At 38.7% G+C, this 144,179-nt stretch overlaps 1 long non-coding RNA gene across 1 annotated transcript; it reads right to left on the reverse strand.

Moving 5' to 3' along the window:
- Positions 1 to 1,788: 1,788 nt before the first annotated feature.
- Positions 1,789 to 93,635, reverse strand: LOC142598283 (uncharacterized). Its single transcript, XR_012832558.1, has 4 exons — positions 93,529 to 93,635; positions 39,845 to 39,923; positions 2,416 to 2,529; positions 1,789 to 1,904 (listed from the first exon to the last, which is right to left on the reverse strand). It is a non-coding gene; the product is annotated as an uncharacterized LOC142598283 (long non-coding RNA).
- Between the last annotated feature and the right edge of the window lie 50,544 nt (positions 93,636 to 144,179).

Raw genomic sequence — 144,179 nt, forward strand, 5'->3', positions numbered from 1 at the left:
CACTGTTATGTTTCACACATCTCCATAGCACCTGCATGAAGAAAACATTTTAAAAGGTTGTGCTCAAACTCTGGAAGTCTAACGTATTTCTTGACTGTCTACATCAGTGCACAAGTGCACATATATTTCTTTTCTTCAGCCTGTGTTTAGCCTGGAAAGACTGGCCTAGGAAATTTCAAAACTCTGAAATCCTAATACTACTAAGGTCAATCAGAAGTTTACATCTGACTTCCACCAAGTGAGGATTTAACCCTCAAAAGAAGCCAACACTTTGCTCAACTGTGGTTTTGATGAAAAATCAAGATTAAGTACTCTGTACCACAAATAGGAAAACATGTTTTTATGAAAAGGTCAAACAGGAAAAATATAGAGCAATGCATTTTCCTAACTTAGCAGTGTAGAAAGCCCAACAATATTTCATGACTATGAAGTTGGAAACTTATAAGTGCAGTGCAATTGGATTCAATAACTTAAACACTATTACTGAATTCTATTGACCATATAAGGCTAGATGGCAAATTGTTCATTTGGTGGTTAAAAAAAGAAAAAAAAAATTAAATACTATTTGCTGATTTCTACTACTCAGTCACGTATACATAAACCTTTATTAGTGAAAAAGACAGAAAAAATCTACTTTATCTGTTATAAAAGATTACTGAATGCTGGCAACTTTCTGGTCTTTATTTATTTGCTTTATAATTAATACTTTTCTTTCTTCTTTAATCTTATCTGTAGCTAGAAGTGGAAACAGAGCTACCTCTCTTGAGAGAGGTGGTACTTAACAAAAAGAGCTGAATAAGTAGAAATTTCTAAAAGAACTGTCTAGATAAGTTTCAGAAGCATCATATAGGCACTGAATAACTCATCACCCAAACTTCCTTCTCACAATGTATTCAGTAATAATCTTCTCTTATCCTGTATCTAGCAAATTTAAAAATAAAAATTAAAAAAAAAAAAATCCTAATATCTTTATTCTTTGTAGTAATAACAAACCAGGTTTCTGATTCTTTCTTATACACTGATAGCTAAGATTTTTCTGCTACACAGAATATAGCCAGAAAGAGTTTCATTTCGTGCCATGGGAAGTAATGCTGTGATTCTCACATCTGTTTGCAACTTCACAGAAAAGGATGATTGAAGGAAAATAAAAATTTCTTATCTTTTTCAGGTTATAGCTGGATTTCACTAGCCTTTTTTACAGTAGTAATGCCACTGAAACTGAAATATGAGTTCAGCTTTGGTAATGTGCAAGCAATGGTCCAGCAGATTTCTCCATCACAAGACCATGTCTTTCAAACTCTCTGTAGAAGGCCAAGAATTAAACATGGAGTCCCTAACATTTAAAGCCACAAAAGCATTTTATTTATTGTAATATTTATATGGGTCTATATAGTGTTACTGATATTGTTTTCCTTGAATTGGCACCAATTTGGCAGTTATGTGGGAAGAAAAGGCTGTTTATGTCAAACAGGATTAATCTATCTGTAAAAAATAGAACTAAATAAAAGACCACATTATTTTTTTTCAGCCAAACAAACATCTTTGTTCTCTCCTCTACTTGTACCTTTCTCCTCTTGGGAAGAAATTTATCCCACTCGAGTGAAAAGCAAGAAGAGGTAGAACATACCTAGACCTATGCATTTTACTTACCGTCTTCTCCTGTTCTTGATTGTTTAAAACAGAAATTTTATTTCTTGTTCTCTTAATCTTTCCATTTTCTTAAGTTTCTTTTTATTTACCTTTTCTTTTTTTTTTCTTCTTTTTTCTCCCCCCCCCTTTTTTTTTTTTTCTTCCTATTGCCATTCTTCACTCCTCTGGTCAACATGTGACCCTTAATGCCACATTTGCGTTCAATCAGTGTCTTACTTTAACTGGTCATATTAAGTCTCTATGAATTCTTCTTTCTGAGACAAAGAAAGAAAGTAAAATGCATGTGTTAGCTGGGTTGCAGCTTCCTAAAGTCTCAGCACTGTCCATGCTCACTCAAAGACAAGAAAAAAAGACAGGTACAACAAAAGCAAGTGCTTAGTTTTTCAGTATCTATCTTCCTGGATTGTTGTTTGTGATGATAAAACAAAGTAATTTTACTTCCAATTCTTATTCAGCCTTTGACTTGTTCTGCCTCTCAACACACTAGTTCATTAGTACCAAAGTTTTTTGTAATTTCTTTATTGCAGGGATGAATAAAACATGTTCATGGGGACCATCAAATTCTCTTCATAAAATTCACGAGAGACAGCAAATTAAAAGCTTCTGCTAATCTTAAAGTGGAAGATTCCTTATGTCATTACCATCTATTTCTAGATGGTGTTAAATGTGGTTAAATGTGTTAAATGTGTTACTTTTTGAATATGAGTATATATAAAAGGCCAGCCTGAACATAAAATCATGCCATCGATAACCAGCTATACCTACATTAATAACTGTTGCAGGACAATCAAAACAGTCCTGTAGAACAAAATAGTTGATGCCAATGTCCACACTATCTGCATTTCAGGCATGTCACTTCAGACTCGCTGCAATCTGGTCCTGTGATGAAAAAAGCCCATTAACACCATGTGAATTCTTTGAGCACATCTTCTGGTTCAGTTTCATCTGAAAACAATCAATTTTGCACATTTTAAGCTTTTAATATGCTTGAGCCAAACTCACTCAGCAAACAGAATCAGGAGATTTACTGCAAAAACACAATTCTAATTTGAACCAAAACACTAATGTAGATGGAGCCAATTTCACCTCTTATTTTTGTGGATGATGGAGCTTCTTATAGTAAGTTTGGAGATTGCTGTTGCACTGTTAGCATTCCCTCTAAACAAACAAAATCAATATAAACATAATTATCAAGGAAATTAGTAAGTCTCAAAATTTGAGTAATTTTTTTGTTTATTAATATTTCCAATTCTATCTTCATTCTCCCAACAGACATATTTATCACATATTCCAGAACATTTAAGAAAAAATTTCTGAAGAATTATGTCTGACTAGTAAAATGTATTTGGAATGAGCTAATGCTGAAAACGGCCAACCTCATCCAAAATTCAGTGTTAGCTTGTTTCTACAGCAAGCATAAATTTCTAAGATTCAGAAAAATATAGCTTTGACAAATTTTACCTAAGAAGTATATTTAGACTAGGAAATTAAGAAATAAGGTAATTGTGAAAAAATGGCTTAATAGTGCCAACTGTCATTCATAATTATTAATCTGGAGCAAGACACAACCTGAAATTCTACAAATTTGTTTTCAACATTTCCCTTGAATTTTCCTGTTCTCCAAAGTGTTGTGTTTGGGGTTTTTTTTAAAAGGGTTCTTTCTGGCCTTTAAACAAGAACAATGTAAACTTTGACCACTGCTTTCTACGTTTGTGGAGTCACATATACTTTGGAAGAACTATCAGAAGATCTGTTCTACATGTAACTTCAAAACTGGCTCCATGTCTTCTACCTCTGAGGAATGAAGGCCTTTGAATCAGAGATAATAAGTTTTTAACAGAACAAGGAAGTTAACTTAGTTGAGTAAGGGTGGAACCTGCAGAAAAGGGAGGAAAGATCTACATGTCTGAAGTATCTAGGACTCTTAAAAAGCAAAAACTGATCTGATCCAGAATCTTCCAAAGTTATATGACATTTAAGTCTTCTTTCTTTACAATCACTGTTTGATATAAATGTTTAATAAGTAGGCTGTCTCAGAATTGGCTCTTCCTCATCTACTCACTTCTTAACATCACTCCTATTTGTGTGCTTTGTATTCTACATGTAGGATCTTTTAAATGGGAAAAAACAACAAACAAACAAAAAGCATCCCACATTGATATGTTTTATTCTTTATTATTAATATGTGTTATTCTTTATTATGAATATGTGTTGGTTTTGTTGTTGTTGTTGTTATTTTCCTTTTCTGTTGTATTAAACTGTCTTAATGTCAACCCACAAGTTTTACCTGTTTCTCTTTGATTCTCTCCCCCATCCCACTGTGGGCGTGGGGAGTAAGTGAATGGCTGTGTGGTTGTTTCAGCTGTCTGCCAGGTTAAACCACGACAGAAGTCAAAAACACCCTTCTATTTTGCCAACGGACTTTTCAGCATTAAAACTAGCAGCTCTAGGCCTTAATTGGAGTGGGTTTAAAAACAAGCAGCCCACCTCGTATTTGGATGGAAAATTATATCAGAGACAATTGCACAGCAAGAAGCACAAAAGCATGCATAATTATGGGCAAGCAGCTTACTGCAGATCACTTCATAACACTAGTGTCACAGAGCCTTTCCATAATAAGCATTTCTGCTTTTATGTTACGACTATTAATACTGTTGTGGGTGGTTATATGAATTGCAGAAAGATTTTGCTTGTCACTCTCGGGAACTGTGACTAATATGACTAACTTGTAAGCTTAGAAGAATCTGATCCATCTTTTAAAGAGTACTTAATTTGATCAAACTTTAAACTAAACTTTGCTAAATGTGGCTTTTTAAAAGCTAGTGTTAGAATTTAGTATATTTTCAGGTATACAGTACACTAGCCATTATTTAATTTCAAATCTATTTAAGCCTTGGAATATATTATTTTATGGCATTATAGCTCTCTCTGCATCACTGAACTGTGACAACAGAGCAGAAGCAATTCCCAAATTGGCATTTTACCAAGTTCATGCTTTGACTTTTGCATATTCCACCTAATTTTAGTGACAGATGCATATTTAAGATTATAATGGAAAAAATAGCACAACAGAAATCACTTTCATGGATTTCCCCTCAGTTTTTTAAGGTTCGAAATAAAATGCAGTTGCTTCTTTAGCACCACCACACAAGCGTTTGGTGAGGAGTGGTCCTTCTAGGGGAGTAAACTGACTGGAGACCTCTTCTAATTCCATTAATTCTAAACAAAAAGTCATTTTCCACCCATATTTCTGTTTGCTACCTGAGTTTAACTTGCTTTATGCAGTGATTAAGGACCAACACAAGCATCCAGTTATAAACAGTAGGCAGTAGAGAACTTACAGTGTAGATTAATTACTAGAGAAATTAAGGAGGAGTGAGGGAGAAGACAGAACAGCGATACAGTTTTATATATGATCAGAAATGAGTGAACAAAGATCTGATTTGATTTGAAGGGCTGCATAATGATATCACTACTAATCTGAGCACTTGTAAACTACTTCTAGGCTGTGTGGGCAACAGAGAACATAAGAACCACATTCATCCCCAAGATATATAGTCCTCTTTACTGTCTGTTACTACAGAATATGAAATATGAATGCCTCACTAGGAGATTACCAGGTTGAGTTAATATTTCTTTACCCATAATCAGAGGGTTTCCACACCCATTCTTCATAAAAAGTGGAAGTCTTTTCATGTTGCAAAACCTCCAGTAGATATTCAGCTAGTGGAGAACTCTCATGGACAGCCATGAAGTTAGGAAAAAAAAGCTAGTAAGTGTGTATGACTGTACTTATGTTCAATATCTCACATCTGGTTCCTCTGAAATAGTAGTGGAAGAAAGACAACAAAAACTTGTCTTAAAATACATGATAAGATAGTACATTAAAGCCTAAGCACCATACAAAAATAGAGAGTCAGCGCAATACATATTCTGTTTGTTAATTCACTCATCAAGCTTTTGGCCACAGTTTAAAATTCCAAAAATGCAATGTAGCTAACACAACTGGTAATGTTTAATTAAAATATTTCTTCTGCTTTGGTGAAACTTAATTCTCTATTGAATCATATTAAGAAATATCTCCTTTGCTGAGAAACAATCAGCAAAGGCAGCATTCCCAAGTGTACCTCCTCTTCCCCGTACCTAAGAAAACATCAGAGATTATCTCAGCTTCATTGTCAGCAAATACCACCACAGAAACACAAGACTTCAAAGCAGAACAGTCAGGGAAGTTATTTCTTTCCTCATGAGCCTCCTTCAGAATGATGTGCTCAAGTTATTGTAGAATCTTCAGTCAGTCCCCAAAACACCACTGGGATGAGAATGGAAGAATAACCAAGTGCTATACATTTTAAAATAATCAGAACACTTCAGTAACTTAATTTGGGTAACTAACAAAACTCCAAAACCAGATTCTATGAAGTCACTCAGATCACAAAAAGTTTTCCAAGCTTACAATTCATTAATTGCTTAAATGCACACAGAGGATTTGTTGCACGAATAGTTGAAGGTGACCCTTTGTTGAAATCTGTTGAGAGCAGAAAATACCACCTGCACGAACTGACTGTTCCATAGAGTAGACAGTGGTTTCTGAACATGCAACAGGATGGACTTTGTTCATCCAACAATATTTCCACAAAGCAACTAGTGCAATCAGAGTTCAACCCTCTTCCAAACTGACTTGATTTGTGCAAGCTGTTCTTCTTGCAGTGAAAACTTCAGTCGTCTCCTCCCCACTTAATAACAAGTGAAAGACCTGCAGCTCTACTTTTGCCAAACACCTACAAGTGTTTTTGACATATTACCCTTCACAAGCATGAATAGCACAGAGACCAGCTCCTCTCCATGCTGTGGATCCTTAACATTACCGTAAATTATTGCTGCAAAATGATTTAGCAGCAATTGTCTCCACAGAGAGAGAGACTAGATAGAAAGACAGATGATGCAGCAGCAGCCCAGAAACCTTAAAACCAAATTAGATTTGAGGTCTTTGTAAGATCAAACTCAATGTTATATCATCTCAAAATAACATTTGTGTGATATACTTCTCAAAATCTAATGAAAAATGAGCTGCAAGTTTTACTTTCTTGCTATCCCCATCTTAAGTAATTCTGGATCTTGTGCAAAGTTCACAGCAAGCTAACACCTATCTTTTTAAAAAAGGCCTTGAATATGACCCTTAAAATGACTTTGCAACTTACTAGTCTGTAAACAGAAAGCAGCCTAAACCCATCTTGACTGAAAAAGCATAATGATTTAGAAACTATTTAAGAAGCTACAGAAAATTATCAGAGCGGAGAAACAGATGCAAGAGAGTAGGTGGCAATTACTTACATTGTACAGTATAACCTTCAGCCAATACCACTTGAGCTGCTTAAAATGCAAGCAAAGTTATTTTCAAAGAGCAAAACAAGTCCTTGATAAAGATTCAATTTTGTTCCTATCAGCATTTTCCAGATCAATACTCTACAGAAACTGAAAGTTCCTCCTCTCTCTTCTTCACCAGTTACATGTTGTCATTTGCTGAATGAAATCAATTTCCCACTAGAAAGTTTTATAGGTAAAACTCTGCCAACCATGGGATGAAGATGTTTGAAGCACAATCAGCATAAACAAAAATCTTTATCATAGATACAATTGTTTTAGAAAAACTACATATGCCCTGACATAAACTAGGCTAGCAAAGTCATATTATGCACTGTGTTTATGCTGTGGTGCTTTATCGTTGCAGCACAGGGCTATTACTTCATCAAAAAAGTATGCAGTCTTAGTCTGTCACATAACAGCAACCTTGAAACAGCATTCAGTTTGCAACTTCTGGACAGTGAGGATTCATGAGACAGTTCTTGGTATATTACAGACTATGTACGAGAGCACAGTGCAACTAGAATACTGCTTTCCTGAGGATGCATTAGCACAACAAAAGACAAATCCCAGAACTAGTTCTTTAGAGGAGATAGAAGCTGAGAATTGGAGATAGTAGAGCATGGGAAAAGGAGGGATGGAAAGCTTTACATTTGCAACTAGATTTCAGGTTTACTGTTTGGTAAGGAGGATAATTCAACATGCAATCTCTGTAGAAATGAAATGATTGGAATAAAGGAAGAGGAAGCAGGATAGTCAAGAGTGATGTGGTGAAACAAAGAATTACTTTGAGTTAGGCTGAATAGATAGAAGTAGGATTGATTGCAGAGGGGAAAACAAGAGGAGCTCAAACAGATTGACCACTCGCTCATCTTGCAAACACATTGTAAACATTTCTTACAAGCCCTGATAACTTAAGATGTACTCAAGGATGATTTCTGTACAAAGTAACAGAATAACACATCTGTTTTCTTGCAGTTCCTTATGGTGATCTATATTGTCTGTGTATTGGAAATACCAGAATCACACCTAATATCTGGTCATGCAAATACTCCATTGCTTCTCTTCATGTTAGAATTAGTCCTACACATGTGTTTAAAAGTTGTGTCATTTCTCTTTTCTTTCTTTAAAAGAGGTATTAGATTGTCATCTTTCTTCCCTGAAACACTTGGAAAGCTGTGTTGGGTTTGTGTGGCAAGGTTTTGGTAGCGGGGGGTGGGGGCTACAGGGGTGGCTTCTGTGAGAAGCTGCTAGAAGCTTCCCCTGTGTCTGACAGAGCCAATGCCAGCCGGCTCCAAGACGGACCCGCCGCTGGCCAAGGCCAAGCCCATCAGTGCTTCTGGGATAACATATTTAAGAAGGAAAAAAAACAGCTAGAGAGAGCTTTTGCAGCCAGAGAGAGGAGTGAGAAGATGTAAGAAACTCTGCAGACACCCAGGTCAGTGCAGAAGGAGGGGCAGGAGGTGCTCCAGGTACCGGAGCAGAGATCCCCCTGCAGCCCATGAAGAAGACCATGGTGAGGCAGGCTGTCCCCCTGCAGCCCATGGAGGAAGGATGAGGGGGTGTAGAGATTCCACCTGCAGCCCGTGGAGGACCCCACACCGGAGCAGGTGGAGGCACCTGAAGGAGGCTGTGACCCCGTGGGAAGCCCGCACTGGAGCAAGCTCCTGGCAGGACCTGTGGCCCCATGGAGAGAGGAGCCCACGCCAGAGCAGGTTTGCTGGCAGGACTTGTGACCCCGTGGGGGACCCACGCTGGAGCAGTTTGTGAAGGACTGTCTCCCATGAGAGGGACCCCATGCTGGAGCAGTGGAACGATGAGAGGAGTCCTCCCCCTGAGGACAAAGAAGCGGCAGAAACACCGTGTGATGAACTGACCGTAACCCCCATTCCCCGTCCCCCTGTGCCGCTGAGGGGGGCGAAGGTTGAAGCTGGGAGTGAAGTTGACCCCGGGAAGATGGGAGGGGTGGGGGGAGGTGTTTTAAGATTTGATTTTATTTCTCATTCCTCTACTCTGTTTGGCTCAGTAATAAATTAGATGAATTCCCTCCCTAAGTTTGGTCTGGTTTGCCCGTGATGATAATTAGTTAGTGATCTCTCCCTGTCCTGATCTCAACCCACAAGCATTTCGTTGTACCTTTTCTCCCCTGTCTAATGAAATAGGGGAGTGATAGAGCAGCTCTGGTGGGCACCTGGCCCCCAGCCAGGGTCAACCCACCACAAAAGCCTTTCTGTGAAATGTGAAGATTATAATGAGTTCATTTTTCCCTAGGCTTATCAAAATGTGATTCTTTTCTGCTTAGGCTACTATAGTTACCACAACTACCTAAATTTTCTACATTACAGTTTGAAAACTGTGTACCTTAACTCTTCAAAGTATACAGAAGTATACCAGTCTTCTTGGCTAATTCTAGGAATATTTCCAGATTCTCCTGTCATTAATAGTACACATTTGCAGGCAAGCCTTTCTTTCGCCTATAGCCAAAACATAAACTATTGAAATGCCTTTTTAACCAGGGTATGTCTCATTCCAATAATGAGCTTTAGGTATCTTTGAAAGCTGGTGAATGGAAGGAGAAGAAATTAGTTATCTTTGAGACGGATGTGGAACAAAAAATAACTTCAGATTTCACTTTCTATTTATTGCTTAAGTACAATACCACAGTATAGGCATTAATCAAATAGTATTCATAAAGTAAAACAATATTTGATTGCTCTACCAGAGAAATGCAAACTGCTCTAATTTCTGGGTTGTAGATGTTTGTATGCTGAGCATGAGAATACAGGTCTATTAATAAACTCTTGCTGCTTAACAAAGAAACATTCTAACAGTGCTGGGGTATCTTAAACTTTCTCAGGATAGTATGTCATCCCAAAAACAGCAGAGAGCAAGCTAAGTATATCACCTTTCCTGAGAGTGGAGGACTCAGACTCTATTTATTTAGAATCATCTTTATGAGGAAAAAAAATAAAATAACTGTTTTCTTTAATTTAGGTAAGAGTTATAAATACCCAAACTGAGAAATGGGAGCAGCTATAGAAGCAAAATCTAAGACAAGGCAATTTTAGTTTATGAGATTTTTCACACATTAGTAAAAGATGAATATCCCTTCTGGAACAGAAAGCAGTGTTGAAAACATTACCTGTTTGCTCCTTCCCTGCTGTCCTGGTTTTGGCTGAGATGATAGAGTTAATTTTGGTATAGCACTGTGTTTTGGATTTAGGATGAGATTTAGGATGTTTGGATTTAGGTTGATAATGCACTGATGTGTTTAGGTGTTGCTGGGTAGTTGTGGTGCCTACACCAAGTCAAGGACTTTTCAGCTTCTCACGCCCTGCCAGGTGCAGCAGAAGCTGGGAGAGCACAGCCAGGACAGCTGGCCCAGGCTGGCCACAGGGACATTCCCTGCCATAGAACATCAGGCTCCAGATGTAACTGGGGAAGTGAGCTGGGAGGCAGATTTGCTACTGGGCATTGGATTGTTTTGTTTTTTTTCCCTTTCACATGGTGAGCAATTGCATTTGTGCATCACCTGTATTGTTGTTGTTATTATTAATATTATTATTATCATCTTTTGTTATCCTATGAAACTGTCTTTATCTCACCCCACAAGGTTATTTTCCATTCTCCACTCCATCCCCTTGGCTGGGGGGGGGGGGTGGGGGTGGTGGGTGAGCAGCTGCATGGTGCTTAGTTACCAGCTGGGGTTAAACCACGACACCTGCATAGGAATTTCCTGGGGTTTTTTTTGTTTTACTCATTGTTTGTAAAATTTATAATCTTTCACAATTGGTGGCAATGCTTCACATAATGCCATTGTGATTTTAAGTAATATGCTTCCTTTCCCCAGTCCTCTGAGATAAACATTTCTGATAGGTAGACAAATTTGAGCATTCTTTTTCTTGAAGGCCACAATAATAAAACTTTATATTCCTTGACATTCTTATGGTTTTATAATCACCTGGCTAGACTCATTTCATTATTGTTGTTATTAGGTCACACAAAGATAAAAAAATCAAGCAACAGATTGTGAAATTGGGAATGAGGTCCTTAGAAGGACTGACCTTCCTCTGAATCTGTTTTAGGGGAACTCATCACAATACTGTTTCTGAAAACACCAGCTATTCTGGTTATTCCCATTTGAAATGGTTGGCTTTTCTTGACCTCAATATCTGACAATGAACAAGCATGATATCAAGAAAACTCAACTGCTCTCTGAGATGAGATAAAATTGTCCCAGTGCCGTAACTGGGAGATGTAAACTTACTCAAAAGAATTTTATTAGAAATGCTGGTTTTGCAAATATAAACCTTAGCTGAGACATAAAATTATATTTCCTCATTAAAATAATAGTTTTATTTTAGATAGACTAAGTAGTTTTAATTAATAAACACAATATTTGAAGACATTCAAATGAGGGTTTTACTGAAATAATTGTGAAAGTAGCATTCAATCTTCTGGCTTTAAGAGAAGTGCTACCCATGCTGAATGGCAACTGAGTAATTAGAAGTGAAGGCTTATGAGGATATCTGCACAGAATGAAGAAAAATCAAGACTGGATCAGTTCTGTGCAAGAGTTGGTATAACCATATTTTGGGTAAATGTTTAACTTCATCTGATTTATGAATTTATTTATTTATTTACCTGAGAGGATACCTAGCTTCAGTTTCAAATTCAGGTGGAACAGGGAAAGTAGCTAGCATATTCACAAAACTTAAACTCTCTTACTGATTGGAAAATGCAGTATCTTCCCTTTGAACCATCCCTTTGGTGGACTGTTAAATGAGAGTATCAGCGCATGTTAACTCTCTGAGATTCAAGACAGCAACTGCAAATAGCTCTTAAGGGAATATTTTAGAATTGTCTGGAAGTTCATCCCTACTTTACTCACCTTGCTAGTATATTATTCCATTTTCTTTCACCCATTCTCTGTATTTTTAGAGCACAAAACCTTTTATGGAGAAGGCTAGTTGCTTTAAGATTAGGGCCCAAAAAACTCTGTACACGACCTGACAAATAGAAAGTGCTCAGCATCCTTCCGCTATATCTGAAATAAAACATCTGATACAGCTCTCATGCTTTATTTATTCACAGTTTCTCATCAGTTGGCTGAACAAAAGGATTCTGGTAACATGAACAATTTAATGTTTAAGGACAAAGGAGCTGCAGCATTGCATTGGTAATTTGAGAATAAAAAATAGCCTTAACAAAAATTCACTGTCAGCTGTCCGTTCTCCAGAGAGAATCACAGTTTCTTTATTCTTGACTTTGCTGTTACTATTGAATATTGAAAGAAATTCTCTTAGTTTTCCCACTACAGAATTATAAAGCTAAGTAGTCATGTGTGACTCTTTCTTTACTGCCAAACAACTAAAGCAGCAAAATCAATACCAGGATTGCAAAAGTCTATGTACCATACTTTCCCTGAAAGGGAATAAGATTAGCTAGCGTAATCAGTTTTCTGCACACCTGAACAATCACGGAAAGAAGACGCGCGCGCGCACACACACACACTAAAAAAAAAAAAAAAAAGCCTGTTCAACCTCCCATCCAGCTATTTTTTTACTGTATGTCAGGACAATGTTACATTCTTCTTGCATCCAGAAGAGAAATGAATGCCTAAGAAATGTAAAGAGGAGACATATAGGGAATAACAAGGAAAGAAGTAAGGAAATAATGGACAAATTTTGGAAAAGAAGAGGAAATTAGTGGAAGGTGGAGGTGGTAGTCAGAAGTAAAATCAGAAACCCCATATCATGCCAACAACCAAGGAGCCTTGCAGCAGCAGCAGAACCACTCTGGGCTATTCTCAGCTTGGATATTCTAGGTTAGGGGACTCAACCAAGGGCAAGTTTCTCAGGAATCTTGTAAGATAATATGCTTTCACCCGTGTGCTATTGTCTGTGTCTTAATAAGTCTGTGTGTTAATGAAGCTAAAAATAAAGCATGTGAAACATCCTCAGTTTTCCTTCTTTTCTAGGCAAACTAGAATTTGTATTTTCCCCTGAGCAGAGGGCAATACTTTGGAAGGCTATCAGGACATTTTTGCAAAGACCCCAATGACCCTGCCACAGTCATTTGTTCAAAATCCCTAAATCAAAGTCCAAATCTAGATTTATAGAAGGTAGGTAATATAGAACACAATTATGCTCCCCCTGTGACAATGAGAAAAATGTTGCCCATTAGACTAAATCTTTAATCCCTCCATCACTGAAGGAATTTTTCTCCCTAATTCAATTACAGATTTTTAAGTGAAATAATGTTCAGATTCAGCAAGCAGTCAGATATCCTTTCTGCTTTCCCACATCCATCTAGCACTTGCTCTTAAATGTTCCCACTTACATTTTTTGTAGCTTGGATATTGTAACTTGCTTACTATACCATTCAGTGTTGTTCAAAATTACATTCTCAAGTAATCTTTACATGACCAAATTCATAATTTATGAACAAATTATTTAAAGTGAGTATAGAAGTCTCCATAATGGAAAGGATGCCTATGGGCCCTTGTGGGAAGATACTGTTTTTCTGATCAAATGCGAAGTGTTTAGAGCAGACACATAGGGTTGCTTTGGTTTGGGTTTTTTTTATAATTGGTTTTGACTTCAAATGCATATTGCTGCAAACCATAGAAAACAATTTATTTTAAGAATTGTTTTCAGCTACTCTGTAGTACCAGACAAGAGTTTTATCCTCTTTCTTTTTTTGCCTCAGATTTATCTGCCTGATCAGGAAGGTCTGGAAGTGGCTACTGAAAGATGGCTGCCATTCTTCTGCAGTGATATGGAAAGTGGAGAATAGTCTCGATTCCTGTATTACTTTAGTCACTTTCTTCAAGTACACACGTCTAAGAGCAACATTCTGGTGCCCAAGAAGTTAATTAGCTATCAATAACGTGTCAGCTGCCACTGTTTGTGAGCTTTCTCTACATGTTTGATCCCATAAAAGGCTTTATCAGGAATATACAGGAGCATCTGGTGGAAGTCTTCCCATATTACCATCTCAGCAACTGCTTTGGCACCAGCATGATGACAAGACACAACAGCATCACAAAGAGCTTCCTTTAGAGAGCATTTGTGTCTGGAAGATGAATGGACTTGCAGGAACTTAGGCTGACTACCCAGCAATATTTTCCTCTCTGCCTTCCGAGTCTGCTGTGCCAGAAGCTGCACGATGCGTCCCCCAGAGACCCACAGCTGGGCAGCAAGCGCACGTGGCCACACCAGAGCCAGCATGTCACCCAAGCCCTGGCTCCGGTGGCTCCCAAGGGTCTGTCACCCTTCCACTCCCAGACAACGCCCGTTTCAGCCTTTGCTCTGCAGCCGCGTCGCCCTGTAACACGGTGCTGCCATGGCTGCGAGCTTTGTGCTGGGTGCGCAAGGGGCGGGGAGGCTTGCCAGGCCCCCTCTGCCTCACCTGCTCTTGACCCACCCGCAGCTTCCTTTTACCTGGTTTACCTGTGACAGCCATTTCTCTAGATGACTAGGTGCTGCAGCTCGTGCATTGTAATGTTTCAAAATATCTTTGTATGTTACCACTATGGTTTTATGACTAACTGTCCTGGGTTTCGGCTGGGGTAGAGTTAATTTTCACAAGAAGCTGGGAGGGAACACAGCCAGGACAGGTGACCCACACTAGCCAAAGGGCTATTGCATACCATAGGACATCATGCTCAGTATATAAAGGGGGCTGGCTGGCAAGGAGGGGTCGCTGGTCCAGTATGGGCTGGGCATCAGACTCTGGGGGTGAGCAAATTGTATTGTGTATCACCTGCTTTGTGTATTCTAAGTACTGTTGTTGTTATTTCCCTCTTCTTTTGCTGTCCCAGTAAACTGTCCTTATCCCAACCCACAAGTTCTACCTTTTTCTTCCGATTCTCCTCCCCATCCCACCATGCATGGGGGGGGAGGGGGGAGCAAGCAGCCACGTGGTGCTCAGTTGCCGGCTGGGGCTAAACGGCAAGACTAACATTATGATGTAGGACAGAGGAATACAGGCCAGGTGCAATAGTGGAGGCCATGAAAAGTGGAGATGCAGCGTTCAGGGGAGAGGAGTATGGACATGGGATCTTAAGAGATGAGGTACTGTCTTGTGCCCACAGCTATGAATCATTTACTAATGATCGAGGAGGTTTCATATGGGGTCTGTTTGGTTTTGTGGTTTGTTTGGGTTTTTTTAAAGAAGACCCAGAAGTGGGTAAAAACAGTTCTTAGGCTAACAAAGAACAAATAAATAGTATCATACATAACAGGCACTATATATAGTAAATTCTCATATAGCCTGGAACTATAGACCAATGAAGGAATAGAGAGGTGTAAAAGCATGTTAGGAAACATACAAGTGACCCCCAACTAGAAGCTAGGGGGATAAAAAAGAAAGCAGCAACCACAACATCCATCATATTCCTGATAACAAAAAGTACTCCAGAGGCTGCTGACCTACAGCATTCCCCTCTCCAGCAGTCTGAAGTTACCAACAACTGAAGCTACCAACAACCAGCCACTGAAATATGCTATCTTTTCATAATTAGCTGATATGTTTTAATTTTATTTGTATGGTTGTCACCATTCCTATTTCAATGCGACCAGTACAGTCATCTTATTAAAAGTATCACCTCCCAGTTTAGTTAATTCTACCTACCCTATTCAGCACAAGTCGGGGCTTGGCACTCAGTTGGGGCTATATAGAAGTATCTTGGTAACATGGGGATGAAATCATCAAATTAACAAATACCAATAGTTCAAGCCCCTAGAGAGGATTTTTCTTTATTTTCCTTCCATTTTGTGTAAATTTGTGTGTATTCACAAAAAAAAAGGAAATATCCTTCACTTTGGTTTTAAAGAAGGGAACTCTTTCATTCTAATCTTCAATGATGGCAAATATCAATGCCCAACTGACATTAACTGAACTGTATCCTGACTTCAGACACATGTATAAATTAAAGCAAGAGAAATCTCACAATACATGGTCTAGGGAGATTTGAGAGATGTAATGTTCTTTTTACGTTTGCATGTGCACAAACTTCTGTCATAGAAATTTGTCTGCATTTAAAGGCAAAGTTTCTAATAGCTTACCATACCGAACATTTTGGTGATGATATCCTACTTAAGTAGAGACGGTCATCTTTCTCTCTTGAAGGTTTTTATTTCACATTATCTGCAGTTTTGTAAAACATAGCATTGCCTAATTGATACAACATTCATAGTCTTGTATTTATTTTAAAAAAAAAAAAAGAAAGAGTGTATCAGCATCTTCATTTTGATTTGAAGTTACACTTAGATTCACAATGTATGGATGTGGTATGGTAACAGGAAAAATTTGTTTTTGCAAATGTAACCAGCTGCCCAGTACTTGCAGCAGAGCTGCTGAATGTACAAGATACAGTTTAGAAATCTACAGCAAGTACCTCCTGTAGTCCTGAAACAAACGGTACCTTTGACTTCTGCAAATACTGCTACAAATAACCTTACTGAAAAGTAAGGGGAGAGAACTCTCATATACATCTTTTCACTTTATGAAAAATAAAGCCATCTTATTTTATTCTCCCCAAAAGACAAAGAGGGTGTGTTTTTCTTTTGCACTTAGAAATGCCAGTTCTATCTATGCAGGTACTAGTGTCATGAGAAACAAACAAGCAAAAAAAAAAAAAAAAAAAAAAAGAAGAAAAATCACACCTTAAGGAAAAAAAAAGAAAAAGAAACTACCTATTCAAAATTCTTCCGCTCCCTTTGGTTTTGTTGCTGGCTGTTTAATGTCAGTATGTAGCATGTTGTGCTCACAGTGAAGTACTCCAGAGTGGCAAGGAAATAATATAATAGAGTTTGAGGAAAAAATCAGAATTCCTCATTGTTTTACAGGTTAAACACATGTTGGCAGGGGGAGATGAAAAAAAGAAAGAAAAATACAGTCTTAAAATTTTTTTCAGGTCTAATTAAAAGAAAATTTGAGATGAAGTAAAAACAATTTGTAATTTCCATTACCTCTGTCACCAAGATGACAGAATTCCAAATATTTTCTCATTTTAAAATTTTATTTTAAGAGATATCATCCTTCATATGCTACACAAAGAGAAAAAAAGATCTTATTGTATTCTAAGGTACATTCAGAATCTTTGAATGCAAAAGATCCCTTTTGTGTAGAGTATCTAAAAGTAACTCACTTTTACTCAATGGATTTCCTTTTACAATTCCTAGTTTACCCCAAAATATGTATCTAATTACTCTAAAAGATGGAAAAAATTGAAGAGGTTGAAGATGGAAAGAAATAAAATGAAAATAAACCAGCAAAACCTGAAGAAAGCTGAAACTTTTATAGCATTCTGATATTACACAATTAAATTCAGTGAGAATTGTCTGCGAGAGTAAGAAAAGAAAGAAAGGAAGGAGTTGGCCTAAAGTTTCTGAAGGAAATCAATGCTTTGGGTTTACAAGTGAGTACGTTTTTTATATTTGTCCTGGTTTCAGCTGAGAGGATTGATTTTTCTTCATAGTAGCTAGTGTGGGGATACATTTTGGATTTTTGCTGGAGACAGCATTGATAATATAGAGATGTTTTTGTTCTATGGACTTATTGTTGAGCAGTGTTTACACGGGGCCAAGGCCTTTTCTGCTTCTTGCACTGCCCTGCCAGCGGGATGGCTGGGGGTGGACAAGAAGTTGGGAGGAGACACAGACAGGACAGGTGACCCCAACTGACCAAAGGGGTATTCCATACTATATGACGTCATGCTCAGTTTATAAGGAGCTTGGAGGAAGAGGAGGGGGGGGGCGGCGGCGTTCGGAGCAATGGCGTTTGTCTTCCCAAGTACCCATTACGCGTGATGGAGCCCTGCTTTCCTGGAAATGGCTGAACACCTGCCTGCCCACGGGAAGTGGTGAATGAATTCCTTGTCTTGCTTTGCTTGTGCGCGCGGCTTTTGCTTTACCTATTAAACTGTCTTTATCTCAACCCACGAGTTTTCTCACTTTAACTCTTCTGATTCTCTTTCCCATCCCGATGGGGGGGAGTGAACGAGCGGCTGCGTGGTGCTCAGCTGCCAGCTGGGGTAAAACCACGACAATATTATAGAGATAAGAAGTCAGAGTTATAAATTAGTATTTAATTAGGCATATACAATTTAGTCTGACCTATTTATTTATTTATTTCAAATCCTCATATACAAACAGTAGAACTGTTGAGATTACATACTTCTGATATTCATGTGTATATGTTGCCCTGTGTTGTACATTGGTAAAGAGTCTGACAAAGGAATATATGAATCTGCTAGCACTCGGTCCAAAGGAGCAAAGCCAACCACCCCCATCAGGTACCTTCATGTTTAGAGAAGCACATAAAAAACCCAAAAGTGAAAGTCTGTTAAGGTATTTCACAATCATGTATTCTGTTATTATGTACAAAAGAAAAACACTAAATTTGAAATATATATATAAACCTTAGTATATGTCACGAGCAAATGTCATGAAATGACTAAAACTGTACACAGCAGCAGAGGTATGCTCTAAGAGACTGCCACTGGTTTCCTGAATGCAGGCACTTGCCCTCATCTTTCCAGATTTTCTACATACTACAAGAAATTTTATTACCTAAGGAAGTGTCAGAGTATAACCTTCAATTAAAGGCAGAACTGTCAATCATGACCCCATACAAAACAGAAAGATTCAAAAATAAAAGATAAGCAAAAGGAGCATCTTATTTCCTTTTTAGCTTTTAATGAGTGACATAGTGTTATGAAATCTGACTCATCATTTTTTAAATCTTTTTATCAGCAATATGTCATATGTCATGAAATGCTTGTAAAAATAGCTATAAAGTATGGGGAAATGTTTGGAAAATAATAACAAACACCTAGCAAGCTGCAACTCAAACATTCAAAAATTGGAAATCATCAAAATTCATGTGCTTTAAGTTCACTTGTTTTGTAAGTATTTTTTTTTAGTTACGGCATCATAAATAATTTTTTCCCTGCAGATTTGTATCATCCATTGTTCTCACTAAACAGTGTTCATGTACTGAGTTCCTATTTGTTTTCTGTAGCACAGCAGAGTGTGGCTCCTAAAGATTGTATACTAGTTACATTCATCTTTGAAAATGAAGAAATTGATTTCCTTTTTAGTAGTACTCCCCACTCTTAACACCAAAAAGTTTTTCAGGCACCAGCTTTACATAAGGTTATTTCATTTTATAAAGGGTGGAAAAAAACCACCAAAACATCATAACAGGAATAAAATAAGTATTTACAAATATCTAAAATGAAACACTTAAACACCCTATAGCATCTTATATGATCAAAGCTCAAATACCACTGACCTCAGAGGCAGCTGTAAATGTTTAGCATTTCTGTAAAACTAACCCTAACATGTTAAATAAGGTATCAGGAAAATGAAGGTTATGTAATTAGCAGCCACCTGTTTGGTTTAAGCAACAGCTATTTCTTAGGAAGAAGAAGTAATAAAGTGGTCTCCAGACCAATATCACTGCTGATTAGGTGACCTTTAGCAAGCTGCTTCCTTGCCTCTGTTTCATCATCTCTTGTTATAAAAAACAGGTAAAGTGTTTTGGCTAAAATTTTCAGAGAAAAAAACCACACACACACAAAACCATAAAAAACCTCTATAGTTGATAGCTAGACTTCTATCTTTTCCCATACACATACAGCATCAGGCATGTACATGTGTGACTTCTATGTATAAATGAGGATAACAATGTAATCCTTCAAGTAAAGATACAGGCACATCTTCAAAAACAGTCCCGAACTTCAAACTTTTGGGGAAATGCTGAGGTAAGTACCCTGTGTTTATAACTATATGCATGGTTCTGACTTTTTAAATTATTTTTATTTATATTATACCATGAATATCTAGAGCTGCTCTACAGTAGAGTTTCATTAGCCTAAGGAATAGTCAAGAGAAATCCTAGAAATAATATTAATAAAAAGGAGAAGTTTGTGACAAGAATCCTTGCGTGAATATTGTGATATCTATCCAGAGGCACTGTAAAGGACAATGGATGATTCTGCTTATACTCTATCCATACTGTTTTAATCTCAGGCTTCTTTGGGGAACCAGGAAAACATTTTTTTTTCAGCTTTACATAAAACTTGGCTTCTGAATCTTTTAGTTAAATTATGAAGCGTTACCACATGCTGCAGTTTCTATTTAGGGGATAGGGCTCTTGTGGCTATGAAAGCTCTCTGTTTTCAGAGTTTATCATGTCTTCAGAATCAGAAGTGAGAAGGAGTTTTCTTCCTATGTGCCTCAAGCAACAGAATAGCATCCCCTCTGCAGCAGGGGTGTGATCTAATGCCTAGGAAGGGCATCTAACAAGCATCCTGCTGTTGCAGTATCCCAGGACACTGGCAGTGATATGGCTCTGTCACGCCAGGGTGCAGCTAACGGAGGCAGCCAACACGGGCAGCACAGAAGAGGGCCAGAAGCTCTGCTGGGGGCGGTGCCTACAGGCTGGGCAATAGGGGTGACGGCACAGCGCACAGTCCCCAGCACCAGCCTTGAAGAAACAGCCCCTGGCCCATCAGAGACCTTCACCTAGAGTGAAATCCCAAGAGATGATGCATGTCTGGAGTTGTGGGGATGACTGGTGCCCCTTGCCGAGGCTGGAAAGAGTCAGATAGGCTCCTCACCCACAGGAGGTGCGTGCTTGGGGACACTTTGTGTTGGCAAGGAAAGGAGATCTGGGAGGATGTCAGCAGCCTGCACAGCATCTGTGATGATGAAAAGGAAAGTGAATGAGGGAAGAGCAGTAGATATTGTTTATCTTGACTTTAGCAAGGCTATTGACTCTATCTTTCATAACATCCTTATAGATAAGCTGAAGTATGGGTTAGGTAAGTGGGAGACCTGCTGGGCTCGAAGTGTTGTGATTGGCAGCACAAAGTCCAGCTGGAGGCCAGTAACTAGTGCTGCACTCCAAGGATGGATACTGGGGCTAATATTGCTTAATGTCTTCATTAATGATCTGGATGATGAGAATGAATGCACCCTCAGCAAGTTTGCAGATGACCTAAAACTGGAAGGGGTACTGATACGCCAGTTAGCCATGCTGCTATTCAGAGGTACTTCGACTAGAGGTACTAGAGAAATAGTTACGCAGGAGCCTCATGGAGTTCCGCAAGGGTAAATGCAGATGCGGGCATCTGGGAACAGCCAACCACAGACACCAGCACAGGCTTGGGGGCTGACTGGCTAGAAAGCAGCTCTGCAGACAAGGACCTGGAAGTTCGTATGGACAACAGACTGACCAGAAGCCAGCAACGTGTCTTCATGACTGAGGCAGCCAACAGCCTTCTGGGTTGCATTAAGTAGAGCATTGGCAGCAGGTAAAGAGAAGTGATCTTTCCTCTCTACTCAACCCTGATGAGACATGTCTGGAAGTGCTGTGTCCTGTGCTGGGCTCCCCAGTTGGAGTGAGTACAGCAGAGAGCCACAGAGCTGATCAAGGGAGTAGCATGTTTGATGTAGCAGGAGAAGCTGAGAGAGCTGGGACTGTTCAGCCTGGAGAAGAAAAATCTCAGGGAGCGTGTATAAATAACTGATGAGGGGAATGAGGAAGTTGAGCCAGGCATTGCTCAGTGGTATCCACTGAAAGAACAAGAAGCACTAGTTGCAAACTGCAATAGAAGAAAAGCCATCCGAATGTAAAGTTTCTTTGGTTGTCTTATTTTTTTCATTTTTTACAGTGACAGTGGTCAAACACTGCAACAGGTCATCCAGAGAAATTGTAGTGCCTCCATCCTTGGACATCTTCCAAACCAAGCCTGACACAGTTATGGGCAACCTGCACTAGTTGACCTTAGCTTGAGCAGTGTGTTGGTCTAGATGATCTCCCAGAGGTGCCTTCCTTCCTATGCCAATTCTAAGACAGATAACTTTGCTTTTCAATATCTATAATAGCAAGAGATGCTGTTTAAACAGACAAAGATGCCTCCCTGGTAATTTAGAAGAAATAATGAAAACAAGTATACAAATGAAAGACATTTTGTTGGACTCTACCACTTCTTTGTTCTAATGGTTTTAAAGTCTCAGAGTACTATAAACCACAATTTGGTAGAGGCTAACTGAGATCATAAAAATACCTTGTGATATATCCCAAATCAATCGACTTGTGAACTCCAAAAAACACATGAGTAAAACATGCCAGCTGTTGGCAGCATACATAGATGCAGGAAAAAGTATATCTCCCTCTTTCCCTGTGTCCATAAGGTATAGAGCAGCCAAAGTATTAGTATGAGATCCTACAAATAAAGCTTATATTACAGTAACAAAAGGGTCAAAATATGGCATAACAGACCATTGTTAACTTCTGAGTGTTCTGTTATTTCAACTTAGGGTCTTTTTTTTTGTTTTTTAATGGAATAAATATATGCACCGCAGCACAGTTCTTCACCTATTATGGATGCACTACATCTTGTTCAACAAACGAATGATCAATGAAATTATCCCTGTGACTGATTGAGGGAAAACACAGCGATTAATATATTTTAACTCTGTTGCAGCTCAAAAGGATGAAAACCAAGAGTGAAAACTTAAAAAAAAAAAAAAAAAAAATCCATACTTGCTCACTAATATCACCATCCTAATAGTTTTCCTTATAACGTAGGTGATCAGCTGGTTTTTTTCCACTCTCAGTCTTTCCAGATTTTTTTTTCTGAAAAATCTACATATTCTTTGAAATCTAATATGCCCGCTTCAAAGTGCCCCCATATTATGGCTGTTTGATGCTTTGAGGGTGTAATAGAATAAATTATCCATCCCTTCTGCACCCAAAAAGGGTTCATTTCTTTCTCTTTTATTTTAATCTCTAATCTACAAATGTGTGAGCAAGAGTGAGCAAGAAAAAAAGATAAAGGAAATAAATTCAATACCAAGCCATAATGCAGATCTGTTGGTTGAAACAAAGGCTTGCCCAGGTGAAGAGAGCAGTTAAATTTACCCAAGAATTAGAAGGGAAATGAAGATCAAAGGAAGAAAACCAATCCCTCCTTTTTCTTCTTTTTTTTTTTCCCTTTGGGTTGTTTTTTTGTTTGGGTTTTTTTGGTTTTGTTTGGTGCACACTTTCAGAGTCTTTTGAAGAAAGGCTATTTAAGCTGGAAGGTGAAGATAGAGAAACAAGATGAATTTTGGTGCTTTTCTCCAGCAACACAGTACAGGTGTTCATCATTATAACAAGGTGCTAGCACTGCAACTGCACTTGTTGACAATCCTGCATGCCTTGCATATGAAGGAGCAGGGGAGGAAGAAATGGCTGCAACATTCAGATTTATGCATTTAAAATGTAATTTTTAAATATCTCAGTTTTCTGAGCCTCAAATACTTTTATTTCAAGCTGATCAATTTCACTAAATGAAAAGTCATGTGTGACATGATTTAAAGGGAAATAAGGAGATTAAGAGAACATCCCAGTGAGGTAAGATATAAAGGGTGTTTGAATGTTCTGAACAGCTATTTATGAAGAACATAGTGTAGGAGGTAATCATATTATATCAAAGAATGAAATACTGTAAATGCAGTTATAGATTCATTTTTAACTTTAGACTTTGACTAAGTAGAAGAAACTATCATACAACTGATATTACTTGGGTAAGATTTAATTCGACTACACATGACTTTGAGTAGTATCAGGATGCTCAACAGCCTTTATTAAAATTCTGAAATCACCTGAAAGAGCTAAATCTCTCCTTAGACCACTTCATACTACCATCACTTTGTGCAATAAGCCATTATAGAAACCATAGTCCTATATATGTTGCACTTCTAAGGGTTCCAAATACGAATTACTTAAACAGCTTAGCCAGTAGCTGCCAGAATTCTAGCTTCAAGTGCATATCCATGATTGCAGAGAATCTGTGCAGTCCTACTGTTAGAAGAGGGAACCAAAAAGGAGGGGATTTGTTATGCTCACAGGAACTCTGGGACTGTGAATTCTGCCTTTAACTCTGCTGCCAAAGTCAGCGTTTCAACCTGTCCTACATATACCCAGAGTTTCCAGCTTGTGTATGAAGACTAAGGTGCAAGACCCTGCTGGTACAGTCTAGATGAAGACTGTGTATATAACTCTGTAACTGTGTTTAACAATCATACTTGCATCGGAAAACAAATTGGATTATTATTGTTATAGTTCATTGCTCATCACTAAAGCTATGAACTCCAAATATAGCTGCTAAATATATTCTGTAAATAATTGCAACATGTTGCCTTTCTGGAACGTTAATTTTGCACTGACAGGCTCAGCCCAATCAAATGCATGCTTAGGGCCAAAAATAGCCTTATTTTCAAAACAAACAAACAAACAAACAAAACCCCTTTTATCAAAGACTTTTATCAAAAAGACAGGTGAAGAACTGAATGGCCAACTGCAATAAAGAATAAGGTACTGGAAATGGAGACTGCTGGAAAGGTTAAAGAACTACTAAAAGGTTTTGCTATGTCAAAACATGTCTACAGAAGGCTGCTGTAAACCTCTGATAAAAAACCCAACATACCCAGCTTTCACACATAAATGACTCTAGCTTTGCATTCTTTCCTTTTCAAGTCTGGCCACTGTTGGGATTTATTCTTTCTTTGTTTTTCTGTTTTTCTTCTTGATTATTCCGGGCAATAGCTTCTACACATCACCAGGCCATTATTTCAATAGCATCGTGCTCAGCTGGGTCTCTGCACAGACACCCATACAAGGTGTAGCACTTCAGGATTCCTTCTCTAGGCTGTTCTTCATGTAATGATTTTCCTCCTCAGGAAAAAAAAAAAAAAAAATCAATTTTTCATTAAGTTTTTAGAAAAAATATATCTTGATTACTTGAGTACAAATGTCTTTATCATGAACACAGATAATTTAAAATGATCATTTTAGTACATATGGATACTCGCAGTAAAGTGTAGAGCTTCTCAGCATCACCTAGTTCAGCGGTTCAGGTAAAACCTATGATGGTAGGATTGTAACTTGTAATCACTGTCAAAAACTCAGGGACCACTGTAAGTCTAAAAAGAAGTCACAGACTTGATAATTCCTGGAGAAATAAATTTTGTCCTACCTACGTAAGTGCTCCCTCTCTCCCACAGAATATGGCGTGGTATTCTAAAATACCTGTGTGTTCTAGTCTGTCTCACTGTATTTAAAAAAATTTTAAAATCACAGAAATCTTATTTTATAGTAACAGTGCATTACTCAGCTTTGATATAGTTTTGAGTAGAATTCAGCTGGGAATGAAATTGAGCAATTAATCACAGAACTTTCCTATTTCCAATCTCTAGAATTCTGCTACTTTCTAATTTGCCCCACTCATCCAAAGTAGTATTCCCTAGGAGTTTTTCTCATCTCATAAATATCACAAGCTATGGCTCCTTTGCTTCATCACCCAGCAACATGTTTAACAGATCCTGGGCCAGAAATGATTTCTGAAATTATGGATCACCTTCTCCTCTTGTAATTGCTTTCCATTTCTCATACTTACTCTTCCCTTTAAATAATTTCTCTTTGCTATTTATACCCTGCTATGATTTTAAATTGCTACTACATCTCCTTCTACCTGTCATCACTTAGAGAACTTTGACAAAATTTGGGACTCATATCTTGATCATCTTAAATTATTAATTTTTTATTTTCTTTAATTTTCTAGTTTTTCAGTGTCCCTGCCTCTCAAAAGATTGTATGTGCTCTCAAAGGATCAGTAAAACTCCTTTGGGAGTTTTCTTGATGATTTTACCATGGTAACTTCCAGAAAGGAATATGTGCTTATAAGGCAAATACTCTAGTTCTGTAAATGTGAACTTTCACATTTCTGTAAATGTGAAACCTTGAAGAAATTATTGACTAAACAAGCATTTTTAGAAAGAAAATACTCAGGTACCTTTACTAATAGATAAACCAGTTATCTATCTGTGCTTCTTTAAGCAAAGCAAGTTACAAACACAGCTTTTTCATTTGTTTCTGAAATTGCTCGAATGTTAACAGTGATAGAAACCAAAACCACCTAAGCTTTCTCAGACAAGCGTTAAGCTTTTAGAACAATTTCACTTCTCAACACATACAAAAAATTAAAAAAACTAGGACAGAACAAAGGAACCCCTTTTCTTTTATGGTCAGATAACAGTTCCATGTTGAAATACATAAATAGACTGATGTGTCTATGATCTCAAGGAAAAAAAAAAAAAACAACAACATTACTGTATAATTGATACCAAGTTCCCAACTCACTGTGTTCCATAAATTTCACTCTTTTTTGTTTGTTTAATGCATGCCTAGATAATCTTTAAGTTGTGTCTGTTTCTCCTTTGATTTTCCTAACAGTGTTTCTAGCCTGAACAGAAGTTGCTGTTATACGGACTTCAGACATATTTGAAAATGCAGATTCTAAAAAATTGCTCAAGTTGCATTGTTTCCATCCTCAATGTTTTTTTTTGTCATTTGATTCTCCAAACTCAAAATTTTATTTTCATAGGCATTTGGCTTTCCTAAGTATGTGTTCTCTCACAGGTAGGCAAGGATCATCAGTTTCTGTATAATAACAAAACTTCAGCTTATCTGTTGTTACACACACCAGCTGTTATTGAAGGTTTAACTTCTTCAAAAGCATGGTTAGTCTCCCACTCTCAGACAGCTAATTTGGCATAACATCTATGCTCTTGTAGATGAAAAATTGTGTTTCTCTTATTCCTTTCCCATCAACAAAGCTTTTATTTGTTGCCCTGTACTGCCTTCCATCTCCTTTCTCCTTTTCTTCCCATTTCACATTGTGACTTCAACTCTTCCAGTCAATTTTGCTACTACCTTCCCCCCCTGCACTCCACCCCATTGTGCATTGGCGTTGCATACAGATCTGAAAGAATCAGGTCAGGCTATGGCAAGCTCAGACAAGTCGTAAGACCCCTGACAGTGAGGTCAACAGAAAGTCTTTACTAGTAATGGCAAAAGCTTATTTACTGGTCCACAGGTTCCTAACACAGGTACTGGCCCAGAACTAAAAATACATTAGTGTTGGCAATAGATTTTACAGATCTACTTCTTAACCTTAACTTCTTCTGAAAACACAACAAAATTATTCATGATTATGTATGGGAAAAAAATTATATGAGCTACATTTGAATACCTTTGCTTTTTGCAAACATTAGAGTTGGCCCTTTTGTTGTTGTTTCAGTATTAAGCAATAATAATTTACGAGAATGGCCTGTAGATCTAAAAGTAGATAAACTGCTGAGCTAAATTTCTTTCATTTTAGCTCTATTGTGGGTTCTTTTCAGAAATGATAATATCCTTGTTGGTTGAATATCTACGGTCCTGCTGAGCAGAGTAGTGGATGGATTTAAGAGGGAACCTGTACGGAGTTTTCTGGAAAATGCCAAAGAAGTGAATCTCTAACGGCAACATGGTTGGGAATTGTTCCGCAGAATCTTTGGTATTCAATTCTGATTGACAACATACAACTGTGGGACACTGGACTTGTCCGGACTTCTTGTTTCCAAATACAGGGTCACTGTGAGTCAGCAGAAAGTAGCGGGGTCCGACTTGAGCGAGAGCACAGATTGAGCAATGCGTTTATCTTGCACAGATAAGCACTGGACCTGAACAAAGGCAAGGGATGAGCAACTTGTTCATCTTAACAGATGTGGTGCCCGATGGACTACTACTCAATCAACTGAGTGACGCCTGGGGTGAGGGGGAGCCTTCACAGCCCAACGTTACTTCGGTAGAGCTAAACAGCCCCTCACACCTCTGTACCAAATGCCTTTGTTCTCCACTACTCACCCCAATCAACTGCACAGCAAGCTTTGTTAAGTGCCAATTGGCAAACAATACTTGGCTTAGTCTCACCTCACCAAAAGTATAAATCTGACATTTAGAATCATCTATTTTGAGAACAAGAACTCCAACTATCTGGATGGGTTGATGGGCCTGGACCTCTCTCCTCCCCAATCAGGGATGCCTCTTTGGTAAGACTTGCGCCTCCAACTATGTTGGATATTACCCCGGGAAAGTATCATTAACAAAAGTGCTGAACTATTAATGTGAGCTCGATTTTTGCAGTAAGTGTATTTATCAACAGCAGTTCTGAACTTTTTATATCTGTCACCTCAATAAATTACATACCTTTTTCAACTTTGTGAAACTGTCTCAGTGAAAGTCCTTGGTGGGTCTCTGACAGGCAAACGATTCTGATAAGTGGCTACACACATAGTCCTTTAGACATAAACTGTTGACCAAGTCTGGGACTAAGACTGGACCTAGCCGCACCTAGGCTCCTCTCTGAGAAGGAGTTTAGAAATCAAGGGAGTCCCTTCTGAACGTCGTGACTCAACGGGAGGGCCTCCCTCAGCCACACATCAGACTCCTACCCTTTCACACAAGAACAAGACATAAAAATTACTACTTCAGCTAGTAAACCAACTAGCTAAGAGAAACTGCCAATATATTTTAAGATCTGTTAAGCAAGACTTAGCTATATGGATTGGTGATTATCATGAAGACAGTTCTGCACATCACCTTCTTCTGTTAAAATTAACACAACCCTGCACTTTATTGACAAAATCTATTGACAAAAAGCAATTCAAAGCTAACAGCAGCTGAGCAATCTTCACTGTTATTTTCTAATCAAGATTTCCAGAAGTCTAAAATTAGATCACCAAAACTGATTACTGTATTTAAGTAATCTGATTTATAAAAATACTTGAACAACCATCAGATATCTGTAGAGCTCACAGAACTTCAGGAATGTTAACTAAGAGAAGGATTCAGCCTATTGAGGTGTAACTTAGTTTAATTGCATTCCCTGCAGCAAATACAAATTTTCATTTTTTTCTATGCTGTATATTGGAAACATTTGAATTATCTTACCTCCACGGGTATTAGTGGCTGCCATTCTAATAATGTTCTTCAACCCTGTAATGCTTTGAAGGGTTAGTTGGTTTTGGTTTGTTTCTGATATGGCTACCACAATCTTGTTGCTTGCTTCCATGTTGGTAGCAAATACCATCTTCCCCTTCATTTGCATGGATCTACCAGCTGTAATAAATCAGCTCAGACATTTTAGAATATAATGAAGCACACTAGATAAATTATGGAAAAACTTTTTTGTTGTCTATTGCCAAGTTTTGGTCAATAGGATTGATACTAAGAAAAGTAACATTGCTGCAGGGAGTTCTCAAGGCTAAAACACCCTATTTCACATTCATTAAGGTTCCCAGTTCTTTTTCCCTTTCCTTCATAATAATTATATCTGTATACCACAGAAACCCTTTTTGGAGTGTGTTTGCTCTCCCTGATTGGATTCAGATGAAAAGCTGCCTTTCTCTGTGGACTGATTTCTTTTCCCTGTCTAATTAGCAGCATGGCCTGAATCCTAATTACAGGTTAGAGACTTAATGAATGAACTTCAAGAACATTAATTTAATGTTTAAAACACCAGCAAATAGAGTGAATGTTTTATTTGGGGGCTTGCTTCATGAAGTCCCCTTCCAGTGGTATTAGAATGTAAGGTTTAAAATGAGAACATGGTGAAAAACAACATTTAATCTTCAATGAGAGTAAATTAGTAGATACTTAAAAAAATAGGGAGGTGAATTAAAGGGGGGGGGGGGGAAGTAGCTGTAATAAAACTGTGATTTTTTGAATTAATTATTTCCACATATTTTAAATTATTTTTACCTGCAACAGTAAAATCTAAGCCACGAGAATGTGTATCACTGATAATTTTTCAGGTAAAATTCATTATTCCAGTTCATGTTTGTTGAACAGTCAACTTACACCTACAGCCTTGGTGTCCAGTGAAGAATTTGAGTTTTCTTCTAGAGTACTGTATTAGCTGTTGAGTACAAGCTGTGCTTTTGAACACCTCCACAAAGAGATTCTGTCTTCATCAAGTTTGAGTTAAAAAATTAGGTGAATATCTCCCTATAGGGGCATTCAAAAGCATTCATTGGGCTAAGGACATTGATTGGCTATATTGGTAGCTGAGATGCTAAGGAGCAGAGGTTTTCTCAGCACCCGGGAGAAAAGGTTCAATCCCCAAACAGCTTCTTCCTCAACATGAGTTTTCCTATGCTGTCATTCAGAGAGACATGGAGCTGTTGGAGTGAGTCCAAAGGAGGGCCACGAAGCTGATCAGAGGGCTGGAGCACCTCTCCTGTGAGGACAGGCTGAGAGAGTTGGGGTTGTTCAGCCTGGAGAAAAGGTGGCTCCGGGGAGATCTAATTGCGGCTTTCCAGTACATGAAGGGGCCTACAGAAAAGCTGGTGAGGGACTGTTTATCAGGGAGTGTAGTGACAGGACCAGGGGTAATGGGTTTAAGCTGAAGGAGGGTTGATTTAGATTAGATGTTAGGAAGAAATTCTTTACTGTGAGGGTGGTGAGGTACTGGAAGAGGTTGTCCAGAGAGGTTGTGGATGCCCCCTCCCTGGAAGTTTAAGACCAGGTTGGATGAGGCTTTGGGCAATGTGGTCTAGTGGAGGGTGTCCCTGCCCATGGCAGGGGGGTTGGAACTAGATGATCTTTGAGGTCCCTTCCTACCCAAACCATTCTATGATTCTATGATTCAACATGAAGTCTACAAACTCAGGCCTTTTACTCAAAAGGCAATTTACTGGCCTCCTCACTGAAGCCTTTTTATTTCTTTACTAGGAATCCGAACGAAAAAAAACCAAACTTATTAGTAAATAAGCTTTGAAATATTTTGATACAGCTCCCTTCTCTTTCTTGTCCTTTCTTTTAAATATTGGTACAGGCACTTCATTCACTTCTTTTGTTTATTTTTATGGATTTTTTCTAAAGAGTATAGAGAGAAAACCTCTTTGGTTTTATGGTGGTTGATGAAAAGGGAAAAATGAGAGGAAATCTGGTGCATCAATACTTGGCTACCACCAGCTTTAGAACTTGAGCAGACACCAGTGGGATCAACTGCTAGATCTTAGACAGAAGTTTTATAAGTGCTTTTCATTAAGTGTCCTCAGCACTTGGATCTGTTTTTTCTGTTGGAAAACTTCCATACAAAAGCTATACAAAACCCTATTTCTTTTCTCTTTCTTTCTTTCTTTCTTTCTATCTTTCTTTCTTTCTTTTTTTGAGGAAAAATTAGCATAATGTTGCTCATAGTAGAGAGATGAGCTTGTTCAATTTTACCTAGTCAAGGCACAAGGGCCAAGGAAGGTCTAGGCAGAATGATTAAAAAAATTGAAGTAAATGAATATTTACCCTGGGGAAAGTTAGGAAAGGAAGTATGTTTATGCCTACAGAACTCAAACATATTCATTGGTAATGGCAGTTAAAATAGACTCAAACTGCAGCTCTTCTCTACAGAGAAACTCCAGTCCTATGTGTTCCATTTAATTAATGCTGATCCATCTTTGCCACTGAAGAGTAGGAAGTGGTTTTGTTTTTCTTTAATGGCTTTACTTTGAAATTTCATTCTATGGACAGAAGGAAGAAAATAATAAAACTCTTAAAATTGTCAGTCATTGTTCAAAAATATGAAAATGTAAACATTCCTACAGTCCTTGCAGTCTCATTGTGAAGTTTTACCTTTGACTAGATTAACTAAAACCATTGAGTTAGATTTACATTCGTTTTTCACAAATTTCTGTCTTCTCTCCAATACAATTGTCCCATCCCTCTGATGCCATGTAAATCCTCAAAGTCTATTAATATCACACAAAAGAGGTCTGTGAGATGCCTTTGACCTTCTAACCAAACCAGGTAACTATTTCCAGATAAAGTGGATGTTGTACTTCAGTTTGAATCCATAGATTTATAGGAATTACTGCAGATTGACAGCAAGACACTTTAAACACAACTATGACACAGTTTATTTTAACTGTATGTATCTGCATTTAAACTGTCCCACTGTCTTGAGCAATCATGTATATTTTTTTCTTTCAGGTGACACTGATTTTTTTCTGCTTGTTTAAAGTTTTTTTTCATATTCTGCTTCTCTCAGAAGAGCTCTTTGTTTCTGTATCCTCACTGGAAAATAATATCCATGCTCTAAAGTCAATGGACCCTCCAAAATTGTTTCTTATTACACAAAATTGAAAATAACTTTTTATTGCAATTGATTGAAATTGGAACACTATTCATGGTTATCTAAGTTAGGGGAGTGAAGATATAGGTTGAGTTAATAAATAGCTAATATGGTCTATTTGAAAATTGTTATGACTTCAAGCATCCACAGATTCTTATACAAAACAGCTGTTGAAGAGACTAACCATAAAACTATCAGTGTTTACAAGATTTTTATTATACAAGCCTAATGGCTCCCATGGTTTTAATGCACTGCAAAATAGAGTCTTTCCTATTCCTTATGAACACAAAGCACATCTCCCTAAAGGGACTTTTCTTCCTCTAAGCTATCAATGCAATCAAAACTAGTGATGCATTTTATTACATTACTGCTTCTTGAAGAAACACGTTTTTATTGTAATATTTCATAAAGATCTCCTGCTGGCAATGTAAAAAGTAACTATCTAATAAAATTTAGTAGTGTGTTCCTGCAAACCTGATTAAAAAAATGTATAGTAGGCTAGTGAATATAGTTTCTGTTTTTAAACTTACCACTAAAAAATAATATCTTAGGGCTCAGCTACTAAAACCAGCTCCTACCATCCTGGTTTTACCTTACTTTCTTGCTTTCTTGCCAGAAAAAAATGTTCTTGCTGAAAAGTGCAAAAGAGCCTGAAAGTCTTGTATGATCTAAAATAAGCTTGGTATGTCTGCTTGACTGGATATATACCATATATATTTATAAAGACCATATTAATGCAACAATGTGTAAGTGCATAATTAAAAGCATTAGAAAATGTGGTGATGAAAATTAAGATGAAAACAGATAAAACTTTGTAAAATGTAGAAGTTTATTTTTAAGAATAGAAAACAATGGAAATATCTACAAAAGTTTAATTTAGCTTATTAAGGTTTCTCTCCCTATGTACTATCTACTTTGAATAGAAATAAAAGTTTACTCTGGAGGACAATTAAGAACAGGAAACCAATTCAGAACCTCTGATGTTATGCATACATTAGCAAATAGCAACACTATTTGCTGTTACAGTAACAAGCAGATTTGTGCAGCAAAACAATTGGTGCTGAGGAACAATTGGTGTTCATACTATGTGCATTTATAAGGACTTTATTTCACAGTATCTTTAGTCTGGTCTTGTAGGTTGAATACCTGTTAGTAGTTGAACAACTCTGTAGTTCATCTTTCAATTTAGTTTAATCTGAAACACATCCAGTCTGCATGCTCTGGGAGTGCTCCATGAAGTATTACAAGGGGGAACAATCAGGATATTCAATTCAAAAGCAAACTCTTTAATTCTCACTAAAACATTGATGTAGATGCACTTTGCATTTCTCAAAAGTGCACTTTTGCTTAGATGATAGCTAAAGTAATAGTTTAATAACATCACAGGTAAGATGAATAACTGACTGTGTTGGTTTTGCGCAGCAAGGTTTTGGTAGCGGGGGGGCTACAGGGGTGGCTTCTGTGAGAAACTGCCAGAAGCTTCCCCTGTGTCTGACAGAGCCAATGCCAGCCGGCTCCAAGATGGACCCGCCGCTGGCCAAGGCCAAGCCCATCAGCGCCTCTGTGATAACATATTTAAGAAAGAGAAAAACACTTAGAGAGCGCTTCTGCAGCCAGAGGAGTGAGAAGATGTAAGAAACTCTGCAGACACCAAGGTCAGTGCAGAAGGAGGGGGAGGAGGTGCTCCAGGCGCCGGAGCAGAGATCCCCCTGCAGCCCGTGGTGAAGACCATGGTGAGGCAGGCTGTCCCCCTGCAGCCCATGGAGGGAGGATGAGGGGGTGTAGAGATTCCACCTGCAGCCCGTGGAGGACCCCACGCCAGAGCAGGTGGAGGCACCCGAAGGAGGCTGAGATTCTGTGGGAAGCCCGCGCTGGAGCAAGCTCCTGGCAGGACCTGTGGATCCGTGGAGAGAGGAGCCCACGCCAGAGCAGGTTTGCTGGCAGGACTTGTGACCCCGTGGGGGACCCACGCTGGAGCAGTTTGCTCCTGAAGGTCTGCACCCCGTGGAGGAGACTCACGTTGGAGAAGGTCGTGAAGGACTGTCTCCCGTGAGAGGGACCCCACGCTGGAGCGGGGGAACGATGAGTCCTCCCCCTGGGGATGAAGAAGTGGCAGAAACACCGCGTGAGGAACTGACCGTAACCCCCATTCCCCGTCCCCCTGTGCCGCTGGGGGGGGCGGAGGTTGAAGCCGGGAGTGAAGTTGAGCCTGGGAAGATGGGAGGGGTGGGGGGAGGTGTTTTAAGATTTGATTTTATTTCTCATTCCTCTACTCTGTTTTGCTTAGTAATAAATTAGATGAATTCCCTCTCTAAGTTCGGTCTGTTTTGCCCGTGATGATAATTAGAGAATGTTCTCTCCCTGTCCTTATCTCGACCCGTAAGTTTTTTTTCATTGTACCTTTTCTCCCCTGTCTAATGAAAGAGAGGAGTGATAGAGCGGCTCTGGTGGGCACCTGGCCCTCAGCCAGGGTCAACCCACCATACTGACCTATACAAAAGATAATGATTTTAGTTTGGGGGGGGAGGTGTTGGGTTGTTTGTGGGGTTTTGTTTGTGGTTTTTTTTAAGAGAGAGATCTTATTGTAATTTGAAAAAAGTTTTGTCTAGGGAAGAGCATTTATCCAGCATAATAGTCTGGAATCTGTTCTTAAACACAAATCTGTTCCAATTGGCTCTGGAGGCTAACTTTCCCAGCTGTCCTCCTTAGGATAATTGGGCAATTAGCCTTTGTCTCTCAGAGTAATTACCAGCTCAGCCTACCTGGCTGTTTCTCAAAGAAACACAACCACAGGCAGAGAAAATAGGAAAATATAGTTTCCCATGAATATCAAATATATACATACTGTTTACAGGGTTACCCTCTCACAACCCTTTTGTAGTGAAGGTGCAGGCCAGAGCACTTGATCAGAGGGGTCTACCTAGTAGTTAGCAGTGATTACTTGACTAGATGTAACTTGTGCCATGTGCAAATACTAGTAGGTCTTCATCCTGCTCCAAGTCTGGGCAGGGACAGCTTATATGTAGAGAGGTCTGGTGGCAATGAATGTGAGTGTGTGTTTGGGGTAGTGAAGTGATTTTAGAGTATTAGAATACTAGTCTGAAAATAAGGAATAAAATAGGGGGGGAAGCAGAAGAGGTTATATTCCTCCATGTATACATGTGCATTGTTCCCTGTGGAGCTGAGAAAAGCTGCTGCTATTGTTGAGGAAAAAAAAACAAATAGCAAAACCAACCAAAAAAACAATCAAACAAAAAAAAAAACCCACAAAAAAGCACAAGATCTTTCTTTCTCCCTGTCTCCCTGCACTCACTGATGGAAGGCAGTGTTTGGGAATCCTTGTAAGCTGGAGAGAACAACAAAATAAATTCTGTCAGAAGAGCACATCCAACCTAAAGATTTCTGACTTTTCTTTTCCCTTTTGGATTCTTCAGTCCCAGCAATAACTTGGCAGAAAAAAGTTAACTATATACAAGTATTTTACTTAGTATCACTTTTAAAATACAGTCCATGTAGCTCACCGGTATAGATAGTCCTTTGGAATATCACAATAAAGCTTCATTGATAATAGAGATGTGCGTGGGGATATTGTCCACAGAAGTTATGAAGAAATAATTATAATTAGGTTGGCTAACCTTTGTCATTCCTTTAGAAAAAAATAGCTTCTTTGTGCTAGTATTTTTCTTCCCACGTTGACTGTATGGAGCTTTTATTGTATATAAGCTTGCGCATACCACATGTGCCATGGAAAAGTAAATCAATTCAGCCTAAAGCTTTCTGAACCAAGGGATGTTTTATTTGCCGCTTTTTTTTTCTTTTCCTTTTAATGCTGCACTTTAGATCTTCAAAATGCTCCACTACACAACAGTGGTTCAATAACATCATAAACCCCTGCAGAATTAGGTAAGTTGCATGCTTCAACAAGTAGGACAGAGGCGAGGTGCTCCCATGGAGAGCACTGTAGAATTCACCAAGTGGCTAAAGATAGAGTTCAACAACCCTTGTGCTCCTTGAGGAATGCATTGTAGAAACTGATGAACTTTTCTATAAATTTTATAGACTGCTGAGGTGAGAGTGGAGAGAAGGGGTCAGAATTTCTAATGTTCCTCATGCTGTTTTGCCACTGAAATTGCATTCAATTACTTGGTTTGCTCATTGTAAGCCAATGAGCTGAAACATGGGTGAGGTCATGGTTTGTAATAGTATACGGATCAATGCTTGCCATTTAGAAACTGGGTAAATTGTGTTAAAAGATGCTACAAAGTGTGTGTCTGAAGAAAAGAGATTGCATGTTTGGTACTTTTTCCTCTAATATCAGTATAGTGAATATTTCTGTTTGTTGGGCTTTGGGTTTGGTTTGGTTGTTTTTAAAAGTGATGCAATAGAAGCTGTATAATAATATATAGTACCTCTGTTTAGCATAGATACAATTAATAACTTGATAATGGAGTTGTATAATTGGAATAACTAAACTTCTTTAAGTTGACATAATAGACTGCATGTAAACTTCTTTGGTTTTTGTTATGCTAGTTAAGTTCAACTTTTGCTTTATCAAGAGATGCTCAGATCCAAGTTGTAATTTTATACCCTCATCAAATTGCCATGTTAGTCCAGTGGGATCAATATGTGTTAAGATCATAGGTCTCTAGGAACAGGATGAGGTTTCATGTCAGTAGGTGTATTCTTTAGGTGTGGATCCTCTGTCTCCAAGAGCTTCGATGTTGTCATTGGGTTTGCAGTGTTCCAATACTCTTGAAGTCACTGCTGGAGATGAGTCCTCCAGGCTTGTGCTTCTATAGTTTTATTATCATTGCACTGAATTCTAAAGAGATGGCCTATCTCACCCCTGAGACACACAGATTAAAAGAAAAATAAGCAAACACTGCATACATCTATTTGCCTAAGTTTTAATATGGTTTCTGGACTACTCTGCTAAGAGCTGGAGTAATGCTTTCTAGCCTAATTGGGCTTGTATAATCTCATGGCGCAGTTTCTTGATTCTGAAGACTTTCTGGCTCAGCTCACATCTTTGACTTTCTTAGTGATTGGTTCTACACTAATGGATATTGTCATCTTCTCCCCTTCCACAAAACTATATTGTCTTTCCTTTCCTTTTCCATCCCAAAACCATGCCATGTTGGCTTCTACGACTAATATGATTCTCTCCTGCCCTGAATTTCTTCTTTCTGTATATGATAATTTCCATTATTCTAAACTGACTTAACGGACACAAATAAGAGAAAACTAATTTATTTTATTATGTTGAGTAAATAGGTAAATAGATATCTTTTATACAGGCATAGTAATGTTAGCTGATTTGCTATGTGCAGAATACTGGTCTATACAGCCTGGAATCATGTTCCAGATATAACTTGAAATGTCTTTTCTTGACCATCATTGAGAATGTTGAGTCATTGAGGATTACAAAAACAAACTGATCTCTCCCCTCTTAAGATTTCCCACAGGTATTAGTTTAGATCCTGCATGATCCAGAGATTGTTCAAACCACTTGTTTAATAGCTGCGTATCTGCTAATTTACCTAATCCCCTTTTGAAGCTGTTTTGGTCCCCACAGAATCCTATTGCAAGAAAGTCTACAATTAATTTATGAGTTATAGAAAAAAGTACTGTTTCATGCTTGTATTGAATCTACTACCCAAGTATTGTGTAGAGCACCACCAAGTCAATCTTATGTGAACCTTACTAGCCATATCCGTTATACTATTCATGATGCTTTAGCCTTCCTCCTGTTTTCCATGCTAAAAAGGGCTCTACAATTCTCATGGTAGTTGTGATATCTAAGCAGTGTATTTCCCTCTTTTTTCCCTTTTCACACTTTGGTTTATCTTCTTAAAGACCACAAACAATCTAAAGGAAATGGTGTACCATGTATTTACACAGGAGAAGCATGATATTTTCTATTTCTCTTTTCCTTTTTTTAGTAACTTCTCATAATCTATTTGCCGTTTTGACTGCCATGCAACACTGAGCTGATGTTTGTGGAGATCTGACAACACCACAATAACTGAGAACATATCACTGTATAGATCTACTTAGAATATATTTATTCAAGCACACTTCTTAACAATGAATTTTGTCTGCTCATTTTGCCAGTCAATATCATGAGATTCTTCAGAAAATATTCAGGCCACTTTAGACTTGACTATCCTGAATAATAGTGTATCCTTTGTAAAATATGTGTTCATTCTATTCACTCCTTCTTACAGGTCAATTCTCAACGTATTGAACTGTGCAGGCTCTTGTGCAGATTCCCCAAACCCTCATAGCTATTGGCTAGCACAGTGTTACATTCTCTTTGTTTTCCTTATGACAAGGGAGCTACATCTGTTGATCAAAATCTGTCATAGAAAAGCTTGTTTATTACTCGCAGAAAGCCTTCTCATTTGCTGCTATAAAAATAATCCTCTAATGTATTCAGATACACTGTTAGTAACCTGGACTTCTACAGTTTCTCAAAGTGTCAAGGGAAACAAGATTATTAAAACCGTACTTAAATAGATGTCAATGTTATATCTTGTGCATATTGTATGTATCATGATTATTGTAGACCTCTGAGAAGATGACTCTTTGTTACTATAAGCAAATATATAATGTTGTCCTGATTTATGGAAAACTGGTTGTAAATCTCTCCAATCTTACCTTGAGACTTCTGGTTTAATCATTTTAATGTCAGTTACTTGATTTAAACTCAGTTATTTCCAGGTCACGCTTCTGAATGTAAGATCAAAAGCAATCATTTTGTTGTTGTAACTAGCTATATAATAGTTCATGTCTAAATGCTGCTCCCAAAACATGGTGAGAGAGATAGACAATCTATTCATAATTATTTATGTAATTCCATCTTACTTCTGAGGCTTCTCAGTAAGATTCTCAAATATGTGATTCTTTTTTTTTTTATTTTTTTTTTTTTTAAATCAGTGACAGTACTATGAAAATCCAGAACTGTTTCGGCCAAAGTGGCATTACACCCAAAATTAACAGTTTTGCTTGTGGAAAAATTAGTAAATGCAAAGGTCTGTGTTTTGGATACTGTCCCAGTAACAAGTGAGGTGAGTGTATATCAGTTCCGACTCTCTTTTGTGAAAAGTTGTCAACATCCTCAGGGAGCTAGATTTAAAATGCCTCGCTTTTAGAAAAAATTTTAAGTAAACCATATGAGCTTCTCTGAAGTTTGTCTTCTTTTCACTTGTTTGAAACAAATTATTAGTTTCAACCAATATTCATAAATGTCTGAACTTAAAACTGCTTTGTAAGGTAATGAGTTGTTTAATTACCTAAATTTTTCAAATACCAGTTTCAGTGTCAGAATACTCAGTTGAGAAATGTACTTCCTTAATAATTTGTATATAAAAGTGTTCTTTTAAAATTACAAAATTGCATAGAATGACAGTTATGCAGATTTCCTTCCTTTCATCTATCCAACTGAAAGGTGAAAATCAGGACCTACTTCACCGGAACCAGTGGAGCTAGATTAGATTGCTGTGATATCTTGCTAAATGACAAAAAGAGTGAAATCTTCCTTTTCATACTGCCTCAAATTTAGGTTTAGGTTAAAGTACTACAACCCCATTAGTCATAATGGGATTGCACAAGGGTTATTCATAGCAGAAATTTATCCAGCATGTCAACGGTCCATTAGAGGTAAAGGCTTTTAAAATACTGATATCTTTGTGCAGTCTTCCCATTAGAAACACAATAATGTGTGATGCTATTTACCTCCTTCAAAGTTAATTTTTTATCATCTTTTACAGTTATAGCAGTATCTTGTATCCTTGAAAACATGAGTCCATTTACCTTACAGCCGTGAAGCACCAGCCTCCTCCTGTGAGTGCGTTTCTGGTAGCACGCCAAACTACTATACTCTGTGACTGTTCTAGAAGGGAGTAAAAGTGTGCGAATCATAAATTTTCGTTTTTCAAAGCAGTTGAGGAAGATGAATGGAGATTATCTCGAAACAGAGACCTCTAAAAATAATGCATGAGTCAAAGTTTACTTTATGATCTCTTCCTTTTCTCTGTTTTGTTTTTCTTATCACCCTTTTGTTAGCGCAAAGCAGAATGTGGTGTTTCCTTCAGGGTACTTTGATTACAGTAGAAATCAAGCATGAAAAAGACTGTTACAATCTGATAAAATTCTTGTTAAACTGAGGGATCATTTATATCATAAGCCATTATCTCTTGGCACTGGAACTTTCTCATCCTGAAACCACCTCTTGGCAGCAATGCTTATTATTAAGATGATCAAGATTAATACTAAAACTAAAAGTCCCTGATATCTGATATTGGCATTTTGGACTATTAGTAAGAACATAACAGAAAAATTACCTGAAATGCTAGAGGTTATGGATATATATTTCAAATGGGGAGGAAAATAAGTAATATAAAAATGAAGTAGGAAGAAAAATAACACGCTGAACAAAAGAAGATATTTACAGGCTAAGAAACACATATCATGTAACAGAAAATGCAAAGATAATAGTCTTTCTAATCTGAAAAGCTATGTGAGAGGAAAGGATTAGAACTCCACACATTTCACAAAAATGTCAGCATAACGCAGTTTTGAAACATGAAGGAAACAACAATTACTAAATCCTGTATTTTCTCAGATTTTTATCACAAAAAAAGTGACATACTCTGTCATTTACTCTGCTGATTATTTACTACTGTCTTAATTTCAACACTAGCTTGTAGAATTGTTCTCAGTTCACGTTGTGAAGATGATTATAAGTTGTCCTTTGGAAAACAAGGATCAAGTCCAGAGATCTTATTCATACTAAAGATATTTGTGATTTCATGGGCCACATCATTGATCCATGTTTAAAATTCCAGTTACTTTTAATAAGAATTCTATATTCTATATCAGCAATTTCCTGGCCTGGCAACGTTGACGAAGTGACTAAGGGTGTGTCCCATAGGTAATATTATATAGACTTTCTTTTAAATTGAATATTGCTCTTATCTAGTTTACATCATTCAGACTAGGATTATTGCCTCACATCCAAGAGTCAGAAAGCTTGTTAAATATTAAAAGTCAGGGCAAGAGAGCCAGAAGGCAAAGTGAGAAGGAATATTTTCATGAAGATTTGAATGTGAAGACTTGGGATAGTAGATGATGTGAGGGAAGTGAGGCAGAGGAGCTCTAGAAGGGGAGAAGGGTGAAGAAACAGAAGTGGAATTTGGAATGGGAAAGGGGCTAAAAAAATAGCCAGAGGTGGGAGGGAGACTATGAGGAGAAAAGATTCAAGTAAGAAATTATGACAAACAGGTTTGAGGAATAGTACTGTAGGAAGCTGCAGATAAGCAATCATTCATTGTCTTAAATCAAGATGGGGTGCTATTATGCAAGACATCTGTTAGTAAAGATACTGTTCTCTGACCCATGGGCAGGAACACTGAGTAATATGCTGTGCCTAGTGTGATGCTTTGCTTTTCCTCATGATTTCTGTTTAAAGTTTATGTCAGAAATGCCAGAAGACCTCTTGAATGTCATGTCATTCACAATCTGAATGCTGGAAATTAAAGTTACAAAATTATGGGATCCAACATTTTAAGCAAAAAGTTTTATTACAGTATTCTACTATTTCCACTTCACTTTAAAACAGTATACAGCTATGAATATAGATTAGTATCACAGAAACAATAAACATATTCAAGATGACTTTTGGAAGTACAGTTGTGTGTTAATCTACACACTATTTCAACTAGGTAACTTTCTTATAGTTTCTCTCTACAAAATAAAAAGTTATCCATACTGAGGACCTAATCCTCCTTTCAAGGAGTTGTAGATAAATAAAATCAATACAAACAAGAGACAAATTGAAACTTTAATACCTATTTTGGGATCTATATTCAGAAAAATATTTACACAAATACTTAAGTAAGCACATGGATATGTGCACTAATTTTGAATTTACAGAAATGATACATTATTCCAGGGACAACCTTGGAAAGCAATAAGGAATTAAATCTGTTGGTATTTTTAGTGTTATAAGTGCATCCAACTGCCTGGATTATCACATTTTATCTATATTAGGGCTATATTCTGCCATGGATTGAAAACTGACTGAATGGCTGGGCCCAGAGGGTGGTGATCAGTGACACAAATCTGGTTGGAGGCCAGTAAGTAGTTGTGTACCCCAGGGGTCAATGATGTGGCAGAGGGTACTTGCAGCAAGTTTGATGATGACACCAAACGGGGAGGAGTGGTTGATATCCCAGAGGGTTGTGCTGCCATCCAGAGGTACCTTGACAGGCTGGAGAAATGGGCTGACAGGAATATCATGAAGGTCAGCAAGGAGAAGTGCAAAGTCCTGTACCTGGGGAGGAACAACCCCAAGCAAAAATGCATTTTGAGGGCAACCCAGCTGGAAAGCAGTTTGGCAGAAAAGGCCCTGGGAGTCCTGGTGGACACCAAGTTGAACATAAGCCAGCAATGTGCCCTTGCTGCAAAGAAGACTAATGGTATCCTGGGCTGCATGAGACAAAGTGCTGCTAACAGGTCAAGGGAGGTGATCCTTCCCCTCAGCACTGGTGAGGCCACACCTGGATTACTGTGTGCAGTTCTGGGCCCTTCTGCACAAGAGAGACACGGGCATACTGAAGACAATCCAGCAGAGAGCCACAAAGATGATTAAGAGACTGGAGCATGTCTCCTATGAGGAACAGCTGAGAGAGCTGGGACTGGTGAGCCTGGAGAAGAGAGGGCTGGGAGGAATCTTATTAATGTATATAAATAAATATATATGCATATAAATGTATATAAACAAACCTGAAGGGAGGATGCAAAGAGGATGGAGCCAGGCTCCTTTCAGTGGTGCCCAGTGACAGGACCAGAGGTGATGGGCACAAACTGAAACACAGGAGGTTCCCTCTGAACATCAGGAAACACTTTTTTACTTTGAGGGTGACCAACAACTGGCACAGGTTGCCCAGAGAGGTTGTGGAGTCTCCCTCCTTTGAGATATTCAAAAGCCTAGTTCTGGGCAAGGGGATCTAGGTGGCCCTGCTTCAGCAGGGAAGTTGGACAAGATGACGTCCAGAGGTCCCTTCCAACCTCAACCATCCTGTGATTCTGTAAATTTGGCCTGTTTCAGAGAGAAAGTAGAAGTGATGAATTAGTATTAAAGAATTTGATATGGGAAGCACCTTTTCCATGCAGTAGAATTTTTCAGATTATGCAATTTAGAAAACAATAGGCCATTTGAGGCTAGAAAGGAAGACTGGAGACCACATTTGATCATTTTTATTATTGCATTGTCTTTTTTTTAGGTCTTAAAATGAAGGGACAATGTTTCAATCAAAATGTAATACCTTGGCTTCCAGTCATACTTTCCAAATGGCTTGTATTGTTTTTTAGAAAGTTAGCTCCACATTTAAAATAAGCCTGCAGATGTAAACAAATCTAATTGGGAATCATAATGGTAGAAGACTTCTGTGTTAGGTTTTTCACCCTAAGATATATATCTCAGTTTTCTGATTGAAGAAGAATCGGACCAAACAGAAAGGATTAAATGAACTGTTGTTTCCTTGCTTACCAGCTTCACAAATGCCTGTTCTCACTGAAAAAAAAATCATATATCATATTAATATTTCATATCTATAGCAGCATACTGTATTCAAATTTGTTCAAGACTGCAAGGCTATAATTCCCAGTGCATACTTGCTTTTTGAAACCAGACAGTAGTAAAGGAAAAATATACATATATAATTCTCAAATGCTCTTATAATGCTTACTGTTTGGCTCGTTGAAATGTTAAATGAGGGTACAATAAGGAAATATAATTTTTATTTATTGAAATAATAAGTACTGAAGGGAGCTATTGTGGGTGAAACAGGAACATAGGATTTGAGAACTGATTCATATGCCTCATGCTGGTTTCCCCCCAATATGTTTTCTTTCTAGCACTGATTTAACTTAGAGTTTTGCATTTGGACTTCGGCAGTCTGGCAAAATTGTAAGTCTTTTGAAATCAGAACAAGAATTTTCCCTGAAGCTTGCATTTCCTCTGAAGCTTGTATGCCTCTAGTGTGCTACACGGCCTTAAGAAAGTCGAGGTTGATCAGAAGTAGCTGAAAACAAATATACACCCACATTTGTTAAGAAGACATTAGATCTGTATGTAGCAGACAGTTTTAATACAACTTCTATTACCAAGAAGTTTATCATTTTGGAGAGTCACAACTAAAGCATAAATAATTGCTCAGCTGGTTTGATAGAAATAAACTCTTATTCTGCATCTTAAAAAGTGGGGTTTATGCTTTCAGGGAGATGAATGGTAATATCTTACTGTACCATTTCATTAATGAGGGCTGTTTTGGCAGAATATGATGTGCAGGTATACCCAAGCTACATGTAGCATGGTACACTATAGGAATTATTTTATGTTACTTTTAGCTTGACAGAAAGGAATTCTGCCAAGGATGGTCTGTTTTATCACCCAAACTGGGTCAGAAAAGTCAGGTCATGTAGCCATTTGCTGCGCATGCTGTACAGAGCCAGGATCTGACCCACCACATTTGAATGTCCCAGGAATCTCTGTATTCTTCCTTCTTGTAGCAATTCACAGAGCTAGTCTGCTTTCAGCCTGTATGAAACAGGTCTCTTGTAAATTTATTTTGTCTGTTACAGGAAAGTGAATTAAAATAGCCTGCTTCATGTACCTGCAACATCTCAGTGTCCCAGAACCACTAACTTGGACATATTACTAATCCTTGAGTAATACTGTAAAATAGACAATGTACACACAAAGGCAGAGATTACGATTCTTGAAAGATGTCTGCGGTGGAGCATGGTTGGGCATTACAAACTATTACCTGTATCACCATCCCTCTTGCCCTCAGAAGTCAATGCATAGTGGCTCAACTACAATTATCAAGTACCCTTGCCACTATAAGCGTTATTTCCCTTACAGAGTGAAAGCTATGGTCTGTGTACGTCACCTGTTCCGTGTACATCTTCAATGGAGAAATTACAGCCAGTTATTAAGCAGTGTATTGTCCAGTGCCTAATTCTCCCATAAGTGCTCTCCCTTGCCAAGAGAGCCAGCCTTTGCATAGCAGGGATCAGTTAACAGTATTTAAATGTGTCCCATCCCTGCAGAATGAGTAGGGAGCATTTGCTCATATGTGATGAAGCTGTTATTTTCAGTCTATGGTTGCATGACATATAAAGATCAATGGAATATGATGGACCACCATACAAAGTCAATGAAGAAATGGAGGACTAACAGAAATAAGCTTACTTTCATTATATAGGGATAAATAAATCAATAAAATCACTGAAAGATATAACATCTTTTTGCTCTCAGCCTAGTTCCAACTTTTTTTCTTATCTTGCACAATACAATTAAGAAAAAACATTTTCTGCACAAAATAGAAAGAAAATGATACCAGTTTCAGTGGTGTTTCAGAAATGCTTCTTAGAAAGAATAGGACTATAGCACTAATAATACCACATATACAATTAGAATTGCTGAGCAGAATGACTTATACTAATTTGAAAAATAAATAGCTGTTTATTTCTATGCTACTGTTCCAGCTGCTTTAAACAATTTTGCGATAATGTGTTATTAATTACACTCCTCTTGCATGTCAGTTAACATGAAGAAAATGTTTATATTTCTAAATAATTTGTGTACAAAAGTGGTTATGCAAACTCAGTTCTTTAGAACTGGAAATCCCAGTCATCAAAAGCACATTAAAAACAAAAAAAAAAAAAAAGGAGAATTACGATAGGTAGACCTGCAATAAGATGTAGACTGCAGTTCACCTCTGGTAATATTATAAATCAACAATCTCATCTCAGGTTGGAGGAAAGTTTTTCTGACTATGTTAGCTTCAAGTGTTCCCTTCGCCCAGGAGGCTGTTCCATTAACTTATTGTTTTGAATTTTGAGCAAACTAAACTGCAAAAGAAAATGAGACCCTATTTAATGTTCTCACAGGGCACTGATTGCTTCTGCCATAATCCACCATCTGTTTCCAAAATCCTAACCTAATAAAATAAAAAAGATATTCAAAGATGTTGAGTCTGCCCATGTACTCTCTACTTTACATTCAAAAAAGACTAATTTGTTATTACCAAAACTTTTGCGGAGTGGCAAGGAGGAGAAAGAACAGCTTGAGACAGGGATAAAAGGCAGAATATTTTATCATGAGTGGCAAGCTTTGCCAAAAATATAAGCCACTGATAGCTAAGATATGAGAGATTTTAATGAGAAGCATTAGGTGACCTTAATATAAATGTCACTATCACTTAGTTGCTAGAAGGAGAGCTGAAGCAATAGTGAATTGTCAGAATTCATTTGAGTCTGAAAACTAATTTCAAGTAGAACTTGTTTGAGATTCTTTTGGGATCACTTTCCATGAACGGTTAATATTAAGTACTCAAAATATATGAATGTAGGACCTAATTCTCCTCTCACTTACTTCAGTATTCATCCTTGTGATTTAACTAGCTTCGTGGAAAATCCTCCTTTTTTAACACAGGAGCAACAGAAAGGAAAATCAAACTCCAAACTGAAACCATGTGTGTGGATCTTAAGCATTTACTTATATTATTCATGAACAACAGTTTTTAATATTATGTTAATTTTCATTATTTGTATCTTTTCAAAGTATTGTCCTGAAAAGGTGAATGGGATGATGATGATGATGATGATGATGATGATTATTATTATTATTATTATTATTTATTAACATTTTGCAGACAGTAGAAGAGCAGAATTTTGAATAAATTATTTAGCACGACTCTTTCTCACTCTAACAGATCAGCAGCTGTTTATGTTCCCCAATTGTTTCATATGCAAGGGTGTCGTGGTTTTACCCCAGCCGGCAGGTGAGCACCACGCAGCCACTCACTCACCCCACATAGCGATGGGGGAGAGAATTGGAAAAGTTAAAGTGAGAAAACTCGTGGGTTAAGCTAAAGACAGTTTAATAGGTAAAGCAAAAGCCACGCACACAAGCAAAGCAAAGCAAGGAATTCATTCACCACTTCCCATGGGCAGGCAGGTGTTCAGCCATCTCCAGGAAAGCAGGGCTCCATCACGCGTAACGGTGACTTGGGAAGACAAACGCCATCAGTCCCAACATCCCCCCCTTCCTTCTTCCCCTAGCTTTATACATTGAGCATGACATCACATGGTATGGGATATCCCTTTGGTCAGTTTGGGTCACCTGTCCTGTCTCCTGCCAACTTTTTGTGCACCCCCAGCCATCCTGCTGGCAGGGCAGTGCAAGAAGCAGCAAAGGCCTTGGCTCTGTGTAAGCGCTGCTCAACAATAGGTCCATGGAACAAAAACATCTCTATATTATCAATGCTGTTTCCAGCACAAATCCAAAACACAGCCCCATACTAGCTACTATGAAGAAATTTAACCCTCTCAGCTGAAACCAGGACAAAGGGTCATCTGATTCTTCATCACTGTTCAGGTCTGTGGCCTCCCCCACTACTACTCATGTAAGCAAAGTTTGACTTCCTTACTACTCTGATGTCTTTCCTTAGACACAAATTTTCTTTCAGTGCAGGTGAGTGGATGAGAAGATAAGTTTTAGCTTATCAGACCTATTTCACATTGCCTAACCTAAAATCTAAGCCAGAAGAGGGAAAGAAATTTTCTGAACCTGAAAAGCCTGTAGGCTGAAGTAATTATGACGTCTTTCAGGTATGCAACAAAAAAAAAAAAAAAAAAAAAACAAACAAAAAAAAACCCCAAACCCAAGAAATCATATAATGCCATCATCATTAAATCTGATAGCCCTTTAATTCCCTCTGAGATGTCATTTATGAGAGGTATTTTTCCTCATTTCATGAGGAAAAAATCCATAGAAAATGTTGGCACAGCCCTTCACAGTCTTGCACAACTCTATAGCTTCATAAACAGGTTTAATGATAGAAGATTATTATTTAGGGTAAGGAAGCCTGTTGAATGACAGAATGAAGCTCAATAGTGATTTAGCACACAAGAAAGCAATAGGTAGATAAGCCAAAACTAACAAGGAGAGCAATAGAAGCTGTGCTGCAGCTCCTGCACTCAACAGTAAAGTTATGGTGTGATACTGCCTATAAGGAAGGAACAACCATTTTTCCTCATCCACAAAAACTTCACAAACCATCTGAGAGGGAGAATAATGCTAATGATGAGTTCAAAACAGGGTCAGTGTGTGAACTGTGTTTGAACAGTGGTAGATATTCACATGATTAATTTTCTACTAAGAAAGAGGTGTAGCAGATAACATAAGTATGGCATCCATCCAGAGTCCAAATGTCCCACAGGAAACCTAGGTGAGGTCAATAATGATAGGAAAACTTCTCAGCTGTAAGGTTTTAGTTGTCATAGGTAAGCAGAGCCTTTGGAGTACAGAAATGCTCTAAAACACTTCAAGATGCACGAAGACTGACATGGTACCTGGTATCACCGTTATGGTGAGAAACTATACAGGTCTACTTAGCCCCATGTCATGATCTACCATCTAATAAAAAACTTCACATGTTTTAGAAAAAAATCCCTAAAAAACCCCCCATAATACTATCTGGCTGTTTACTGCTCAAGATCATATTTATAGGGGAAAGCATTGTATAGACAGACACTTAAGAACTCACTGTGAAGCTGTAAGGCAAGCAAAGAATGAAGTTTTATTCTGAGACTGAGACACATTGAGATCTCAAGTGTGAAAATAAATCATTCCCAAAGTTGCTGCACAGACTGAGAAAACTAAAAGAGTCCAAAACCATCAAGCTTAAAATTTCAGCCTAATCTTTGAAGTACTAAGCAAAGAAGTCTATAGCCACTGGTACCAGTTTATCTTCAGTATGTCTTGACAGTTGTTGTCAAAGTTTAAATTTGTGTTAGAAGGTATTTGGTAGAGTCTTTCACATCCTTTATAGGATCCACCTCAAAGTAGATGCTCTAAGACACCCTCTGCCTAAAACAAAAGATTGAAAGATGACTAAAGAAAGAAATATATACAAGTAAGCAATAGTAGTTTCATCACTATATTCAGGCTGCAATATGATTAGCACAACGAAATGATCCAGCATGCCTCAGCCGGCTAGGCTGGGAGGCTTGTCTTCCTCAATAAGGTATACATCATGCACTGGGAACACCACCAAGAAATTTTCCCACAGTTGCAGATGTGTATTCTGATCTTGCGTGTATATAGATTGAAGCAGTCAAAAGATTGTTTAATAGCAATGCATCACCAAATGTCAGGCCCATATTTGACAAGTGTTCTGTGGCCAAGCATATTGTCTTATCTCAGCTTTGTTAGTGTTAGACAATCACAGTATGCCAGAGCAACTTCATGCCATGAACACTTCATGCCATCAGCTTTCCTTTAATGGCATCAAGGTATATAAAACTACAATTTTCATCTGTCTTCATATGTCTGATTATTGTTTGCATTTTCAGAGAAGCCCGAGCTTCAAGATTTTGAGAGCATTGTTATGAAACATAGGGAGCTGATCTCCTCAAAACATGGTACTCGAGATTGTACTGATACCAAGCCACATCCTGATCTGTTCAAAAAGTTTCAGTTTACTGTATTTGCATTTGCCTGTTGATTTATTTCTGTCACTGCAAGACATTGCTCTCCAGACAGTTGCAAGTTCACAGAGATGAGAATAAGTAAGACATTTAAAGAGTGGCAAGAACAAGTACAGGTTGGTTCTGATATATTATGCTGCAGTTCTTATAAACGGTGTCTGTTCAACTGATTTGCTTGCTAGCAAGCATCTCCATACTTTGGTTCAGGGAAGCCCATTAGAGGTAATACAGTACATCCTTGAAAGCTTCACTTTTCAGGAAGAGTGATTATTTGCAACAGTGTAAGAGAAAAGATGACAGGTATCCTGAGGCAAAGACATCTTTTGAGCTCCAAGAATGGCTTACCAATGTACATACTCATGCCTAGTCATGAGGAGTCTCTTCCTTCCCTCAGATAATATGTCATAAACCATTCAGCAGGAATCCAATGGAATTGAATGACTGTGCAGCCAGTGCCTTCTGGCTCTGCGTTTGCACTGCCTGCTCCACTTCATTCAGTCACAAGCGGCCATTAGGTGAAAACACTCCTGGCACTGATTCTAAACCCATTTGTGCCTTGCTCTTATATTTTTCCTCTAAATCTCAATTCAGCTCTTCAAAACTAGAACGCATGCATTAATATAATCTAGAGTAAAAACTTTCAATTCAGGCATATAAGAATTTTGTCTTACCCTGTTCCAGAAAATGTTTCACTTCAACAAACTGGCACAGTGAAAGCTAAAGACACATTTCACCAGAGCTGCAAAAGGAATTTTTATATAAACTCTAAAAATGTTACTTACACCTCCATATCTGTCTCAGTTCTTTCACTTCTGTTTTTTGGGATTCATGCCAAGACTGGCCAAGCAGCTAATATCTCCAGCATTGAGAAGTGGGCAGTTTAGTACCTAATACAATATTTTAAAATTGGAGGTGAAAGAGAAAGAAAGTTGCTTTTGGATAATCAGAAAACACAATATCATAAGTAGCTGGCCAAACCAAAAATGGCTTATTACTAACTGTTACGCTTTAGCATGTAGAATAGTCCCTACACAAAACTATATTCGGTGGCAGAGGCAGGATTCCAGTTTCAAATACTTCTATAAATCAACTAAATCCCATGAATCGCTGAAATGTAAATGGGAAAGCTGACATGAATTATTGTCTAACAGGGATATTGAATCCTTAAATGAACTGTACACTCACATTTTTAATGGCAGAAAGCTGAAGCCAGGCATAATAAAAATAATTGAAATGAGGTTTTGAATACATTAATCTAGATAAGAAGTGCTTTAAAGAACAAGTGAAGCAGAAAAACAGCCAGAATGTATATGGCATTTACTTGTAGAAATCATTTGCCTCTGATATTATCAGTTACCATTAGTAAAATGTGAAATAGAAGAAAAAAAAACTTGTAAAATATTTATTACATGGAAATTAAGGAATGTACTGCCTTATATCAGTGACCGGTGATAATTGCATTCTGTCACAGGCTGAGTCATTCCTTAGAGAAATAGGCAAGGGAAAGAAAGGATCAAATGCTGAAGGGGCACTGGCAAACCACTAGGTTTTCTGGAATATAACCACAAGGTAGCTACCTACAAGAGACTACAAGGAAAGTGTAAAAGATCAGTCTGAACTTCTGATCACAGAAAGGAAGAGTGAAGACTTTCTTGGTTCAAAAGCTCTAGCGTTAACAGAGACCCTTTCCAGACCACTACTGTCTGCAGTGGTAAAACCACTTATGACCACACAGAAAACAGAGAGCTGATGATACCATTCAAGACGAAAATGATGATCTGATGAGCTGGGAATCATTGTTGAATATTGCGGATGGCGGGATTTCAGGTTTAGACTTAAATACTGTCCCGTCCCACTCAGGGGGTTAGAGTGAAGTTAAATTTTAATTCTCTGCGTGGTAGTCAGAAGTAACAACAATTACTTTAGAGGTTCAAACCAATCATATATTTACTTAAAACTCAGTGGAACTACAAAAGATAAAGGCTTGGCAAAGGTCATAACAATGCTCAAAATTTAGCAGAACTACGAAAGGCAATGGTTTAGCAAAACATGTGACGATATTACCCTAATGTGCTGAAAATTAAGTTAGAGACAAGCAGAGTGATAGAGAGGAAAAGAAAGAGAGAGAGAAAAGAGAGACAGAGAGAGAGAAAAGATATCACCACCCTTTGATCCAGAGATGTTCTCTGCTTGTAGTTGTAGTCTTCAGGTGGTGGGTGCGCACCGAAAACTTATGTTTCCCCTTTTTATAGCCCGATGTGCCCGCCCCATAGGCAGGGGTCTGTCATCACTGAGCAGGCGCAGTGTGTGCTCAGGAATGTTCAGAAATGTTCTAGGAATGAGTTGGTGTGTTGTGGGGGTCCTGGGGGTCTCACTGCCCCCCGCTTCGTGGCTGACCAAGTGAGTGGTGATCTGTCACAGGCACATGGCGCACAGAGCACAGATGGTCGTTGTTTATGTGTTTTAGGAATAGAGGAGCGGGCTCACAAGACGTTATCCTGCCTCCGCAGGCTCTGTTCTTGTTCAACACTCCCTGGTCATCATCAGCCCATCCCTGTCCATGTCAAGATGGGTGTTTGCAACATTCACTTGCTATCAGGGCCTTACAAATACCTATATTTAAAAAGGAGTCTTTTTAGACTTCCAGACATCCTTTAGATCCAGCCCTACTTGTTTTCTGTAGTCTGAGTCAGTATTATATTTTCAAAGCAGTTCAGTTCTTTGCAGGCTTAGTGAAGATGCTGGTGAGAAGCCATAATATAGCAAAAGGACCCACTAAATAGATACTTTGTGTGCTCAGAAGACGCCTATGTGTATGTATGTATATACATGTTTCTATTTCTTAAATTTGCCCTGCTCAGACAACACTGTCAAGGGCAATATTTCTCTTCTAAATTCATACATTTCATCTTTTATTTTGGATCTATGAATAGCTTAACTCTCAGCTTCTCTTAGTTTCTGATCTTACAATAGCTGGTAGCTACATTATGAGAAAATCAGAATGTCAATATGTGTATTTCTTAGGAGCATGCAAGCCAGACACATGATTTCTAATTTAAGGCCAGCACGCTCTTAAAATAGAAACCTCCTCAAGTTCTGCCAGATCCGAATAAGTGAATTGTTCAATTCACTTATTTGTGGGCTGACCTGAGTCAGTCAGATATTTTAAGAATAGCAAGGAGGAAACAAAAATTTTAAAAATCCTCTAAACCCCCCTATGATTCTACAGCACTGTATTTCTGGTTTCTAGAACTTAAAATTAGAGCTTTATTGAGTGTGCATTATACTTATAATAATATGTAATGTTTACAAACAAATATATATCTGCACATATTATTATGACCAGCAGGGAAATTAGCCTCAGAGCACAAGCTGTGAGACAAGCTTAGAAATGAGAACAGAAGTCAGGACATCTGCTGTCACCCTGATAATGTGGGAGAAAAAGCTGGGAACTGAAGGTAAATGAAGTCAGAGAAACCAAAGTGATTAGGAACTAAAAGAACTAGTCTGAAGCATTAATCAGATGGGAAACAAGTGGGGTAGCTGCTGCTCCTAGAAGCAAATAAAGTGAGGCTGACACTCTCTGTAGGAGAGCTCTGTAGGAGCAACATAGAAAAAAAATAATTTTTTTATTTTATATATTACTGGAACACATCTGTGTATTATTTTAGAAGTGGTGGTGTTAAATCAGTATAGCAACAAAACATAAGAGGCAAAGTTTAAAGGGAGATGTAATCTCTCCTACTGAACCAACTGGGGAATGTGTAGATAAAGGATTTGAAACGCAGGGGGCTTTTGTAAAAGGTCTGCAAGTCCAAAAGCTATCTGCTTTTCCCTGCTATATCAACTGTTTTAATAAAAGATGCTACCTTTCCCTACAGACTTTATCTTTGTAGTATTCTTGTCTGAACATCCTTGAATATGTATGTTTAAGAATGTTCTTGTTAAAACATCAGTTCTTCACAACATGTCTTAAACAATAATACATCAATGTGGTTGTCATAAAGAATATACCCAAACATTGTTCTTTAAAGTAGACATAACTGAGTGACAGGTATTCAAAAAAACCTTTTTGTTTGTTTGTTTGTTCAAGGCCTAATGTGATTTGTAATCTATAACTTCATTCCTGATGTACTTATGATATTTTTTAAAAATCAAGAATTTCACACATTTTCACAATGCACATCAAAGTAGACTCTTAAGCTCAATGTTTTATCACTGTTTCTGTATGTTGTCATTTGATATCCCAAATTAGAACAAGTTCGGAAGCACTGCTGGGCAGAGGGAAGGAAGGTTAAACATTGATCATAAACAGCTCAGCTTAGTAACTGAGTTTTCCAGTTTATATTTATAGGTATGCATCTCACCAATATTGTTAAAGCAGAGAACCATCTAGTTTCCTTCAAGTATTACCTTGGTCAATAGCTACCTGTTGTTTTTTTGTTTGGTTTTTCTTTTTTTTCTTTGTTGTTTGTTTGGTTTTGTTTTCCAATTTTCAGTTGAATTATGTTGTAGAAAACAAACATTTTAAGACCTTTCTAGTTTTTAGGCTGTATCTCTCCCCAGCTGAGCTAGACATTTGTGTGTACATTGAAACATTTAGTTGAAAGATATGCTGAATTGTTCTGAATTATTATTGCAACTTTACTGTTTTGAAAAGGAACTGAAACCCAGAAATGCCAGTGGAAACCTTTTGGTACTTCTACTCTGGCAATTACTGCCATAAGCAAAGACAGATACATTTGTTTCTGCCTTCAGCTGCTGCTTGGAAATCTGTTTCTGTTTTTACTCACGTATTTATAGATCTTTAGCTAAGTCGTTACTCTGAGTTTCCATAGTGATAACTGAAATATGTATTAACACCAAACCTCAAAGCATATTTACTGTTGGCAATGCTTCATAAATTACTTTTTTCAAGAGCAGCTTCTCAAAACAGATTTGCTCAGTTCAGTTCCCCACTTGATTTGTGATAGATACTTTTGATATAGCTGTATTTATCTAGAAGAGACATTTTTCTCTCTGCAAGGTTCAGTGTGTAGATACTACTTGTCTTTTTTATCTGTACTATCAAATGGTCTGGAGAGATGAAGCTTCTGAATTTAGAATGTTATCTTTGAAATAAAAACAGACTTTTATTGGCCTTACTTTCAATTAGACTTTCCTTAAATGAAGCACCAATAAAGTAGAGAGTATAAAATAATGCAGATAGATAGCTTATCTATATTCATAATCATAAGGTTTTGAACAAGGAACCTGTTACTCTGGTTACCATCAGGTTATAAAAGAATCACCATTCATAAGACCTTGCTATTTAATCAGAAAAGCTGAACTGCAGCTCATCAGACATATCCAAAATATCACTTTTTGAAAAAAATTTCTAGCCCAGAATTTTCCCAAACATTCTTTTTATGTTTCACAATACATTTATCTGAAGATTATCTTAGTCTGCTCTGGGATGCCTTAATGTCATGGAAAAAAGAAGCAACACTATCTCCAAATTATTTTTTATTATGTTCCACCAAAATGAAGGGGTTTGGTTTTGATTTTGGTTTTGCTTTGTTTTGTTGTGTTGGTTTTTTTAATAAATGTTTGAAAGTCAAATACAGAGAGAGACAGAGAAAAATATTTTCAGGAAATACCTGAAGGAATGACTAAACAAATTTCCTCTTCATTTCTGGTAATTGCTTCTATGAAGGCAACTGAATTGCAGATTATTGGATGAAAATCTTTCACTGTTTATGTCAAGCATACTGACAGCTGGATTCTGTTCTGTACTAAAAAGAACTGCTATGCATACAAATACAAGGTGACAAATAATGACCAAGACAAGCCTAGAAAGGGACTTGAGCCTGAATTAATGAAAGTTCCTATGTGGCCCCTATTTTACTTTGTTTGCAAGCAGAAATGTGCTTAAATCTCTAATTTGCCTGCTGGGTCTGCTGTTCACTTAAAGACGGGAGTGCTTACATTTGACAAATTGCCTTCTTTATTCAGATGTTTTTAAAATCCAACGCACTATAAAGCAGTCTTTCATTAACTGCAGGTGTCTTTTGAGTGCCATAATCCTGTCCTCCCTTCTTACCCTCTGCAGTCATCACCCATATGCTCACATGGCAACAACTACAAGCACAAAACATCATTCTCCAAACAGTATCTCATCAGACCCATATCTCCAGGTTCCAACTGCTGAGCGTCCTTTTTCATTATCCTTGCCTTAAATAACATTTTGTGTTAGCTTAGCCTTTCAGGGCTCTTAGCAGTTCAAATGTTTGGGTTCCAAATTGTGTTTTTCTCTCTGGCTCTACATCATAGTGGAGACTCTTGTGCAAGGAGCGTGCCCTCTGCAGTCACATCTTGTGTCTTGTGCAGCTCTGGTCTTCAGTTATCCCAAATAGGACTAAGGGAGAAAATGTATGACTCCCTCTCTTGTTCTCTGCCATCACACTAGCTGTCAGGGCCCTGAAGCTCAGAGGCTTTGACTCCAGATCTGCATTTAAGCTCACACCATCACCTTTGATCCTTGGCTGTGCTATGCTGTGGGTATGCGTCTGCACAGACATACACCTTGCTGACCCTGACCTGACCCAGAACAAATAGGATGAAGACAAGCCCCAGACTTTGCAAAGTGCTTTCACAATTTAGACACATCCAGAAGAAGCTGAGCAAACCTATTGCTAGTAGTTTCTTGTGTCTGTGCAAGGCAGTGACTCCTAGGTCAGTAGGATGCAGGAGCATGGGGTAGCTGCCGCTCGCCTGAGACTGCAGTTGCTACTCCTGGCCCTGCTGAGCTCATCATGTCCCATGCCTGGCATGTGCCCTGGGAGTCATTGACCTGCCCTAAGCATGCAAAAGCAAGCACACTGCACTTTCACAGTCATCTTTGAGATATGTGCCAAAGCAAAAAGTTAAATGTTTGTTTTCTAACAAATATTAGCACTATCTCAGTGCTTTTCAATCATAATTGTTCAGGGTTTAACAAAGTAGGGTATAAATTCAGGGATTACCGAGTAAAGCGTGTTGCATAAGCTTGCATTTAATCATGGTTTATTTCTGTCCAACCCACTCTCTGTGACACTGTGGAGATTAATTTTTATTACTGAAGATATAGACTTGAATATATTCACACAAAGGCAATTGCTAAGGGGCAATATGTTCCTGTACACCAGCTATTGTCTGGCAACTGCCAGTTTGTAAACTTTTGCTTTCATTGAAAATATGAGGTAGCTTGTTATTTTCTCATTAAGTGGTAAGCTACTTCAGTTTATTTTCTGATTGCCGTAGGATTGCATGTTTATTGCTACCAGCCTGCAGGAACATGTTAGCTAGTAACTTCCTACTGTGTCTTCAATCTTCATAAATATTTTGGTTCTCAAAACACCTGCTCTACTATAATCTAATAGCATGGGGACCTCTTTCTTCAAAGAAAATTTGGACTGCCTCCTTTTTTTTCCTTCTTAAAAATAAAATTCTCTAGAGTTCTTTGTGATGTCTTAGGAGCAGCGTGTATAAAATCTACAGGCATCCTGGAAATAGAAGTTTTCTTTATGGCTTGACACAGAGAAGATATTATAATATCATACTAGAAAATGCTGTGCACAAAATCAAGAGTGCACTGGATCTGGCTGGGATGGACATAATTTTCTTCATAGCAGCCCATATAGTGCTGTGTTTTAGATTTGTGGCTAAACCAGTGTTGATAACACAGCACACAGTTTTAGCTTTTGCTGAGTAGTCCTTGAGCAGAGTCAAGGCTTTCTCTGGTTCTCATTCTGATACACCAGCAAGTAGGCTGGGGGTGGTCAAGAGAAAAAGATGGACACAGCCAGGCCAGCTGTCCAAATTGACCAAAGGGATATTCCACACCATATAACATCATGTAGAGACATAAAAAATAGTGGTTTGGATTTCCAAAGTAGCCGTTGCTCAAAGACTAGTTGGTCATCGATCTGTGTGAGGTGCTGAGTGACTGCCTTTGCAACATTTGTTTTGGGTTTTGTCTGTTTGTCAGTGGGTTGTGGGGTTTGGTTTTTTCTCTTTACTTCACTTATTAGCATTTATCTCAACTCATAAGTTTTCTTGCTTTTGCTCTTTTTGTTTTCTACCCCAATCCGCTGGGAAGGATGCGAGCAAGAATCTGTGTGGACGCTTCATTGCTGGCTGGGGTCAACCCACTACAAAGGAGAAGTCGCTATTGCCCTTTAAAGAGAAGCACTGTTACTTTTTTCCTATAAATGGACTCAATGGTAGGAAGACAAAGCCAGAATATGGAAAGCCCTTTCTACTAAGAGTAGACAGATCACAAAGACAAGAGAGAACAATCATTCCTTCTCCCTGTAATATTTTTGCCTCATTTAAAATATTTTTTTTGAAAGTTTCATGACTCCAGAGATAGGAAAAAACCTGAGTATTGGCTGAAAGTAAGAAAATGCATTAATTCCTATGCCAACAACTTTGCTTTCATGTTTAAATAAATAGGAACAATTTGCCACTAGACACTTGTTTCATTTTTAGCCCTTGTTTCGCACAGTCTTCTTAGTCTGCATGTTCAATATGGTCATGCTACTTAGTCTAAGTCAGAGCATGAAAATAAAAGATCTTCAGTGTTTCTAAAATATGTCTCTGTAAATTAAATAAAAGACAAGATTTCTGCTGAAAATACCTCATTTCAAACAGAGGCAGTTTGGCCAAAATGCTTGATTGTGTATATGCTTTACTGAAGTAAAAAGAAGACTGATGCAAATTAAAGGGAGAAAGTGTTTTAGGGGAGAGGAGAGGAGAGGAGAGGAGAGGAGAGGAGAGGAGAGGAGAGGAGAGGAGAGGAGAGGAGAGGAGAGGAGAGGAGAGGAGAGGAGAGGAGAGGAGAGGAGAGGAGAGGAGAGGAGAGGAGAGGAGAGGAGAGGAGAGGAGAGGAGAGGAGAGGAGAGGAGAGGAAAAGAAAGGAAAGGAAAGAGGAAAGGGGAAAGGGGAAAGGGGAAAGGGGAAAGGGGAAAGGGGAAAGGGGAAAGGGGAAAGGGGAAAGGGGAAAGGGGAAGAGAAGAAAAGGGGAAAGGGAAAAGGCAAGGCAAGGCAAATTAAGTTGGAAGGGACCTGCAATGATCATCTAGAACAACTGCCTGACCCTTCCAACTCGAACCATTCTGTGAATCTGTGATTCTATGATTCTATGAAATTTCATGGCTTTGATAATTGCCCAATGCACCAATCTATCTAGATCCCTCTGCAAGGCCTCCTTTCCCTCAAGAGGGTCAACAGCACTTCCCAGTTTGGTATCATTGGCAAACTTGCTAATGGGGCATTCAACTCCTGCATCCAGATCAGTGATAAATATATTGAACAGAACTGGCCTGAGAACTGAGCCCTGAGGAACACTGCTGGTGACTGGTCTCCAGCAGAATGTAGCCCCGTTGACTACAACCCTTTGAGCTCTGCCTTTCTCCCAGTTCTTCACCCAGCACACCATGTACCTGTTCATCGCACAGCTGGACAACTTGTCCAGAAGGATGCTGTGAAGGACAGTATCAAAAGTCTTACTAAAATCCTGAAAACTACATCCACCACCTTCCCTTCACTCACTAGGTGAGTGACTTTATTGTAGAAGGATATCAAATTAGTTAGACAGGACTTTCTCTTTGTGAACCTGTGATGACCATTCTTGATTATTGCATTGTCCTTTAAATGCCTCTTAACAGCACCCAGTATGATCTTCTTCATATTTTTTCCAGGTACTGAGGTTAAACTAACAGGTCTATAGTTTCTTGGGTCTTCCTTCACACCTTTCTTATAAATTGGAATAACGCTGGCTAATTTCCAGTCACCAGACACCTCCCCAGACACCCAAGACATTTAGTAGATGATTGAGAAGAGTTCTGCTCTAAAATCCGCTCTTTCAGTACTCTGTGAGGAATCCAGTCAGGGCCCATGGACTTCTGAACACTCAGCTGATACAGTTGGTCCCTTCTAATTTCAGTGTTCACAATGGAAAGTCACTATTCCCAGTCATGATGCTACAGCTCAGGGTGCCAGGCAGCCCGAAGCCAATCATTAATATTAAAGACTGATGCAAAAAAACCCCCAAACAAAGTATTGACTGCTTCTGCCTTTTCTTCATCCCTGTTAGTCAGATGAACATCTTCATCATTGGTCCAATATTTTTCTTAGACCTCCCCTTGCTATTAATGTACTTTAAAAAGCCTTTTTTTGTTGTCTGACCCAACACTGGCCAGTTTTAACTCTAGTTCATCTTTGGTCTTTTGTGTCTTCTCCCTACTTATGCAAACCACAGCTCTGTAATCTTCCTGAAAAGCCTGACCTCACTTCCAGAGATCATACAATTTATTTTTCTGTCTGAGTTCCAAGAGGAGTTCACTGTTCACACAAATTGGTCTTCTGACCCATTTGTTTGGCTTGCGACACAATGGGATTGCCTGCTCTTGTGCTTTTAAAAGGTGGTTCTCAAAAGCTAACCAGCTCTCATGGATTTCTAAACCCTCAAAGGCAGATTCCCAGGGGACACTGCTAAATAGCTCCCTGAGTAGCTTAAACTTTGCTCTCTTGAAATCCAGGGTAGCAACTCTACTGACCTTTTTCTTCATGACACCAAAAATTTTAAACTGAACCATTTTGTGATCATTGAGGCCAAGACAGCCACCTACCGTCATATCTCCCACCACTCCTTCTCTATTCACAAACAGCAAGTCTAGGAGGGCATCTTTCCTAGTTGGCTCACTGAGTACTTCTGACAAAAAGTTATCATCTCCTACAAGGTTCAAGAATTTCCCAGGCCTGTTTGTCACAGCAGTATGATATTCCCAGCTGATGTCTGGAAAGTTGAAATCTCCCATAAGGACATGGGCTACTGATGCAGAGATTTCTCCTAATTGCCTATAGAATAACTCATCAGCACTTAGATCCTTGCTGGGTGATCGGTAGTAGACACACACCACAACATCTCCTTTGTTTTCCATCCCCCTAATCCTTACCCAGAGGCTCCCAACCACAGCATCCCTAACTGTAAGGGCTGTACAGTCAAACCTCTCCTTTACATGCAGTGCAACTCCTCCACCTCCCCCACCCTGCCTGTGTCTCCTGAACAGCCTGTAACGCTCCATCCCCGCACTCCAGCTATGGGAGTCATTCCATCAAATCCCACTAATAACAATGATATCATAGCTCTGGTAATGGACCAACACTTCCAGTTTGCCCTATTTTTTTTTTTTCTCATAGTGCATGCATTGGTGTACAAGCATTTGAGATGTGCTCCTAAACCCTCAGTGCTCCCAGGAGCACTATAAATGCTCCCATTGGCATTACCACCCTCAGGTGATGCCATGCCAACCCTTTTCTTACCTTCAGCTCTCCTGTTGGTATCCCCTTTCCCCACCTTTCCTAGTTTAAAACCCTCTCAATCTGTTCTGCCAGCTCATGAGCAAAGAAGCTTTTCCCCCGTCAGGACAGGTGGATCCCATCAGGCCCCAGCATATTTTGTGTCTCAGAGATTCTTCCGTGATCATAAAAAACAAAGTTCTGGTGGAATTACCAGTCTCAGAGCCAGGCGTTGATTTCCAGGGCTTGTCTGTTTCTTCCAGTGTCTCTCCTCATTACTGGGAGGACTGAGGAAAACACTACCTACCTGTGCTCCTGAATCTTTTAGCATTCTTTCCAGGGCTCTGAAATCTCTTTTGATAGATCTGGGGCTTCTTTTGCAATGTCTTTGGTACCCAAGTGAGAGAGCAGGACTGGGTAATAATTCAAAGGCTCTACTAACCACATCAGTTTTCTGGTGACATTGTTATTCATTGTTTTATAAGAAGTTTGTTGTGTATCCAAAATTATTTTGCCTGAGATGTGTAGACTAAATTCAGGACAAGTTTCAGCAGGTAAATGATGATCCAGCTTCAATGATTTCAAATAGTTATAGCTGATAAGCAAATAATTGACCTTTATTTAAGTAAAGTTTCAGGACCACCTATCTATGTTTTTTCACTTACAGTCCCATTATAGTGTATGTGTGTGACAAGGTGGACATACCCTTGAACAAGAAGGAATTTTCACAACTTATATTTATGTGAGTATTATTTATTTAAGGAACAGAACAGTTTATTAATTTAAATCCAAAGGAAGTAGCAAGTTAATTTTCAGATACAGGTCAGAAAAAAGATGATGCAGCGATGTGAACAGTTGTTCCTATGTGCCTGCCTCACCTATGGATAAAATTTTCTATTACTATCGTTTAAAATTATTCAGGGAATCAGTAATAACCATTATCTATTATTAAAATAACATCCACCAAGCCATAACCAGAGGCATAATCTACATTATTTTTTGAGGAACAAGTTGAAAGTATATGTCCAATTGATGACAGAAGTCCTAGCAGCAATTTCTTCTCATGATATTTCAATACAGTAATCTGGGATGATGGAGAGTTTTATAATTAATGGCAGTTATGCTGGACATACTCTGATAAGAAATGATGGGCTTGCCATTTACAAACATCAAATTTTATGAACTGGAAATTAAATGCAGCCATAACAGGGCAACAGACCAAGAGGTGATATAAGCTGTAATTTTGTGATAGTGTATCTTCTGCTGACAAAGCTTCCCAGAGAAGCTGAAAAATGCTGTGGGATTGGCTAGGAAATGGCAAAAACACTGCAGCAGTCATCAGCGGGTTTAGGGTTATGTGTTCCTTATTTGGAATACAAAAAATAAAGTTTGGGCCTTCATCTTTCTCTTGTAGCTGGAGGATACAATCACCAAATTTCCCCAACAGAAAGTTTCACAGAATTTCTGCAGAATAGGGCTGTAAAAGGAATCAGCAGAGGCCGCTGTAGCAACATCTTGACAGTGAACAGAAGAAAAGTAATGGCAAAGGCTTTTAGAGATTTTCAGCATTAAGTTTTCAGATTTTTTTGTATCTACTACAAAGTAATAGGTATTCTGTTTCCAAATTTTCTGTTGTAACTGATTGTCGTGATTTAACCTCAGTGGGCAGCTAAGCACCACGCAACCGCTCACTCATCCTCCCCACCACCACCCCGCCCCCCAAGGGGATGTGGAGGAGAATGGGAAAAAAAACTTGTGGGTTGAGATAAAGACAGTTTAATAGGATAACAAAGGAAGAGAATAGTAAAAACAACAACAATAAAACAAATGATGCACAAATGCAATTGCTTACCACAACAGAAGGAAAATGAAACAACCTGATGCCCAGTCTGTTTCCAAGCAGTAATCCCACCTCCCCAGTTCTCAGGGGAGCCTGACGTTCTATGGCAGGGAATGTCCCTGTGGCCAGCCTGGGCCAGCTGTCCTGGCTGTGCTCTCCCAGCTTCTGCTGCACCTGGCAGGGCATGAGAAGCTGAAAAGTCCTTGACTTAGTGTAGGCACCACAACTATCCAGCACAACTAAACACATCAGTGTGTTATCAACATCGCTCTCATCCTAAATCCAAACCACAGCACTATACCAGCTACTGGAAAGAAAATTATCTCTATCTATCTCAGCTGAAACCAGGACACTGATAAAAAAATAGTTTCTTCTGCCCAGAAAAAAAGAAAAAAGATAATGCAATACGATGTCCCATATCCAATGTGTTTCATGCATATAAAACATAAAAATTCAGGAATATTATTTAACATCACAACATGTTACGAGGAAGAACAGGGGGTGATGCATAGAAATACAAATTTGTTCCACAGTATTTGCAATCTAAATGTTATGAAAAGCAGTATTTTCATTTCAACTGGAGTGCAACGTTAAAAATGTTTTTCTCCAAGGTCAATACATTTTGAATCTGTCATCAGAGTTGTTATGAAGATGAATGCTTTCACCTTACAAAAAAATTCACAAAGATAGAAATAATATCACAAAAAGGTGAGCTCAAAAAGGGCCAGATCTTCTCACTAAGTGCTCTTTTCAGCACTATTACTCTGCTGCCTTCTTTGTAATTTGAAATTCAGAGGCTTCTAGAAAGGTGTTAAAGCCATCTTGGTTGCTTTAAAATCAGTTATTTATTCCCATGTCCCTTCAGAAAAGTAACATGATTTCTGAACACACAGGTTTATGCATACCATTTCATTTTTCCTCCTCATTTCAATAAATTAAGTACTGATGAAAATACTAGAGAATTGAAAAGTTAAAGTTGGCATGCCTAAGGTGGGTTTAAAAGTAGATTTTCTAAATGTACTTATATTTTCAGCTGGGAATCCTTGCTATATTCCTAACAACCTGTTATAATGAATTTCTTCATATCTCTATTTTGAAACTAAAACATCACACATCTTAAATTCTCTCACTTAAAGAGAGCATGTGTTTTAAGCACAGTACATACTTTGGTCAAATGATCTAGCTTTCTACTTTGTAAAGCATAGTACTACAAACCTAAATCTTTAAAGGAAATTATCAGTAGTGAAAGAGGAGAGGAGAGGAGAGGAGAGGAGAGGAGAGGAGAGGAGAGGAGAGGAGAGGAGAGGAGAGGAGAGGAGAGGAGAGGAGAGGAGAGGAGAGGAGAGGAGAGGAGAGGAGAGGAGAGGAGAGGGGAGGAGAGGAGAGGAGAGGAGAGGAGAGGAGAGGAGGGAAGGGAAGGGAAGGGAAGGGAAGGGAAGGGAAGGGAAGGGAAGGGAAGGGAAGGGAAGGGAAGGGAAGGGAAGGGAAGGGAAGGGAAGGGAAGGGAAGGGAAGGGAAGGGAAGGGAAGGGAAGGGAAGGGAAGGGAAGGGAAGGGAAGGGAAGGGAAGGGAAGGGAAGGGAAGGGAAGGGAAGGGAAGGGAAGGGAAAAGAAATTCTGCCACTTAAGCTATTTTCCTACAAGCATAAGATCATTTAGATATTCTGCAGGCAGTAGAGTTGGAGCTGAGAATTCTCAAGTCTTTTTGCAATCACTGAAAGACTTGGCACTGAGAGAGAGGTTATCGGGACATACTAGGACAATTATGTGTCATGTTCTGATAGGCTACCGAGTCACATCCTAGCATAACAATGAATGGGAAAATTATATTCTATAAACAATTTGTATGATAAATATGGATTTCCATTCTGTTCATGAAATATGTGGCCAGAGGCTAAATTGTATAATTTTTGTATTGTTCAAAATTGTTTCAGCAATAGAAACAAATAGAGTTTACGGAGTACGTACTAAACTTCTGGTACTTGTTGCTGCAGGCAGCTGTGGAGACAGGCAATTCAGCATGTTCAAAAAAGGATTAGGCAAATTCCAAAAAAAATGGGCAACAGATCCTTAAATGCAGAGTAAAAATCTACTGGAGTATATATCCAGATATCCTTAACACGACAGGTTTGGAAAGTACAAAGAGAATAAAGCAACTTTCTAAGTCTTCTAGAGCCATTAACAGAAACAAAATTTATCTGACCTGGTAGAGTACTTCTTATGTTTTTATCGTCACCAAACTGTGTACGTGCTGCTTGCGAATTTTGTTGTATGGTAGATCAGTTTAGGCACATAATGGTTCTGGATTAATATGCCTCCTAAAGCACAACTAGCTTTTAAGATAGTGAAAGAACTATTTCAAATATAACTCTGTTGTAGTCATGACACAAAATAAATGTAATCAAATGTGCCTATTAGTCTGTTTGTAGAAAGCTAAAAAAAAAATCACAATTTAAAATAAAATTTATAATATTCACTGATATGAACATTTACTAGTACTTTTTGTTGCATTCAGCCACTTCTAGTGCAGACATGTGAATTCAGTTGAATCACACAGAAAAGCTATATAAAATTAAATTGCCAAATGCACTTAATGTTTAATGTGCCACTGCTATATACAACACTTTTCCAAAATTTATGCATAGTCTTAGGACAGCAGTACTGGGGAAAAAAAAAAAAATAAGAAAAGCTCTGAGGCATGAATCAATATGTTCATTTTATTAGGTAGTACTTTAATGCAACAGAGGGCTCAAACACATCCCTTTACTCTCTTAGTACTGGCAGGTACAAAGTATATCATTGCAGACCATATCACCAATTGTAATCACATGGTGCTTCAGTCTCCATCTAATAAGCAGGAAAAGACAATGTAAATAAGCTATGAAAATACTCTGATTATATTATTTTTGCTTTTTTCTTTTTTTAATATCAAATTAAAAGTTTTTTGAGAAAAACAGAAAGCAAAAGAAATGAGAATCCCAGTCTATTCTCTTCCCTCAAAGATAGTAATAGCTATATTACCTATACTCTCCACAATTATTTGCAAAACATTCAACAATGGAGGTCAAGAACAAGTCAGAGAGTAACTTTCTGTAAACTGATGTTTTTGAGGTTTGTTTTTAAAAAAAAAAAACTTGGATTTTTTTGTTGTTGTTAAATAATATTTGCCTTTTTTCTGAGAAAAAAAAATCCCTGAGTGATTACAAAAAGCAAGATAGAAATGACCTCACTCGTTTAGCAGGACTATCTTCTGTGAGAGCAACCAATATCAGGGCTTACTGAATAATAATTTACAGAAAACCTTCTACTGTGATGGTCTTCCCTGCCTACTATAATAATTGCTAAATACAGTTTCCCTATATTCGACATAATATAACAATGAAACAAACTGACAACCCTTACATAAATAAATGAATGTGGTGAGTTAACCTTGACTAACAGACAAACACCAACCAACTGCTTGATATATTCAGAAGCAAAGTGAATATTCCTCAAAAATCTGATAGTGTAATGTAACCGCGTTGACTGGATAGGAGTAACTGCCAGGCACTCTGCCCTGCAAGTGAGAAAATTCCTGCTTTGCTTGGACTCTCATATCCATTTTTCTTCTAAGCTAAGATATATCATATCGTCCTGTCTTGTGACATTTGCATTGCCTGCCTGCCTGTCTGCCTTAACAGCCCAAACTACAGTGTCACCTTCTATGAAGTATAATTTTATTTTGATAAGTATATTTGTACCTTACTGCAAATACACACAACTTCAATCTCTAAGAATCTTATCTGCCTACTTCACTTTACTGAACTTGTTTCATCATGGTGAAATTTTCTTTGTTTCAGTCAAATCTTTTTGATCGTTACTGGCCTTTCAATGCTAGACTTCAATTTGTGCCATTTTCCTCATGATCATGCATACTTTTGTAAATATCTGCAGCCCAACTGGATTACACGAGGAGACTCATGACAAAATATGGAATTAAGATATGTGATTGGATTTATGGGCATAGAAGTGCTCAATACAGAAGAGTTAAACACAGGAAGTTTTCTTAAGTGTGCATGTGATAACCACCACATCTAGGTTATCCTTCATTAGTCACATATATCCTTTTCCTTCCACCTTCCTGGGTGGAAAAAATGTGACTCGTCTACATAAACATATTCTGAGTCAAAGTATCATGCTAAATCAGCGCATTAAGATTTGTTTCAACAGTCTATGTGATTATTCCTGGGCTGTAGCATTCACCTCATCTAACTTTTCTTAGACTTAGATGTTTAGGTTATAGATACTTCATCACATAAAACTTCCTTTGCAGCCAGATTTATTAGGACAGATATGACTATGTACATCAAGGAAATTATTTAGCCTCCTTCTACAGTCAGAGGAGACAAACAAACACTTTAGAGATTCATTCATTCCATCATTACTTCCTAGGGAAAGCAAGTGAGATTAATCCCATCCTTAATTTTAGACTTTCACATATGACTTAATTACACTAAATTCCCTAACCTGAGTGTAACATCTAAGTCAGGGCAATTGAGTCTTGCCCTGGGTTTATATCCAGGCAGGGAATTTGTTGTTTGTTTGAATTTAAATTGAATCATAAAAACAGGTCCAGAGAGGGTGATATAGAGCCTCTTACAACTAGCCCTACAACTAACATTTCATCCTATATATATCAACATAGAGGAAATTTGCTTTCAACCACTGCAAGAAACTTTCAAACAGAGGATGGAATTGCTTCGAAACAGTTTTTTACACAAAAGTGGAACACAGCTGAGTAGCTGATACTTTTATACTTTCATAACTACCATTGCAACATATTCCTGTTCTATTATATATTCTGAAATGCTGTCATAGTGGAAAAATGGATAATTCAGAAGCATGCTGAAGGTATACTTCTGAGCATAGTTGTGTGCTTAAAAATTGACTTTAGCATACAATATGAAAAACACAAATTCAAGACAGACAGACCTTGATTCTCTTGGGACTTGTTTCCCCATGAAGTATGTAAGAAAAGGTACTTGCAAACCCTGCAGCGGTGCTACGATCCTGAGCTTTTCATTTGAGACTGTTACTATGAACTGAGGAAGGCTAAATCAGAAAAAGGTTAGTTTCATGTAGCCCAGTAAATATGGTATTGCTTTTTCTAACAAAAGGCTAAAGGCATTTTACTAGCTCTGTGAGGCCTCAGAACTGGGTCTTGTCAGGCTTGCTTAGCCTGGACTTATCTTAAGCTTGCCTGGAGCTTGCTTGTTTTATCTGTAACATCAGTTGTCTAATGATAAGGTGACTGTCATCCAATTTTTTTCAGTGTTGCTTAGCTTTGTGCAATTGTAACATGCAATGCCTATTGTTACAATAATTTCGATCTGTTTCTGAAAGTAATAGATGGTGATAACGTGTAGTTACTCTGTATAGAATGAACTGCTGATGATCCTGGAATAAAGATGTGTCACAGAGGAGTACAAGTGTGCAATGCTAGCTAAGGCCTTAAAAGTGTGAGGACAGGCACAAGGGCTATAATCAAATCACCAGTGGTCAATTACTGATCATTAAACTAATGCATCTTTGGAGGTTGGGTAAAATCAGTTTTAGGGGTGACAAAGAAAACAAAGAACAAGTACATTACACTATAAGTAATGTACATCATATCTAGTAAATTTGGATATAACATGGAATTGGAGACCAACAAAGAAAAAAGCAAGGTATAAACTGTGCTAGAGCATATATGAAAAATAGCCACGAGTGGATGCCAGTGTGAAGAGGAAGTAACTATCAACATCATACTCTTCTCAGCAAATAGGAGGAGGAAGTCCCTCACTTCTAAAATCATGCTTCTCCAGCTAAGGGACTTGGGACACTGATGGCTTTCTGTAACCCATCCATCTAGACCAAAGCCATCAACCTCACACTTAGAGAAAGGGCAAGAATATTACAAAAATGTTGATAGATATTGTACTGTGTTATTAGACTTTTCTGTATCAAATAGATAATTTATACTATGATTTTTGGTGTCATGATCTAAAAATAACTGTTGTACATTTATTATATTCTAAAATATTTCAGTTAGACTAATATTGAATTCTGTTTCACCTATAAAGTGTATTTCTTTAGTCCACATAAACTGCACAAGATGTCATTTCAGCACTGTCGCGTTATCGCTTTCAAAATCGGTGGCAGATGGTGAGGCTTTGCTCTGGGTGACTCTTGCTGTTGAAATGGAAATGGGTTCATAGACTCACTATTTTATAGGGCAGTCTATGGTATTAAACTGTGCACTGAATAGACAGGCTTTACATGGTCAGAACAGCAGAACCATACTCAGGCAATTCAGTTTCCTGACACCCAAGTTCAACATCATTTTGTCTTGCTCTGCTGCTGACCTTTATTCATACTCCAGCTTTTACCAGGGCCTCCTGGGTGAAGTCTAGCCAGGACTGAGCACATCAACTTGAATGATCTCTTAACACTTAGTTCCTTAGGTAGGCTTTTTCACCACCAATTGACTCCGTGAGGAAGGTATTTTGGACTGTAGAGAAGACATAAGGCCTTAGTAAATAGCCTCTTTAACATGTTTTTCCAATGCTTCTTGGCACTTAAAATAATGAATAATTACGTGTATAAGCAGGGAATTAAATAATAGTAAAGATGTGGCATTTTCACAGTATGCTGCATCACCATTGTCGTTACTGGATTACAATGTCCTACTCAGGAGTAATATTTTAGATGCAAGTAATTTGTTAGCCATTATTTTGAATGACAATCAGTCTTTTGGTCTGTCTGGTAACTATTTTTTGTTTCATAACACATATTTATCCCAGTTAATTTCCTTTTTGCAAGTTACTTTCTACTAAGTTTGTTGTTATGCTGTGCTTCCTTTTCACGTGTATTTAACGATAGTGTTTCATAATAATGTAGTTAAGTGGTAAAAATTTGGCTTGGAAAGAATATCATTGCTCTCTAGCTTTGGATAACTAGAGAACATTTCAGGGAAAAGGTTATGCATTACAGCTTCAATTTCAGGAAACAGAAGAATTATTCACAATGGATAATGACTAAGAAAGGAAAATTATACAAGATTAGGCTTCGAACTTTTCTGTGAAATTGAACTGAAACATTTAAAAAGAGCTATGTCAGAAGAATATGGTGTTATGAGAGGCATTATCCAAGAAAATAAAGTTAATAAAAGTGCTCTTCTTTTTTCTTTTTTTTAATTTTTCTCTTTTTTTTCTTTTTCTTTTTTTTTTTTTTTTTTTAAGAACAAAAATTAACACACTGAAGCACTGAGCCTGCTGTGGTGTTTGGCCACAGAAAGCGCTGCTTGAAATTACATTTTGGGGTGACCGCATGGAGCTCTGGAGAGCTGAAACTGGCATTGATACTGAAAATGTATCAGTACAGCTGTCATATGTAGCACATCCTAAAAGCCAAAGCCATGATCTTCTGAATGAAAGGAATAACCTTCCCTTACCTTGCAAAGAAATACATTAGCATTACTGACATTTTGCAAGGTTGAGTAATAAAGAGCATTTCTTCTCCTCTTAGGGCAACCTACCAGTGAGACACGTCTCCCTTCTACAGTGCCACAGGGACAGTTACCTCCACGTAGCCAAGGAAGCTTTTGGAGGTTTAGAAACCCACCAGACAGATGTAAACTGACAGCTAGGATAGCATTATCTTTTTACACAGATAGGAGTGCAGTATCTGTAGTCAGGACCAGGAATCTCAAAATGTCACTTCAGAATCAGACCCTCATCCAAAGGGGTGAACCAGCTGGTGGAAACAATCTAATATGTTCCTGCTTTCAGGCAAGACCTCACTGGAGACTAAAGGTCTGCTCTTTTTCTTTAGTCTGACCTCAGTTGGTCTGTGATTTCCCTTTGTTACTTTTTCCTCACAGTCTAACATGCTTCACAAGTACATATCACTGGCTGAGTGACAGCAGCTCATTAACCCTCGATCAATCACTCTTCTCCATCCCACTTTCGCCTTTCCCAATCCCCATGATATCCACAGGCAAATATTTAGTGATTTTTTCCAGCACTGCACTGTGCTTGGAGAATCAAGTCTTTCAAAAAATCAGCCTTTCACTGGATCCAGCACAGGTGGTATTTGGGGCTTAATACATCTCCTTGAAAAATAATCAGTTACAGTTCCCTTGTAGTCAATAAAAAGGAGCAGTAAGAAATTTTGAAGTGTGATCTGCTATTCTAACACAGATGTTTATGGCAGATGAGATGAATCAAACTTTAACAGCACTTGCAAAGGGTGCCTAGCCTGGCTGCTCGGATGTGCATACCCACCATCAGAGGAATGCCATCTTTTTGTCTGCAAAGACTTCTCTGCAAAAATTTCTCTCCATGACTGCAGAGGAAACCAAGGTTATCAATTCAGATTTGATGTCTAATATTTAGATGTCTTGATTTAGGGAAATGAACTTCATCAAACTAGCTTTCAGAAGGGGGTAGACGACCTTTTGAGGCCAAATAATATGTGGTTCTTCCTTACTGACGTGTCACAAAGTAATTCAAGGTGCAAAATAGTTAAACTGGGAACTGACTGGAACACAGAATTTCATATAGGTAGCTCAGATTGTGGAGGTACACACATAACTGAAAGAGGTCTGGCTTCACTGTCTCAAATATCTCTTTCCTAGTGAATCACATGAATGAAAGATTGATATCACGAGACTTACTACGAAACATTTTGGAGATGTGGCATTAGCTCACATACTTGCAGCCACTCATGGCATGGCATTATTATGGTATTCCATCTGCTGCTCAGTCTGCCAGATTTCATCTGTTTCTGTAAGTTCCAGTAGTATACCCATATTTATTTCTGTTATTCTATAATTTTATGTGTTATACTGATTTCTACTATTTCAAACAGATGGTAAATTACTACCATCTAAAACTCCATGGTAGTCAGCAGCACGAGTAATATCAATACTTAACTGATTTTGATTATTGAGTAATACTGACTATATTAATGATTATGGTAGTAGTGATAATGATTACTGAGTTAAAATACTACAAATGTAGCCCAAAGAGTGCTAGGGTAATTCTTACTGCCAGAAGCGTTTAAAATTACCATTTTTTCTCAGTTTCAAACACATTCTGACATAATTTTATTTCAAAGAATCCATCAGTCTGTCACATAATCTTACAATATTCTGGTACATTTAGGGCTTCACCCATTAAAGATCATGATCTTCCAGATTTACCTAGAGAAAACGAGTTATTAAAAATCAAAAAGTCATGTAATGAAAATAAAGATCAAAATTCTTCCAAATGAGAAACAGAGGAGACCATCAAGGGAACACTATGATGTCAGCCATGCTCTCACATAAAACAACTTGTCATGCAGAACACAAGATACAGCATCTTACTGCTAGGTAACTTCTATTTCACTAAGAGCAGCTTGAATACCTGGACAGGGTTATTCCAGGCATAGTCCACAGAGACAGCATGTCACTGACTTTGGTACTCTTGCATGATGAATGTCTTGCCAGTAACATAGTTAGAGGTCTGCTGTCTTTTCTTTCTGACTTTCTTCATTCAGCTGATGATCTTTCCTGAAGACTTTTTTACACAAACAAAACTTTTTCTGTAAGGACTGCAGCTATGCTTCCTACTATTTTCTTCCTACAGTCTCACATGTGGGTCTCAACTGGACTCCCCAGTCCACAGAAGCCGTACATGGAAGTAATGTAAAGCAAGCTATGATAAAGGGTGAAAGACAGAGAATATACAAAAGCAGGACTTAGAGGGGACACCAACCAAATCATAGTCTACAAACAGGAGAGCTGAACAGAGATACATAGAAGGGCAATATAACATTATTTAAGAAAAATAATAATCCACAGAGGGTGGAAGCAAGGGCAGGTAGCCTAGGAGGAATACAGAGAAACTATCTGAGCATCCAGGGATCAGGTTAGGAAAACCAAAGCCCTCATAGAATTAAATCTGGCCAGGATGTTAAGGACAAGAAGAAAAGTTTCTATAGGTATGTCAGTGATAAAAGGAGGACGAGGGAAAATGTGGGTCGCCTCTGAAGGGAAACAGGCAACCTGGTTAATCAGGGTATGGAGGAGGCAAGTGCTTGAGCCCCACTGCCCAGGTCACAGAAGGCAAAGGCAGGGACTGGGAGAATGAAGAACCGCCCACTGTAGGAAAAGATCAGGTTTGAGAATATCTAAGGAACCTGAAGGTGCACAGGTCCGTGGGACCTAATGAGATGCATCCACGTGTCCTGAGGAAACTGGCGGATGAAGTGCCCAAGCCACTCTCCATCATATTTGAGAAGCCATGGCAGTCTGGTGAAGTTCCCACTGACTGGAAAAGGGGAAACATAACCCCCATTTTTAGGAAGGGGAAAAAAAGGAAGACCTGGGAAACTACAGGCCGGTCAGTCTCACCTCTGTGCCTGGCAAGATCATGGAGCAGACCCTCCTGAAAACTACAAGAAAGACACTGAGCTGTTGGAGAGAGTCCAGAGGAGGGCCACGAAGCTGATCAGAGGGCTGGAGCACCTCTCCTGTGAGGACAGGCTGAAAGAGTTGGGGTTGTTCAGCCTGGAGAAAAGAAAGCTCTGGGGAGATCTAATTGCGGCCTTCCAGTACCTGAAGGGGCCGTTTATCAGTGTAGTGACAGGACAAGGGGTAATGGATTTAAGCTGGTTGCCCAGAGAGGTTGTGGATGCCCCATCCCTGCAAGTGTTTAAGGTCAGGTTGGACAAGGCTTTGGGCAGCATGGTCTAGTGGAGGGTGTCCCTGCCCAGGCAGGGGCGGGGTTGGAACTAGATGATCTTTGAGGTCCCTTCCAACCCAAACCATTCTATGATTCTGTGATGATTCTTTGAAATCAGGTACAATTGCTTAGGAAAAGATGAGATAACCTATTTCAGGAAGGATGTTCCTATTAACACTGTAGAAGAAGATCCCCTGTAGATAGAATAAAAAGCTCAAAGTAAGCTTCAGGCACTACCTAACTCTCCTTCTGCTGGAGAAAGAAAGGCAAGCCTCAGCAGCAAGCCACACTGACAGCTTTGAGATTTAGAGATATCCATATTTCTGATCACAGTTTCATAATTGTGAGGTATTTCAGATGGTTTGTATTCAGCAATATATATATTTAACAACTTTGGTCCTACTAAAGACAAAGTGAAGTTATGTCCATCTATCTAGTCAAAGTTATTTATGAAGCCCTGCAAATGGCATATCTTATCTGATTATACCTGTCCAACAAAATTCTCCTAAATGTGCTTCAGCAATATGGTGTTTATAAAATGACTCTATGTTTGACTTGCATTTAGCCTTGTGCAATAAGTAGTTTTCTGACATATGCTCAAAGCTTTTAGGTAATAATAATTTGCATGTCCCAGACAGAACTGTCTGAAAGTGGGCATATCCACAAGCCTGTAAGAAAAGTGGGACTAGATCAATCAGAAGGAAAAGACCTTTCTGCGTATCATGTAATCTTCCTTTTTACATTTAGAAATTCAGCATCTTCAGAAAACTATTTCACTCTGTCTGTTGTCTTCCTTTGATAGAACAGTATGAAGGAAGACAAGAAGAAAATGTCACTTTAGTCTCTCCAAGTTGTCCTATTCCCAAACCAATTCACCCCATTCTTCCAAAGATATATCTAAAGCTCCCATCTGGTTGCAAGGGATTTGTGTTTTGTCCATTATCAGTTCTCAGAAGGTAATCCAAGGGGGATAAAAAAAGAAAAAGAAAAAAGATCAAGATAGGATTCCTGCTTCAGAGAATCACTGTTGATGGCAGCTCCAGACATAAGCACAATTTGTTTCCAGAAGTGCTGAGCTCGGTGAGCTCAATTGCAGTGAGCCTTTGCCCAGGGGTGAGGACAGAGCTGTTTCCCCAGACCACCATCAATGAGGCTGAGGGTTTTCCATTCTGTCTCCTGTAATACTTCTGACAGAAGTGGCAGGGTAGGGCTAATTAAGTCTGCAAGACTGCATTAATCACATGTTTTCTAATTGCTGTTTGAACAATCCATGACTGGCAATTAAGTCTCCAGCCAAGGTGCAAGAAATAAAGGCAATTAAATAAAAGACATTTCTTCCATGCACATAATGATATTCTCATGCGTATCTCAGGCATTGTATTAAATATTAGAACACAAAGGTGGCAAGAACCATCAGAGATCCTTACTTCAAAGTAACATGCAGAGATTCCAGTTCATTATCAATATTTTAATATCAAATTCCCCATAGGCTTAGGGATCTTACCAGAGCGTTCATCATTTAGATACAAAACCCTCAATATTTTAATGCTATTGAATACACAAAAATAAACTTATCTATCATCATAATTTTACATTATTCCATTTGTTTCCTGAGTTGTAAAAGAATTCAGATTCTGGAAGTGAATAGTATAGAATTACATCATGTTTCAAGAAAGCTAGTAGCCATAATATAAATATCCAAGTCTAATTAAATTTGACTGTATTTAAATACAAAAAATCTTTAATCCACTGCATTGAATAGAAATTGTGATTCCAGTAAGGTACAAAATCACCAATAAATCTAATATTTCAGTCCATGTCATATCTTTAGCAGAGGTACTGATATAGACCACTCCTTTGAATACCAAAAAGGCATACTTAAACATTCTAGTTTTGAGATTATTTTTAATTTGATTTGAATAAGTTTATTTCATGTATCCAGCAGTATGGTAAATGCAGCTACTGATACATTTTACAGAGAGAATGCAAAATTAAATAATCTGCTTACCATGTGCAGGAAGATTAAAGCTGTGAGAGAATTCAAAATAGAGGGACAAACAGATTGAGGGAGACTTTGTGTTCTTCCTCCAAACGGTTTTATTTTAGTGGTTTTACTTCTGCTTTTATTTTCCTTTAAAAAAAAATTCATTGAGACCAATCTTTATTTGAAATTCATTTTGAAAGCCTATATAGCAATGAAGCACGTCCAGAATGGACCGAATGGAATAATTAGTCACTGTGATGTAGGGATGGAAACAGTTTTTCATGTAATTTTCTGTCCTTAAAAGGTTTCTGTGTAGGCCTTCAAACTGCAGTCCTGAGTGAAAAGAATTTTCTGTAGTTCCTCATCTATTATTGTTTCTAAGAGTTCAACATATCTTGAAGTTTGTCAGGATTGTAATGCTGCTAAGGAATCCCAATTCTATAGATTCTCCTGTTTCAAAATGAACGTGTGGACTGAGGGAGTGTCTCCAAGATAACTGAAAAGCAAATCTACACCAAAAGAAGAGGTTTGATAAAAAAGTATATTTCACAATCTAAGTAAATTCCAAAGTACAGAGCTCTCTTTTGTGTATATGGAAATATTGACAATACATGAAAATGACAAAAAAAATCTCAGAAGTTCACAACTACCTGATATTCTGCACAATCTAAGGAAAATTTAGAAAAATACTGGATACTGGACCATTCACCAAAAAGGTGAGATTGAATTAATCTCAACCTAGCAAGTGTGTTCTCTTAATTTTCCAGGAAAAAACATCTTGAAACAGAAAAAAAATGAGTGCAGGTCCCTACTGTGCTTCATAAATTACTGGTTTTAAAGGACAGGAAAACCAAAACCACGAACACATGGAACATAAAAGTGACTTCCTTTACTGATCTCTGCTAAGACCCAGTTTCACAGAATCCTGTGTTAAAAATGTCTCATTTACTACTCTGAAACCTAACTGCAGAGTCTGCTAAGGATCGTTGTTCTTAATTGTTCAGTCAGTCCCATTTGTATTAATAATCTACAGGATCTGGAAAACAGTCATAAATTATCAAGTCCAGCCCAAAATTGTCCCATTTTTACGGTGTGAATTCTTCATGTGGATGAAGGGAGCAAAAAAAGTATGTTCTTGCAGGGGAACGAGCTCAAAGCTTTGCATTTTTCATGCATGAAAGAGAAAGGAGCAAGCAGTTTCATGGTGTTTTAGTAAATAATAATAAAGCCCAGTTCCTCAAAAAAGTGGGACCCACTCTTTCCTTACCAGTGGGTGCATCCTTTGAAATCAGACCCACTGCCCAGGGTAATATGGCACAGAGAAAGAACAAGCCACAGAAAATATAAGGTCAGTAAATGTCTGCAAGGTGACACTTTTGAATGTTCTGCTTTTGAACGTTGATTGCCCAGGGGCAGTTCCCCAAACGTCTTCCCCAGCCTTTCCCTCTCACGCTTTCTCCCCAGCACGAAGAACAGCACAAGCTTTATTCTTGGAAGTAATGAATGAACCTGAAAGGATGCTCTGCCAAGCCATGCAAAATTAATTAGGTCGAGGACTCGGGTGGCTGCGGGGTGACTGTTACACTGACATTTTTAAGCAGACTGTCTGTAGCACAGCAGCCCTGCCATGCCAACCCAAAGATCAGCATTATGGGACATGTTCATCAAATCACTGAGCGTAATCATATTTCCTTTTATTACTGTCATGGCTTCTTTCCTACATGCTCACTCCCCTCTCTTTTTCTTCTGCATTATATTTATTATTATTATTTTGCCTACAAGAAAGGCAAGGTTTCTGTACTGCTGGTTTTTTCCTTTGTGCAACAGCTCCCTCTAATGTTCTCACTCTTTTTTCCCACTATTTCCTGATGAAGAAAAATATTTTTTAAGTTATACTTACAGTTTGATGAAAGGGGTTTCTTTGGCCATTCCTCTGTGTTCTGAATACACAAATACCAAAGCTCAACTTGACAAGAATTGTGTGTAGAGACTTTCTATTCATCCAGTGAATAAGCTTTATCAACTGTATCAAACAATTATGATGTGATTAAAAAGACCATAAATATTACTGAAGTGGCTTCCCTTGAACAGACCACTTTGGGGCTTTTCAATGTTTCAAAGATTTATATGTAATTTTATGGTAGAGACTAACTTATTGGTAATTTATTTTTTGGTCTTGTTCCAATAACATCCATTTCTGAGTATGTAAATATCTAAACTGACTAAATGTTGCTTCACCAGATTGGTCCTGTTCTGACCTCTTTCTGAGAAGCTTATGAACAGAAAATGTTGGATAATAATAAAAAAACAAACCAAACGAACGAACAAAAACCACCAAAAAAACCCCAACCCCATCTCCCCCACCCCCCCACCCCCAAAAAAAAACCCCAGGCACAAACATATCAATTACTGGGTCCTTTGAGTAATGATGATCAAACTGCAGAGAAACAAGACAGGCCATACAGGTATGGGAAAATGAATTTAGGAAGAATCATAAAAGAGAAGAAGGCAGACAAAACGATGGGCATGAGAAATGAATGGTTAGGGAATGAATGACCAGTTGGATCAACAGACTGTAAAGGAAGGAGGTCACTACCATTACCCAGGTCAGTCTCCTGCACAGCGTACGCCCTAGATCTGAAGGAGGTGGATTTCTTCTCCACAGATACAGAGCTCCCAAATACTGTGGTTGTGGTTGTTCTCAAACCAGCACTGATGTTCAAAAAACCTGTATTTGCGCACACTCAATGTAATGACATCCAATCTCCTACTTCAGGGTGAGAAGTCTTTTCGTCCCCAGGAGTATCAGAAAATCAACTTAACGTTTGGTCATTCAGTGTGAAGGCTGTTTCAAGGACCACTCAACATGAGCAAATAGTTATAGCAGAATAATGGTAAAAGTTCGAAACAACCACAGCACTTAGAAATTTATTAGCGTTCTTGTTAAAAAGCTTGGTACAGATCTCTAAAGTCTGTTGGATCTAAAGGACCAAGTTTTACATTAATTTGTTTCAATTAAGATTTAATCTTTTCTGCATTTACTTTTCAAGTGTGTTATCAGAAAAAATAGTCTTAGGAAGAGTTTCGCAAATTTAAAATAAACTTTAAAAAATGTAAAAAGCCCATTATCTTCACTGTAAGTCTGTGTTCATGAATTATAGCCAAAATTTCTTACTCGTTTTTCTGGCTACTTTTAGGAACCTCAATTTGAAATGTTGGAGATATTTTAACTGCTAGGTAAAAAGAAGCCTAATGACTAGTGCATTTTAATAAATCAACTTTTTTTTAATTGTGGAAAATAAAATCTTGTTATTAAATCAAGAGCTCCACAAGTTCATCAATTGCCAAAGCAACTCCTTATTTTTACAAGCTCCCACCATCATATGCGCCGACATTTTCACTCATGTCAATGTTGTCAGATCTTCTGTTAGTATGTTAGTATGACATTTTAACATTAACCTGAACAAAAATACATTACAGTGTTCAGAGACAGCTATATGAGAGTCTTTGAAATTAAATTTCTGCCCATCATGCATCTGTAAATATAACTGCCTCTCAAAGATGCAAATCTCCAAAAATATATACACACACACACACACACAGAGCTCAGGACAGTCATTTTAGGGTAAGTACAACTGTTGTGGCTTAGCCCCAGCCAGCAGCTAAGCACCCACATTTTTATGAGAAGGAATCCCACTGCAATAAGGGGCACATCTAGTTTTTTTCAGTCTCCTTCAGAACCACAAGATTTCCAGCTCTGTTGGCCTATGAGCAACGCGCTGCTCAGACACCACGCAGGGTGCTGGCAGGGCAAGCGGGTGACTGCCTGCACCCGGGACGAGCCTTTGCAATGAATTTGATCATCTCTTCTGCCTCGCCAAGCTCTGAGTGAGGAATATACCCCAGAGTGGGAGTTTATATTGACCAAAAGCTTAAATTTAGAGCTCAGTTCAAAGTCATAAAAAAGATATTTGTAGATATATTATAGCAGTGAATATAAACCTACGGGGAAAAAGGATAAATATTGTTAGTTGTATTTTAGCGATGAACAGAAAAAAGTATCCTCTATATATTCTGTGCTACGCAAGGCTTCCCAGGCAATATTTCTGTATCAGCCAGGTCTCAGCTCTCACTCGGGGACAAGCACACTTCTCAGTTCCTGTTTACGTCTTTGGGTTTCTCACCTGCTTAGCTGCACGCTGCAAATATAACGTCAGCTCACACATTTTAATTACACGGGAAGGCAGTTCTCTCAGTGCCTCACATTGCATCTGTCAGGTTGTGCGGTACAAGGCTGATCCCCACACAGCGTGACTGGGACAGGAGACTCAGGGGCAGGGGCAGCCTCCAAATACCACCTATGTGGTCAGCTGTATATACTTTTATATATATATATATGTGAGTGTATATGAATTGTGTGAGCATGTACATGTGCCTGCTGACAATACACGATCAGGGTCGATGCTGCTGGACCTGGGGGCAGGGGGCTGCAGCAGCCTCCCCTCTGCCAGGCAGCTGGCTTCAGCACCTCACTGTCAGTACTTCATATTGTGCATCCTCAAAGTATTAACCAACAAATCGCATTCCTATTTAAAGGAGGCTTGTTATTTTATGGAGTGATAGGCTTTGAAGATCCACCGGCTCTCCTTCCCTGAGCAGATTTTGTTTGTATTCTTTTTCACAGAGCTGCCTCAGCCTTTTCAATATGCACTGTAACACTAAGCTTACCAGTATGAGTGAAAAAAAAATGGCTACCTCTGCACTTACTTTGTAGAGAGATATATCTTCTTTTCTTTCACATTGGGATGAAAAAAAAAAAAACATTTTACATCAGTATGTGAAAATGAGACATAGGCAGAAAAAGATCCAAGATGTCTGAGCAAGTTAACCGATAAGACTATTCATTTCTTCATTCAGTGCTTAATCTATTAGACAGCAAAGAAAAGTTCAGTAAAGAAAAGTTGTCTATGTTAGAGTTCTACAAGAACCAATTTTTTTCTGCATTTTTTTAATGAATTATACTTTTTTCTTGACTTGCAGTGAAATTTTGCATAATCTTTTTATGAATCAGCATTTTCTGCAATGAGAAAAATGTTTGGCTGTTGAATTTACAACCAGCTGCAGCCAGCATAAATGCTAATGCTGACACCTGATACAAGTGAGTCTCAGGCCACCTAAGCAAACCAACACAACAAGCATGCTTGCAACTCCACATTTGGAATAGTGTTCTGGCTATAGGCAATGTTGTGCAAAGTACAGCAAGAAGAATTTGTGGGAAAGTTTGTGGACCATACCAAGATTCAAGAGAACCTGGCAATTTTAAAAAGTGTGCTAGTACTTCAGAGAAATTGTTTAAACATCAATTGATAAATACCTTTCCTCACAAACCAGGAAACCAGTAATCATGAAGTAGCTCTCACTGAAATCTGATTTCAAGATGATTTTGGACCTCTCTAAACTGAGTCTCAGCGACATGGGTTCGGTTCTGGCAACACTGCAGGTTTCTGTGCCACCGTGAGCAAACGCTCATGGGGATATTTACGGTGGCTAGCATTAGGCAGCGATCTTAGGCTGTGTCTGCAACAGCAAGCAGGGCAGCATAGCAAGAACTGATCTGGAGGGCAAAAGTGCCCGTACCACCAGCAGTTTGGAGGCTTTACTTCAGATTGTTTCTAGGGCGCTTCTGTAGACCGAACGCCTCCTGGCAGCTGGAGCACTCCTGGGCCCCATCTTTTGGGATAGTCTCAAATGAAATCACAAGCTCTTTCTTTTCTGCAAAAGCATGGCAAGCAGGACTGATGAGGAAATTTGTTTCAGAAACACTCTGCTGACCCAAATAATGCTAATGGAGACACTAGATTAAATGACCGGATTAGGGACCTGAACAGGGAAAGGAAAGAAAAAGAAAATACGCTGTCTCATTGTCCCATTGGAGGGAACTATAGAATGACTCTTTTAATTTAGGAACTTAAACCAGATGCCTGAAGGTGATGGTGCAAGTATACTTCCTGAGCTCTCTGAGGGACTTACTGTTCAATCAGGATGAAAATACTTCCTTTTTTTTTTTTCCTTCTCTCATTTACTCTGTAGTCTGTTGACTTAGTTGTTGGCATCATACTTTGCAACCTCTAGATAATATTTGTCACACATAAATGTGCCTAAAACATAAGCAAGGTATTATCTCTCTTTACACCGCAGATACATTAACACTGTTATATCTGACTGTGGATACCTGCGTTAGCTGTCAGCGTAAGCTTTTCTGTCGTCAGAAAAGCACGCCACATCAGGTCTGGTTCAAATCCGGTAGCAACAAAATCCCTCTAAACTTGCTTTTCTCTGAACATAGTATTCTCCAAATCCCACTTCAGACAACATCCAGGATAGGCTGAACAGAGGAAGGCTTTAGACACTTGGATCCTATTATTGCTAATGCTGCTGCTGAAATAAAGGTGGTGTTATCATCAGATGGGGCTTTCAGCAGAGAGGTTCCTTTCTAGCTGCTTGAGTTTAATTGTATGTGTTCCCATGGAGATCAAAGGATCAAAAAGCTCTCACTTCTGGTTCTCAAACACATGATTTCTTCAGGCATCCAAGGAGGGCATGGGAGTGTCTGTATTGCAGCACTTTGTGCAGTTCCACATACACTCACTGCATTGTCTACATCGTAATTAATATATATATTACTGCTATATTTAAATAAGAAGCTTTCAGCTGACAAGCTGCCTTGAGTATTTTCTGGAGGTAGGACTCTGTGTGCTACCCATGAGAAACGGACTACCGCAAGGAAATGAGTAAGATAAGCCAGTACCCACTGAAAGGCAACGTAAGCGATATTAGGGCACCCCTGCATGCTTCACACGGATGCATGCTTCTCCCGTCGTCTCACAGTAGGCAAGCATGCTGTGGGACCACTGGACTCAGTACAAACAAGCAAAAATGATACCTGCAAAAATGATCTGTAAAAGGAAGACATCGGTATATGAACAAGTAGCTAATAAACAATGTGCCAGTGAAAACAGCATCAGAGTACACATTAAGCTTTGTATAATCAGTAGTTTTGGGAGGTGTTTTGGATTGGTTTTGGATGCCTATTAACAATGTCAGAATTGGGATATACACAGGAAAACCGTGATGTCAGGATGGTTTCAAGGTAATTTCCTGTGTTTGAAGTATAAAGATAACTGCAACTGTCATAACCTAGGAATTAAGAAAAAGCAAGGACAGCCATCTAGTACCTGGTATAAATGTTTTGTCCATCTAGAGAAATTAAACAGCAGCTGTAGCAAGACAAATATCAGACAGATGTCTCTAGGAGCTTCCTGAACTCTAACTTGCGGTTAAGTTTGGCAGACCCAATAAAAATCAGGCATAACCGATGTGCAGCTATTTACCCTGAGAGAGTAAGAAAAGACATAGCTGATTAATATAACTGTCTCATACCTCATTAGACAGCTAACCCTTGCTGTGCATTAAAGACTTTTTACCAAGTATGTTCTGGCACCACATCAGAGAATTACTTTCTAAATATAACACAGCGTATAAACAAAGTTAGATTAATTTTTTTATTGCTTCCCCAAGGTCGGTGTTTGGTGTTTCTTCACAGAATAACAGGGAGCCATGGGACTTTAGCTCTGCCACTCTAGACTCCACTTCCTCCTCCAAACATACAAATTAGGAATACATCCAGAATAAAGGAAATGCTGAGTTTAAAATGAAAACCGATTTTTATGTCCTGGATAAAAGAAGACATATTTAGTCTCCACACAAAATCACAGAGTCATAGAAAATTATTTATTAAATCAAAGTTTTTTAAAGTAAAAATTCTAAATTTACAAATGCAAAGAATTTTTAAAATACACTTGTACTATGGACCTTTTCTGTCTTCGGAATGAATTATTCAGAAGCTTTTGTACAGATCTGGCAAACAGGTGTTTTGGATTTTGATATGGAACAAAGCCATACATTAATATGAAAGAAAGGACTAGAACTAGGATAACTTAGAGCACTGCTGGCTAGTGCCACCAAATCACTTTTATCAACTCAACCTTTCCAAAATACTGCTCAATTTAGGTTTTGCTGAGAAGATCACTGACGTCAATGATTTTTTTATTTTTTTTTAATTCGGCAGTTAGTTTGCAATAGATGAAGCTCTGTAATCAGTAGATCTTGTCTAAAATAAGAAACCATGCACTTGAAATGTATCCTGAACTTATGTGCTTTAAATTTGGAATAGTTAAGGATTTTCATAATCTGCAATGTTTTATAGCTTTTTGTTCAAATTTAGCTGAATACTGAGCATCAAAAAATCAGTTCCTTTTGTACAGATCCAAAAATCCTCTGATGAATTTGCATAACTAGGTTTATTCTTTCTGCATACATTTCTTGGAAGCTTTTCTTCTCAGTGAAAGAAAATACCTACAAGAAGTGAGAAAAATCTCTATGTTATATAGACTAGATCAGAGTTCTCCCACATTCTAGCTAAGTTTTTATTTGCATATGCAGTTAGGAGCTGGTACCTCAAGGGACTTCAGCTTCGGTGTTCAGGTAAATACATCCTTTGTTGGTTTAAAATCCAGGAGATTTTAGTGTAATTCTAACTTCTCCTTAGGGAAAAATAAACATATTGGACATATACGCTTCTGTGCTACTGAATTCCTAAGCCAGTTTCATGAGTAGTCATGCAAATTTATTATTTTTAATTTTTTGTCACGTATCTGCAGCCCTCTGAAACAGCAAAAGCTAAATCTTAGCACTTCCCCGTGGGTCAGGACTCTGAACCGAACTGCATTCTCTCAGTCTTGCGCGTGAGTCGACTGCAACTTCTTTTCATTGCGTTACTGTAAGTAACCTACCCTAGCACAAAGGGAGAGGCAGGATACTGCTTGGTAAATTTAAGGAGTTCTGCAGGGAATTAAAATTTCCTTCAGACCAGTAAATTTCATTGTTAATGTTGGATAGGATAAAAGTAACTTAGGGGCTGATTTGCAGAAATCAGGTCTCATGTTGCGGTAGACTTCTGTCGTGGTTTAGCCCCAGCCGGGAGCTGAGCACCACGCGGCCGCTCGCTCACCCCTCCCCCCACGGTGGGATGCGGAGGAGAATCAGAAGAAAAAGGTAAAACCCGTGGGTTGGGATAAGGACAGTTTACTGGGACAGCAAAGGAAGAGGGAAATAACAACAATACTGAGAATATACAAAGCGGGTGATACACAAGGCAATTTGCTCACCCAACCCAATGCCCATCGCATCCCCAAGCAGCAGCCCTTCTCCCCCAGGCAGCCCCCTTTATACACTGAGCATGACATCATATGGTATGCAATAGCCCTTTGGCTAGTGTGGGTCACCTGTCCTGGCTGTGTTCCCTCCCAGCTTCTTGTGAAAATTAACTCTATCCCAGCCAAAACCCAGGGCATCTTCCAACAGGTATCAGCTCCTCCACAGGATTATCAGAGGGAAAAAAAAATAATCTAAATCTGCACATTCAAAGAACCTGTAGTCGTTCAGGTTATATTTATATAACAGTAAATAATAAAGCCATGCCTTTATTAGAGACAATGGACACAAACAGAAATAAGAGAAATCAGTTTTAAATAGTAGAAAGACCCTATTACTGTAAGAGTGGTCAAACACTGGACCAGGTTGGCACAGGAGATTGTGGAGTCTCCATCTTTGTGACTGGAGTCAAACCCTGACCGGACACAGTCCTGAGAACCTGCTCCAGCAGACCCTGCTCTGAGCAGGGGCGGGAGAAGGGACCTCCAGAAGTGCCTTCCAGCCCCAGCCATCCCTTCAAACTTAGCCACTTTAAAGAAGGGATCTGAAAGAAACATTTAAAAATGAAATATTTTTTCTTTAATGTGCAACTAAAATAGGCAGGATGTTAAAAAATACTTCACCAAAAATAATAGTGATTTACATACTTCAAAATAGAGAATTATCCCTGTTAAAATAGACATATTTTAAATGAGATTTAATCATAGACTTTAAAAATAAGTAATAAATATACAGACAGCAGCAGGAAAATAGTAGATAAAATAATTTAGTATTAATAAAAGAAATAATAGAAACTGTTGTGCTTACACACTTTTGTAGGATCAGCTATAAATCATTTTCAGGCACTTGTAGCAAAAAAAAAAAAAAAAAAAAAATTAAAATAAGAAGATTTTAAGCCTTCTGTGTAAAATTAAATTTACCTGAAGATAATTAAGACTAAGTATCATTGCACCTAAGCCTGCTGTAGGCTTTGATTCTTATTTTGAATAACAGCCTTGTGGCTTAAATATTCTAGTGGCCTAAATATTCATTTATTCTTAGAGGTGTGTAGCAGTAGGACAAGAGGTAAGAAGAGCAGATTTGGCTTTCTCTCATGTTTCCTTTGGGAAAAATGTCTTATTCAATGTAACAAGAAATAAGGTGGCTTAACTAAACTGTTCAGGGTTTTTTGGATGGTTCAGCAGTACTGATGTGAGAGAGGAACCTTCTGCTTCAGAAGAAATTGAAACTCTTGACTATAAATTTAAAGTACTTGAACTTACATATTCTTTCCAGCTACCAAATGACTTTTTCTCCTGGAGATGGGTTGTAGTCTTGTCTTTCAATGACGTTTTTGCAGCTTCATTAATCAAGCAGGTCAGCAGAACGGTCCTGAGGTACGATTTGTTCGCATTCCCCTCAGACAGTACCTACGGGTCAGTTCTCAAGCATCCAGTTTAATCTCCTCTCCTTCAGGACTTTGGTTCTATTTCTTCAAAAGTGAGAATGACATACAGAAATGTAAATTTTCCCTTCTTTATCTTTTTTTTTTTCCTTCTTTTTACTTTTTTTTTCTTTCCTGTCTCCTCACCCTCCACCTCAAATCCATGGACTTCTACAGTTTCTTTCCTCTCTCCAAAAATCTTCTGCAATTAAGATTCATACAAGATTTCTGAGACTTAGGTAAACATTTAGCAGACAACTAATGCCTGGCATCCCTGGGAGACAGCTGATCAGGCACATAAAGTTGAGCTTTCCTCTATGCATGCCAAGCTTTATCAGCTCAGAGGAGACCCATGAAGGTTTGAAATTTGACTGTTACTCATACAGGCTTGTGCTGTGCAATTCAGGCATTTCTTACAGTTCTAGGTGTCACCATCTGTCACTGCAAAAAGAGATAATATTTGACAAAACTCTTTATAGTTGCCATTTTGATAGTGCAGAAAATAGAAAGTGGCTGTTATATCCTTCATGTAATGTATTAAAACACTTGCCTTTAATTAAAAGGTTTGTCTGCGTATATATACTTATTTATAGAAAGCATAGAATTACACTCTATTTTGGAATAATCTCATAGGATAAATTCACAAACTGGATCATTTCCACATCCAAAGTTTTGCCATATGTTTCAGTTAAAGTGAGACCCAAAGGTAGGATTCAGTTCATTAAGGATCTTATTCTCTTGCTGCTTGGGAGGTATTTGCTTTCTTTTCTCTCCTGGATCAGTGAAAGCATTTATACATTTTGATTCTCTTGTCACCTTGCTTGGCTAAAGAGGGGTACTTTTGTCACACACCTTCCAGTGATTTCCAAGTGCTACAGTAATCGATGAATAAAATTATTTTAATTCTTTTCACCAATTTTAACAACAACAAAAAAGAATATTAAGTAATGGTTTGAATTTGTGACTTTCTTTTTCTGAAACCCTGAAGCTCTCATTGAATTGTACATTGCTATTTCATCTTATAACCTTAGATATGGCCTAGGTAGATACTACAGAGCCCAAATACTCAAATTTTAAAATGTGTATAAGTGAGAAAGAAACGAAATATAAAGAGTCTTTTTTTTTTTTTTTTTTTTTTAAAACTCAAGCCTGAATACTCAATATTTTGCCCTATATTTGATCTGTCTCAAATACAAATGTGTTTGTAATGAGACAAATTTCTTAGGACACTTTGCCAAGTGACACTTACTTACAAGGAAAATGTACTAAAACTGCACTGACATTGCTATTATAGCCTCTATTCATGAAGAAGTTATAAAAAAGATGGTCATATACACTTGTGTTTGGACACCAGTAAAACCAAAAATACTAGTCGCCTAAATTCTTATTTCTCATAACTGTCTATGGTGGTTTTTTTCTCTCTTATAGAAGAAAGGCAACCATAAAAGAGAGAGAAAACTGATACTATTTGACAGGTGTCTTCACAGCCCCTGTTTTCTTAGTTTGGAAACAGAAGGTAGCTGATGTAGGTCTACTTCAGTAAAGCCCCTTACCGCTTCCAGCAGTTACGGGTATGATCAGCCTTTCTGTGGGCAAGAAGGGGCTCCCCGGGCTCCTTCCCTGCTGCCAACTGTGCTCTGCAGTTAAACCTGGACCCGCAGCAGCACACACCTGTGCGTGGCTGACGCGCTCATCTTTACACCACATGCATTACGTGCCTCCCACAGGGCACAATATTTCCTGAAAATAATCCGATCGGACAGAGCGACTAACTCCTATATGAATCAAATCTCCTTATATTATCACATGCTCAAGAAAGGCTGAAGAGACCGAGCTGCAGCTTTCAACGTGCGGAGCTGAATCATTTGATCACAGAATGCAGTCAGACAAAGAAGGAGCTTTGAACAGCTTTAACCCAGCCTTGAGATATTATCAGCCACTGTTTGGTGTTTGTAACAATAAACTTGCAGAAATCGAGAAAAAAGAAATTGAAAGATTCTGAGGGTTTAAAGCAGATTTTATTTTTTAAAGAAATTTCACAGTGTTTTAGTGACCTCTAGTGGACAGAGATACACTTGCACGTCTTCCGAATTAAAATTTATATTCTGTACCTATTTTCAGGCAAGACTGCAATGCAACGTTATCGAATTCTCACCATTTGCCTAATTATTCCACAAACTAATAGCCAGCTCCCAAATTTGCACATCCCTTTGTAATTTTGAACCTGCTTAAACTGAAAAGTGAGCACAAACAAATTATTCTTTATGAGAAGTTTGCAAGATAAAAAAACTATCCTAAGACGAAATCATTAGCAAGCGTAATAACAAAAGCAGCTCAAACATATTAAAAGAATGTAAAAACTCGGGCTTCTGGTTCCCTGTTTTTCAAAATTGAGCTGTAAGATTGCAAAAATCATGTTCAAATTTTCTAAAATAATTTTCCTTTACCAGGGTAAACTATGCCATTTTCTAAAAAAGTTCAGCTTAAAAATCATAGCTGTCAAGTACACTGTCACAGTCCCATGTGCATTTTCCTCCTGTTTTAGCACTAGCCGTAGCGTAAACACTCACTTCAGCATAGCGTGTCAATGAATTATACAGTCTCCTTCAAAATCTTTGATTAGCAATTACATATCTTTCCTTATGCACTTTATACATACAGACTCCTTCTTCTCCTCCCTACTCTCTTTGACTCCTTTTCCTTCCTGCTCTGTTCTTTTCCTTGATGGGTCTCTCTATCTATCTCTTACGAGAAGTAGGAAGTACCTTTCCTTCATCTACACCCCACTACAGATACACCCTGGGGAGCTTGGGGTGAAAGGTCAGGAAATTATCTTCTCTTCATTATTATACCATAAGCGTTATTTTATTGTTTGATTATTCAGAATTATTCAGTTCCCATGGCTGATATCAGAAGGTCACTTTTCTGACTGGGAGTTTCATTTATTTCTTTATTATAACAGCCTGTGGTAGTTGGCAGAGAGGGTTGATAACTGTTGGATTTAAGTTTAACTAGGAGCTGTAAATCTGAGAAAAAAGAATACCATTCACTCCTGGCAGTAAAATCATCAGTGGCGGTAAAATAATCAGTAAACCGAATTCTCTCAAATTATCTTTGTATTCCCTCAAGAAAGAAAAATGGGACAGAGCAGAAGAGCAGATCAGCAATGGCTGTGCATTCCTTACAGAGGTGATAACATCATTCTGGAGGCGATGGACAGCATACGGGAAGCAATAAATTGTAAGGACTTCATAGTCAGTGAAGTCTGACTCATACTGGCTTCCTCATCATGCAATTCATTAGACTGGCAAACTCTTGAGCACTTCCATCTCATTCAGCCATGGTTAGCTCCCTCTCAGATGTCTCTAGTAATTTGTCTTTTTTTTACTAAAAATACTAATAATTTAAAAAAAAAAAATCAATCTCTGATCCACCACTTGACTGCAGCATTTCCTGCCATGCCACAAAGGAGCATTCAGAACATAAACTCTGCTGATGATAGGCAATAATCCAGGCTACTTCAACAAGGATAGGAAAGATGTTTTGATTCAAACTTCCAGCGAGCCATGCAGGGATGTCTCATTGTCTTTAATTCCTTCATTAAGACAGCAGCACAGTGCACAAAAGGAATATAAATTTCAAAGGTGAACCTTGCGACGCACTGAGTCACGGAACTGCTGCTGCTGCTACTTCTGGAAGTCTTCCATGGTTCAAGGAAAGAGGAGTGCTTTACGTAAACCAGTTGCTTGTGTTTCTCCCATGTGTTCAGTGCTTTAAACCGCCCTCACCTCAGCCTCTGCTAAGCTGTTTTGAAAGTTGAGATGTTTTTCACTTTGGATGTAACACTTAACGCAAGCAGTTCCCCTGCCAACACAGCACTGTCCTGCAACATTGAACCCTGAGATAATCACTACCTCTCTTTTTTCTTTTTTTTCCCAATACACTCAGTCTGTCCTGCCACTGAGAAAGATATCTTCATATACACTTAATTTATCCAAACATTTAGAGACTATTTCATGTTCAAGAGCCCCTTAAAAACAGCATCACACAGGAAGACTAATTTACCCTTATGACAGCCTCAGGTGGAGATGATGCACAGTAGGGTAATATCAAATTTACTTTATCTAGCAGTAGTGTGAAAATGTTGCAGTCTAACTAATATTCCATCTCTCCACTTAGCTATCTCCACAGGCATATGTCGAAATACACTTACTGCACAGAACTGATTACAGGCCTCTTCCTATTTTTTTTACATCTGAGATATAGCCTCAAACCTGAAGCAGGAATTTTGGCAGTCATTCCAAAATTTCCCATTTTTTAATTAACATAAATTACATTTATCACTGCGTAGTACTTACCTACCATTCTGTGTAGGTAGTTCATCCTGTCTTTTGGTGTAGGTAGCTCATTCAGTGGTCAAATTTTGACCCATATTAGTTATTATTTGTTTATTTCATCATTATTCTGTATTTTGTTCCATATTCTATGGCATTGCCCTTCCTCCCCTTTACTACAATGAACACTGGCTTTGCTCCTGCTGAGTCAGGCTTGCTAGTTAATCTTCTGGCCCCATACGGTGGAAAGAGTAAGATCTCATGAATCACTACTGACATTTGCTCCACTCAATGTAGTAAAAGCCTTCTTGAGGAAAGACATGTCCTGGGCAGCTACAGAGCAAATCACTGGGATGGGTACCAGATGATAACTTTATTCCCTCCCTGGCAGGAAAGAACAACAGGTGTGTAGCTCATCTCGCTGGGTTGGTTTGTTAACGAAGACAGAGCCGCTATCTCCTCTTGAAAAGACTTGGAAAAGAAAGCTGGGTATTCATAATAATGCATCTAACGTATGGCCTGCTAGCAGCTGTACAGTTAGGATAGCTGGGTAAAACACATTGCAGCCTGTTTAATGTAAAGAAAATCTGATGGGAAATAATCTGTCTATCAACAATCATGTTAAACAGCTACTGCAACAAACATATCCACTAAAACATGTTAGGAAACACAAATGAAAATAAGACCATTATTTTCAGGACAGCAATTATGCCCGCTAAATGCAAGCATACATTTTATGATAAGACACTGTTAACAGACTTGCAACAACCTATTCTATCCTTTTTTTTGACTGTTCAGAATTACTTTGGTGATTGTATAGAGTATGATGGACTGCTTGTGCTATGACTAAGCACTAAGACCTTACAAATTTTAATGAAATAATGTCGAGGCACTGGGGTCTGATAGATAGACCACTGGACCAAGACTCTGAATTCAGTCCTCAGCTCTATCACTGCATCCCTTCCTTGACTGGTCTTAGACAATTTCCCTCACTTTTCTGTCTTTTACTTTCTCTCTTTATAAAAAAGAAATAATATTTACCCTCTCTGAAATGTACCTATATCATTTCTACAGAAGAGTGTTAGGAAAAGCTCCATGTTATTTGTTATTAAAGTATAACTCGATAGATATTACTGTATGACTGTAGCAGATCACATCTTCCAGTTACAACAGAGCAGGCAGGCTTTCTGAGAGACATGCATGAAGTAACTTTTCAATGGAAGACTGCACTAGCATATTGAGAAGAGTCACTTTGTGCTCTTTGCTGAAAGGAGAAAGATACTCTGTCACACAAACCAATTCGGATCTATCCAGACAGAAGGTCCAGAAATTCTACCTGCATCAAGCAGCTTGTCTGAAAGTTACAGAAGGGGCATTAAAGCACTCCTTGGTCTCAAAAAAACCAACCAACCAACCAAAACAAAACAAAAAAATTAAAAAAACACTACAACAAACCAAACAAAAACCCCCCAAAAAACCACACAAACACAAACACACAAAAAAAAAAAAAAAAAAAAAAGAAAAAAAAAGAAAGAAAAAGAAAGAAAAAGAAAAAAAAAAAGAAAAAAAGGAAAAAAAAAGAAGAAAAAAAAAAGAAAAAACAAGCTTCTCTTACAAGGAGTCTATTTCTATTGCTATTTACAACATAGTACCTGTACTGTGATGGTGGTCAGCTTAGAGACACCCAAGGATGAGTTTTTGAAAGGGACCAAACAGCCATAAGAAACATCAGTCCTACAGTACTGCAACTTTATGGAGCTGCTGAATTGGGAAATGAGTAAAAGTAGTTTAAGAGCAGTGATAATGCAAATGCAGCATGTGACAACATGTCCTTTTGAGGACAACCCTGAGAAACAGATTGTGTTTATGTATTCAAAAGGCATTACCAGGGAATGCTTTTGGAGCAGCACAGTGCCATCAGGTCACCTTTGGCCATGATGTCTGATCACACACATCTGGAAAGATCCATTGCTGAATGCAGCCACTTAAGTATAACATATAGATCCTTGGAACAATTGATACAGTCTGACAAGATGAAAAAATACCTTTGTGCTTCCAGTGGAAGACCTCACAAAATCTAATAAAGTGTTGGACAACACAGGCTTCTGAAAACATTAAAATAATAAATGTTCCCTGCCTATTCCAATCACAAGAAGCAAGTGCCACAGGAGACTATTCGCTACTACAGCAGTCTGTGAAAGATGAGGTTTTACTTAAAGGAAAAGAAGCAGTTATTCTAACAGGTTCAAGGTGTGACATCATGAGCAAATTTTATTCTACCTAACTTCAGATGTCAGCATGAGAGAAATACACACTTTAAGGGTGTAATTCATCTGAGCTGTTTTAAATGCATGCCTAGATGAGGTAATATGAGACGAAGAGCACCCTGAAAGTGCATTTTTCTTTAACAGCTATTAAAGGAGTCTTCAGTGATTTGCTCAGACACATGGGTCTATATGGAAGACATCTGCATCTGATTAGGTAAATCCCACCCCATAAGATTGAAGTTTGAGTAAAAAAGCTTTTCTAAACCAAGCCAAGAGAGTCCAGCCAAGTGCAAAAACACAATTCAAAAGAAATGTTAAACAAAACAAAAGGTACAAATGATGTAGTGAGATATAACAGAACCACTATTCAACCTCCTGAAACTCTGATGTAAGAGCTAAATACTGGAAAAGACTTAAGGAGACAAGATGTATGATGACAGTACATTAGCACTCTTCAATGTGTATTTGTGTATTAGGCAGGTTTTCTGAAGGATGGTTAGGTGACAGATGGAAACAGAAGACAAATTTTGAAAAATATAGTATGGTAATACACTCCGCTCAGACAACAGGTCAACTGCAAGTACTGCAAAAGAACCAAAATAATTAAGCAACAATTTAATGTTACTGCATTGTAAATAAGGCATACTTCTTTGAGTGAGAACCTGCTTTTGCTTCTCTTCCAGGAAAACAGTGTTACCGACATAAACAGCCAAAAGATGATTGATAAAATGAGACACTGCATACCTGGTAATGTTTGGCCGCTATACTCTGTCTTCCTGGAGCCAGCAGCAGCACACCACAAGGCTGACTGAAGGGTTAGTATGTGCTACTTGTGCAAATCAGACCAGCAGAGAAGTAACAGGCAAGACTAAGAAGCGGTTAAGATAATTCCAGAGTAAGCAGCTTCCTCTAACAACTCAAAGAAAGAAAGGAAGTATCAGAGGCTATACGCAGATGAGCAGGTGTGGGTCAAACCAGCAAGCAGGTCTATAAATATGAAAGAGCACAAATACAAAGCTTTTTTGAGATATCTTGTATGAGGTAGCCACAGAGTCACAAGCGATGTTGGAAATAAAACTGAAGACTTCGCAGATAAAAGCAGATGCCTGGTGTACACGGACAAGAAAAGCTAAAGCTAGAACTGTTAGGGCACAAGTGGAATGACAGGAGATCAGAACTGATATACACGAACCACAGCAAGGATTGATTCAGCAAGATCCCGCTCCGTACGAGCTTAAGCAGTAACAGGGTAGACTAAGTCTGTGTTTAACGTCAACAATGCGAGCAGGAGAGTGCATACCGGTTAGAAAAAACAGCACAGATAAAGGACTCTGTAGCAGACTAACATCCCCTACATACCTAGCAACCTCTGCCCTCCCAAAAGTAACTAATTGTTTGCCAGCAAACCTTACTAAAACAATAGTTGTCAATATGAAAAGGAGAAATCATCCTGATGTTTGAAGAGTGAATTCTGGGTAGTGGAAAGAAAGCATCTGAAAGAGAAGCTAAGTAGCCAGTTCTGCGTACATCAGGATAGTTCACGGCAGCAGTAATTTTCCTAAAGAATAAATGGTTCATTTTTTCCGGCGTGGACTTGCCTCTTGCTCTCACCGAGAATACGGTTCATGGGGCACAGTGTAATAATGAATCCTCAGATCAAACAGCCATGAATGTTTTCAAGGTATAAACAACAGCCTGGAAAAAGGAGGAATTTAAACTTAGGTCTCCTGGATGATCTGTTAAACCACCAAGCTTTTGTTTTAAAGAGGCCTGGAAGTCATCATCAGTTCACATCGTCCAGGACAGAGGAATGAGAACAGGCCAGAACTACCAGCTAAAAGTGTTTAAAACAATCATAGAATTACTAATTATGTTTTATTTCTGGCAGCAGTGCATTTCCTCCAGGGCAGATTGAGTTTTCAAACATGTAGTCAGTAATTACAGCCTGTTTTCGTGGTCTCACACTGGAGAAGGTACGCTGCTACAAGTCTCTTCTAGGAGTTTACAACTGCCTGTTAATGGTTCTGCAACCTCCCTTAGGGAAGTCATGACACTGCTCAAGATAATTAACATTATCTTCTCCCTTCAAGTTACAGCTATTGGAAAAACATTTTGTTCTAACAGTCTCTCTATTTTTGGAGTCTAGCCAAGAAACAGCAGAAGTGATATAGGGGAAGAAAGGGGAGGGGTGTATGTGCCACACTAACTGGCTTGGCATGGGCTCAGAATGGCAGTCACTTTGGGTAAGCTTTTCTTGACAGATAGTAGGGCTTCCCACTCCCATTACCAGATCAAATAAGCAATGATGGATTGGTAAAGCCACATTAACCCTCCTTTCTCCACAACTGACTCCACGATTGATGACAGCACAAGATGGACAGATAGCAGAGCAGATCTGAAAGCTCTAAATCTCTTAACACCAGGGCCATAGAGCTCACTGATGCCCATGATCTTTTGTTTTAGTCTTTATAGATTCTGGCCATGTATCTGCTGGGTACTACATGAGCTCCACACACTTGTTACCTTAACCAGTTTCTTTTTTCCTGCTCCTAGCTTATGCTTTTTAATCTGTACGAAGGAAACACAAGGGCTCTCCAGTAACTGTTGTCTGAGCAATGACATAAGCACCTGCTTCTCTTCCCTCCATGAGATGCTTACCTTGAGAAGCTGGTACGGGCTGAGAGATGGAGTCCCTGACAATGATACAGGAATGACAGGTTTCTTGACTATCAGTCAGGGAAAATTCCCTGACACAGGGAAATTTGAGATTCAAGCTCTTTGGTCCTTTGTATCTAGGGTACAGAACATATGAAGGTTCCCTTGAAGGTTCCCTTGGCCCCTCTCCCATGTTGCTCTCCTAGGCAAACAGTCCTCCTGCTTTCAGCCAGAAAAAGTTATGTCCCTTCAGCATGAGTAACTGAATTATTTTGTCACTTACCAGCAGTTTTAGATGGCTATCCAGGTGGAAAAGTTGCATGTTCCTGATACTTCTCTCAGCAGGAGGCCTTGTGTCTCAGTAACACAGGTAAGCTGGTGAAACAGCTCTCCCAGCAGCAGGGTCAGTTTGCAGAGTTATGCAGATGTATACTGTGTCAGGAAGCTCTCTTCTGGTCTCTTTTTCTGAAAAACAAACAAACAAACAAACAAACAAACAACCCCCCAAAAGCCCCACCTCTGTAGAAAGAAGTTGCAAAATTCTTATTACAAACTTATTGGATACAGTGACCCGAGAAAGTCTGAAAATGGTGCATAATTCTGAATATGTGAAGCTCATATTTATTAAAGAGACAAACACAATTTATGCATCATGATAAATGATCTGCTGCTTAGTGGAGATAAATAACCAACCACCTATCCTATGAAACACTGTGACATTTGTGTGCTTTTTTATTAAATGCATAATCAAGATGAAAAATCCATCCCTGGTTGAAGTTGTCTCCTTCCCAGCTTTGGAATGTCCTTCCAAAGGTAAATGAAGCATTCCAGCTACAGCTCCCTCAGGTGTTGTTATCATAATTTGTGGGTTACATGCAGAAAGTTTTTTAATGGGTTTAGAATAAAATAGCTATCCAGAATTGAAAATGCATTATCCTTTCCCTTCAATGCAGTTTTTTCAGAAACTGTATTTAAGTAGAATATTCCTATCCAACTCTGATAGCCATGGTACCGGCAGTCCAAAATGTCTTTTTGGAAATCAGACTAATGCAGTTATCAGAAATTGCTTCCCAGAAGAAACTGAAAGCACAAATGTACTCCAAGAGAGATTTCAGAAAATGCAAATGCTAAACATATTTGAAGTAGATTTGCAAGCCTTGATATTTTTCCTTTATACATGCTTTTATGCAATGATGTGCACAGGAACAGGCAGCCTTTGCAGGTCAGGGTTAGAAAGTGGAGCCTTCCTTTTTGTCGGTGAACATTTGCTCACTGAAACACTGTCTTTGACTCATTGGTTTTTCATCAGTGTGAATACATAATTTACAATTTGATCTCATCTGAATGAGCCACATATCTTCCATGAAGTAAAAGCTTTATGAAATAAACCATTTCAGGAACTTTCACGATATTAGCATAGACTGAAGTACACCAGTTGTCTGGTAGTATATCTGTAATTTGCCAAAAAGGTGGTTCTGCAATTTCTGAAGGTTACTCATTTGAACAGTATTTTCAGGACACTGATCAAAACCATTCGTCAGTAAATAGATGGTAGGCTGTACATATATTCCTGGCAAATAAGTGCTATTCTACTTGCCAGTAAGTGTTATTACTACTCAAGCCTTGATGCTAATTAAAAGACTAAATACTACATGCACCATTTGGCACCATTCAAATTACTATTTGAATATTTTATCCAAATATTATAGTATTTTTACCAGACCACTTCATTAAACAAATTAAACATCTGCAATTGATCTCAACTTTACATTTATTACTACCTTTTTGTTTCCTTCTTTCTTAGATAATTCTGTTCATTTTCTTTCTTCCCCTCTAACTTAAGTTCTGTAAACATTTACAGTTTTCTGTAATTTCTTAGATTATTTTTTTTCTGAATAGGCTTTAATAATCCCAAATGGGAGTTCTTCTCTAATTTGTTGTGATATGTTATGAACCTTATTCAATACCAGTTATTATACTTGTTTTTGTTATTACGTTTTTTTTCCTCATCTTCACACACTAGTATGCATCTTTCTAGTATCAGATCAAGTTTACCCTCCGAAGGCTTTTTGCAACACTTAGACACTCCTCCTCCAACACTCATCTAACTCCACCTGTTTATGGCAGACTCACTATTCTGCACACACGGTGGTTTATTCTGTCTTTTCCATAGTGCTAATGAATGATATTCATGCCTAGTCTGACTTTGAACATACTTTCTCGGAGTCAGATTTTAAAAAGCTACATGCATCACTTTCTTGTGAATCTTCAGATTTATAGAACTTAATTTCCTCTTCTCTAAGGTATTTTGAGGTTAATTAAGAAACATGCTTTTTTGACTGATTTTCAGATACTGAAGACTTGAAAGTCCTACCAAAGCCACTAGAAGCTGTGGGGATTCAACATCTCTGTCAGTCCTTGAAAAGTGTTTTTGGCAACATCTCAGTTCATCACTTTGTCACAAATAATGGATGCTTAAAAGCCGTTTTAGGTCACTGATACATCACTTTTCACTTAGCAATTTCCCACTTCTTTTCCATTTACTACTTTCCTTTTCTTCGGCCACGCAGTTTATCTTCATCCCTCATTCCAGCCACAGGTCTGGCCTCTGGACACCACAGGAGAGGCACCTCTGCCAAGACTGAGAGAACCCATTATTAAATCTTTAATCCTGATTCCCTCTTCCCTTCCCCTTTCCTGGCTGTCATGGTTGACACTTACTCTTCCTGCAAGACAAACTGCTCTACTGCATTAGTAGAAATTAGTAGAAAAATATTCTGAGGCAACACCAGTCTGTGAGCCCCTCTTGGGGCTCTTACCATGGAGACCACAGGGCATGTCTTTCTCTCCAGCTAGGGAAAAGAATATGTGCTGGTTTTTTTATATCCTAGGTTACACCACACTTTACTGTGTTAACCTCTGCAGCTTCACAAACCACTCCTTAGCAATCACTAATTGCTGGACAACATGGCATTTACAAGGCCTTAATGTGTCTTTTCAATTCACTACATGTTTTTAATTAAATAAATTTTTTTTAGGATTTTTAAAAGCTTTATCTCTGCTTCAGCTGGAGCTGTCTTGCTTTTTTTAATCCTCCATGCAAATCCAAAGTGTTTGATATTATACAGACAAGTAACGTGTCAGACTCATTTGCTTGGTTTTCTTTTTATGTGGGAAAATATTTTCATATAATCTCCACAAGATGCTTAGAAAAAGACAGATAGATTCTCAAAGTCAGTCTTACACCACTTATTTCTTTGATGTTTTTTTCTTTCTCTGAGTCTTCCTACAGAAATGCTGAAAAACCTTTGACTCTGCAGCAGGGATCTAACCCAGAAGAAGCCCGTAAAGCCCAACTGCTGCTCGTGGTCCTCCTCCAGCTCTATTTTAAGCAATGGAAAAGGACCCAGACTTCCCCATTTCCATAATATGCAGACAGGGTAACAGAGAAGAGGAATGCACGGAAGGGAAAGCATCCACCTTTTAGGAAGAAGTCCCTTCTCAAGGTTTTCTTTGCACTGTTCCGAGCCCCAGAGCCTGGTCCCAGCAGAGGGTGCTGCTGCTCCTGCAGCGCTGTCGGGCGGACCAGCCTGCGGTGGCCCGGCTGGCTCCTGGGGCTGGAAGGCCTACAGGCCTTCACAGCAGGAACCAGGTTTTTACCTGGACAGAGCCCATTGCTCTGGGCAGAGTAAGCAACTAGTCAAGTCGTGATGGAGATAACATCTTTTTTAGCAGGGACAAAAAGCTTAAATATTAGATATAAGACAAAAACCAACCAGATTACAGAAAAGAGAGATTCCTGAGTGCCTTTATGGTCCCAGCAATTCAGAGTGGGCACTGAAATAAAGTATTTGTGAATATATGGTGAACTTAAAGCTCAAAATAAATTAGAGTTTTCTAGAGAAGCATGAATTTTACCAAAATGAGACAGGTTAAGTGGCTTACTGCAAGTAGTTCACACTAATGTAATAACAAAAATGACAGTTCTTTGCAGGTGTTTTTAACAAGAATATCTCTAATTGCAGGTCAGTGATCTCTTCCGTCAACACCAAGAAGGTTGATAAAGTACTTCTGCAGAAACCTGAGACTTTTAAGTGCGATAAGCTTGGGCAAATAATATTGCTAGTCAGGCTTGGGATTTTGCAGCTGTGTGCTCCCTCACTTCATAACAAGAGCCCAAAAATTATCTATCACAGCGTGTCAGATCAAAAGTCTATCTAGCCTAGTATCTTTTTTCCAGCAATGAATAATAGCAGATGCCAAAACATTAAAAATTTTAAAACACAGAAAGCACAGGGGGTTCTTTCTGTCACTTTGTCTGCTGTCAAGGTTGTGATTAGCAGCGCAGAGCCTAGTTGGAGGCCCATGCCCCAGGGTCAGAATTGGGTTTGGTCTTATTCAATGTATTCATCAATGACCTGGAAGAGGGGACAGAATGTACCCTCAGCAAGTTTGCTGATGGTACAAAACTGGGAGGAGTGGCCGACACACCAGAAGGCTGTGATGCCATTCAGCGAAACCTGGACAGGCCAGAGAGCTGGCCACAGAGGAACCAAATGAAATTCAAGAAGGGCAAGTATAGAGTCCTGCACCTAGGGAGAATAAACCCAAGCACCAGTACAGGTTAGGGGTTGACCTGCTGGGAAACAGCACTGCAGAGAAGGACCTGGCAGTCCTGGTGGACAACAAGCTCCCCACGTGAGCCAGCAATGTGCCCTCGTGGCCAAGAAGGCCAATGGTATCCTGGGGTGCATTAAGCAGAGTGTAGCCAGCAGGTCAAGGGAGGTTCTCCTCCCCCTCTTCTCTGCCCTGGTGAGGCCACATCTGGAGTTCTGTGTCCAGTTCTGGGCTCCCCAGTTCAAGAAAGACAGGGAACTACTGGAGAGAGCCCAGCGGAGGGCTACAAGGATGATGAGGGGACTGGAGCATCTCTTGTATGAGGAAAGGCTGAGAGAACTAGGACTGTTTAGCCTGAAGAAGAGAAGACTGAGAGGGGATCTCATCAATAAATATCTAAAGGATGGGTGTCAAGAGGAAGGGGCCAGACTCTTCTCAATGGTGCCCAGTGACAGGACAAGGGGCAATGGGCACAACCTCGAACACAGGAAGTTCTATCTGAACATGAGGAAAAACTTCTTCACTGTGAGGGTGACCGAGCCCTGGAACAGGCTGCCCAGAGAGGCTGTGGAGTCTCCTTCTCTGGAGATATTCAAAACCCGCCTGGATGTGATCCTGTGCAACCTGCTGTAGGTGATCCTGCTTTAGCAGGGGGGTTGGACTAGATGATCTCCAGAGGTCCCTTCCAATCCTTACCACTCTGTGATTGTGTGATTTCTCAGCAGCCAGCTGTTAGAGGAATTTCTGAGCCAGGTCTGCGATGACTAATTTTTATTAAAAATTTGATTATGTTTTATTAAATAGCCACTAACAGGTGTATTCTCAGCAAAATTTTCTAACTCATTTTAAGCCACTTAAGCTTTTGGACTCCTCAACATCCTGTGGCAGTGAGTTCCCTCAGTTAATTATATGTCAAAAGAAAAATGACTTCCTTTGTTTGTGTTAAATATGCTGCCTGATATATTATAGTACTAAGTCCTTCTCTAGTTGCCAGAACAGCAAGTACCTCTACTGTAATTGATTAGGAGAAAGATATCACAACTATTTTGCTTGCTTACACAATTTCTGACTCACAAATAATTTTGCTACATTTGTTGACACTGGATATCAAAGAGCAGATTCAAAATCACTTTCATTTTTGTGGTGGGTTGACCCTGGCTGAAGGTCAGGTCCCCACCAAAGCTGCTCTGTCATTCCCCTCCTCAGCCGGACAAGGGTAAGAAAATACAACAAAAGGCTCATGGGTTGAGATAAGGACAGGGAGAGATCACTCACCAATTACCATCATGGGCAAAACAGACTCAACTTAGAAAAAAATAATCATCTAATTTATTACTAAGCAAAACAGACTAGAGTAATGAGAAATAAAACCAAATCTTGAAACATGTCCCCCCTGCCCCTCCCTTCTTCCCGGGCTCAACTTCACTCCTGAGATCTCTCCCTCCTCCCCGCAGCGACACAGGGGGACGGGGAATGGGGGTTACGGTCAGTTCATCACACGTTGTCTCTGCCACTTCTTCCTCCTCAGGGGGAGGACTCCTCACACTGCCCCTGCTCCAGCGTGGGGTCTCTCCCATGGGAGACAGTCCTCCATGAACTTCTCCAACATGAGTCCTTCCCATGTGCTGCAGTTCTTCATAAACTGCTCCAGCGTGGGTCCCCCACGGGGTCACAAGTCCTGCCAGCAAACCTACTCCAGCGTGGGCTTCTCTCTCCATGGGTCCACAGGTCCTGCCAGGAGCTTGCTCCAGTGCAGGCTTCCCATGGGGTCACAGCCTCCTTTGGGTGTCTCCACCTGCTCCAGCGTGGGGTCCTCCACGGGCTACAGGTGGATATCTGCTCCACCATCAACGTCCATGGGCTGCAGGGGCACAGCCTGCCTCACCACAGTCTTCTCCACGGGCTGCAGGGAAATCTCTGCTCTGGTGTCTGGAGAACCTCCTGCCCCTCCTTCTGCACTGACCTGGGTGTCTGCAAAGTTGTTTCTCTGACGTGTTCTCACCCCTCTCTCTGGCTGGAAAATGCTGCTGCTAGAGTTTCCCCCCACCCCTTCTTAACTCTATCATCCCAGAGGCACTACACCGTCCCTGATGGGCTCAGCCTTGGCCAGCGGCGGGTCCGTCTTGGAGCCGTCTGGCATTGGCTCTGTCAGACACAGGGGAAGCTTCTGGCAGCTTCTCACAGAAGCCACCCCTGTAGCCCCCCCCCCCGCTACCAAAACCTTGCCACGCATAACCAATACAATTTTACTCCATACCACATTATGTATCATGTTGATCTGAATCATCAGATTCTAAGTACCCCTTATCGCATAAAAATACAGAGATGATCAGCCTATTTATGAGTTGGGAGCAGTTGCTTTTCTCCTTTTTTTCTTACTGAGAGAAAGAGCAAAGAAGACTAGGTGGCTTTTGTTCTGTTTCTCTGAGCCCGTTCCTATATTTCTGTATTATTATTTTTTTATTTGAAACTCAAGACATTAAAAGTATCACTTGTCATGAGCAAAACATATAATTGCCAGCATAAAGGATGCTATAGCTTTAATTAGACATTGCCTGCAGCCTCTTTCACTTACATGCTGGTATCAAAACAAAAGCAGTATCTATGTCTGAAAAAGCTGCAACATTAAAAGTTTGGTAGCTTTCAGATATTTTTCATTAATTTTTTAGTATTTCCCTACCATTACACAACTTTTACATTATGCCATGTAGTTCAGAGAACTTTTGCAGTCCTTTCAGTGCACACCACCATCACCACCCACCCAAAACTCCTCTCTTACTTTTTCTACTTCCGTAATTGCAGACAAAGCACTATTGTACTTTGTTACCAAAATAAAGAAGTTATCTTTACTTTAGAATTGCATCAAACACTTGGCTAATCAAACAATAAAACTATACATTAATTTTAGCTGATATTTCTCTGTAACAATTGTGCAGCACAAGTGAATCAAGGGCTAATATATTACAGATGACTTTGATAATTAACTCCCTTGAGAAACTCCTTTTCATCTGGGGATGGTAACAACGGTTCTCCAAAAGGAAGAAAAAAAGTCAATTTTTCCTTTACAAATTCCCTGATGATGCAGGACAAACTTGCAATTAGTCCATGCAAGAAATAAACATGATTTTAAGGAACAGGTTATATCTGTTTGTGTTACATTGTTTTCAAGACCAAAAAAGCAAGTCAAAATTCCCAGAATCTTTGACATTATTAAGAAAAATAGTGTATTGATTTGTTTAGCCTGTAGCAGGGTTTGATGGGACAGAAACATTGCAGGATTTAATATGACAAAGCTTTAGTTTCTGATTATGCAGGATTATGGGGAAAACTATGCAAATGTGAAGTCCTTGTTGTGAAACTCCAGGCAATTCAGTTGGTGGGAGTTGTCCTTACAAAACAAGAGGTTATGTTCAGAGCTGTGAAACTTGGGTGGGGCTATAAATGAAATATTCAGCCAGATGATACACTTGGTAGTCAGTGGCTTAAGTTATTCCAGGGAACTGAGTCCATGCCAACTGAAAGAGGAAAATAAGAGTTCAATCTTGGCTCCCTACAAATGGGGTATCCTGGCTGGAAAGTACCCTGCTACAAGTAATGGAAAAGACCTAATGGGCTCATAGGGTTCATCTTTGCTTTCCATTATCTTTGTAGGCTGTTGCTCAGTGTTTTCTGGCTCAGCAGGCTCTACCACAGATGCACAGGAGCAGGCCCCTTGCTATTGTACTCAACAGCCGGTGCAATGCCATTTCCCCATTCCTGTGTGACAAGTTCCTCAAAATGAGGAACCGCTGTAGCAAAAAACTCTCCACAGCCAGCAGCTGACCGTGCTCCAGAAAAATACATTATGATGGTTTTCATCAGAGCCCAGGTCTTTTTCTGGATCCTTCTTCCTCCTTCTGGCCACTTTATAGATGGTTGGCCTTTTAAACCACTCCAACCTTGCACATCAAAACTGATACTCTTTCAGCATATGCAGTCACCACAGTTTTGGAGATAGTGACTCACTGCTTCACTTATTGCTCAGCCATAGGTGCAGGGGGCCAACTTTCATGGCTTGAACCCCCACTGATCATGCAACTGGGTTTAGCTTATCTCTGCCAAAATTAAGAGAAGCTCTTAAAGAGCTGTAAATTGAGTCCTGGCCCTGTAGGATCAAGAGGGGGACAGCAGCTCTTGCTCTCTGCCTAGCGGATATCTCTTGCAGAGTCAGGTCATTCTGCTGGTTCATCACCATCCTCTTCCCATGTGCCACTGCTCCTTCCTTCTTCCCCTCCAAACCTCTGTTCTGCTCATAGAACCAGAGAATCACAGAATGTTTTGAGTTGGAAGGGAGCTTAAAGATCATCTGTTCCAACCTCCCTGCCATGGGCAGGGACACCCTCCACTAGAACAGATCCAGCCTGGACTTGAACACTTCCAGGGATGGGGGACCCACTGGGAGAACTTCTCTGGGAAACCTGTTGCAGTGCCTCACCACCCTCATAGTGAAGAATTCCTTCCTAATATCTAATCTAAATCTAAATCATCTGTCATTGTTCTTTCTCTCTGTGCAGTACTGAGCTCAACTGTGCTGCAAACTTGACAAGTTTCCTGCATGAATAGCTGAACTCCAGCGAGCTGAGAGAGGGAACCAAGGGAGGCAGGTGCAGATGACAGTTGTGCTCTTCCAGTGAACACTGGGAGCAGGACAGGTCTCAGGTTATGTCATACAGGTCTCCTGTGCAGCACATGATTCCGTCAATGCCTATCTGAGAAGAGATTCCCAGGAGGACTTCAGAGTCATCTGTGCATGTGAGTGTTGTTTGCAACTCTATAATTTTATTACAAATATTTCATTTGGTTTATTAAAAAAAAAAAAAAAAAAAAGGGAGGGGTGGACTTGGACCGACTGAAATGATTATTCACAGATTTGGGACTACTTCAGCAGAAGTGTGTGTGTGTGGGGGGGAATTATGAGAAGCTGAAACATTTTGCTTGTAGTTTCTGGATTTTGATTTCAGGGCAAAATAAAATTTGGACTAGTTGAAAACTTTTATTTTTATTTCAGTTTGCTCTTAGAACCAAGACTGTTGATTTGGCTTTGTATTGCTCATTTGAGTTAGTTATAGTTGTAAGAGGTGATAGGCTTTTCAAAAACGTGTTTCTTAGCATCATGTCAACACTCTATCACCAGTATTCTCATTAACTTTTTAGTAAAACTGGCTGAATAATGTTAATCAAATGATACATGAGACAATTTATTTTAAAAAAAAACAAGCTCTATGAATTTTTGTCCTTCAGTTTCACTCAGCCAGAAATAGAAATGGGGAAACTTTATAAGTACATATGCAAAATATTTCTATAGTTTTCAGTTAAATATTTCATTTTGCTTTTGGACAAACTGCACTAGGGTGTATTGTTAAAAATATTTTCTGAGACTATAAACAGATTTTTTGTTAAAAAAGAAAAAAAAGTGATTGAGTTTTGCCTAAATCTGCCAAAGCCCTGCTAAATGTGGTTTTGTTTTGTTTTATTAATCTTTCTTGCCATCATGTTTCTATAAAACATTTTTTGCATCTGATGCTTTTGCAAAACATCACTTCTATTCACTGTAAAAATTCACTTTCAAAAAAAAAATCTTTTGGCAACAGAGAGAAAAATGCTATCATTGGTAGAGGAGCACTGTATCATATTACAAATGTTCACTCTTATTAAGCTTTTTACTGTTGAGAACTAGAAGCACTCACAAATTGTCAGGAAAGATATAGAAACACATTTGATATACCTAGCAGAACTAACAAGGTAAGGCTGCTTCATAACCAGCTGTAAAAGCCTGTGGAAAGCCAGCCAATCTCCCTGCTTTGGGTGAGCTTGTGAGAGCGTTTCATTCAAATTACCAGTAAGTCTTTACTTTCACACGTGTCGGCCCAATCTAGTTTCCAGCGATTCTCCTGGGAGTCAAAAGACAAAGCTGTAATGTCTAATGAAAACTCTAAGCTGGAAATGGCTGTAAGATAGCATAAAATAACTTCAAAATCACAAGAAAGGGAAAAAGGAGAAAGAAAAATGAAAAAGGGAGAAAGGAAAAGGGAGAATAGGAAAGAAGAAAGGAAAAGGGAAAAGGTGAAAGGGAAGCCATTACGGAACAGAAGACAAGCAGAAGATGGAATATCTGTTTCTCCATCCTTTTTCAGAATCAACCCCATATGGACAGATTAGTGTTCAGCAAAGTCTATGCCTACAGTTTTAAGGGTTTACCAAAGTAACGTCTAATGGTTTGTTTCCAAGAGCAGAGAGGAAAATATTGTGGCTTGCAAGCAACAAGAGCCACAGAAAGGGTAAAAGGCAGCAGTGGTGGCTGTTAAATGGAAATGAAAAAGAGGTGAAGAATCTTGGGGGTTGTGAAGACTGGAGAGAGGACACTAGCTCTAGAGGCAGGGGGGACTCTCCTGAGATCCAGGGACTTTGTACAGGTAGGGGTAGGAAGGAAAGGTCACTGGCAGCATTTTGGAGAAAGTGGCTACATATAGGCAGGGGGGATGTGGCATAAGGAAGGCGTCTCTGGGTGGAAAGGCAAGAGGATGGGAAGCAGTTCTGGGGTCAGAGGGCTTGATGTGGAACAGAAGCAGCCCATATTAAAACTCACATAGACACACATATACCTTTATGTGGAACCCCCGTTTTGGGTTTGGAGGTGCACACAATGCCATTCTTCCTCTTTCACCCTTGGGAGCAAGGATACATTTGTGCACTCAAAATGAGCAGAGCCCCATGCTCTCACATACCATGTCCCAGGCATCATTACCTTTTAGCCCACACATCCTAAAAGGGCAGTCCCCACAAACATGCTTCATAAAAGGAAAGTAGTGGGAGAGTTGAAGAGCACAGGGGATTATATATAAGGCCTAAAAGAAACAAACACACAATAGAAAATTAAAGGAAGTTGGATTTGGAGGTTTTTTTATTAAAAAAAAAGACTAAGAAATTTGAATGATTAAAGGAAACTTGGACGAGGGAGGTGGGAGAAGAAGCAGCAGAAATCTGCAGGAGATTAAAGGAAGGACATGTGTTTTGGAGGATGTTTATATTTCAGTCGTCACAAGGAGGGAATGGAGGTACAAGCTGGAGAGTTTTTCTCCTCACTTTTCTTACCCAGCTAGTCAGCCTTTACGGGTACTCCTTTTTATAGGAACAAATAACTCCTCAGGCTCTTCACTCCTCGTACACTAACACACAGCTAGCCACACCACTGGTCACATTGGGGATCTCAGGAATCTCTTCATCTGTAGCATATGTGCCTCTTCTCGGTGGCAGAAAACAGAGGTGGAAGAAAGAACAGGTGGAAATACAGGGAAAATAAAGTTGTCAGGAACAGGATTTAGGAGAGGAATCATTTTAGATTCTGAAAAAAAAAAAATAGTTAATTGACTACTTGATAAAGAGAACAAATTCCTATTCATTATTCTCCCCATTTAATGTGAAAAAAGCTAAATTTATACTACTGCACTTTACATGATTAAGAAAATCATGGTATGATGCAACTTTCCAGTTCCTTATAGATGAAGAAAAATGCAAACAAACAGCCGAAATAGTGTAGGGAAAGAATAAATGTGAGGGTATTTGCGTAAGACATGTAAGCTTAAAGTTTAGTTATTTGCCATGCAATTCTCTTAGACCAGAATCTCCTCTCAGGTACTCTGATCTGCATTTCCACATGCATCTTCTGAGACACAAGATAATCCTTCAGATATGGGGTCCAAAACGCAAAGACAACTTGGATAGGTGAATGAGTGGGTATTTTTTGAGGTGTATTTTGGCTTACTACATGCTGGACCATAGCATAATCTACTTGAGGAGGAAATGGGAAGACATTTTACTCAGTTGGGATTCCGAGATCTAACAGCTGAAAGTTGAAATCCCCTCCAGCTCAGACAGTAAATGCACACTTCCTTTAAAAGTGCAGTAATGACAATTTAGCCACACTATGTAACACCTGACAAATTGATTTTCTTTCTGAAACACAATGGTAAGCAAATACATAGCAGAAAAAAAGCATTAATACAAATCATTCGAAAGAGATATTTTTTTTGGATGTGAATGATTTTATTAAACCTTGGGTTGCTGTTGTTGGTTTTCCCCTGCCTTCTGCCTTGCTATTAATAGAAGTTCAAAAATTAAAAGCAGAACTCAGATGTGAGAAGTTGGGAAACAAAACTAAAATGACTTTGCTTAAACTCTATTGCCTTAAGCAGAGAGCAAAGCAACAAAAAAATTCCCCTACTCATCCTGTCTGTAACTCGAGGCAGGCTCAGGCTAGAAGCAGAACCATCTTTAGGCAGAAGCAGACAGACTAACCGGCAGAGACAGAAAACAGCCATGTCTCCTTGGCTGGCTTTGCTTGTGCTGGGATACTGGAAAGTGATGCTGGCTGCTGTGTTGCTACGAGGACCCAAGGTTGTGATTCCTGCCGGGAGCACCGCCCCTGGAGCACGCTTTGCTGGCACTGCTTCTCCCTTTGCCATGGCCAGAGTCCACCAGCCTGGTTCCCCGGAGCTTTCCGTGTAGTTTCCATCCAGCTCGGCTGTTGCCTGCAATCGTCCTCACCTGACTCACGTCTGAGGTGACGCAGTTCTCACAGCAGAGAATTTCTCCTTGGCTTTGGTACTTCCCTTTGCCAGAGAGTGGGAGAATGGCCAGAGACACAGGGAACACAAGCAAAACCCTGACCTGTTTGCTACACAGAAATGCTTGCTAGAGACAGAGACCAAGTTATAGCAGCTTCACAATGACTTTTTCCTCTTGTCTACAAAATACAGGGAGGAAAATTAGTGAATGTTTCCTTTTTTATTTTGTTTGATTTTTTTTTTTCCCCCCCTGGAAAAACCACCCTAGGATCTGTACATGTTGTACCTGACACATACAGTTTTGAAATACGGAATTTGGCCCTTTGGCAACAGTGTAATGGGGCTGATGTACGCTCTGGTAAAGAGTACGAAGAAAATATTGTCACCTGAACCTACTCCAGCCACTCACAGCACCATAACTGATGTTCATGGCATGACATAGTTGCTATAAATAATTATAAAAGCACCTTTAATATGTGGTAACATTGGTTGTCTTAAACTTTCATTTCTAAATAGTCTTTTTAGCTGTGACTCTATGTAAGACAAATATGAAAAAATGTGATGGAAAGTATAGAATTCACTATAGACTTGGACAGAAATACAATGAAGAGATGAAATAAAGATCTTACCTTCTAGATAGTCATCTTAGGTATTTCTCACAATTATTGTGAAATAAGTAGGATTTAATGTAGTTAAATAAGGGTTACATAAAAACACAGACAACTGAGATGATGAAATTGATAATGCTTTTAAACATATTGAGCATTCTCTCTTTCAGCTTCTTATAAGCCAATGACTCTATCTTTTTTTACACGGTTGTTGCTATTTGCAGTGATTTTTTCTTTGGTCTAATTTCCAACTACTATCAGATCACATAACAGATAGTATGTTTTCTTCACCAAAATATCAATGAGATTTGGCCAGTTCCTTTACAATAGAGAATTTACAACTGTAATGTGTATACTTTACATTTCTAGATTGAGAATGGTAATTTGTTCTATGGAACTACTTTTGGACTGTTGGACTATATTTTATTGCCAATTGATACCTAAATGTGGGCAAAACTTAACAGCTTGCCTTGTCATATATTATTATGAGCATTTTATGCTATTATTTCTGACATGGCCTTTGGCTTTGCCTCTGGCTTTCTGAAAGACAAATGGATTTTTAGAGATTTGTTTTTTCTTCTACAATCCTGAACTTCCTAAGAGTAAGACTCACCTGAAACCACCCTGCCAGTTATGATCACAAAGATGTTTCAGTTAGACACCCTAATCTTTTGTAGGGCTTTTCAGCTTTTGCAGAGGTTTTCTTTCATCAGCCATCTTATCTACATAATTGACTAAAGACTTAGCTGAGAAACTCCAAGGACTGCTGCAAGACCAGCTAGGTTTCCGTTAGCAGGGATGGATTATGATATAGATTTTGAATGCCTGTGGTTATCAGTGGTTTCTGTGGAATGATGTTTGTATTTCACTGTTGTTTATTTTAAGGATTGCCAAAGAAGAATCTAGAGCAGAATTAATATGTTTCTTTGAGTAGGCAGAACCTAAGTATATACAAAAGAAAGGTATGTTCAGAGAAGTGTGGTTATGCTATAAGCTTTAGCACTCAAAAGCTAGAGAATGGCAAAGTAATGCCTCCTGTGCCAATCTTGGACTACACTGCAGTTTCTGCTTCCCTGGCCATATACACTTTTTTTTCCCTCCAGAAAATGTCTGTTGTTTTCAGTGCACAGACTGAACTGTTTTAGGGTTTTTTTGCTCCTTCTCCTTCCTGTCCTCTACCTTCCAAGTAGATGAGCCAGGATCCACTTACCTGCCAAAATCAGGTGCAGCCAACATATCTGATGCCACTGCTGATCTATTCTCTTTCCACATCTTGTTTGTTATTCATTGTCCAAAATGTGGCCCACACCCTGTATAATGCACGTGACTTAAGGTCTTCCCTAGATACAAAATTATTATTTTCCTCCTGGGCTTTCCTGTAGCCTGCTGTAGTCACCAAGTGATGCACAAACACCAATTAAGTTATTTTCACAACACACCAGCGAGACAGCAAGGTATTATTATACCAAATTTAGTTGCGGAGAACTAAGGTATGAGAAACTGTGGTTCCACGTGTAAGCTATCAGTATCTTTAACTACACAAGCTTGGACCATTCTTGGAACAAGGCTGACCTATTAACTAAATGAGGTAGGGTTACTGTGGAAAAAAAGTATGTGATCATGTAATTAAAGACTAAGTCATACCACAAGTGCCTGCCTGATAGGGTCAAAAGAACGTTACTCAATCAGCTGTAATTCTGACATTTCCTAATCTTTCAAGCTTAATTTATGGTCCTTAATTATGTTACAGCTAATGTTGCAAATTGTAGTATTAACCCCCCACAAAATCAGAAAAAATGAAATTTCATTAGATCTTATTATCCTGATTTTCACCCGAGTCATCAGAAGGGTGTGAGCCTGCAACCTCATGGTATAGTCCAACAATACCTAGGCTGCCAAAGACTGTGCTTCTGTGCAGGTCTAGACCCACCTGCTGCTAGATAAAAGGCAATCTGAGAGGAAAACAACTGCACAGTTTCTTTTCTGGATTATCAGGATCAATGGCACCCACAGTAGATAGGTGCTATGAAACCACAACCTAAAGTAGTAGCAAGTTTTTGTTTTGGTTTGGTTTGACTTTTTTGTGGATAAGCATTAGTTCTGGAGATTCTGTTTTATCAGCAGGTTTCATGGGATTTTTTATAACATCAGAGACCCATATATGGTTGGTTTTATTCCCAGCTTTGAAGACAGAGCTATTGATTTTCTCAGTCTCCCAAATAGGACCCTTGGGATTGCACTTGCACCTTAGGCTCTGTTGATCATACACATTTTGAGCTGCTTCTAATAACTTCTTAATAAAATACTGCAGAGTGCTTTCTCTATTTGTAATTCATTAAATTGAAAAGCTGTGGTGGGTTAACCCTGGCTGAGAGCCAGGTGCCCACCAGAGCTGCTCTATCACTCCCCTCTTTCATTAGACAGGGGAGAAAAGGTACAACGAAAAAAAAACCTTATGGGTCGAGATAAGGACAGGGAGAGATCATTCTCTAATTATCACCACGAGCAAAACAGATGGAACTTAGAGAGGGAATTCATCTTATTTATTACTAAGCAAAACAGAGTAGAGGAATGAGAAATAAAATCAAATCTTAAAACACCTCCCCCCACCCCTCCCATCTTCCCAGGCTCAACTTCACTCCCAGCTTCAACCTCCGCCCCCCTCAGCGGCACAGGGGGACGGGGAATGGGGGTTACGGTCAGTTCATCATGCAGTGTTTCTGCCGCTTCTTCATCCTCAGGGGGAGGACTCCTCTCATCGTTCCCCTGCTCCAACATTGGGTGCCTCTCATGGGAGACAGTCCTTCACAACCTTCTCCAACGTGAGTCTCCTCCACGGGGTGCAGACCTTCAGGAGCAAACTGCTCCAGCGTGGGTCCCCCACGGGGTCACAAGTCCTGCCAGCAAACCTGCTCTGGCGTGGGCTCCTCTCTCCATGGGACCACAGGTCCTGCCAGGAGCTTGCCCCAGCGTGGGCTTCCCACGGGGTCACAGCCTCCTTCAGGTGCCTCCACCTGCTCCGGCGTGGGGTCCTCCACGGGCTGCAGGTGGAATCTCTACACCCCCTCATCCTCCCTCCATGGGCTGCAGGGAGACAGCCTGCCTCACCATGGTGTTCACCATGGGCTGCAGGGGGATCTCTGCTCCGGCACCTGGAGCACCTCCTGCCCCTCCTTCTGCACTGACCTGGGTGTCTGCAGATGTTCTTACATCTTCTCACTCCTCTCTCTGGCTGCAAAAGCTCTCTCTAACTGTTTTTCTCTTTCTTAAATATGTTGTCACAGAGGCGCTGATGGGCTCGGCCTTGGCCAGCGGCGGGTCCGTCTTGGAGCCGGCTGGCATTGGCTCTGTCAGACACAGGGGAAGCTTCTGGCAGCGTCTCACAGAAGCCACCCCTGTAGCCCCCCCGCTACCAAAACCTTGCCACACAAAACAAACACAAAAGCAGAATTCTCAGGTAATGCATGCAAGAAGGAGAGTTAAGGTGCTTAGATTTGGATTTAATCTCCTGGCAATTTCACTGAGAAACAATTCATAAAGCCTTTTAACTTGAAGACTTGGCCGGGTTCTTCTGCTGGAGTGGCTTGCCAGGTTTTCAAAGGATTAAATGTTCTGTTTGAAAAGTTGCAGGATGTCTTGGAGCAATACTCTCTTATGAAGATGTATAAAGTGGGAAATACTGAAACTCAGAATGAAGGTTTGAGGCTCCTATATGTATGGGTTCAACACACAGAAACTGAGTTATTTTAAAACATTTCTCCTACTACTTTGCTTATGTTTATAGTTAAGTTTTGTGAAAACAGTAGTATATTGCCTACAGACTCCTAAAAGAAGACCCCATGTCTTTCATTGTCAGGTATTCCAGGCAATCACTGTGCACAGAGGAGTGTATTCCAGAACCTGGCCTAAAAATAGGAGAATTGTAATCTCTCACTGTATGAGAGATAAAGGCATCAGAGACAAGGAGACTGAAGAAATACAGTGAAAAATAATACACTAGAAATGAAATATGAATGTAGTTATGTGCTACATAGAGTCCCGTCAGGCTCAATTCCCCTAATCTCAGTTTTCTCCCACTCCAATGACCATTCTCCTTGACCTTTTCCCCTCCACAGGTACTTATCCTGCATATTTTTGTCCATCCAGTTCCAAGCACTCGCTTCTGTTAGCTGGACAGTCACTCACTTGCCTACATTTCTTCAGCTCACTGGATTCCAGTAGCAATCTCACTCCCTGAACATCTTATTCAGTTTCACCTAAACAAGTTCCCATTTTTCCTCATCTTACTGATACAGCTCTTCCTTTCCTACTCCCACTTCCATTCATCTTTCAAATTTTTTCCCCAGGCTTGATAATTTTCTTGAGTAATCAGTCCCAGTCTTCAATTCAATGCCAACTCCTTTCCTAATCTACCTGTTCCTGGGGACTTCTTTCATACCCTTTCCTCAGATGCTTATCATCAGCTCCATTGTGCCCAACCTCCTCATCCACAACTTTCCTCATTCCACTTCAACACACTAAAATGCAGAGTAAAGAAGGTCTGGTTCCCATCCCATCTTTATTCAAATTACAGTTTCTTCCTACACGAATCCTGCATCTACTTCAGAACTCAAGGGAAACAGATAAAACCCCTTCCCTCATTTCAAGTATCCAGGTCAGGATACCTGCTGAAGAAAACCTATAGCTGAAGGAAGGTGGGTGTGAGCCCACACATTCTCCACATATGGAACATTCAAGGAAGTCCACAGAAAAATAGAAGAGGTCTCCGATCCACAAACTGATTTTCTTTCTTAGGTTTTGAACATGGCCAAATGTCTGCAAATTCTAACCTGGATTTCACAAGAGATGTCCATGGCAACATTATATACCCGGTTCTCATACTGAGTTCCTTCTTCAAGCTCAAGAAAGAAAGGACAACAGCATTTATTGCTATGTAGATATGTACAGCTATAACAACAATCCATTATACATGAGACTTTTCAAGCATTATTCTTACTTATAGACACACTGGGAACCATATTTTGTTCCTTAGCTTTTATTTCAATAGTGGTCAAACTTTTGTGGCTTCTATTTATAAAATAATCCTATTCCAGGATCAACCCAGCTTCAGAAATATACACCCAAATGATTCATACTTAAAAAATTTAGAAGAAAATGAAAACAGAAAAATGGAAGAGTGAGGCAAGCCCAACGATTGCTAAACTTGCCTTTAATAAAACAGTTTATTAGTCTTAATGAATCTCCTTGTAGAAACAGAGGTTGTTTGCTTAACTGAGTAATTTATAGGATTAACCTATTGCAGGGGAAACTAGTTCATTTAGGAATCAGAACGTTTGAAAAAAGAAGTCCTTTGTATGTGTTGAATTATGGAAGGCTTTGCTCCACATTAGGACAAATTGCACATTTCTCAAGAACTCAGTACCTGTTGTACATTTGGCAAAGCACACAAATTATCCACTGCTCTCTTTTCCTATGACTCAGCATTATATTCCCTGAAGAGAAGTCTACTGGGAATACTTTTGAATAAACTTCTACAGACAAAGAAATATTTGCTCTTGAGTAAGCAAAATGAAGTGCTTGTCAGCAAACTGTTGATGAAAAATGAGTTCAAAAAGTTAGTGTCACATGATCTGCAGTATTATTGTAGCACATATTCTACTAGTAGTGTTTAACACATTTGGAATTAATTGCTGTATTTATTTTTTTTATCAGCAGACAATATCAGGCTGACAAACCAACGATATAGGGCTAGTCTAAAATTAAGTACAACAAATATTTACCTGCATATAAAAACTATATATTTGCTCTGTGTAATGCAATATATTTCATTTGTTTTTAGATTCATAGTAGTCTTTAAAAAAAAAAAAAAAACACACCACCAATCACAAAGGAAATAATAAATATATAAGAAAAAAAATGTTTCTTATTAATTGCTATGTTATTCCTCAAGGAAGGTATTTTATTCCTTGTCACTGTTCTTGTTTGCTTTAACAACTTCTGTGACTTAATTGTGCATTTGGTTTATCATTCAGGCAGGCGGCATGAGTCCAGTCTTCCAATATGCAAGAATTTTGCATTTTTGTTTTGTCAAAAGCAATGTGTTCTATCTAAATTGGAAGTGTTGTTTTATCTTTTAGTTTGAAACCTGTAATCCATTCATTCCTCTTGGCAGCCAGGTACAAAGATGAATCAGGAGACTTTAATGATATCTAGATAAGTCATACACATAGCTTGTGCACATCAGCATCGTGACTCAGTGTATCAGCCTAGCCTGTGATTTGTGCCATGCTAGTAACACATCCTGTTCATCCATTGGCTACATTATGCAAGGCTGGCCTTGAAAAGGGAACTGGATGGTCGCTAAAATACGGGAGTATAGGAAAAATTAGGAACATTTATTACTGTTATTTCTGTTTTGGTTTTTTTGTTGTTGGGTTGGTTTCTTTTTTCTGTGCGGAAAGGGCTCTTTCACCTTCATGTTTTCTCCTATTTGTATGGCTGAGAAAATCCAGGAAAATCTGCCAGCAGCTGGAGCTGTAGGTTTGTGCAGTAGCTTATGCGTTAAAAGACCTGGAAATACCTCTTGTCATTCATTTTATTCTAAAATAATTTTCTCAGAACTACAGTCTTACATATTTAAAAAAGAAATCGAGTAAAACAAAAGCAACACTAAATCTTAAAAGGATTACTTTAAAAAGGTTAGCACAGAAGGATTTTCCCCTTGAATTTGCTTTGTTTGTAGACAGTGACTGTAAGTCTCCTCCATAGCAATATTTGTCCTATGAGCATGGAGTCCTCAAGGGTTTATCAAGTGTGCTCCCTCTCTAGCGCTGATGCTGACATATACACACTCTGGAGATAAAAGGGAAACACATCTGATGGCACACCAGAAGCAACGTCTAATTGTTTCAAATTCCTCTTCCCAAAGAAAGGCCACCTCTTTCCACCTCTTGCATAAGCACTACAAGGGTTTGGCCTTTTCATGGTACTGTGCGTACCTTTAAAATTCTCACTGCTCTCAAGCCCTGCTGAAGTCAGTGGGAACTGAAGCGCATTTTGTTTCTAAGAGTGATCAAAGCCTGGCCAAAGGGAGGCTCAAACTGATGGTCAGAGTCATTATGAAGACTCAGACATGAATAATATCTAGGAAAGCTAGAGGTGCAGCCAAAACACAGTTTCAGACACACAATATGAGTATTTTCTTTCAGGTACAGTCTGCCAGTTCTCAGTTATTCAAGGCTGTCCTCAGTTAGGCTCTAGCTCAGCAAAACAATTGAGGCAAGTGCTTAATTTTAGGTGTGTGAATATTCACGCTCAGCTCACACTGAAATGTGTACTATTACTGTCCCTTATTAGGATTTATTCTCTCCTCTATCCTTTCTTAGCTAAATTCTCCTTCCCTTCCCTTGAGACCCACAGAACAAGCTTTGAAAGCCCTTGGGAGCTTTCCCAGGCTGAGAATTCTCAGGAATATTTATCTGCATTTCTAGCTTTGTCCCTCCTGTAAACATTTTTACAAATGAAATCTTACTCACCTGATTCTTGGGGGAAAAAAGGGGTAATTAAAATGGCAAAATACAGTTTCCCATTTTTTTATTTTGTTATTTGCCTTGGGTTTTTTTTCAAATCAATTCTTTTTTTACAACTATTCTATTCTATTTTTAACAGAATCTCCTACTGATTTTTTTTTTTTTTTTTAACATATACTGCTTAATTTCAGCTACAGGCTTCTCAATGCCATTAGGCTATTTAATACTATTTTGATTTTAATGTGTCAGTGTAAATCAATAGCAAACTGTGTATGTCACCCATTAGTGCATCTTAATTCTTACCCTAAGTCTTTTATTTACCACATTTACAGATTTATATACATCTATATATATATATTTATTTTTTTTTGTTAATGGGGAAACTAATCTTTGCTTTGTCTCTAGGAGGATTCTGCAGCTTGTCAATTAATTTACAAGTTACAAAGTTTGACTTCAAGCCCTTGGGGCGCTCTGATCCCACACTGAACAGAGCAGAGCTTTCCAAAATAAGCTTGCTAACGTCAGAACCTCTTGTTGCTAAGAGGAGAAGTGAGTGTAGCCTGGTAAAAGCACGTTGTTTCAACAAATCCATTTGAACTGGCAACCAACCTATCTAAAGACAATGAAAGTAGTTTTAAGCAATACATACCAGTTTGTTACATCAGCCTGTTTTACTGGAGCGAGAAAAAAGTGCAAGGGTATTGAGGAAAATAGCAGGAGAAAAAAAAATCATATCCTCTACTTACAGATTGCAGAATGTAAATGTGTTCTATCAGTCAGAAAACTAATGGAGGTGAGAATGACCTACCCCAGGCTAATAATGTACAGTACATGCAAGTTTTCAAAAGAATTTCCAATTAAGCTTCTTTTTATTACCACAGTAACTAAAGGCTCCATTACTGCATGGTACATTACTTTTAAGAACTGAATATTAATTTAGATCAGAGGTAGGTATTCCCGTCCCGACTAGGAGAAATGCTACGCAATATTGACCCTCCTCCAGGAACAGTATGTGAGTTTATAAAGCAATCCATATGTCACAATAGGTACAATTCACAATCAGCTACTGACCACCTGGATGGATCTCTGCACCATGGTCCTTTCTAGCCCATTAAAAATGAAAGTCTTGCGTTCTGACCTTCTTAAAGACACGTGCGAACACATACACACTCCTGAGACACTGAGAACAGAGTAAAATACAAGAGGATCCTTAGCTTTCATAGATTATAAAATGACACACAGTACTGGTTGCATCAATGGGAATTGAAAACTTGTCACATTTTGGAAGGTTCACAAGCTCTACAAATAAATGGTAGCTATCATATGTTTAACTAATGGTAGTGGAAAACAACTTGTTAATCCCCAGGTCATGGGAGAAAGCAGAACTGTGGCTCCACAGACTGAAAACCTCCAGTGAGTTTCAGCATGAAATATCTACCGTAACAAGAAAACCACTACATATGTATGGTTGATTCATTTATCATCTGTTTTGTAGAAATCACTTACGTGCCAGTGGGACTGGTTTGATTTTAATTCGCAAAATTATTGTATCTTAAAAATACTGAAAGTTCAAAAGCACGAGAAGAACTGGTTCTGGTGGTTTGTGTGTCCTACCTTTGCATCTTTTTTTTTTTTTTTTTTTTTAATTATTGCATTTTAATTCCCTTTAAATCACTGCAGGATAAAATGTCATGTTTTAATGACTGATTTTCATAGTCTTTGTGGATGCACATGCATTTATACCAAAATCGTTCTGTTTTAAATCCCTAAAGTAAGAAAAAAAATCTGTGTTCAAAAGAGATTAAAAATGTTCTTGATTTTGGAAAATAGGTCTTGATTCAAAATATTATATTTTAGAGTTCTTTTTATTGGCTTAGGAGAGTTGTGAATCAAGTCGCTGATTAATGCCCCTATTGTATGGAGTGCACACAAGTGACACTGACTTCAGTCTCTTTTAAATAGGAGTTTACCTCTGCCGTGCTCTTTTGAGATCATTTGCAGTATATATCTGAATCAGACTCTATATATAAATTCCATAGACAAAATTTTCACAGGATTTTATTTCAAATTCTTACATACAAGACCTTGAAGGTGAAATGTACACTTACACAATCACAAGGCAAAAATGTAATGTCCCTCTAATTAGAAACATGACCGGTTCTGTTAATATACCTGAAGGAGGGAAGGCTGTGCAGTGGAGTGAGCATTAATCTGGGCCTCAGGAGACTGCCACTCAGCTCCTTGCTCCTCCAGGTACCTCCTCTGTGACTTTGTATGAATTGCATATACCCAGATTCTGAAAGGTATTTCATTATCTGCCATTAAAATCTCATTCAATATCAGTCAGCTGCCTAAATCACAGAACTAAAAATAACGCTATGGAAATAACCAGGGATTTATGATATCTCAGAATATTTCCTACCCCATTTAAATAAACCATCTATATTTATTGCATTGCTTACAGACATTTGCTTGGTATTGCCACCTGTTTGTCCTGCTTTTATACTTAGTTCGTTAAGGAAATTCCTTGATTTTTCTCGAAAAGCTATTCCATTACTTACTTAACCTTAAACGGATTTCTATGTATATCAGAACTGAAATCATTCCTTGCTTCATTTCTTCACTTAGAAAATGGGGTGACTTTTGTTATTTAACTGAACTGTTGCAAGAATGAAAATACTTTCATCTAAGAAAGTTATATTAATCAAATTTAGGTGCTGAAATCAATGTACTCCACATTTTAACAGCTTACTTGGATAACTAATTAAAACTAAGCACTGCAATGTGGCAAATTTACAAACAGTCCACACAAACTATCTATCACCTGAAGCATTCAAACATAGTCAGGCTACACAGGCTTTTGAGTAAATAAAATTCTGTTAACAGCAACAAATACATTTTTTGTAAAATACAATAGATTATATTCTTCAATAGGTGTTTTAAGGAAAAAAAAAACCAAACCTAAATAATTGCTTTCTTTCATTGTGTTACCTTCTCCAACTCCTGTTATAGAAGTTGAATGCGAAAATACTATATGCAAGGAATACACCCCAAAGGAAATACATTCTGCCTACACATTAAAGCACAGTGATAGGATTCTTTTCAAAACTCATCTCTGTAAAAGTACGACAGGTGCTGCTGAACATGAAGTTTCAAAAGAAGACATAATGCCATGTTTCCATATTTTTTGAACTTCATATCTTCATTAAAAAGTTCATTTTTCTGATTAATATATGATTTTTAAATGTGAATTTTATTTCTATGAAAAATAAATAAATAGCTATCAAAATTGGAATTCAGGATTTTCAGACAATCAAGATGAAGTATTTGCTTGGTCAATCACAATTTTGTGTTTGATTACTGGATCATGAAAATGTTTGGAACTTTGATTTATTGTCTCAGTGGAAACATTTATTTTAGACTTCAATACTCAACTATAGGAGAGAATTTCTGCCTATTTGTCTTTCCTAATAATAGATAAAGTTAATGCCTTCCCCCCCCCCCCCCCGGAAATATTCAGGTTAGATTTGTTTGGCAGCTGGCATTCAAATAACAGTTTAAGCTTAAACAGCCTATTGCACAAATTTTGGAAAAGTTTGTTAACATTCCCTTTCCCACAACAGATTTTAAAATCTGACACTTTTTCCCATGTGTGAGTTAACAAGTAAGGTTTTTCTATGTTTCTTATCAGAATAGAGTAGGGATTGCTGATTTCTAAGATCTGAAATTGAACATGTACCATGGACTCCATTTGTTCAGCTGTGCCTAGCTCAGGTAAAACAAAGACTCAGAACCCTTTCATCATTGTAAGTTACAAGACACTAAGTTTGCACTGTACCTTTGTTCCCAAACACCTCTGTAAATACCATCTGTGCTCCTTATTTATGTTCACCTGCTTTCTAATTAGCACCTTGCAAAGCGGCACACCTGCAGCAGCTCTGTTCTCACCTCACTGAACATTACCCATTAAGCGTCCACAGAACACCCTATGCAGTAATAATATTGTCACTACTTCACTATACCTCCTTCTCTTCCAGGGACTACAGGAAAAAATCAGCTGCTTAAAATTTTGTTATTCTTGTGGAACAATAGCTATTCCTTTTCTTTTGCATCTTTACACATTTTCACATAAAGTGGAAGTTTTGCATGTCCAATGTCAGTATTGCAATTGGCTCTGTTAAGACCAGGACAAGGGGTTAAAAATAAAAAAAAAAACCAAACAAACCCAACAAACCAAAGATAAAAACCAAAAACCCAGGGTTTTCTCTTTGGATCTCATTAACAAATATGCCAATCCACAGCCTAATGCTTTCAAATGCTCTCACTGTTGAAACATATAATTTTGCATTAGATGCATTTATTGTAAAGTCAGACCCTGTTTTCTTCATTAGGATTCTGTTGGGCTGGTTGTTCTTGATGAGGGGTTATTTTATTTTTCTGAGTTGCATCACATTTTGTGTAAATCACATGCACATACAAATACACACCATGCTCACCCACATGCAGCAGCAGAACTGTATTCCGCTGAGCCTCTGTCATATGACCAGTACACCCTGTCATAGCCTGTATTTTATTCCGATTCCCAGACAGGTGTGCACATGTATGTCTGTGACGGTGTGTATGCAAGGAGTGCATAGAGTTATAATCTGCCCTAATACTATTTAAATCACCATTGTACAATTGTGATTATTAGTGATAATCATATATGCATATAAGCATATGTAATGGAACTTTTTTTTTAATGTTACAGTGGCTTTAGTTTTCCTCTCCACCTATTTGGTATAAGTCTTATTTAACTTAAAAAAAAAAAAAGAAAAGAATATTTTGTGATTTTCTTAATCCCTTAGTGCCTGTGAGTCTTTTCCTATGTGATCACATGCCTCTTTGAAGCAGGTGGGATAGGATGCGAACGCTACCCAAGCAGAACTATCATGAATCACTCTCATTTTGTGGTCATGATGCAGAGTCATAAATAACTTCATGAAAGCCAGTAAGCTTAGATGATCCAGATATTACCAAAATTGGTAACTTTACAAAAAACAAGGAGTAAAGGATATGCGGAATGGCATTTTCTACCTAAGCCACGTCCTCTGCTGAGTAGGGTCTCTCTGTGCCTTCGGTGTGGTAGATCACTGGTCTGTCAGCCAAGGACTGGTCTGAAAGCTCAGTGCTGTTTACTGATATTTTTAAGAAAAGACTATGCAACAGATCCTCATTGAAGTCATAATCCATTGACTTTATGGACAAGACAGAATTTGGACTAAGAAAATACGCAAGCGATTTAAGAGCAAAGCTATTTCAAGAAAAGCACAGACTATTTGAGATCAGAACTTTCAGCAATCAAAAATACTTTAAAAAAATAAAAAGCATGTTAAGGGATGGAAATATGCAATACAATTTAACTGCCATATAGATAAATGCAAAAAACACATACCTTTGCACTGTAGAGATTATGTTGCATATTTGTAACTCAACAGTAACCAAATACTGCCTTCACAGTGTGCTTCTTCTAATGATGCTCCAATGGATTAGCATTAAAGGATTTCTGCCAAGGAAGTACAGTTAATGTAAAGCTCAAGTTGGTCATGCAACACAAGAATTTAATGTAAAATATTTTTAAAAAATATTGAATGAAAATAACTGTAGACTGGAAAATCTCATTAATTTGGAATTTACTGGTTGGAAAACCATTTCTTTGCCACACCTTCAGAAGGGGAAAACCCCATCTCATTTCCTGTCCTAATCCATGTTTCAACTTGCACAGCGTATTTCTTTCCAATGATTGCACTAAGCAAGACAGATTCCTGCCCAAGAAACCCAGCCAAGTGTTGAGATTATATCTTTATTTAAATTTTAAGATAAAAATAGTGCCACATGCATATTTTTGGATAGTACTTCTCCCTACCCCATGGCATTAAGAACTAGATATCAATCTCTATGACAATGATTCAGTGAAACAAGCCACAACTCTAAAATCTTGTTGAGAAAACACACATTATACGGTCACAGAATCACAGAATGGTTGAGGTTGGAAGGGACATCTTGTGGTCATCTGGCCCAACTCCTCTGCTCAGGTAGGGCCACCTAGAGTCAGTTGCCCAGGACCGTGTCCAGACAACTTTTAAATATCTCCAAAGATGGAGACTCCACCACCTTCCTGGGCAGCCTGTGCCAGTGCTCGGTCACCGTCACAGTAAAAAAAACAAGTTTCCTGATGTTCAGAGGGAACCTCCTGTTTTGCACGTTGTGCCCCTTACCTCTGATCCTGCCACTGAACACCACTGAAAAGAGCCTGGCTCTGTCTTCTTTATAACCTCTCTTCAGATATTTATACACATTGACGAGATCCCCCCCCGCAAAGTCCCAATTCAACTTCATGTATCACAAAGATTAGCTCAAGCCTGTTTCAGCATTGGGCCAACGTTTAAATGGATGCACCAGGCAGCAGACAACTAATGTAATACCTAAAACATGGACATCTGTCCTTAGCAAGGTGAGTCCTGATACTGTTAAACATGGAGGACTTTTGATTATTTTCTTTTAACATCATTGCAAATCATCCTGAGAGCCCATCTACTTGCTTTCTAGTTAGCAGAAAAGCTGACTACCAGTTTAGACATGGGCTTGTCCCTGTGTGTGTCCATACTCTCCAGAGAAGGGACAAAGTAGCTTGAATATGTCTGCACCCACCCGTATATAGCTAGGACTCCAAACATAATTAGGACACAATACACAGAAAAAGCTAAATTTCTCTGATGGGGCACTTCAGGATTTATGCACATGAACAAGGAAACTGCCTGAAGCTGCCTCATAGGACACATTAGGCCCATCCCCTGTGGGAATTCAAACCAGAGTCATCTCTCGGCCTGTGCCCCCAAACTAGCAGGGGTCATGCTTTGTAAACAGAAGGAAGATGGCATTTAGCCATGCATGTCACCATCCAGCTTTTCTAATACCCTAGTGGTCAACATATTCACATAAGGTGTAAGATTCTTGTCTTTTATTGGTGATGTCTTCTTCTAGGAAAGTGTCCAGCTACCCGAATATGGGATTGACTAAGAGGGAACATACTTCACCACTGTGTTGTAGCTGGACAGCTGTATAGCCAAGAGATAAGGGTGGTTACTTTTCTTCACAAATATTTATTTTAGATCACTCTATTATTATCCATAACAAAAATTATATTACATTTCAAGTACACTAATCATGTATAATTCACTAAATCTACTAGTCAATCTACCTCTATTCTTTGTTCTTTCTTCACTAAATGCATTCTGAAATGCCTCTATGCAGTCAGAAAAAAATTGCTTATATGTCAAATAAATGAGTCCTATAGAAGATATAGTTTATAAAAAATATCTCATGCATACATAAACACTGAAATGAATGTGTTTATTTTGCTGTACCAATGCAATTAAGTCCTGTCATTTTTCTGTGCAGACTTGGGAATCACAGCATCAGTTATCATTAATCAGAGGAAAGAATACAATAAATACTAATCTCCATAAAGAAAAATAATCCTTTCTTTTCTGACCCCTACCAAAATAAGACACAGTGGGAACACAAGTCATTTATATTTATAAGACTTATATGTTTATCCAGAGAATTTAGCATTTTAACTAGACTTTGATGGATTAAACATAATGCCCCAGTGATCAGCCAAGAACTGTACACTGAAAATTCACACATGGCATCGACATAAAATATTTTAGTAACACAACTGGGAGACTAACTCTTAATAAACTATTTCTCCAAAGAACTCTGTTGCTTATGAAATACATGGCACATTCTCAAAATACACTTTTTTCTCAAATATTTTATTATCTTCTATCACTCCAGTTGGTGAGGGATAGGGGGGTGGGGGACAGATCTTGCTAATTCTTGGAGCTGACTATGAAAACTTCAGTGGAACCAGTCACTGTTAAATCTGCGTTACTTATTTTAGCCATGCAGTATAGTTTATGCATTGTGAATGGAAGAGTTCATAGTCCCTTTTTCCTTGAATTCTTATACCTTCAGGTATAAAAAAGACTCCTCGAACACCCGTGCAAACAATTTTACCATTTATGGCAACCACAACTGACTACACAGATATTCACACACACAAATAATAGAAGTTTTCTGTCAAACACCCAGTGAACAGTTCTCCACTACAGTAACACTTGCATCTATTAAACAAACTCATAACTTAAAATTTCTCTCAAGCTTTCTCTGATATCTCTGAAAAAATTGTGGAAGAAAATATGTCCACCACCTGTGATTTGCATCAAAATATGATTATTTCCATTTTTGAATGAGGTTTTTGATATAACAGATTATGTACTACAGAAGCTATGAATTACAAACATTTTTACAGACGCTTTTCCTTCCTTGTTGCTTCGGTGTCAATATGATTCCAGTTGGTCTCAAAATGTACTATTACATCCAGACTTCCTTTAAAACAAATTATGGTTTTGGCTATACTAAGTTTTAAGCCAGTGTTTTACAGCTTCCCCATGAAGTGTTGTATGGATGTGCTTCATACTTTAGTTTTAAGTCATGAACAGAGAAGGGAGAATGAGCACGTAAAAAAAATTCATGGGTTATGGCTATATTCCTATGAACTTTCTGCTGGAGAGTAGCAGAGCTGACCGCTGCAATTAGCAAAAAATGTGTATGGTTATCCCATGTTTCAGCAATACAAAGCGGTATACTTGCATCCCCTCTGTATGAATGTAGTTTTAAACCAGTTACCTTGGCCAAAGTAAAAAGGAATTTTACTTTCATGAACTCGAGTCACATAGTGAAAAATAATATGTAAAGGTCTGTATGGGGGACTCCACTGTTTAAATAACTCATCTCTTGATCTCTTCAAAGACTGCTGATGGACACATATGTTATCTAAAAAAATAAGAGTTTATGCTATTTTACATTTTATCAAGCTGTTCCATTAAATTTTCAAGCTCTTTCAGTAGCGAAGGCTTAAAATATTTGGATAAGAGGAGAGGGGCAAACAAAACAAAAATGTCTTTATATCTTCCTTGAAGTATTTCATCATCTATGGAACTGTTGTAGCTAGTTGCTTATTCAAATAGAATGCATTTTATCTCTCCTTATTTAAATTCAATAGTTGTTTGATCAGCTAAATATATAATTGCATAATGTACGCACCTACCCCAAGTTTGGGGCTTTTTTATTTAAGGAAAATGAAGTATAGCTTCACTAGTACTGTAACACTGTAGATTCATTTCCCCTACAAATCAGCCTGCTGAGGAGGTGTAAGCTGCATTGTGTATACAGAAGTGCAAAGTATTTGCATATTTCAAATCTGTGAAGCTTCATGGATGAGCAAACAAAAATAATCACTGCTGCACATATTTGTGTCAGACAGCAGTATAGATATATATTTCTGCTGCTGAAATCTTCATTTTTTGTATGTGTCCAATTATTAGAGCACGCACAAGGCAAAGTACTTGAATTAATACCCAGTAAGCCAAAATAAAGGTACTATAATTGCGACAGTTGTTTCCTCTTAGAGGTTTGTTTGTGGCCTTTTATAGTTCCTGAAATACAGTTCCAGTCATAAAAAGGCCATATCAACTATTTTAAAGCATCTCTTAACGAAATGAATTTACATATTATCATGAGAACAGCTAAACAGATTTAGAAGGGGTAGGTTTTAGGAGTGGGTTGGTTGAAAAGTTTTTTGAAATATGAAGGCCACCATTTTGCTTCTATTAAAAGCAAAGAAGAAATAAAGAGGGTTCCACTGAAGCGGTGCAGAGGCTGAAACAAGCTTTTTGATTCCAAAGCAAACAAACAAACAGAAGACCCAAACAATCATTTGCATGTGTTTGTTCAGAAATGCCTCACAGCTGCATATATTCCTATGGGAGATTCTTAGAATACGTGGAAGGGAATAATTGATCAATGTTTAACTTAGGTGTTTGGTTTAGGCTTTATTGTTTATAAACAAACAAATCTGTTTGTTTATTTATTCCCTTATGTACTGTGCCTTACAACAAAACTCAATAAAATGTATTAGAAATTATGTATATGTGTTTCTATTAATACTAAATATATTTTGTAGCGATTATTAAATCAATTAAGATTTAGTAGATATTTGCCTCAGAAAATTTTGTGGCATGGTTTAAGAATCCTATACAAAAGAATGCAATTTCGTATTAGATTTTGTGTGAAATGAATATAAGGAACAGGGAGCCAGCAGAACAGAATGAAAAATTTTTCAGGACATGAATAAAAATCCAAGAACAAAATTTTCAGTGTTTAGAAGAAACTATAGGATCACTGTGTAGAAACCATTTCTGTTAAAATGTTGGTCATCTTTATACCTAATGTACATGGATTACAGGTGATCTTTTGTGTGAAGCAGATAAAATCCTATTAATGGAGGATTTTTTAAAAAATGTCATGCATATAAGGCACAGAGTATGGGACTATACTAATATGCATTGCCATGAAAATGTAACAGCTGTGAGGAGTTTTGCTGTCTGTTGTGCCAATGAAACGAAGAGCAAAGCCTAATTCAAAGCACAGAAGACTGGAAAACAAAGCAGGCTCCAGCATGCACTATGCATCATATCGTATACTTGGATTGATCAAATGGATTTTTGCTGTTACTTCATACAAATTTCACTGAATAAAGATTCCTGACATAGTGAAAAGAAGAAACAGTAGTCAAGTATAGGTAGATTCACAAGTGAGAATGTTCAATATAATACTAATTTCCTACAACATTATTAAAATGAGCATACACCGGTTGACAGTAGCCAGAAAGGTGCTGCACTTTTACTGTGTCTTTTTTTCCCTCTGAAAAATTTCTTCAGACTAAGATGGAAAGACATAGTTCTGCTTTGCCAATGACAACCTCATTTGATGCAGTGATCACAGATTATTGCCTCTTGGTGCCTTGGCAAGGGTCAAGTTTGTAAATTCTCTCTGTATTCGTGCAATTCAAACTCATTATACTGATATTGCTAGCTGTTGCCAGAAGGCTGCCACAAGGTTAGGGATGGGTAATCAGACTGTCAGATTCTTTTTCATTACTTGTGAGTAGGTGATTCCCTCCTGGACAGCTCCAAATATATGCAATTTTATTTTTTTTTCCATCTTTAGAGGTCAGAATATCTCAATTCAGTCATAAGGACTGCAGAACTGAAAATTGTCTGATATCAGATTTTGCAGTATTTCATAATAAAGAGTAACACTATGAAATATTTATCTTAAATACTTTCAGAGAAAGATAAAGTAAGGGCAAATAAAGGAATGATGGCACCAAATAATCAGTATCACTCTATCACTGTAACTGAAATATCCAAGTGAGATGTAACTGTACTCTAATGAATGCAACAGTACGTGTAATTTTAGCTTAAATTTCAAGCAACATGGACATTCAACCCTAAATATTAGACCGAGGCCATCCTTTTTTTATGCAACAGCCAAAATAATGCAACATCATTTACGCAACATCGGCCAATACCTGTCCGTGGAGGTTCAGACTGGTCATGAAAGACATTAAGCCCAACAGCTACTTTCTTTCACCTGTCAGACACAATCGACTGTTGGGGGTGATGTCAGTGGCGTCACCCTGTTAGGGAAGCAGTAAAGGTGGGTGGGCCTTGGCGGGAATGGAGCCGCAGGCCACAAGGGCCACAGGAGAGCTGGAGAGAGGAAGGAAGAAAGGAGGAAGGGAGGCAGTGAGGGAGTAGATGTCTGCATCAGACTCTGTATTTGTAATAAAACAGAATTAGAGTTTGCCTTGTTAAAATATATTGCTGTGCATGTTTATTTTATTACAGACAGTATTATATTGCACATGCAGGCAGAAAATTGAAGTAACAGCCTGTCTTCATTGTTGCCATTTCTACTTTTGTGCTTTATTTTCGTCTTTTATTCTCTGTCAACAAATTTTTATTCCAAAATCATTTTGCACCAACACAGAGCACTGCATCCAGTTTATTCTGTGCCAAAAGCAATTTAGAGAGGTAGTATAAATCAACATCATCTCATAAAAGGTGACATAATAATGAAGCACTCCTACCCATAGACTTCACCTTACCACACGAATATCAGTTCTTCCCTTTGAATATCTTTCTCTGCGATGGCCAAGTCAGCAGGCTAATATTTTGTTATCCAAAAAGCCAGTCGTGCCTCTGCCGTAACTGCGGTGCCTTTCACAGAAACAGAACTAGAACAAAGGGACAAATTGCCAGCTTGGCATAAGGCTTACACAAAATCTATTGAACAGCTTGGGATGGTTCCTGTTACCCACACAAGTTTTGGGTCAAACTCCACTTAAGGTCCTATGGCATTCCTGTTACAGAGCTCAGGAGTGATAGTAACATTGCCTCATTGCTAATTTTTTAAGAGGGACACCTCTGCTACACAGTTAGGTCCCCAAGTATAACTTCTTTGAAAAAGTCTGTTGAACTGCATGGCCAAAATGTCCCTGTCTATATTCTTCCATGACTGAACACAGGCAGCACCATCCTTAAAGGTATAGGAATAGTTGGAAAGAATGGTTAGTAAAACTAGCATGGGATTGTTTGTTAATACAGACTGCTAGTTGGTCAGCAGTGAGCAGCAAATACAGTAGCAGAAAAAAAATAAAAATATCACAAATTGTTCATAAAAATTATTATCAAATACTGTATTCATTATAAATATCCAAATGCATGCATCATTGAAAAGTGGAAAGGTGAAAAGTCTGATCATTAGATTTCTGATTTTGACAAGATGAACATTTAAGAAATACACGTACATGCATATATAGAAGCATAAATATATGTAGGATGAAAGGGAACTCTGGAGGTCAGAGTGAACTTCCAAGGCAGGTGATGTTGCTCTGGCTTTGTCCAGCCCAGGTTAGAACAGCTCCACAGGTGGTAACTCCAGAGCCTCTCTGGGCAGCTGGTCAAGCCTCATGTTCTTAGCCACTTTGGATCCACAGTCATTTTTTCATTATTCATCTGTTATTGAAGTATAACACCCTCATGGCAAAGAAACCCAGTCACACTTGTCGTTGGTATTCACTCTATTCTGCTTTGTGCGTTTATATAGGGAGTACCTAACTCCCTGTGAGACAAACTGAAGAAACTAATAGATACCATAAAGGAAAATCTTTCTTTCTGCAGTTAAAAGTGGAAGGATTTGGCCACATGAGGCTGTACTGATATTTTCCCAGTGGTATTGACACATGAGTGAAAGCCCATAATCGGCTCTTTTTATTAGCACTAGATAATATCACATTCACTGCAAGGTTGGTCTCCCAATCTCACAAGGACACCTGGAAATCCACGTACCTCTGGGGCAGAGAAGTCACTACAGTTTTACTAGCTGTAATCTGTAATAATAGTTCGTGTGTGTATATATATATATATATACACACAGACAAAAAAGTCTGGGATAATCTCTGATTCACATTCATAGCTTAAATGGAGGCTATCTTTGATCAAATTGCCCATCTATTTGTGTGCATATTAAAAGAAAACAGAAATAATTCAGAAGAAAGAAAGAACAGTTATCTAAAAGGTAATTTGGGGGATAAAATACAGTCTTGACCCAGGAGATAGTGGAAAACATGTTTTTTGCATGGTCTTTTTGGAGGGCCAGAGGGGAAAGTTATCTACAGAATTTCAGTGTGTAGGTGTCTGAAGATAATGATGAAAGGGAATTTATTTTTAAAACAACATGTTGTCAAAACAGGCTTATGCAATTTCATCATAGACTGTTTAATTACAAACCCTTACAACATACACTAATATAAAAATATCCATTGCAGTGGTATTATCCCTTTCTTAATTCAGCAGGATGGCAACAGGTTTTGTCTGAAACATTCCGAATAGCTTCCCCTACAAACTTAATCATGTTTATCGTGTAATTCTGAATTGTTTGGATTTGTGTTATATCGTAACATAAATGTTTTTAAAATATTTTTGAAAGCATTTCAAAAGACAAACCTAATCCAATTCTGTCTGCCAGAGCATCCACATGCTGAACCTTGAAAAATCACATTACTGCATGAGTCAAGTTTCTCTCATCCTTTCACCTAATTTTGCTCTCTGATTTTTATGCCAAAGATATAAATTTAGAAATATTTAGAGTCAGTGCAATGTTGGATGGAAAATAAGTTTGCTATTCTTGTAAAATCAGTGATTTAAGTGTTTTCTTTTATATACACAGACTAATGTAAATTATTCACATAAACACACACTAGTTTTGATGCTATTTTTAGTGCAAGATCTAAAGACTTGGATGCCTTAAACAGTCTGAGTGTTCTATCACTGATTTTTTTTCCTCCTTATGACGGAACAAAGCATTCATAAGTGTCAAGACCAAACCATTCTTTTTGCTTTTTCTCTCAAGCAGCTGCAGAATTACACGAGAAAAGAAAGAAAATTGAGAGTGTTGTATTGAGAAATGGGCATGTTAATGCATGAAGTGCAAACAAAATATGCTGGCAACACAGAACAAAGTTCACCAGGTAATTCCAAATACATTCTTTGGGTAATTTTTCAGAGGGCAGTAATCACAGGGTTAGCACAATAAAGGCTCTTTCAATAAGTAAACTGCCAAAGGAACGAAAAATGCCCTTCTTCTCACACACTTCTCTTGAAGCACAGACATAATGCCAAAACCCTGCCAGCATACTGGCTTTCGGTGTGCCTGCTATGTTCTGTATGCCTGCTACTCTGCTCCACGTGTTCTCCTGGCCTGCTTTTTGCTTTTTTCTGTGTGTATCCCACATAATTTTGCTCTTCTCCACGCCATGCCTTGGAGAAAAGAGGGTCATCCATTTCAACAGGCTGCATCCCCCGTTCCTGTTAGAGCTCCTTTGAATAAAAAGGACTCTCCTCATAACACCCTTCTGAAGTACAGCTCATATGCAGACAATTTTGAGCTGGTGGAGCACTCTCTTTATAGTTCCAGGTCTACAGGTGTGGCCTGGGAAATGAATGTATCTGGCGCTGCCAGGATCAAGATATGTAATTTAGGTTAACCCACAAGAAGACCACAGGTAAAACTACACTAATGCAGAATCCCAAAAGGAGAAGAAAGCTTGGAGATGTTCTCAAATGTAAGCCACCACTGTAAAAATCAGAGAATGTGGCTGATGCCATCAGGATTCAGTCCTCCTGGAAGTGTTGATGTCACAAAGGAACGCTAGAGTTAGGCTGGTGTGAGGTATATTACAATATGCTAATATATGCTAATATAGTTTGTCCTGGTACTAAGCTGGAAGGAACAATACATGGAAACAGGTATGTAATTAACAGTCACCCTTGTATCTTATCAGGATGACCACCAATTGATCTATTCTGTATCTTTGATGTGGGTTAGCCTGTACCATGCAGCTATTTTCTAGACAGTAATCTACACAGCATCATGAATTCAACTTTTCCTCTACTTTGCGAATACGTAAGTATATTTTACATATATGTTTACATATTTTAAATATACAGGTTTTTAGCCCTGCCTGCCTGCCTTAAGCTATGCAATGATAGTCAGACCTAAAAAAAGAAGTACAGCAGATCCACTGTAAATCTGCAAAGAAAGCCTAAAGCCAAAACACATACACAAGAGATGGAGAATAGCTCTACAAAATGCTTTTCAGTAATTCTCCACTGAATAGCCATGAAAAAGCATTAGGCATAGAGATGGGCAAACACAGCTGTGGATTCCTCTGTGATCCTGTATCAAGAGCTGTTCTGTGGATAATCCATTTAAAAATGCTCTTTGGCCTGAGCTAGCATGTGCCAAGTTTCTGCATCAATCATGACATTCTGCTTTGCCCAGATAGAAGCCAGTCAACAACTAATGCGATTACATGGCCATGATAGGTTTTAACAGGAAAATGGCTTAGAAACTTGCAATTGGATTTGAACTGATAATCCCTTGAATGCAAAGGTGGTTTTTCATGTACTGATGCTGAATGACTATTTCTAGCAATGGAAACAGGAGACAAAAGTCCAAAACAATTTTGGTTTTCTCTTTTTTTTTTTTTTTTAAGGCTTCAGTGTGTTAAAGTCTTCATCACTTAGTTTGGAGGTCATACCTCAAACATTTCTCTGAGATGAAAGAGAGATCCATTTGGATACAGTGCACATATTCTGATCAGCAAAATATCTACTGTGAATGGGCTGTGTTCTTTGCAATCTACATTGCAGGGCATTGCAGCTCTATTAGAAGGCAGCAACAGTCAAAGATGTCCATGAGCATCATTTACTTCCTTTGGAAAGTGCAATTATGGTACAGTGAATTTGTACAATTTGCAGCTGAAAATTGCTTATTAACTATATATGAAAATTTAAAGTATAATATCCTAGCAGCACTGTTTTATGTAATTTTAGCAGAACTAAATTCTGTTTTAGTTTAGCAGAACTAACTTTATCTAAATAGCCAAAATGAATTACTTTAGACTACAGGATGAATGAGACAAAATGCAAATCACCCTAGCGAGGCTAATTGTCCCATTTCATTCAAGTGAACAGCAACTTATTAAATAACAAGTTGTTGCACAAATTTCCCTGTCACTTATATTTTTTCCTGAGTTTACTATGGAAAAACAGAAAGCAAAGCACAAAACTAAAAGTTTTGCCTTCTGAATATATGTGCCTATCCCAGCAGCAAGTTTTAACTGCCTCGACTAACCAGCACAAGGTGTAACCTCAGCTCTAGTCAGAGCAATCAGAAGGCACTGCAAATCCAGAATAAGATGCAGTGTGAGGGTTACCTGAGCAGAATCACATAGAGCCTATATTTCTCTGTTTGCTTTTGTCTATCACAAATAGCACTTTCAATGGAAAATCTTGGAACTTTTCCTGGGTCATCTTACCATAATTTAGTAGGTAGCAATTACTTGATAATTTTAATCAATCAATATTTATTTTTTTTTTAATTCTCTCTGCAATTGTAAGCACTTGCATTTCCCCCACATTTATAGCTGGGAGAAGCTATCTTCAGGAGTTAACTGTCTACCTATAGTCTGAGGAGCTTTAGAGAATGCGGGAGTCCTTACATGACCTTAGGCTGACCCATGCTTGACTCTCCATAAATCTAGGCTATGGTAAAACATTGTGGTTTCTCTGCAACGTGATACCTAAAGCACACCTCTCATATCAGACTCCATTTCTGTCTAAGGTTGCATTTGCCTGCCAATCCTTCATCACTGGAGAAAACTAGAGCTGTTTTTCTATGGCGACTTTCCATCCATCGGACACCTCTGCATTCTATGCTCTGCTACTTGTGTTAATATTACTTTCTATAATGGGTTTTGGGGTGGGTATTTTTTCCCCTTTTATCTAGTTTTTTTCATACTACTTATTAGGTTCTCCTTTTTTTTTTAATGTAAGCCTTTTAAATATTAGAAGTAAGTTTACTGTTGGCAAAAGAGGCTGGAGTTCTTGCATTAAAAACTGATGTGCTCATCATCCTTTATTTTGAATAATTTATTAGTCCAAACCCCAAGAGTCCCTTTGAAAAACCCAAAACCATACCTCCTGTGAACATACCACACCCACATCCACAAATGCTGATCAGTTGAACACTCTCTCTACAACCTAATTAGTATATCTGAGCAATTTAGTTTTGCGCCGAAGAAATCTATGGCCAAAGATTCAGCCAAAAGCATGTCAGCTCTAAGTGGTTTTGTTGTTTTGCATCTGAAGTTAAATGGCTTTTCAAACCTCAAAATACGTTCAAAAAAGACCAATAAAAATGCATTACCTCTTCATACGGTGGGGAAGCTAGCAGCTCTGTGTAAGCCTCTTTTCTTCCCAGAAAGTCGCTGGATCTTGCCTCAAGATATAATGCAATAAATGTGGGCACAAACTGAACAGGGTGGGTAGCGTTTAAGGATGGGATTCATCAGATTTAAACCTCAGCAAAAGTTTCAAAGGGCTGGTTCACATCCAAAGACTTGACTGTCAGTTTTGAACTGTGCCAAAACGAATCAGTGACCTAAAAATAAGATTCTGCATTGTGTCTACCATCTTACTCCTTGTTCTATTCTTTTTCCTAAACAGAAGAAAGTTGCAGTGATACAAGCCAGCAGGAAACAGAAGGAAAATGAAGGAGCTTTTTAAACCATTTCCCACTGAACAAAGAGGTGATCCAAATGAGAAAGGGTAAGCAGACAGTCCACATCAGACAAAGGAAGACAGAAAATAAGTCCATCTATCCTTCTGGCTTTTATAACTCATTCATTTAAAAAAAAAAAAAAAAGAAAAAAAGTGTTCTAACTGAATTAGGTTAACAGACTAGTGAGGCTGCCTGTTTCCTATTTCATCTTAATTACTTTTATTTTGTTAATTAATTTTTAGAATATTAACATGAGCTTTAATGTTGAGGTTCCTACTTCTTTGTAATTAGATTAAGTGATTCCAAGGTCTTTCATGTGTTTTCTACTTCTCCTTTCAACGGCTTTCATAACTGCCTGCTTCTATTTATATTTCTCCTACCACAAAGCCAATGTCACCGAGACACTTCTGCTCTTGCTTGTAAGAAATGTTAAATATGCCATTTTTTTTGAAAGGAGCTCAGCATCATTTGTGCTGACTAACTACTTTCATTTCTTTCATCTTGTTTTCTGTTTTCCATCTTTTTCATTTCGCATTAACCCCTTACGGCTGCCATTCTCTGGGCAGCAGTCTAGTGGAGCCAGGCTACCACAGCACTGACAGCTCCTTAACAACAGGCAGAGATGCTGGAGTATTTCTGTGTGACAGGCTGCAATAAACATCCCCACTTTCTTGATATGGTCACATTCAGAGATAAGCTGTGATGGGTCACATGTTTTCCTTTTGCACTGCCTGTTCCTGCCCACTTGAGCAATGGCAGCAGGGAGACATTTTTCTCGTAGCACTCATCAAGGTGTAATAACAGGGTTCCTATTGTTAGAGAGGCAAGCCTTGCTTTTGTTGGCACCGATAAGAGTTTTCATCTAAACATCGGCCTTGAAAGACAACATACTTGTAGTTAGGAGAATACAAAAATGTCTAATAATAACATATCTTCATTCTAAATTCTGACACGTGCTTCTGAGATTGCCAGTCTTTCCTGTTTTAAGTCATAAACCTAACACCATACCTTAAGTTACAGCAATCCTATAAATGACATAGAGGTCAGAACACAAAGTGGTTTTCCCACTCCTGAAGCTTGTTTAAAGCTAATACTGAAAACAGCCAGAGCCTTCTCACAAAGAAACGGATGTCAAAATAAAGGTCAGGTTCCTGGCTCTGGCTGCCTCTGCCTTGCCAGGACAACCAGCCCAGCAAAGACGTGGAAGCAGCTCACTTTGTGCTCTTTCAAAGGGGCAGCAAGGGTGACACTGACATGTGGTATGCATCAAAACACAGTGCCTCCTGTCCTTTGGTATTAGCTACCAGACTTGATTTTCCTTTGCTCCAGGCCTGCAGGTACACAAAACACTTCAGGAGATCCTGAAGTCCAAAATACGTTCCAGCTTGGTACATGCTGTCCCTACTTTACTTGCAAGCAACAGATCTCAATACAAGATTTAGCATGATTTATATCTAACTATTAAATGTTGTTTAATAGTGTAAGTCTACCCATTAATCTTTCTACATAGCAGATAATTTTAGGAGTAGTCGAAGGTGATAAAAACCTTTGGTATACTGGCCTGCACTCTCCTGGTTGCAGAAAATGAGTGGAATGAAAAAGTCACTTGCTGTTTGGTCACTACCACAGTTCTGGTCATAGAATCATAGAATCACAGAATCATAGAATCATAGAATTGTAGAATCATAGAATCACAGAATGGTTTGGGTTGGAAGGGACCTCAAAGATCATCTAGTTCCAACCCTCCACTAGACCACTAGACCAGGGACACCCTCCACTAGACCAGGTTGCCCAAAGCCCCATCCAACCTGGCCTTGAAAACTTCCAGGGATGGGGCATCCACAGCTTCTCTGGGCAACCTGTTCCAGTGCCTCATCACTCTAAAGAATTTCTTCCTAATAGCTGATCTAAATCGACCCTCCTTCAGCTTGAACCCATTACCCCTGGTCCTGTCACTACACTCCCTGATAAACAGTCCCTCTCCAGCTTTCCTGTAGGCCCCTTCAGGTACTGGAAGGCTGCTATAAGGTCTCCCCAGAGCCTTCTCTTCTCCAGGCTGAACAACCCCAACTCTCTCAGCCTGTCCTCACAGGAGAGGTGCTCCAGCCCTTCGATCAGCTTCGTGGCCCTCCTCTGGACTCCCTCCAACAGCTCCATGTCTCTTTTGTACTGGGGCCCCCAGAGCTGGATGCAGTACTCCAGGTGGGGTCTCATGACAGCAGAGTAGAGGGGCAGGATCACCTCCCTCGACCTGCTGGTCACACCTCTTTTGATGCAGCCCAGGACACGGTTGGCTTTCTGGGCTGCACGCTCACACTGCCGGCTCATGTTGAGCTTCTCGTCAGTCAATACCCCCAAGTCCTTCTCCTCGGGGCTGCTCTCAATCCATTCCCCACCCAGCCTATAGTCGTGCTTGGGGTTGCGCTGACCCATATGCAGGACCTTGCACTTGGCCTTGTTGAACTTCATGCGGTTCGCATGGGCCCACCTCTCCAGCCTGTCAAGGTCCCTCTGGATGGCATCCCTTCCCTCCAGTGTGTCGACCCCACCACACAGCTTGGTGTTGTCGGCAAACTTGCTGAGGGTGCACTTGATCCCACTGGTCATGTCTCCAACAAAGTTGTTGAACAGTGCCGGTCCCAGTACCGACCCCTGAGGAATGCCACTCGTCACTGGTCTCCACTTGGACATTTGCTCCACCAGAGCAAAATTATATCATAGTGAAATGCAAAATCAGGAGAAAAAAAAGCAGCTCTAAAATGTCAAGCTCGTCTTGCAACACTAGTGATTTAAATCATTGCTCAGACAGGTAACAAACGTGATCACCAGTTACTGAGGTCACAGGACCTCCACTGAGCCAAGTATCTGATTTTGCAGATTTGGTTTCTGGTTGCCAGAGCACTGTCCAAATGCAAAGAAGTTTTTCAAAACATTGTATAGTTTATTAAAAAAGTCATCAGTGGCTTGAGAATAATTAGCCACAAGATCCACAATGTCATTAGGACCACAGAGACCGGTCATAATGACATTCATCTTTCTATTGCCCACATAAAGCCAAGGGTAATGACTGCCAGATATATCCTATCCACTTTGCCTAGGTCTTATTGCCAGGGAATGTGTATAATATGATTATAGACCTGGGCACATTGCTGTACTATGTCAGATGCTTTTTTAAACTGCCATCTTCCAGATTCATGATTTATATTTAAAACATCTCTAGTCCCAGTGCTTTAAAACATAAAATGAGTGTCTAATCAATGCAACAATATCTCTCTGAGTTTACAGTCTGGAAAAATGGCTTGAAATGACATAAATTGCCTCATATTTCCTGGCAGGATGTTATTGCTGAAGTCTGGTGACAATTCTCTTAACATCAATTATTTGACTGCTGATTCTGCTAGATCACTTCTAGGTAATCAGGCACACTGGACATACCTACAGATTTTGGCAAATGTTTGCTGTGCAAGGTTAAAGACATTCACATCTTTTTGCTGCATGTTTTAAGTAATTCCCTACCTAGCCAGCAAAGTCAGGGAATGAAGAAATATGTCTCTTCTGAATCAAATTGGCCCCTCAGTACTGAAAACCAAACATTGTCTTATGCTTTTTTAGGTGCCTAAGGACCCAATTATCCCCTCTCTAACTGCCAAACTTCAGTTTTCTTTTAGCTTCTCAAATGTCTTGTGTTGCTCAATTTAATTAAATGATATTTAATATAAATGTAATATAGAGGAACAGATACCTATTCAACAGGGCTGTGCAAGAAAGTGGAAAACAAGGAAGAAAGCACACTGAGTGACCCAGTTACTTAATTTCACAGTGCCTACCATACATTTAAAATCCAATGTGTGTCAGAAGTCACTATTTATCTATTGTATCTAAATTGATATCAGTGATATCCATGGATAGATACTGCTCCGAGGAGAAGTTATTGCTGGGTCCACAGAGGCACCATCTAAACCTTCCTCACCTCCCCAGAAAACTTTCCATCTTTCTAACACGCAGCCAATACTGCAGCATGCAATGAATGTGCCACAGTCACCTTTCAGTTTTCTGACAAATTTATGACCAGACTTTCCTCAGGAACAGTTGAATCAGTTACTTCATAATGTGCTACCATGCCTGTGGGAGAAAAAAGCCAGAAACAGTTTTATTTACTAAAAACGTATGCTGCCTTTTTCTTGAAGGTCATTTGGTTTCATTTGGTTAGCATAAGGGAAAGAGGGGGAAAAGGAGGGAGCCAGCAATGTGGAATAAGCTGTACCCTACCCTCTGAAAGCAGCATTTGGCACACAGACAGCTCACTAACAGTTTCTTAGTAGTGATAATTAGCAAGTCAGCTTCTGTCTGTTTGTCTGTCTCCTGTTCAGTTGTGTTTTGCTGTCACAGTAGTTCCAGTCATCTTCTTTCTTCCCACACAGCAAATCTACCAGTAGATGCATTATTCTGGCACTACTTAATAATTCATTTTTTTATTGTCCACAGGGTTTACATGTAGCTATTTTTGTAACTTGAGTGAAATTGCATTACACAGAGCATTTTTTAAGATTTGCCCTGTCACATCCTTTGCAACTCTTATACTCATGGAGGATGAGTTGAACAAAGCAGTTTATGAGCTATATATAGGCAGCACTAAATGAAGAACTAGCTCACGATGGGAGCAAATTTCTGGGATTACAGTTACAGTCCCTGGGCAGCAGCATCCCCAGAGGGCAGAGGGATGTTCAGGTGAAAGAGGAGTGTGATGAGCTTTGAAGAGGATGGCTTTAGGATGGTTTTATACATCTTCCAGAGAAATAGATCTTTTTTGCTAGACTGATTCACGTGTACTGTCACAACAGCTCCAAGGACAAGTCATGACAGATTTTCCCCCATTTGTATATGAGGAAATGCTCAGGAAAAGGTAAAGTTGCATGCTGCAAATGTTGAGGCCTCCATTGAGACAGAGTCCTTCAAACTCTTCTTTTCCCCTTTTTCTCCCTTCTTCATGAGACACCTTCATCTTTTCGCCAGGTTTCTTCCATCTTCTTTTCTTCATCTATATTCTTACTTTCTACTTGTTCTTACATTTTAAGAAAATTTTCATTCGGTTGCTACTACTTCTTCCTTCAATCAACTATATTTTTTTCAAGTTGGGGTGGGTGGGAATTGTGAGGGACTTTTTTCCCTAGATGTACAAATAGATTACTTCTCACTGCCATGATGTTAGAAGGAGGGCAGGTCAAGGAAAATATAAAGGATAAAGAACACAATTATATCAAAAATTCTGCTTTGCATTCATGACCTGTTTATAAGAATAAAATCTGGCCACTGATTGTCCATCAAAATCAAGATGCACACCCCAAATGCTACTAGTAAAGTCTCTATGATCACAGCAAGAAAGCTGCAAGAACAATACAAATCAGGCAGCAAGGCAGAATGACTCTGCCAGACAAAGTATTTCTAGCTTTCCTGAAAAGCTTTGCTGTAGGTTGGTTTGGAATAGAGAGCAGGAAAATAGCTAAAAATATCAAAAGAGAAATAATAAAATTTTTTGTATTTGGAGAAGAATATTCTCATGTTGCAATAGCAAGGAGACTTGCAATACCAAGGAGACAATGCACTGCAAAAGAAATCTGAAATCCTGACTGAAAAAATACATGTATCATAAAAATGGAACTGTCTAGAACCATCTATTATCAAGTGGGGATGAACATAAACAGTAAAGAAATAAACACAAATAGATGAAAAATGTTGGTATAAAACTGCCTAGAAATGAGGATGAGTATAACAAGCCCCAGATAAACTTGGATGAGAAGGCAGCTTTTAAAAGCAAAATTTCCTCTTCAGGATAAACAAAACCCAGTTAGATTGCAGAGAGATATTTACCCATGATAATTCATACTTTTCACAGGCAATTTTAGAGTGCTGAATCTAATGTCAAGGCAAAGAACAGCCCAGGCTAGAAGAACTCAATGGACAAAATCAAGCTCTCGGAAAAAAACAAGCAACTAAATTAGGGTCATCTATGCCACCTTGATTTAGGCTCCCACTACATCATCTGCATTAGTATGGATGTTATTACATGTCCATTATTCTTTTGCTACATTCAGTGAATAATTGCAGTACACAGAGTAGACGGTGGTTATTTAATAGAAAGCGAGACAGTAATTTTTCAAAGCCTCCACCTGCAGTGAAAATGAAACTTCAGGTGCTGTGCTGACAATCGCCTGCATTATAAGAGCAGGCCCATGGGATCAGGTCCTGTGATCATGCAAATAAAGGTATTACTATAGCATAAGAGGCAAGCCTCTGTCTGGCATTTCTTAATTGTGAGTACTTGGAAACTTTGTATTTCTTTAATGTGTCCTTCTCTGTATGTATTTTCTAAAATTTAAACTAAAGCAAAACAAAATAAAACAGAAACTTGTATCATGGTGAAGGTCTGCATAGGGTGTCAGTACAATCAGAAACTACAACAGAGGGTTGATGACACTTAAGGAGTGTCTACTTCAAACCTAATTTCTAAATAGGAGCATATGACTGTGGTCGCAGAGCTTTTTGCAGTCTTTACCCACTCTCTTCCATCTTCTCCTATTTGTTCCAAACCAGGCTTTTCCCCATGGGTTACCTGCTTTTTCCCTTTTCTGTTCTTCTTGACTGCACAATGATGATTTCCCCCTTTCAGCATGTCACTCCCACAGTTTGCCCATCTTGTCTCAATACTTCACTAATAACCAGATTTGTCCCTCATGATCCCAGCCACCCAGCTTGGGTTCTTCCCTGCCCTGTCCCAGTTCTGCTGAGCTGTGTATCACAGCCTCCTCCTCCGCTTCCAGCTGACAGTCCAGGATTCTCCACCTCTGTATTTGAGGCAGGCACTCAGAGAGATTTTCATAAAATGATCTTCCAGTTCAGAAGCCTCTCTTTCTTCATGAGCTCTACAGGATTTTAGAGCAAAATGGCTTTGTAACTTGCAAGCCTAGTTTACGTGGTACATACATCATTAATAGTGCGTAGGCAGTGACAGCAGGGATGGGAGTTCCCTTATTTATCCCGGGATATAATCTTAAGTTTTTTACTGATGAAATCTAAGAAATCTACCCAGTGGTTGTATATGACTGTTCTTCACAACCTAGAATGGCTGAATTTCGAAAGGGATGTAAAGACAGAAGACAATGGAAACAGCACAGTGGACTACCTCTGTTTTCATAAGCAAATGATCAAACAGAAGGAACATTCTGAATATTGCTACTGTATCTGAACAATCAACCATAAATATGGATTGACTTGCTTGTACGAAATAGATTTTACAGCAATTTAAGGATACATCCTATCTCACTCCTTTCACACCCTGGTACTAATGAATACATTGCTTTTAAAGAGACTCAGTTATGTTATCATAAAAATGAATATCCCTAATGTTTTCTTCTACATAACAAAAGTTAATGGAAAACCTATTCTAGATAGGTATCTTAGTGTGATTATTCACAACAGCTTATACAATAAGAGTACATTAATATATCACTACTTGCATAAAGACTGCCACTGTGTGGAACTATCATTTTTCTATTTATTCAGAGTAAATCAAAAATTTGTGTGGCATTACACTTTGCAGTTTTGTTTTTCATTAATACTGCAATGTTTACTTGTTTAGTGATGGTTTATGTTGGCTTTTTTTTTTTTCCATAATAAGTGTTACAATTTAAAATGTGTTTGGGTGGCAACTATGTTTCAAGTGCAAAGTTCTAAAATATCTTGTAGTCAGACAGCATTGCTGGACATTAAATCTCAGAACCGTAAAAATTGCTAATAGAAAATTCCTGGGTAGCAGCTCTGACCCTCTCTAAAAGCAGATGGTGGTCTGAATGGGCTACTAAATCATTGCATTAATTATAACACTGGTTATGTGCTGGTGGCTTCCATTGTACAAGGCTAGCTTTTCAATGATGACTTCTCTGTAATTCATGATTGACATCATTGATTTAATAGGGAGATGTGAGTAAAATTTTCTTTTTACACTGAAAAAAATTAAGATGAGGAAGGCTCTAGCATTCAAATTTTCCAAGCATTTTGTCAAAAGTCAGTCTCTCTTCAATATTTGAAGTGGGTGAGATTTTTTTTAATCTAGAATATTATCTGATTACTAAAGGTATAGTTTCATTTGGATTTATTCATTTATCTATGTTAATTTCTGCTTTTTTTCCCAATAATTCAAATAAGATTGATAACATATCATGCACAAGAATAAAAGCTTATTAGACTGAGTCAATTATAATGAGAATTTATAATTTGAATCTGAAAGAAGGCACTCAAGTGGAAATTATTTTAATTTAAATTGTTAGCATCAATCTGAACTCCTATAATTATGAAAATTTTCAAATACAATGATGTAGTTGAGCTATGCAATTTCATACAACACACAGAGTGTATTTTCCATCTAATTATCTAGTTTCTGGGGATAATACACTAACTCCTGTGATCCAGTATAAAAACTGGTAAGAGGTAAGGAGCCATAAAGCTCATTCATGTATTCTGCCATTACATTTTCCATGTGTTAAACCAAATCCCTAGCTTTGTAGTCCCCACAGGGTCCAGCTGTAGGATACCAGTTTTATACCACTCTTAGAATCATAGAATCATAGAATGGTTTGGGTTGGAAGGGACCTTAGCCACATCCAATTCATTCAGGGGGTAAAATCCTCTCCAAAGTTCAACGTGCTATTGCCATTAATGTAAAAGAACCCTGGAAATGTCAGAATGGCATAAGAACAAGAAAGTTACCAAGTCCATCTCCCTCTACTGAGGTAGGCTAGACCATTCTTAATAGACGTTCACCTAGTCTCTCTTTCAAGCTTTCAATAATAGCAATATTATTTTTACATTAGGCAGCTTGTTCCTGTTATTAATTATCAATATGTTTTGAATATTTTCTTTTTCCGTTTAACTTAAACCTCCCTTGTTGCAAATTCAGGCAATGTTGTCTTTGTCCTCCAATGGACATGGAAGATAACTGAATACCACTATGTAACAGCCTGTATATATTGGAAGATGTATCTTTAACAGTCTTATTTTTCTAAACTAAGTAAACTCAGTGCTTTCAAATTGTCCTCAGAGATCATACTGTCTAAATCTTTTAGCATTTTTAGCTCTGCTCTGAAGTCATTCTAACTTGCCTACATCTTTCATAGAGAATAATTCCCAAATTAGACACATCATTTTAGCTGAGGCCTCACTAGATGTGGAAAAAGCAGAGTAATTACTACCTGTGTTATGTATAACACAGCTGCTAATACCCCTTAGAATGAAATTTGCATTTTTTTAAC

The sequence above is a fragment of the Balearica regulorum genome, chromosome 1 (genome assembly GCF_011004875.1).
Source record: "Balearica regulorum gibbericeps isolate bBalReg1 chromosome 1, bBalReg1.pri, whole genome shotgun sequence".
Classification (NCBI taxonomy): Eukaryota; Metazoa; Chordata; class Aves; order Gruiformes; family Gruidae; genus Balearica; species Balearica regulorum.